This window comes from Saccoglossus kowalevskii, chromosome 7 (genome assembly GCF_978046115.1).
Source record: "Saccoglossus kowalevskii chromosome 7, keSacKowa6.1, whole genome shotgun sequence".
In the NCBI taxonomy this organism is placed as follows: Eukaryota; Metazoa; Hemichordata; class Enteropneusta; family Harrimaniidae; genus Saccoglossus; species Saccoglossus kowalevskii.
The window spans coordinates 27,032,780-27,135,960 of record NC_140647.1 but is presented as its reverse complement, the minus strand read 5'-3'; the positions used below and the strand labels follow the sequence as shown (position 1 = coordinate 27,135,960).

The window sequence follows — 103,181 nt, the reverse complement described above, 5'->3', positions numbered from 1 at the left end:
ATAGAATGATGGTAAACAGGAGAGACGACATCTCTGGCAGATCATTTATAGAATCATAGTAAACAGGGGAGACAACGTCTCTGGCAGATCCTTTATAGAATGATGGTAAACTGGGAAGACAACATCTCTGTTAGATCATTTATAGAATGATGGTAAACCGGGGAGACAACATCTCTGGCAGATCATTTATAGAATGATGGTAAACAGGGGATACAACATTCCTGGCAGATCATTTATAGAATGATAGTAAACAGGAGAGACAACATCTCTGGTAGATCATTTATAGAATGGTAGTAAACAGGGGAGACCACATCTCTGGCAGATCATTTTATAGAATGATGGTAAACAGGGGAGACAACATCTCTGGTAGATCATTTATAGAATGATGGTAAACAGGGGAGACAACATCTCTGGCAGATCATTTTTAGAATGATGGTAAACAGGGGAGACAACATCTCTGGCAGATCATTTATAGAATGATAGTAAACAGGAGAGACAACATCTCTGGTAGATCATTTATAGAATGATGGTAAACAGGGGAGACAACATCTCAGGCAGATCATTTATAGAATGATGGTAAACAGGAGATACAACATCTCTGGCAGATCATTTATAGAATGATGGTAAACAGGGGAGACAACATCTCTGGCAGATCATTTATAGAATGATGGTAAACAGGGGAGACAACATCTCTGGTAGATCATTTATAGAATGATGGTAAACTGGGGAGACAACATATCTGGTAGATTATTTATAGAATGATGGTAAAGAGGGGAGACAACATTTCTGGCAGATCATTTATAGAATGATGGTAAACAGGAGAGACAACATCTCTGGCAGATCATTTATAGAATCATAGTAAACAGGGGAGACAACGGCTCTGGCAGATCCTTTATAGAATGATGGTAAACTGGGAAGACAACATCTCTGTTAGATCATTTATAGAATGATGGTAAACCGGGGAGACAACATCTCTGGCAGATCATTTATAGAATGATGGTAAACAGGGGATACAACATTCCTGGCAGATCATTTATAGAATGATAGTAAACAGGAGAGACAACATCTCTGGTAGATCATTTATAGAATGGTAGTAAACAGGGGAGACCACATCTCTGGCAGATCATTTTATAGAATGATGGTAAACAGGGGAGACAACATCTATGGTAGATCATTTATAGAATGATGGTAAACAGGGGAGACAACATCTCTGGCAGATCATTTTTAGAATGATGGTAAACAGGGGAGACAACATCTCTGGCAGATCATTTATAGAATGATAGTAAACAGGAGAGACAACATCTCTGGTAGATCATTTATAGAATGATAGTAAACAGGGGAGACAACATCTCTGGTAGATCATTTATAGAATGATGGTAAACCGGGGAGACAACATCTCTGGCAGATCATTTATAGAATGATAGTAAACAGGAACATATCTGGTAGATCATTTATAGAATGATGGTAAAGAGGGGAGACAACATCTCTGGCAGATCATTTATAGAATGATGGTAAAGAGGGGAGACAACATCTCTGGCAGATCATTCATAGAATGATGGTAAACAGGGGAGACAACATCTCTGGCAGATCAATTATAGAATGATGGTAAAGAGGGGAGACAACATCTCTGGCAGATCATTTATAGAATGATAGTAAACAGGAACATATCTGGTAGATCATTTATAGAATGACGGTAAAGAGGGGAGACAACACATCTGGTAGATCATTTATAGAATGATAGTAAACAGGAACATATCTGGTAGATCATTTATAGAATGATGGTAAAGAGGGGAGACAACATCTCTGGCAGATCATTTATAGAATGATGGTAAAGAGGGGAGACAACATCTCTGGCAGATCATTCATAGAATGATGGTAAACAGGGGAGACAACATCTCTGGCAGATCATTTATAGAATGATGGTAAAGAGGGGAGACAACATCTCTGGCAGATCATTTATAGAATGATAGTAAACAGGAACATATCTGGTAGATCATTTATAGAATGATGGTAAAGAGGGGAGACAACATATCTGGTAGATCATTTATAGAATGATGGTAAACAGGGGAGACAACATCTCTGGCAGATCATTTATAGAATGATGGTAAACAGGGGAGACAACATCTCTGGCAGATCATTCATAGAATGATGGTAAAGTGGGGAGACAACATCTCTGGCAGATCATTTATAGAATGATAGTAAACAGGAACATATCTGGTAGATCATTTATAGAATGATGGTAAAGAGGGGAGACAACATATCTGGTAGATCATTTATAGAATGATGGTAAACAGGGGAGACATCTCTGGCAGATCATTTATAGAATGATGGTAAACAGGGGGACAATATTTCTTTGGTGGTTATTTATAGAATGATGGTAAACAGGGGAGAGATCTTTTTGGTAGTTATTTATAGAATGATGGTAAACAGGGCAGACAACATCTTGGGTAGACCAATCATGGTGGTGAAAATGGTAAGATGTTTGAGGCACTAATTATTTATGCTTCAGTATTTGGGGCTTATATTGTGGCAGTGTGTGTGCATGATGTTTTTTTCAGTTAATGTGTGGAAGGGGTCTGTTTGTAAGTGCATTTTGATGAGTATACATGGTAGAGGGAGGGTGGAACAGAAATATATTCTGCTCAGTGAAACAACAAACAACACAATAGTGTTAACATAAATATTGCATTTTAGTAGAAACACAGGAAGTACAAATACACAAAGTAATAATAATTGCCATTAAAAGATCTGCGCACTGAGCATTTGGCACATATGAGTCTTGTAAGTAAACTTTCCATAATTTCAGCAGGCTCAATAGCTCGGCAGTCATACCCCTGTGAAACCAATAACTTACTACCAATAACTACATCAATAATCTTAGCTCCGTAAAAGTATATAAAAGTTTTCATAATAAAATAATGCAACAAAATAAAAGCAACTGAAAATTGAAAAAAAAAGATCCTCAAAAATATGTTTGATACTTTGATAGCGTGACTGTAAAAAGTGTAATTCATTCATGATTTGTTGGTAATCACCGCCAAGTGCAGTCAATTACAAATTCCGGCCTGACCTGCAAGCCAATCGCTTGGCCAATTCCTCATCATGCTGTCTATATACAAGACATCAGTGATAAAGTATTTCACTTTATTTGAGGTTGTTCAAGCTGTTTTAATGCTTAAAGATTATTTCAACAACAGAATATCTGCCCTCATGGGTTGGTAGAATAAATGGGGTATGTGGTGGGTTCAGTAAAAACAAAATAATGTTTTCTTACAAATGAATCTGCAGTCACAAAAACACATGACAGAAAGAATATATTTACATTGTAATTTTGTTACTACATAAAATAGCTTCAGGGAGTAACACAGCAAACATCGAGCTTATATTTACATTGGGATTGTACAAGCTGTATATTTGTTTTCCATAATTGATTGATTTTTAGATTTTTGATGTTTTGCTCCTGAATTTTAGACAGCTATGTTATTTATAAATGAAATATTATTTACATACGAACATACATTCTCGCCACAGAATAGAACACTACCCTTAACAGGAAATGAACAGGAATATACCATTATTTTAAATAGGTAAGGAAGGTATACACTGATTTGCTATACACTAACAAGATGCTAGGGAGTGTCTTCATGCTGATAAATTCTATGTTAGCTAAGCAGGAACACTTGATGTCATTTATTCAATACCAAAAGTACTAGTTTCTTCAACGGCTGTGATAAGTTTCTCCAATAACATTGCATAGGAAGTGTACGGCGGCAAGTCCACTCTGTTGAAGCAGGTGTGAGCTCTGCAAGAAATGAAATAATCCCAACATGTCTAATCAGTAAAACAGTATATAGCTACTAATAAGACCATTTTCTGAACTTCTCAAGATCTTTGGTTATGTGCGAAATTGAACATAAAACAAGCCAAAATCAATCAAAACAAAAATGAACGAGATACGACAAACGTATTTTCTCATTCCATATGAGTTTGATGATGGTTAATTTTGATGAAGTTAGGGTATCTCAATGCCATGTTCTCTTAACATTCAGTATACTGATGTTGAACTACAAAAATAGAAACTGAAGTTCAAAAACTTGACACATTTCACACATAACATAAATAGACTATTTCATAAATTTGCCTTGCTGTCACTCCATTCTCAGTGTGGCATCAGGAATGTGTAAGACATTTACACAAAATACTAAGTTAGAATAACATAACAAAATAATAAATTCCCATAACTCAAGTAATGCATCATTTATAAATGGGATCCGCAATTATCCCTTTTTTAACAAAGTCTGAAAAAGCCACTGGTATCGTAGAAACAAATGTATAGGCAAGAAAAGTCAAATTCATTTGACTGAAAACAGATTGACACATGCAGCAACCAAGTCACCCAGCCGTCTATTGAATATAACAAACTCAAAATATCCAATCTGATAACAATCTTAAATCTTCCTCAGAAGACAGTGTTATTATAAATGGGCGAGGGGCCAATGTTGGCATTGAGTACTGTCACAGATGACAGGTAACCATGAAAGTGGTATTCAGAATGCATGGTCTCTGTAACTGAAAATACACTCATTTATTTACCTGGGCAAACTGCTAATTTTCCCCCATTTTTCAATGCAGAATTTCCTGGGTCCATTACTACCCCGGAGCGCAGCAAATCCTTCATAAGGGATGCTGGATGTACCCGTCACAAACTGGATTAATCTCAGTCGCCTCTCATTATCGAATCGTTCTACTGCTTGCCAGAACCACTGAATTACAGGATGTTTGTCATGGTAACCTAAAAAAGAAATAAGAATATTAAATTTAAAAATCTTTTACCACCATTTGGCCATTTTTTATCAGAAACAAGAACAAAATGTTGTGCATATATGCCCTATCCTTTTTATGTGGTAGGTTGGAAGCAAATCAATCAATACAACCTAAATAAGACATGCTTATTTTAACAATTGTTTTGCTCATATCATAGAAACTAAATAATTGTATATGTACTTTATAAAAACACATCTATGTCCTAATCTCCAACTAATATAACCTAATATGACAGATACAACAGGAAGAATTTCTAGAAACATAATGGCTGCCTGACAGCCATCTGTGATCAAAACATGAAGCAAATTGCTGTGCATAGACACCACATTAGCTAGGTCAGTGCATGCTAAAATATGTGATGAAAGGATGGTTGAAAAGACTGGTGGATGAAAAGAAACAAGTCCCTGTTTTGGTCTGAATGGGTAACTAAAAAGCAAATACCAGAAAATTAGCTAGACTTTTGGATCAGGAATCCAACCGTCTCCAGCTGAAGATGGATCAATGCTAAATACCTTTGAATCTTTGACAATAACTAATGTATGCGGTCCACTTAACCACACATGAACTTGAACAAGACAAAGCAAAGTCTGCACATACAGTTGAATGGTTACTTGTGATAGCATAAAATCACTCTGGGCGGTCAGGTTATTATTACTATAATTGCTCATTGCTGGAATGTACATTGTATTGTGGTATATGGATAATTTCGCATCACAATCGTTTGATCCAATAGTTAAGGTTTCTCGGTTAACAAACCTGCAGGTGTCAAAGTGGGGCTATTATAGTGTACATATACAATGAAGCTGGAGCGCATAATTCAAAATCACTGAAGAATATCACTACTTCAGTAAACCTTTTCACCACTGCTTCCCTCTTTTCATCACAAATTCAAAATTAGTTTGTTAGTTAGTCTTCACTTTTCTTGAGAAGATTGAGAGAAAAATAACCAATTTTTTTGAGTCAAAACTGAAAATTGATTCAAATTGTGTCTTTTGGCTCCCAAATTAAGGTTCGTTTACAAAAATATAAGAAAAAAATGCAGAAAATTTGTGGGCGGGAAAGTCTGGTGGTGAAAACGTTAAAATTGACTCAAATTGTGTCTGTTGGCTCCTAAATTAAAGTCATTTCCAGAAATAGTGAAAAATATTAGAAAATGTGCAGAATATTTGTGGGCGAGAAAGTCTGGTGGTGAAAAGGTTAATAAACTGCAGTACAACAATAGTTACCCCCCACATCCGGATCTGAAATCTGACATAGTTTTGCAAAGACTTATCAGTTCATAGCATTAAAGAAGACATGTAGCACATCGGTATGCATATAATGAACAGGAATGTATGTTAATATCAGCTGTGAACATCACATGGGACCAAGTCTAACATATGCATGGTATAGAGCTTTCTATGGAGACTTGATATAAAATGGAGAATGACAAATTTCAATGCCATGTGAACTATGTGAAAGAATGAATTCTTTGAAACTTATAATAAAATGTAGCACACGAAGACCAAGAGACTTTTTAAATTAAAAAAACACACCAAGATTCAAGCCAACATTGTCAACCATGTTATTATAACTAAACGTATTTACATTAGAAACTGAATAAGTTTGAAAATCAGTGTACAACCTGATGAATGACCATAAGAGAAATGTTAAATACAGTCATCTCCTTAATAAGCCTTGACCCTCTATCATCATTCAGGTGATGTAGGACCCACCACTTCAGTGTCCCTCATTAAAAGAGACGGTTAAAAACAGATCAGACACAATACTATTACTTATTAATCAGTGTTATCTCAAAACAGCCATTTACCTGCAGTAAAACTAATTTATGTGAACAAGCCTTTAGACTCCTGGATGCCGGGAGACTTGAAACTCAAGGACAGGGTCAATGGGACAGATAATTACCCAAAGTATAACATAGCAGGACATTAAAACAGCGGAAATCCTGAAGGTCAACTACATCATTCTCACAAGTAGGTACGATATTAAAATTTTAGTCAAGTATTAGAATTATTATTTTACTTATTGGTCCACATGTGGTATATCAAATCAAGCAGCCTATCGGCTGAGATAGCTCCGCTGTTAGCAATGCACATTTCAATTAAAGAACTGAGACATCATTAGAAAATGAACAATATGTATAATATCAAAGTAATCGGACTTACAGTTTTTAACAAGAAGTCGAAAATATCACTTTTTACCAAAAATGACACAAATATCCACCAAAATTAGAGAATTAAAGATATCATCACGAAATGAACAAATCTGAGAAAGGTCTACATGTAGTATCTATATATGTAATATCAAAACAATTGAACTTTTGGTTTTTAAACAAGAAGACGAGAATATCACTTTTTACCAGAAATTACAAAAATATTCACCAAAATTAGAGAATGAAGTTATCATCACAAAATGAACAAATCTGAGAGAGGTCCACATGTAGTATCTATATATGTAATATCAAAGCAATTGAACTATTGGTTTTTTAACAAGAAGTCGAAAATATCACTTTTTACCAAAAATTTGAAAAATATTCATCAAAATTAGAGAATTGAAGATATCATCATGAAATGAACAAATCTAAGAGAGGTCTACCCAAGGTACATATACACCAAGTATCAAAGCATTCAGGCTTGTAGTTTTCAAGAAGAAGTCGAAAAAGTAAAACATTGACACGGACGACGACAGACAATCACTCATATGATAAGCTCCGCTCGACAAAGTCGACAGCGGAGCTAAAAAAAGTATTTTTAGCGACTTGATAGAATTACTCAGTACTTGCTATCAGATATGTGTGCCAGTAAGTGAATTACCTCAGCTATTCAGCACATAGCAATACTACACAGTGTCACAATCAATATTGCAAAGAAAACCACATTACTTCTCAGTGTGGGTCCCTTATAATATTATTCATGAGACAACAATATATCCATTGGATATTTTCAATAATTTCTTTTGAAGGCAATTTGATCTGCCCTTGGAATTTTCATGCTGACAAGTTCCATAAGGGTGGAAAAATATTTCTAAATCAGAATCAATGGGGGAGACCGAAGCGACTTAATTGATGGGATTCATTCATTGATAAATGTTATGGTCCATCACAGGTGCATGTGTTCGATCAAGCTGATGCCAGTGAATAGCATTGTGATACGGGTGAAGGTCACAAAGTTCCAAACATAGTACCATATATGGTAATTTGCACATAAACAAAATTAGCGATATATAACGTGGGAAACAGTCACCTGGCACAAAAATATTATCAAAAATATATATATATATTAGATATTATATATCTAGTTTGAAATGACAATAGAAATATTATAGAATTAACAAACTTTATATGCTTTTTGATTTTTTTCAGAAATTAGCAAAACTATGTTTTGTTTCAAAATTTTGTCTACTGCCTCTATCATTTCAAGTTCTCCCAACCTATATTGAAACTTAATATGATTTTGATTTTTTTCAGAAATTAGCATATCTATGTTTTGTTTCAAAATTATGTCCACTGCCTGTATCATTTTCAGTTTTCCCAACCTATATTGAATCATAAATCGATCATCCATACCTGATCTGTACTCTGTATTCTTTCTCCAGTCATTGACATCAACCTCTGCAATACCAGCAATGACTAATTCTAATTCTCTCGCATCAAATACCGATATAAGCCGGTTATCTACCACTTCATAAAAGCCTCGCACTAAGCTATCTGTCTGCTCGCACACGCCCCTTTCTATTCGCCATTTCACCATGCGTTCGATATATTCCTTTTTGTTCTTTTCGGTTACTGGAATGTTTTTACCGTTGTGTTTAAGCTCTCTTTCTGTAAGCTGTTGGCAAAAAAAAAAAAAAAAAAAAAAAAGAGTACATCAAAATCCAATTCTGGTTTTTTCAACCTTCTACAGACATTTCAAACTTAATATTAACTTTTTAATCTAGCCAGTTTTTCAATCTAGTAAATACATCTGTTGTGAAAATAGGCATAACTGGAGGTGTCCCTTTAAGTAACACTGTTTTTGTCCTCATTTGCATGCTTGTTTTGACTTTTTCTAATGGACCAATGTGAACAAAAACAATGAAATTTTTATTTTGATCCTTAAAACATCTGTTGAATATACATGAGACTTAGCAAGATACAGTAGGGAAAAAATAATCATGGCTGTCTAAACAATTGCACATGAAACATTCAAAATATTGCTAAACTAATATTTTTGATGAATTTCCTCAATGAGGCGAAATTTGAGATGAAAAAATAGTACCTGGGGCTAGCAAGAATACACTATCATGTACTGTAAAATGACTAATTTTCACTGGGTTTAAATTTCACTGATTTACCATTTCAGCGATATTTAGTGGGTTTTAAATTCATGGTTTTATCATTTAGATAATGTGTTCTATGCTAAATTTGACATATTCACTGGGTTTTAATTTAGCGCATTTTTCATTCAGCGAAATAAGCTAAATTAAAACCCAGTGAATAATGAACCCCTTTACAGTAGTCCATTGCTTTATATGTGATATAGACATAACCATCTCACCTGACCAAAAACCTCCTCATCCACTGTAAATGTAAGATCTAAAACGTCTGTGATATCGTTGTCTTTGACCCATAATAAACTCTGGTGGAATTCAGCGTCTAAGTATTCAAGATCACTCAGTGTACAGGGACGACGTAATAATGCTTTATAAAAAGGTCTGGTGAAGAATGCATCTAGTAGAAACTGGTGAACTATAGCTAAACCTATTACGCGGCCACAAAATCTGAACCTGAAAAAATATAAATAAATAAATAAGTGACAAAAATCAATTATTATTAATACTCTTCTATAATTATTCATAGCAAGCATCTGTTGAACTTGTCATAAAAAAACTGCCGCTCAGTCCTAGTGCAGTATTGTAAAACAGGTGTCTACAGAGCGCCCTCAACGACTACACTTTTCAACACTGTCATGCAATAGCGTCCTCTATGTTCAATACTCACCATTCTAATTGATTATCCACAAAAGCAGACATGGGACTAATTTGTACAGTGTAAGTATCGTTGGCAGAATACTCAAACAGACCATAATATGGATTAAATAACTCTCTTGATAATAAAAAGAAAAATTCTCTTGATGGGCCACCATAATCCAACCTGTTAAAGAAATATCAATGTCAACATTAGTGAAAATTAATAGCAACATTTCTCAAATCAAGTGTGTGGTGGCGCTATTTTGATTTCACAGTGTAAATTGCTAGTATCCTCGGGGGCGGAGCTACGTCACATACGTTCTACATTGCTAAGACGCGCACCACTGTACCACGTATTTCTATGGGCTTTGTGAGCGCTGCTGTGGAACACCGGTGGAGCCGGTGAAAACTCGAGAAAACAACACAAACTGAACTTGAAGTAATCCTGAACAACCAAATTCATATATGTTACACACGTAGGGCTAATCTTGTTACGCTGTTCAGGGGACTCTCAACAACCATCGCAAAGTACCGTTTTCTGCGAGTTTTTGGTCTTTGTTTTCACCGCGAGGGTTGCCAGGCGGTAGAAAATGCCCGGATGTCCGCCCCCGAGGATTCAACAAATTCAAAGTAAAGTGGTGTCAGACAACATTTCTCAAAACTGACTTGTGGTGGCACTATCACAAATACACTCATCTTTGAGAATTATTAAAAATGTGTTTAAGGAAACTCACCCTTCTTCACCATAAAATGTAATGTACAATTTATGTTTTTGTAAATCTCGTTTAGGGGTTGCCATGACTTTATTGAATGCATCTTCCAATAAATGGTCTCGTCTGATGTTCATTCTAGAAAAAGACAACAAAACAGGAGTTAATGATATTTTGGTCAGCACACGAATGATCCATACAACCCTTTATATAATATTTGTTGACTTGGACATAGGAAACAAAGTGGTTGCATATTCTAAAACATTCATATTTGTGAGACCATAATAATATGCACTGTTAAATACTTTATCTAAGCTGGAATTAATTTTTCGCTGAAAAGGCTTTTTGGGTGTTTTGTATGGAATTTATTTTCACTGATTTTTGATATATTGAATTTGAAATATAGGAAAAAAGGTATATTGGCTGGATTTTATTTTCACTGGATCATCCCTTCAGCGAAAATAAATTCCAAGCGAAAAAAAGTATTTTACAGTATGCCCAGAACGCTACAAAAATGCAGCAACACAATCAATGTACAATGGGTTGTCATTCATTGTTATTTACATATACATGTATATCAAAATACGCAGCACTCTCCAGCAACAGTTTTCCTCACAAACAGAAAATTGAACAGAATGTTTCCTTACAAAAATTAACATTACCTATCATGCAACATTCAGCCTACCAATGATTGTATTATATCTTACTTGAGTTTTCCAGGGCCTTGGCCGTAACCTTTTGATTCCATCTTTCGGTGGAAATTCCTGAGTTTTGCTTCAAAATCTCTCCTGTAAGGAGCTGGAGCTCGAGCATTGGCACGTGAAAGCCCTACAAATAACAAGATGAGAGAGTTAGTATAGCATTTGTGTGTAACCTCACATTGCACAGATGTACTACTGGAAGTCACAAGGATCGCTGAGTCAGCAATAGACATTGTCCAAGTCTATGAACATACTAACAACCATAAAACCAAATCTTAGAATATGATTGCACTTCAACAGAAAATATGTTAAACTGGTGTTGGGATATTTTATTCGTTTCTTTGGTTAAAAATTACCATTTTACCACCAAGTCATGTATGTGTGTGATATACAATTAGAACCAGAGAGCCTGGAACTAAAGGAATTTAGCAGTGGTGATATAACGATTCAATTGATATTGAGATAAATGTGTTAAATGCATACCTGGTGAAGAATGCGGCGATTGCTGTGGGGATCCTCTTGGGGATGCTGTACTTGAGGTATGCACCCCTTGTATCGGTATATATGACATGATGTCATCCTCAAACAAACTGAAAATACACAAATAATCACATTAAGACTGGATATACAGACTGGAAAATTCTTTTCAATTAGATTCGTACATTTCTGAAAACTTGATTGTCCCAAAATAAAACGTGGTCGACAATCAAGATTAAGAAACAGAATTGAATCGATTCATTAATGATTTTTTTTCATTCCTAGAAATGGTACCACCTATTGCCTACAAATAACAAATCTATATCAGTTTGGGCAAAACCACATCTAAAATTGATTAATCTGCATTGATCAGCAATAAATAGACCAATCCAAAAGATTATAACATATTGGCCCATAGAGGGCGCTATTGCTTACCTTAGGAGTATAATAAGATCAATGTCATTGGAAAATCGTTCTAAAGCCTCTGTACCATCTATTCTAATGTGGTTTAATTTATCTCTGAAATAGACAAGAAATAAAATGTGCAAAATGAGATGACATATTCACATACAACTTTAGCAATTGATACACCATACAGGCCTAGCAAAGTTAGTTCGAATAATTCCAGAATGATTATCACATATTATAATAATGATGAGAGCCTGCCAATCAAATATGGTAGAGGAACTACATTCAATATCAGACCATCCTGAAAGAAATGCGGCATAAAATGTATTACAGACCAAATCATCCGTCATTTATATGAATATTTATAAGGTAAATGTTCTCTTTGTTGCAAAGATAAAACAGTTCATATTTCGGCAATGAAAAATTTTTATGATGTCCCTACCAGTGAATAGACACAAGATTAATCTCCAATACAATTATATATATCAATGATTTACAAAATCTTGACAAATTTTGGCTATGGCCAACATATTAGAGTTTGATGAGTAGTAGCAGCAGCAGTCAGTGCAAGAGCAACGTACATGAAAAGTCAGTACACACTTCACTGAACGCCAAAATACCCCAGACATTTCTATTCTTAACAATGTATCACATTTGCGAGTCATATACATGACAATGAGCTGTAATAACAGTGGATATAAAAAGAAAGAATGAAACTTACTTTAACACTATATTTGAACTCAAAGCTGACTGTCTTTCCTTGAGAATGTCCATTATATTGGGTTGTCGAAGGAAAGCCACCACTTTCTCGTTGTAAGCTGTGAACAATATTTAGAAACTCATTACAGCTAAACTGAAGACAAAACATGGTGAAAACCAGACATAAAAGATGTGTCTATGGTCAAATTAAATCACTGATCTAGTATACAAAAAATAAATTTTGAAGAACCAGTGGTTTTGATTGAATAAAATATTTGTCATTGGAACAACAGAAAAACAATATTGAATAAATGTACACAGCAGTGTGGCAAATATAACAAATTATATTTTGTAATAAGAGCATATATGGTATAGAATGAGTGGAGAGTGGCCTTACCTGTAGGAACTGGAGTGTGTCCTGATCGCCTGCTTAGAGTATCAACAGGTCGTGGTCGCACTGGAGGGCCATGACGTCCACCCACCTACAAACAAATTTCAGTCAAATTACAATTACAGAAAGCTATTTCTTACGACTGTAAAACCAAAAAAGACAATTTTGTTGAGGTACTTTTGAACAAAATTAAGCTTAACCAATTATATAATTTGTTACATAAATAATGTAAAAGCAGCACTCTGATTGGGTAGTACTAGTAGAACAAACTCAGGCTAATGATATTTAGATGATGAGGCTTACCAGTGAATATGAATTTCTGATATCATCTTCTCCAGCACTTCTGCTTCTATTTCTAGATGATGGTACTTGTAAGGTGGTGATAGGGTCTATAACACTACTTAATGGTTTGATTGGCAGTCTGGGGTCTATAAAAGTTGTACACCTATGGTTGTGGTCTATGAAAAATGACTGCAATACAAATCAATACAGTTTGGTTAGCAAGTGTCAATTTCTAAATGTCAAGTTTTATTTTCCAAACCTCTGATGGACTTTGTAATACTGTAAGTGAATCAGAAGAATATTTGATATTTTTTACAAATGACCACACGTTTATTTAGTAGCAACATGGTATTGTGAAAGCATTAATTTTCACTGTATTTGATTTTACAGTTTTGATATTTGATAATATTCACAGAGAATTATAATTTTATATATTTAATTTTATATGTTTATTGGATTTAATTCAGTAGATTTAATCATCAGTGTGAATAAAATCTAGTAAAATAATTTATGAACTTACAGTATAAATAAGATAAACCAAGATGAGATGAGATGTGGTTTTATGAATTCAAGAGGGAAGAGCTGATAATAATTCAGCAATTTAATCCCATTTTTAATTCATGCATTCATTGATAAGAATCAGTTATTACCGGTAATATCCATCTCTAGCTCACCCCTTCACTTCACGTACCTGGAGTCACAATACTCAAATATACATGAACAATGAGATTGTACTAGGAAGGGCACTGCAATATTGACACACACACACACTGAGTGGGTGTACATCATCGTCATGCTCACCTTTCCAGCTCTGTCGTATTTCACCTCCCAGCCTCGCGGCAAATCCTGCGATGTGTCGGCAAAATGATTTAACAATGATACTAAATCTCGATTATGCTGATAATGATCAAACTGCGCAGGGTCTCGACGAATCTTGTTCACCATATGTTTGAGTGATGAATTCCTAGCGTATTGTTGGCTGGCTTCCTGAACACAATGGAAACGATATAAAAATTGTGATAAATAACAGCTGTAAATACATTTTTCTGTTCAGCCACAGAGCTGGCAAATATCTCAGTACTTTAAAGCTATCAAGTAAACAAAATAACTTACAGAGTTTTCATGAATAATGGCAAAGAAATCGGGTCTGGTGAAGAATTTCACAGCTGGTGTCTCTAGTGACGAACCTCTGTCAGCAGGTGATGGTAAACTGCCGCCCTCACCTCCTCCTGTGATGAGAACAAGATATATTAACATTTCATACCTAAACTAAGTAAAGTAGCTGGAGGTGGGTTAAAAATCAGCAAATTTTGCTCGCCAGATCAAATTGGATTTCATGTCTTATATGTTGAACAAAATTTCCTCCTGTAACAGGTGAACATTTTGAAATGGATACAATTGGGAGCAGGTCATGCTATTTTATTAGTCAGTGAGTTTTTAAATATGGGCTTATATGATCCACCCAGGTATGAGAAAATATTGTCTGTTATGAATGCTCAAGTGTTTTTGTCTGGTATGAGCATGTGACAGAGGGCATGGACCCCAAAGCACTGCCCCCTATAATGGGTGCTTTACCAGGGACCAATGAGTACACATCATTTCAACACATGGGGAAATCCAATTCAATATACCGATAGAAACATTGCTGATTGATAAATGTAAAAATTGGTTTGGATGGAAAGGCAGTTGAATCTCTGTCAATTTTATTGTCTGGAAATATTTAAGTTATTTGGGATTTATTGATTTTTTACATATTGAATAGTTTTTTTTTGATACATCAACAGATTACTGTTTTAATCTATAGGATGTATGTATAAGATGTATTTTTATTATTATTTCTAAATATTTTATTAAATATTAAGGCATAATTAATGTATAGCATGGCAGCATGTATAGAAACAGAAACTCACAGCATGACAGACTAAAACATGAAATGTGTTATAAGGCAATCAACACTGGTGAAATCAGTATACAGGACTTGACTGATCCAGGACTAGTCACAGTCGGAGATAAAATTTTGATATTGTGTCTTAAATGGCTTGCGAGATATAAATAATGTGTATATAGTTCCAAATACGCTAAATATGAGAGGTTTGCAAGCAAGTGACTTTCAAAAAAAAAAGCTGTGAAATTCAAGTTATTTGTTGCATATGGTAGTCACCCTTTTGTGTCCTCGATCACTCTGGGACACAAACACTAAAACAACAACAAAGTATAAACAAACTTTAACTCAAACATGTAACTGTTTGTTGATAAGCAACCAAGGCATGTGGTCATACAAGGCCACAGTGATTTAATTTTATGGATGACCTCCTCTGGAGACCCCAAATCTAATGCGAGAGGCGAAAAAAAAAAAATCCTGCCAAAAAAAAAAAAAAATCCTGCTAAAACCACAGGACTACGGAGCTGCTATTACGAATTGAACCACAGAACACAATGTATCAAAAAACAACAAGAAGTCTTTATTTGTAGGAGGCACATGTTGATATACATATCTCGTACTGTATTACTGTCACAGGTATAACCATTTCAGACAAGCTCTAGTACATGTAGTCATGATGAAGTACCTTCAGTCAAAACACTGCATTCAAGGTACAACATGAACATCATTTTCAGTACAAGTCAAGGCGGAATGTACAAACACTACTTTATGACAATAACTAACAAAACATTGCAATGATACAGAAATGTCCTTGCTTGCTCCTCTCTACACAGTAGGGGTTAGCTTTAACCAATCTCTCGTATAGCTGTGTAAACGTCACATCTCCCTGGCCGACGTCAATTGCGTACCAGTCTACAACAATCCCTCAGTTTTTCCTCTGAACTTTTATGCTCATGTATTCCCGGCAACGCAATACGCATGTGCAGAAGATCATTTACGACAAAATTGGCACGTTTTTAGATAGTCCAAAAAGAGTTTTACGACAAGCCGGCACTTTGCGACAATACGAGTCGGCAAGTTCCAGACAGAAAACCGATCTGTGGAGACTCGTCGTCGGAGATTTTTTTTTTTTTTTTTTGAGAACAGGCGAAAACTAATGCGCGCGTGGATGTCATCCATAAAATTAAGTCGGTGTGGCCTAACCTTGAACTTTTTGGCTTCATTTTGTTGATTATTATTTATTATGACACGAGTGAACATTATGTGGGTTGAATTCTACAAAGTATATCAGGAATCCAAGAAAAATTACGATAAAAATTGTTTCAATGGCTTATTTTATCTTGTTAACTTTCTTATTCTAGTCACAATTGAATACAGTTGGTTGATATCTCAAAGTAGTGCAAGGCATTGTGGGTACATTATGATATCATAATTTAATAATAATCTTTTTGTCCAGGTATCAGTAAATGATATCGTGAGTTTAGACCATTTTTCAGCCACAGTTTTGAAGCTGAGTGGAGTAAATACGACAATAGTTTATTTGCGTCAGCTGTTAAAAACATCAAGATACGGTTGACTGACGGTTGTCTTTAATAAAAACATCGTTATTGACCTTGGCCTTGTTTTGTATCACATCTGTCTGTTTATATTGACAGATATCTAATTAGAGATGGAGGCCATCAGTGATAAATATATTTAAATTAAATTATAATAATAAATAAATATGAATAAATATGGAATGGACACTTCAAGAACACATCACATAAATCTGAAAAAGTTTGTTCTGAAGGACAAGCAGTATTGATATGCTTGTTGTGATGGGTTGAAAATGGTGGGATGAAAATGGTGGGTTGAAAATTTGGTGGGCAAAATTTGGCCAGCAATATTTTGGTGGGCAATATTTTGCATGTCGGTTGAGTTTTGCTCACCAAATCAGATATGGAATCTATGTCGTAAACCGTGAGCAAAATTTGCCATTGAAACAAATAAGGGACCACCCTTTCAACTAAATGGGGGGGGGGTGGTTAGAAGAGTCAGCTAATATTTAATATTTGTCCAATACACCGCCCAATCAAAACATCACCCATGGGCGATGTTTTGTCAGGTGGGTGATCATTCGGCTAGTTTATGAGTCACAGAAGTACAGATCGAAGTTTCAGAAATGCATTCTAATTTAATTTAGTTTAAGCTTGTCATAATTGTTGACGTCGTTTCAAGAACATGCTGTAAAATTGTGAATGGGTAAACTCCATCTGACAATGCATTATTCTCACGTTGAAAAAGGATAAAACACTTCTACTAATTATCATGTAATCGGGTTATGTTTTGGGGCCATCATTGGCCAAAAAAATATGACTTGCCGGCCAAAAGATCACCAAGAGCTGGGTATTGGAAAATCGTGATACATTTAAAAGTCGCTGAAACCTGTGCTGAAACAAATATATCCACATATTGAAAACAAAAAGTTCTGGATACATGTATATGGAAATTTAAAAGATTCCCCCTTCATTTCTAATGATAAAAAGTTTTGTTCACCATATATGGCGAAAAATCATTATCTGATTCAATTTGTCAGCAACAATTTGCTTATGGCGTTAAGGTTTTCGTTGGGGGCAGTGTGTAGCTGAGAATCATTACGAGACAGAGGTTATGTCTCATAATTCCGAACTGATTTCAACCATAAAAGTTTAAATAGAGTTTAGTAGATTATTTTCCAGTAATAAATTTATATCTACATTTTTAATGAATAATAAACATGAATACTGAATAGCAGTCACCACAGCATTGTGAATTTCACACCACATTTCACCAAAAAATTCAAAATGCAATTTCAAAAATCTAAGCACACAAACAAATGATTATGAGTGGTAGTAATTAATTAGATGCTGAATTAACTACAATACAAGAGAAAAACTAAATACTGGGTAATTATGAAAGTGTGACTATTAAAAAATTGATATATGCTAAATTAGTATGATATAGCCTTTGTAAACCTGTTTTTAAATTTTAATTCAATTGAAAGACACAAAGGAAATAACTTATTAATATGCACATATTGCATATTTATAAAATACAGATGGAAAAGTTAATTAGTATGCAAATTAGCTGATGAATATGACCAGACTAATTAATTATTCAATACTTGTCATAGTATCTAAGCACTGGCAGTTTAAATAAGTTTACTAATTTTTAAAATGATTGTTATTCTATTAATACTTGTAAATATCTGAAAACAAATTTCAACAAAATATTGCAATAAAAATTCATAACTCCTGCTCATCAAAAATTCAAAAAAAGGGGTTAAAAAAACAATGTGTTGAAAAGTATGCCCAGCAAAAATCAGGCCATATTACATCATCATTACGATTGCGCAATCACTCTTAGTTATAAAATATATATTTACCGTTATAAACATCGTACGTACTGCGGATTGCTCGTAGTGGCATCCTCATCGAAACAAGAACTCAGACAATTTTTTCAACTTCAAAGATAAGCTAACAGAACAGGCACCCTCCACACCGTTTCAGTTGCTGGCTAATAATGCTAGTGTTTCCGCTTTACGATATAGGACTATTACTATTCATACAAAGCCGTTTGACAGGGAAGAACCGGATTTTCTGACCTTTGACATATGCAAATGATGTTTTTTTGACAACTTGGTGTCAGTCACTCCAGCTGGAAAATGAACCGAATAACTGAACTTTGATCTCAGAAAAATTTTGCAACAATGATTGTGATGTGATATCACCTGATTTGCAGGATAGAAAAACAACAAATACCTGTAGCCCCCTGGGCCTCTTCATTCACAGCACTGGCATCAACCTCTCTTTCTAGGGTCCTGCGAATGCTCTGATATCTGCCAAAAAAAAAAAAAGATAAAAAAAATCAAAAAAATTATATTTGGATTTACACAATTATAATAATACCAGAAAGCTATTATACATTAAATAAATAAATAAATAAACTAACTGAAATGACCTCATTGTTTAGAGTGAGTTTCTCAGCACACACGGGAACTGTGCTCAGAGCAATAAATTCACTGTTCTTATCAAGTAGTATATACAGGTACATAAAAAGGGAACTTCTGTTGTTAATCTTTCACTTTAATGTTTACACACCAGTCACATAGCAATGATGTCATTCTTTGCTTCATGATGAAATCTGCCACCAGTCATTTTAAAATCTCTGATTTGATTCTAAGCACAGTGGTATAAGACAACTTTGACAGCTATTACAACTCTCCTCAATAGATTGGCATACTGAATTATTATGCTGGAAACCCAGTGATTACTCAAATTTAACATTCGATGAATGTACGGTTTCCCTCACAAACCAGTGAATTTACAACCTAGCAAATAACTCGGCAATATATCAAATCTCTGATAATTAAACGAATATTTCATTTTTCTCTGTATCTCACTTGTACATTGGAGCTGCAAAGTTGAAGATGTGCCCTATCAGTCTAGCCTAATATACCTATGTTACATCGGTCTAGCCTGCAATACAAGATACAATTCACACATTCTGTACAAGCTAATATTATCATTTAAGATGGGTATTTTACACAGACTATAGTACACAAGCAGAGTAAGACCGTAAGTTTATTCACAGTGCATACATGTTACAGCTGTAGTTTCAAAGTGTCTCTGAAGTAGAGACCAAAAGCGTGAATATAATAAATATTAAATGAAACAGCTGAAATGATATTTGATTGATGTTCCATGATTTAATTAGGCACAAACTGAATAAATAAACACTTCCGGAGGTCGACATGATCCAGGCGTGTGAACAAGTGGTGGTAGCTATATTACAATTTATTTTTTCTGCGGTAATCTCAATACTATACAGATGAAGGCTGATTGTGTAATCATTCGTAGATACGATACAGCAACAATTTGAAGCAGTTCAACAGACAAGCAGCCATTTTGTAACAAACGGATATTCAAACTATTCCGCACATGACATATGGTTTTGGTGTACAGTATACATGTAGATCTACATTTGTAAATAGGTTTATAACAAATTGTAAATTGAAATTTTTATGGCAAAAAAATAGAACATATCCGTATATGGATGAAATGATGCACCCATGAAAATCATTTAATGAAACGCCCACAAATAAAAAAGGGGCAGACAGCTGATGTGAGCATCCGTCATGTCAGCACACATTAGCATACAGCTGTCTGACCCCAATCTGACTGGAAGTGCACGAAAACATGGTACAAAGATCGCTAGCATAGACAGAATCAACACAAGGGAAGCACCTTACAAGGCTAATATACTCATAGTTATTTATAGAACAGAGCTCAGTTATCAGCTTAAGATAGTGCTAAGTGTTAAAAAACAACACAATGATGCCACAACAAACAAGTGTTGCAAGTAAACAAAAGTTATCCCTGTCATCAACACTAGAGGGCGTTGTGGGATGGCACTAGGTCTTCTTAGTCTAATGCAATTTACAGAAAACAAATACAGAATTTACTATATACCAAATTGATTAGAAGTTTGGTTGCCATATTTTCTCATTGGCATGATAATCAAAATTATCATTGTCAATATCGGATGAGCCTCAGCAAAACAAAAAATAACATTGCCGATTTCAAACACCGATAAATGAGGGTGCACTACATTTCACAATCATGTCACCTGCTGGTGCCATTTTTTTTCTCATTCATTGGCAAGAGATGAGATTAAAACATGCTTCAACCGAGTGCTGCTACAAAATATTAAAATAAATCTCACACTCTAACTTGGACACATTGAAAATCTACAAGTGTCATATTGACCACAGATTAGTTCACAAAACAAATAAACTTTTACACTTGTCATGTACTTTTAAAATGAAACATATACTTTTTATTAATGGTGTGAAACCACTTTAGTCACTAAAAAAGATATCGTGAAGAAAAATGTATATGGTTTGTTTTTAGGATTTTGTTTTGAAAGACACACAGTAAAGTTAGAATACAAAACGCAATGATTTCTGAAGAAAGAACACATGCACCTAATACTTAAAGCGGGAAGGATGTCACCTGTGAATGCAGAGGAATTGAGTCCCAACAAACAATAACAACACACGCTGAATACTCAGACTCATGGGTAGATGCTTGTTTGTGAACAATGACACTCTATGGCCATGCGCAGGTGATGACTCCCCCGCTTTAATATACAATCAACCATGTTGGTAATCCCGTCATATTTTGTGTAGTTGCCGTAGACATTGTTCCGATCTCCAGAAACACCATCACCTAACTTGTTTCCATTAAATCCAATAAAAAATTGCAGAGAATTCCTACTCACATTTTCTTAATGCAAATTTTGCACCCCCTCCCAATTCATTAATCATTACGAGACAAGCAAATTTACCATGACTGAACAAATTGCAGTCAACATAGACTTGAACTTCACAGAGACATCAATGGCAATTGTCATGGCCATGATGCCCAAAGAGTTTGCCTTGGTGCATGACATGATACTTAATTTTTAACTTGAGAATGAACGCTTTCTCAAATTTGAAGTTCACGCCCTGCATAATTTCTATTGACCAAAGACACTGTGGTAGATACAGTAAGAACACATACAAATTAGTAATGTACATTTCCTATGAACGGCTATGAATGACAAATCTGTTCTGATAGCATGTCTCAATATGTTTGTTTTAAGGATTAACTTTTGACCATTACAGATAACATGGTACAGCTATTACAGTGTAAGGTGAACTGTTACCAAGGGTCTATGGTGAAGTGATAATCAACTGTCTACACTTTCTTTAAAAATTAAATTAGTACATCATAGATCTGAAACCAAGTTTTGTTTGAACTGAAGTTTTGTCTTCCGTTTGACATCAATCAGAGAAAACAATTCAATTCAACACAAATTGAGACATATGTGTACTTGGAGTTGCATACAGTTTTTTGTATTTTTGTCAATAAAATAAAATATGGGAGTGTATGAATGGTGAAAGCTGGGTTACCACGAAATGAACAATAGACTTGTGACCCTTGCTATTAATATTAATATTAATGTGCATTTTGATGATGTCACAAATTTGATGAGTGGAGCATGCACATGTACAAGTTTACATTCTTTCAAGATGGCCGTCAATAGCGGGCAAGCGATCGCTAGCACACTGACAAAAAAACAACCTTCGCAACTTTCGTATCACCGAGAACTTGCAAATGCATTTGTAATAAATGTTGGGTCAAAGATCAAAAAATCGGATAATCCTAGAAGACTATTCAAAGCTGGCCAGAAGACGCTTGCCTGTCAAGAAATTGAGTTGCTAGTTGGTGATTTGATAGACCAACACTCACTAAACAGAAGTGTATGCATTGATGACCTCTTGTTGGCTAGTAGTCTTGCAATGACATCATCTCTCTGAATAATGTGAAATGCAAGCTTCAGTTGTGGTGCGGTTTCTAATTAACTAGCAAAACTAATCTAACTCCAATTTTGACCTTAACGCTGATTGGTGGTGTATTAATGACCCTGTCAAGCATTGCATCACGCACTGAACTCAAACCGGTGACAATCATCACCGGGGTCGCAAGAGGGGGTCTCTACAAGGGTCACAAGTCCCTTGTTTATTTTGCGGTAACCTGACATTCGCGGTAACCCAGCTTTCCCATTTCCATACTTCCATGATGATTTATTTTATTGAAAAAAAAAACCAAAAAAAAAACAAGAGCAAGCAAGTCTGCCTCGTGGATTGTATTAACCCCATATTTTGCTTCCTGGATCACTAATATTAAAGAGAAACCCCTACTTTAGTACAAAAACTGGTTACATTAGTACACAGAATATATTACCAGTTCTGGTTTATTTTCTCATCTTGGCTTACTACATAATTACTGGTATTAACCAACCACCAACCACCGGCAAAGTAAATCATGAGCTTAAAACCCAATACTCATATCAGATATGCAATACATACTATGCATTCATTATTGGTGGAATTAGAATGGTACAAGTTGGCAGCAATATACTCATAATCAGTAGTTAATTCACAGCCAATCTAAACAAGTTTGCAAAGAGTTCCAATTAGGATCATCTCCTCAGAACAACATACCTTCTATCTAACTGCTCTCTACTTTGCTCTGATTCCAGAGATTGTTGTCTCTTAAGATGATCTCTCCCTGTGGCAGTAGGCTTTCCCCAGGTGGTCGTCCTATTGACATGATCGATGTAAAATATCCTTCCGTACTGGTCAACTCTGGCTTCCCAGTCTGCAAGAGAACAGTCACAATACTGGTTTAAGAAGATTCAATTAGGTGTTCACTTTGAAAAATTGAGATCATTTGCATAAAATCTGCATATTGAATTTGACATAATATTTCCATGTTGGCTTCCAGACTCAGTTAAGTTAAGCCTGCTGCTCAGCAATAAATATCCAGAGACACTGGTATGATGTACATCCATATACTAATAATATTCTAAATCAATAGGCCAACAAAAATTATTTGCTACTGCATTAAGTAGTTTTATTCAGATTTGAAAAAAATGATTTTACAATTCACAAAAAAAAATAATTAAAGAAAGCTAAGAAACTCCTGTGTGCTGAGGGAATTAAATACATGAAATGATATTTCTCGTTTCAACCACTGGGGGCGCCAAACACTTCTACTGAAGCCACACTGATCATAATTATTGCAGTCAGTATTCAAATTACATTTTGCCCATTTCATTCGATTTTAATCATTTTTTTTGTTATAAATTAAATAAAAATTTAATATTTGATTATAATAATGCTGAAGTTGCAAATCCACTGTCAAGTCTGAGAATTTTTTAATATTTTGTTTTAATGATGAACCATAATTCTTGATTTCTCCAAATATTTTTAAATAATAAATCTCTCAAACTCATTGAAATCTATCAGAGTTATGCTAATTGAACAATTGTTGTCACTAAATTACCCACAATAAAACAGGCTGTAAATAACATATCTCATTATCCAGAAAATATAACTTTTTTTGAAAAATCGCATGCAACCACATATAGTGCATTGTTTGATTGGGTATATTTCTGATTCATTATTACTCCCATACCATTGATCTAATAATCTGAATAATTAACTGGATACAAAGTTCAAAGAGTTTATTTTATTATAAATAACTTGTTTATGTTTTATGGTGGAACTGCTTAAAATGGAGGATTATGCAAATTAGATAATGAATTGCACAGATGCTTAAAGTGAAAAATAATCAGGTCTGAGATTTGTCCCGGGTTCCATGTTCCAGAGTTAACAGTAAAATAGCTAAAACTGTTATGTAAGTTAGATAATTAATACTCAGATGTCAACCGAAATGTAATCGGATCTGGATATTAACACAATGCATGTTTATCATGTTTCATTGAAATCTGATAACAGTTCATGACATATTACTGGAGTAACTAATTATTGGCTATTTATTATGCAAATTAGGCAATTAATATGCACATATTTATACTATAACCCAACCATGTCTGTGCATTATTCCAATTCAGCTGTGTGCGAAGTTTCATTGAAATATAAACGGATCTTGAGAAATGAGTAGAACAGCTGAAAATTGGCTTATTACTATGCAAATGAGATTACTAATATGCATAATGTCAACCAAAAACAAATCAGGTCTGCCCATTATCCCAGAGTATCTATACACCAAGTTTCACTAAAATCTGAACAGAAGTTCTTGAGACACTGGTGGAACAGACATACAGACAGAGTAACCGCTCAGACTCCCATTGTGTGTGGAATTTAGTCACGCACATATCAGGGAACCCACAGATTGAGGGTTATAGGTCATTGAAAAACTAGATACCAAGAACTGAATAAATCATGTCTTTACAAGTGTACAAATGCCTAAAGACATTGAATACCACTCATTGAAAGTGTTTTTCATTTCCAGCAAGTCAGACAGGAATATTGAAAAAAGTTACAATGGGATGTCAAAGTTATGTTTTTCATTTGTACATGTATTGGCTTGTGAAAAAAAAGTCGAATATATATATATATATATATATATACTTAAAAAAAACAAAAAAAAACTCGGGAAAACTACACTGTCAAAACTACACTTGAAGGAAACTGTAAAATCATCTATTTGTTGAATGGTACAGACATGTCTGCAATACGCAGACAGAAAACAAGGAGTTACAAATACACTTCCTTCAAAACTACCAGATGTGTGCTATTAGATAAAGTTTTAAAAGACGTTCTGCTTGCATGTTTCCCCCAGACACCAAGATAACCAATGTCCTTTGGAAGGATGTACTGAGTCAGCAATGTACTAGGTTCAATCTTATAGTAAAGTCTGAATGATACAGATTATACAAGAGAAAATTTTAGAATAACTTTGTTTACGATATAATTCAGGCACACTTGAGTTAAAGAAGTTTTGGTTGTTTAGGAAGGACATATATACTTCACTCTGTTTGCTGAAAGTATATGTAATTTCATTAGAGCACTTAGTGTAATTGAATGCACATGAGGATTCAATTACAGGTGCCAAGAATTACTAGATTATACTAAGATAAAACTGAAGTGTGTGAGAAAATTCACTGGGAAGTTTTTGGCAGTCTTGGTTAAATGCACATTTGATTTCCCAGATTAAACAGGTAATTAAATTACATAGTCCCTGTGAGTTTTCAAGCTCAAGAAATATTTTAGTCAGAGCATGCCAGACATATGGTTTGGAACAACATTAAAACAAAATGGCCACCAGTTGGTCATTTTGAAACAAATCTGGAAAACAAATATTGTTTATCAAGGTTCCTTAATGTTAACAAATGCATGTACCAAGTTTAAATGATATCCACCTCTACACGACTGAGATCCGGTTCAGGAATAGCAGAAATGCTTGATTTTGATGCATTTTTAGAACGAAAATGACTGCTATTCGACCATTTCGAATCAGATCATAAAGTATGTATGATGTATGTATGAAGTTTAAATTTGATGGAATTAAACATGGTTAGGACAGACACAAGTAGGTCAATCCATTCCAGACTTTGTCCAAAACTGATGAATAAATAGACTTTTAAGATATCATTTCTGAATCAGTTTCTTTGACAAGTGTTTCATTATATACAGGTGGGTGTACTGAATTGATGCAGAAAGACAAACTTACTTGATGGTAATGGATCCTGTCCAGGTGGCAACTCTACTCTTTGATAAGTGACTCTGTCATTATGTACCGGTGGATTTATTGGCGGAATATCTTCACTACTGTCTGTGGATGTAGATTGTGATTGAGATGATCTTAAACCCTGAGATGACGGTGAAGTTCCTGCAACAACAAAATCAATTTACAAAGTTAACACTGTTATGTTATCACCGAGTACTTGAATATATTTGATATGCAGTCATGCTCCTCACTCATTATTATACTTAACTCTTTGAGTGCCAATTTTTTTTTTCTGCTCAAATTTCTGTAAATTTGTTCACATTTTATGGCATTTTCAGTAAATTCATTTTTAATTTTGTTCAAAGCAGTCGAAATATGATATTGCTTCCAGTTTTTGATCAAAAAACTTGAAATTTTTGCAACATTCGATGGGGAAATGAGCAGACTATAAACGAAACTATTTTGTGGATGGTCAAATTGATTTTGGTGTTAAACTAAGTTCACGTTGCTAAAACTTGATGCAGGATGCCTTGAGTGCAATTTTAACAATGTGGGAACCTTCTAGGAGTTGTATGAATTAAAAATAACAACCACATTGGTGACATGAGACACAATATTGGCTCTGCGGGTCACTACTGGATGGAATTTATTCTGAAAATCTAAAAACAATAAATAAATATATCTATTGCTATCACTTTGGGAAATTATAAACAATGAGATATATATGTAACAAAAACAGACTCCGCTGGTTCTGGAATTTGAATAATCCAGAATGACAGCTGAGCTGACCTTCAGTGAAAGTGTTAATTAATCAGCATTGCAATGTTTCTGTGCATTTTCAAACTTTGTCATTTTAACATACAGTACAGTCTGAGTGCAACATTTAGCATGCTTATCCTTTTCACCTCCAGTTTCCTCAATTCATCACAAATTCACAAAATATTGTAAAAAGCTTAATTATTCACTGGGTTTTAATTCTGCTTATTTCGCTGACTGGGAAATATGCTAAATTAAAACTCAGTGAATATGTAAAATTTAGCATAGAACACATTATCTAAATGATGAAACCGTGAATTTAAAACCCACTGAATATGCCTGAAATGGTAAATCAACGAAATTTAAACGCAGTGAAAATTAGTCACTTTACAGTAGTCCTGTTTATAGGCTGCATTTTTCTTTAATAGAAGCTTGAGATAAAAACAGCCAATTGACTAACATTTTGTAAGTTGGCTCCAAAATTAGGGTTCATTTGCAGAAATAATGAAAAATATAAGTTTTGGGGAAAAAGTCTGGTTGGTGAAAAGGTTAAAACTAGCTTAGCATGCTTTTGAAACTAAATTGTGCAGAGTACTGTAGAATACTTTATTTTCACCATTTTCCTTGAAGGGGATGCTTCAGTGAAAATAGATTCCAGCAAATATATTTTTCTCCTATATTTTAAATTCAACTGATCAAAAATCAGTGAAAATATATTCCATACAAAAATCCCCAAAAAGCTTTTTCAGCGAAAATTAAATCAAGCTAAAATAAAGTATTTTACAGTAATATATACCTAAATATGTCTTACATTAGTAACATAGGTAAAGAATAAGTAGAAGTTTGTGTTGACAAATGATACACACTTTAAAAATTATAAGATTTTATGAAAAGGCAAAGCCATCTGACAGCCAGTTGGGGAATCAAGTTACATGTATGCCCAGACTAAACTGTAGGTACATGTACATTTTGGGCGGGAAAATATCTGGCACTCAAAAGTTTAAATGCAGCTAGGGTGTGAACAGGGGGAACTCCCAGTTAAATTTGTACAACTGTGACGTATGAAAAGCACCTAGATTTAGTCTACTGATAAGAAATGTTCATAATGTCAGTACCCATGAACACTTAAAAGTGCAGTCAGATAAGAAGTGGTAACTATCAGTGGTTACATGTGTGGGCGGGTGGGTGTGTGAGTTTTGGGAGATTAGGTGGTGCTTCAGATGAGAGGTTAGTCAGGTGATATTCCATGGATACCTGAAAATAATTATTCTCATTTTTTTCCTGAAAGACACCAATGTCCATTAGTAAGAATTGTTCCAATATTATAAATATACTTGCTACAACTATGTATGCATAAATTAACTCGCTGCGAAAGAAAACGCAACCCAACCAGCAGTATTGTAATATATCTCACTGTTTTGCAAATAAAATAGCAATACTGATAGATCAAATGTAACAGTTTGTAATGGTGAGCTGATATCAATATTGCTACTTAAGCAAAACAGTTAGATCCATTGCAATACTGCTGGTTGAGTTGCTTTTTCGTTCATAGTAAGATGCAAAAGAAGATGATACTAATCAATTATACATCTATAGCCACATGATTCAGTGTCAATATACAACATGTGTATAGCATTTGACATTAAAATATTACAGTGGAACCTGTAAGTGATCACCTAAGATATTTAAAGTAACTGTCTCTCTGTCACAGGGACTGTGTTAAAGTTAATTACTCAATTTGTGAACAAAAGTTTGTCTGTTTGAAAAGGCAATTTGTCAACTGATATTTGAAGACGGAGAATACATGGAAATAAAAGAATTACTTGTTTGTCTTAGAAACACACTGAATGTACAATCATTTCCCAGGTGACCTTTATACACAGGGTCATTTGACCAAATGGGCAGCCACTGGTCACATTAGACAGGTGACCTTTATACACAGGGTCATTTGACCAAACAGGCAGCCACTGGTCACATTAGACAGGTGACCTTTATACACAGGTTCATTTGACCAAACATTCGATCACTAGTCACATTAGACAGGTGGCCTTTATACACAGGTTCTATTGACCAAATGGGCGGGCACTGGTCACATAAGACAGGTGGCCTTTATACACAGGTTCATTTGACCAAATGGGCGAGCACTGGTCACATTAGACAGGTGGCCTCTATACACAGATTCATTTGACCAAACATTCGATCACTGGTCACATTAGACAGATGACCTTTATACACAGATTCATTTGACCAAACAGGCAGCCACTGGTCACATTAGACAGGTGGCCTTTATACACAGGTTCATTTGACCAAACAGGCAGCCACTGGTCACATTAGACAGGTGGCCTTTATACACAGGTTCATTTGACCAAAATGGCAGCCACTGGTCACATTAGACAGATGACCTTTATACACAGGTTCATTTGACCAAACAGGCAGCCACTGGTCACATTAGACAGGTGGCCTTTATACACAGGTTCATTTGATGAAACGGGCAGCCACTGGTCACATTAGACAGGTGGCCTTTATATACAGGACATTGTATGTAAATTGCATTTAAACTGCCTGAAGTAGTCACTCTTGGAAGATGATTATTGTATATATATATATATATATATATATATATATATATATATATGATCACAATAAAACACAGCTTTGACTGTACTATAATAGTAAGCTACGTGATTCACTCACGGTGACACAGTTACTAGGATACTTCAAACATAAACCTATTACTGCACTAATGTTGTTTGCTATGGTGATTCACGGTGACACAGTTTCAAATTAGCACTACAATATTTTATACAACACTAAACGGTCTAACACAGTCATCTTATTATTTCACAAATGATATGTTCTGACAGGAAGTGCTTAATTTGAAATTAATTTACCTATCTCAGGGTTAAACTGCCTTCTGTGGATCACAATATGTGGTACTGACCCTCCATGTGACAGACATGTACTGCACGTACAAGGTCAAAACAAATTCCTGTATTTCACTTTCAGTGATTCATTCACTCAACGATGGGTTTCAAAAATACCTGTGTAGCCTTGATTTGATGAAAGGATTGCCATGCTACAATACACTCGCACATAATTTAAATCACCATACATTATTTTGGTATAGGTACCATCGCAATGGTCTATTTAGTAGTCAAAACACGTAACACAGAGTATAAATGTTGTGACTTTATAATGGATTGCATGAATTTATATAAGTTCGCATGACCTTAATTTAAAGGTATAACCCTGAGAATTTCCATGCCTCAACATATTATGATACAGAATATTGTATTACATACAACTACAATGTGTGCTTGTATTTGGCAATGTCAATGTAAAAGCACATGAGACTGACAAGATTTGCGTTTAGAGATTTTTTAGTTTTGTCATTCAAAAAAACAACAACAATTGTCCTAACATATGTAGGTGAAGGCAAATGGTCAATTTGGGACACAATTAACATATCCAGGAAGTGTGGAAATTATACATATGGGAATTAGTAGCCTAAGTAAGGCCATAAAAGGCATGAAGGAAATGAACATTTGTAGGGTGCGCACATTCTCATTTGATCTTCCTGTGCTACTATAATCATAACAATAATAATTTCAATGTTTTCAGAGAAATGGGGAAATTAAATCCCAAAATTTTAATACTAAAAAACAATATTTGATACATTTGGGCATTACTTCATATTTGCCCACTATGTATTTATATTGACATATCATGCAGAATAACTGACAGAATGTACATTCATCTTTTAACTAGATCAATATTGGACTGACATATAACACTTAAGTTGTCAAGTAACAGGCAGACTTAAAACCTTTTATCTGATATTAGACTATGAAATTCTTTTTCTCTCTCTACCAAATCAATCAGGACATCTTCACTGCAGAGCAGGATAACATTCCCCATAGAGTTATCTTAACATTCCCCATGGAGTTATGTTAATATTCCCCGTGGAATTGTGTTAACATTCTCAATGAAGTCATGTTAACATTTCCTGTGCAGTTGTGTTAATATTCCCTGTGGAGTCATGTTAACATCCCCTGTGGATTCATGTTAATATTCCCTGTGAAGTCATGTTAACATTCCCTGTGGAGTCATGTTAACATTCCTTGTGAATTGTGTTAACATTCTCAAGGAAGTCATGTTAACATTCCATGTGGATTCGTGTTAATATTCCCTGTGGAGTCATGTTAACATTCCCTGTGGAGTCGTGTTAACATTCCCAGTGGAGTTGTGTTAACATTCCCTGTGAAATTGTGTTAACATTCTCAATGAAGTCATGTTAACATTCCCTGTGGAGTTGTGCTACCATTTCCTGTGGAGTCATGTTAACATTCCCTGTGGAATTGTGTTAACATTCTCAAGGAAGTCATGTTAACATTCCCTGTGGATTCAAGTTAATATTCCCAGTGAAGTCATGTTAACATTCCCTGTGAAGTCATGTTAACATTCCCCGTGGAGTCGTGTTAACATTCCCTGTGGAGTCATGTTAACATTCTCCATGGAGTAATGTTAACATTCTCAATGAAGTCATGTTAACATTCTATGTGGATTCATGTTGATATTCTCTGTCGAGTATGTTAACATTCCCTGTGGAGTCATGTTAACATTCCCCATGGAGCCATGTTAACATTCTCAATGAAGTCATGTTAACATTCCCTGTGGAGTCTTGTTAACATTCTCTGTGAAGTAATGTTAACTTTCCCTGTAGACTCATGTATTTATTCTCGATGGAGTCATGTTAATATTCCTGATAAAGTCATGATAACATTCTGATAGTCATGTTAACATTGCTAATAGAGTTATGTTAACATTACTGGTGTAGCCAACTTAACATACCCCATCAAAATGTTACTATTGCTTATCAATACTACACTAAAACAGACACACAGAAAACTGAGCTATGCAACTAAACTAATTAATAATTAATTAACTACTTAATTTAATTATGATGTATTACTTAGATCAACGGGCAGTGAACCCCAGATGTGGAACCCCTAGCTTTTTTTAAGGGCTAACATGAAAGAAAGCCACCAATTGTCCCACACAAATCTTGTACCGATATATCTCCTGATCAAAATGTCAGGGTTCGTTAACATGCGCTGAGGACATGAACAACACACATGACTGGGGTCTTATAGTTCCCTCAATCAAAAGAACGGCATTCTCACAAATGTAATACCACATGTTTGGTGGTCTGAGCAGAATATACATGTACCACACTGCTGAGTGAACGGTCAGCTGAAGGGATTGAACCCACAGTTTACATATGCAAGATGAAAATGTTAACCACTATAACAAGTGCTTATGCGAGTTGAACACACAAGTCATGTTAATTGAGGGTGCATTCAGGGAAATAAAAATTGTTCAGGAGATTGTAGTACAATCACTGACATTTCAAAGCGTGAACTTATTCTCATATCATGATACTGACGTCTCCCAATCACTGGGACATACTAGACATAGTATACATTGCCTCCGCACAGCAGGTGATGGACACAGAATAGCACTACATAGGGCTCAGTCCAGTAGAAAAAAACTATCATTGTCTATACTATATATAGAAAGTCTGCAATGCAGAACTAAAACCAGCGTCAGTAATTAGTCAGTACTGATATCAAATATGCATTAATACGTAAATATGCAATTATTAAATATTTAGCGCCCGTCAAGTCACGTCTATGTTGTTTGTCATCGTCAAAGTAATAAAACAAAACATGCCTCTTTGTAGCACTGTAAATATATAATTTTACAGCGATACCACAATGGCCATAGTAGTAACAACCATGCATGTATAACACCATTTAGCACACTGTTTTGCACTCCTTTCACTGCCATTGTTAACTTCCATAAAGTTATATGTTCTAACTGTGTATATTAACTAGCTAATTTGCATATCACAAACCCTTCCATGTCTTTATCAAATTTTGTCACCAGCAACAAAGTAGTTCAATCTATATTGTCTTTGCATATTAATTAGCTAATTTGCATATTATGAACTTTTTCACTGTCATTAACAACTTTAGTCACTTCCCACAAAATATTGTTGTGTTCAAAATCTGCTCATTTTCATCAAAAATTATGAAAAATGTTAAACTTTTAATCTAAGATTATTGAAAAAGTTTGCTAGGAAAATATTTGTCTGTGAAAGGGTTAGAGTGCCAAAAACGTAGTTCTAATTCAGACCATTTTTTTTATGAGAATATGAGTGAAACAATAAAAGTAAAAAAAAGGATCAAGTACTGTTAAGTGGGTCTTGTAAATTGCACAGGCTGTCATAAAAAAAAAACATAAATTCTAAAGTTGGCCATAAATTAATTTTTCATAAGAGTAGCCGAACTATTTATGAGAAAGATAACTATGCCTTCCAGGTGAAAACTCAGTAAGTTTTTAAAAGAAGCTTTCACTATTTTGCCAGTTTCATTATTAGACAGCATGGATGACACATTAAGTGTTATGAACAATAATTTACAGAGGAACTCCCCTGTCATGGGTGGGGTAAAATAACAATGACCAAAGTTAACAGTTATACAATACAAATACAAACATAAAATTCAACAGCGTACATGCAGGTACGTGTTCCCAATTTTTAAGATTAATCATGAAATTTTACTACACACTAGTATAGAGGAATGGTGATACTATGAACACAGTACTATCAATAAATGACTTGTAAATTGGAAAATGGAGATTTATCTCCTTCAGTCAGATAAGATAAAAGATGTCCAGATAAGGTGACAATAAAGATACACTCAAGTAATAACTGGAATTCAAGTGTAAATGCTTAAACCAAGCAAATATTTGTGGAGTGTCGCTAATTGAGTATTTAACATTGTCTTCTTGACGTCACTTACAAAGGCTATTGAGTGAAAGGATCGTAGTCGGATTAGTTTTCAACAACGGACTGGAATACAACTAACCTGTTGGTACAACAGTTCCACGGTGGTGAATTTTCCTATCATATGATGTCGAACGGGAGTGCATTTCTAGTAAGCACAACATGGTTGTACATCTGCTAGTAAAATACTCATGGTTCCTTCCTGTTCCTGTCTTTATAGCAAAATATGATGTCATAACCTGGAGTAGCATTAGACCCCCTAGCTTATTTATTAATGTTCTCACGACCCATAGGTTTTCACCTCTGACACCAAAATATTTACACAGCAAGGGCATTGACTCCTTAAGTGCTTAGTCATAGAGACATGGTTGTATTGGTACACTCATAACTGTGACTACGTGTAAGTACACACATGTGTACACAACCATAAACAGGGGCCTTGATTCTTCAGTCAGGGGAATATGACTAATAAAAACAAAACTCTAATTGTACAATTTTAGTTAAATTGAGGAAACTACTGTATTATCTCTGGTGGCGGCCAATAATCACGTTTCCGTTCATATCTGTAATGTAACATTGAGAACAGAGTTGACCCTCAGAACCCATCGATCTACTGCTACACTGTACTAGGCTGAGGTTTGTTGACAGACATTTAACATTTCTTACTATATTACAGCTAGAATATCTGTCTTAGGGAAATACAAATAAACCTCAACTATACATTTTATGCATACAATAGTGAATTTTTACTGTTTTTGTTTGAAGAGGAAGCATCACCCAGAGTAATACTGATTAGCGATATAGTGAATGCTTTGAAACATACTGTAATATATCATTCTACTCGTTCTACTAAATTATATTTGCTGAAAATAATTTTTTTGTAATGTTAATGAAAAATTAAAAACAATTTTTTGTCCATCTAATTAAAATCTGATTTAGGTATAAGGCTCCAATTTTTTTTTTAATTCCCATATTTATTGTTATTTTTGTTCACGGCTATTTTACAGGTTTACAGGCGGTTAGTAAGTTTTTTTTTTATCTAATCTTGGTCAATTTAACTACATTGTGGAATTTATAATCAGCTAGCTCTTCATCTTACTGTTACGTTTGACGTGCTTCTTTCACGCAACTTGTGAGATATCGCAGTTTAACGGAAAATCACCTATTGCGTAATTCTGTTACCATTGACTAAAACGCACTCAAGTGTCTAACAGAACTGCTCTGAAAAGTAAAATATCTGGCAGTGTTTTGTCTGCTTTATGACGTGTCAGCACAGTAAACGAGACTCACATATAACTACAAATATATACAAGAAATAAAGGAACCTGTTTAGACTGAAATCAACGATCTGACTAGTTGAAAGGTTTTAGGCTTCATATCATGCACACCCTATTTAATACTCAGATCAAATTACATCATGTACCTGGAAGTGGATACCAGATCAAAGATAACAGAGAACTGATCACAGGAAATGGTGAAAAAAAAAGAGGGGAGGAGGGTTAGGGGTTATATATGAGTCATTTTTTTTCTGAGTGATATAATTATTATGCGTTAATTAAATATTATAATTATTACTACCACATTGAACATAAACTATTACAAACTTGTGGCTAAAGCAACTTTTATGATCTTTTCAAAATGTATCCACAACATTTTTTCATACAACAATTTTACACCAAAATTGCTAAAAGAAATGATATAATATACTGTACCAGTACATGTAGTTCTACATAGCACATGTACACTGCAAATCTGGAAACACATGTACAAATGTAATACACACATTGTTGCTGTTTCCATCTCAAAGACAACATTTTTGGATTCATGTACATGTACTTTTTATATATTATCTCGCCGCAAAAACAGAACATTGGTTGTACAGTCAGCACGTTCACGTTAATCTGTCCACTGTTATTTCAAGGATAATCATGCAGTTACGTCGATTTGAGCAATACACATGTTATAATTTACTATGTTGATGACAGGCATGATGATTTCTTGCTATAATCCTTAAAAGTTCAGTATCTCATCAGTTTAGTTTCCATACAACTTAAAGAGATCAAATTACAGGCGTCACACCATAATTACAATTTTGTATGGTACCATAGTTTTTCTCATTATAGCTTCATTCAGCATTAGAGTTCCTAACATTAGGACAGAGAAATAAAATTTGGTGTCAATTTTTGCTTTCCATCTTTACTTCTGTGGTGAAATTATTTCTGCATATTTTCAAATTGTGATTGGTAGACAAAGTAGGCTAAAAAGTCAAATAATGTTATTGATATATGCATGATTCCTTTTATTTTTGACAAATGTGACATCCAGTGACTATTCCAATGTGATATCTTATATTAGACTCAATTGCAAGGTATATCCCATAATGCATTGCAGAAATACACTCGGTGACCCAAGCAAAGCTGAGAATAAGTAAATTTTGTAATTTAGGCTAAGTTGAGAAAGATGTTCATTTTTGCCTTGCACATCTCGATATATTGATCTTAGGGGGAATATTCACCTGTATTATTTCATAAAGACGATTCAAAACACAATTTATCTGTCTTAGATGCAAAGTGATAATTCTGGCATATTATTACAAGTCCCTATATCCGTATTGTGTGCTTGTGAGTGCAGAAAATCACTGATGTAGATAGACTGTGGTAGTCTGTGTCATTCTTAAAAAATTTCCCTTCAGGTGTATGTAAATTGTCTTACTTGTGTAACATAGGCCCGATGACATTGTACTGAAAATATAATATTTATACTATATGCTCCAAGCTTTGATTCCCATAATGCATTGCACATATGGTTTGTAACATGCTCAGTTTATACAAAATTGAATTCGACGCATCAGATATTTTTATCAGCCTATGATGGTAGTAGGCTGAGTACAGGAGGTATGAAGCATGAGTGCCGCAGACACAAGCTACTGATATCACTTGCAAATATCCTAATGATATTATTATTCAAAAGCATGTAATAACGTCATTTACTCGAGATTCACTTGAGAAAAGTCACCACATCATCCAATGCAGTAGTTTGGTACAGCGTCGTATCAAACCCACCAAATGATACGTTAATATAACTGTCTGCTCACTGTGTGGAAGTATGTATTTTCATATTGTAGTGTGAGGGTGTGCACTCGTGCTTCAGATCTTCTGAACTAAATTAGTGTCTATGCCGCTCATGTAGAAACGACCATTCTGTAGACGAGACGACTGACGATCGTCTACCCCAACCCTTCAGATGCACACATATTTTGATATATGCTCTTAAAGAAAAACTCCTTAGAATTTGACTAAGAATTTATCATACACATAAAGCAAATTAGTAATAATGTTTGTATTTTTGACATTTCTGTCTGACTTTTATTTGTAGTTGTAAATTATATATTTGTATTTAGGTTAGTGGCCTTGAAATTCGTAAAAAACTAATCTCAGACATGGTGTTGTGATAAGCGCAAGTGCTAATAATTATCTAAGCTCTCAGTACAATGATCTCAAAGATATAGAGACAAGTGCACAGCTACATCTAAACTTGTCACCCACCAGTTTCCTCTTTTCATCACAAATTCATAATATAGTCCCGTTTATATGATTTATAAGATTTGGGCAGGAATAGACTTTTTTTTTTTTTTTTTACTAAAAACTGAAAATTGACTCAATTTTTGTCTGTTGGCTCCAAAATTAGGGTTCATTTTGCAGAAATATTGAAGAATATAAGAAAAAAGTGCAGACAAATTTGGGCGAGAAAGTCTGGTGGTGAAAAGGCCAAGATGAAAAGAATTAATTGCACATGTAAGCATATGACCTTTGTACACTTTGATGGTAACCCTGTCAAAATTATGACAAAAATATAGAATTATAATACACATTTTGTTTGTTATCAGGTCATTAATCTTGACATACTATTTACAATTTAATAACTGACCAGATTTTATGATTGGATAATAAATAATGGTTATCAATAAATATTGTTTCTCAAAATATGAGGTCAGAGGTTACAGACATCATAAATGAAAGAAGACATATAATCTCAAATTGAAAACACATCAGACTTAATCCCATCATTCACAGCATCAATTAATGACATAATAATAAACCATTTAAAAGGCAAAGTATTTACTGCCCAAATTTTGCACAGTTTTATATATTTTTATCAAATTCCTTAGCTGAAGAAGATTAATAGCAAGAAAAAAGCAGCCATTATGGAAAAATGTGACAGTGAGTATTATTTAAACTGATATAATGTATAATTATCCTTGATTAAAATTTCATGAATTTTTTTTGTCAAAATGTTGGGGTAACATTTTATAAATTTGTATTAAGATATTTCCTTTACTAGAAGTGCATGCGCTTACGTCTATTACTTCATGCTCTATTAATCCCTATAATTTGACACAACTTTTCTAAAGGTTACCTTGGTAACATGTCTTAGATTCCATGGTGTAACCAGGGTTACAATCTATAAAGATGTCTAGAAGCAAAAGCAAATAAATCTTTAAGACAAGATATAAATTATATTACCCTTTGAAGGCCGAATAGGAAATGCTGCACTTTCATGTGTATTTTTTCTAAAATATAGCCTGTTGTTTTAGGCAAAAACTGTGTGCAGTATCATCTGATATTTAATGTACCAGCAATTACTAATGGTTTGAGTAATACTTTTTAGTAAACAAGCCATGAAAGGCCAGTCCCTGTTAGTTATCAAATTTAAGATATATAGTTTTGTTTATAGTAATATAGTTGGAACACAAGTCATTGAAAATGACACAGTCCCCGTTAATTTTTTGAAAGTTCTCTTTGTGCTCGTCATATTAAAGCGGAGGGGTTGTCGCGAGCGTGTCCTTGAAACTTGAGTTCCAAGTGGTGTATACAACAGATTGTTTATTTACATCAAAACACGTGTTCCGTGTAGTAATAATATGGCCAAAAATAAAAACACCGTTATTTGGCCATCTTTGATCTGATTATGAAACACACTGATATGTATGATGTATGTGCCAAATATGAATGAAAATGGTACATAAATTGTGGAAATATAGTAGTAAGGCTAAAAAGTCAGATGGCTGTCAATTGGTCATCCTCGACCAGATTTTGAAACAAATTGTCATGGACATGCATCCTAACCTGTATAAAGTACAATGTACATGTATGTGCCAAATTTGAATGAAAACTGACAGAGCACGTCCAAGATACCGCATAAAAAAACAAGATGCCTGCCAGTCGACAATCTTTGATCCAATTGCGAAATAAATCGTCATGGACATGTATCCTAACATGTATAATCTATGTACCAAGTTTGAATGACTGACAAAGCATGTCCAAAATACAACATTTTCAAAAAATAAGATGGCTGCCAGTCGGCCATTTTGAATCGAATCACTAAACCACTGCATGTGCATATGTCCCACATAAGGTACTAGGCACATGCAAAGAATGAACAGAATCGGTCCAAGGGATTCTGAGATATGACTCCGGACGGACGGACGAACGCATGGACGGACGGAGACAGAATTATAAGACCCCGTTTTTGGACTTCCTTCGAACGGGGACTAATAAACATGTCAGCAGTATGGATAAGGAAGACGCTTGATTATGATAATTTTTTAACATTAAAATGATTCACATTTTGTATCTGATCATCAAACGAGTACTTGTCCATATTGAGAATTATTGCTCTGGAACAGCATTAATTAAACAAAATAGTCACCAGTCGGCCATTTTGAAAACATATATACATGTATATCTATAACATGATGTAAAACAAATATATAAAATTTGAACATAATCAGTCAAAGCATATCAGAGATATGGCTTTAGAAGCGCATTCACTTAAACAAAATGGTCGCCAGTCAGCCATTTTCAATCCGATCTGAAAAATAAAATAACGTGCATCAGGAATCCATAATCTCTAATGTATGTACCATGTTTGAACAAAATCCATCCATAAATGCTTGATTTTGATGATTTTTTACCACAAAAATGGCTGCCATTCAGCCATCTTGAATCAGATCGTGAAATAAATAGATGTGCATATGTATAATATTATGTATGATGTATGTGTGAAGTTTGATTCTGATTGGTCCAGGCATGTCTAAGATATAGGTTCATAGGCACCCACGGACGCACAAAGGTCAAAACATAAGTCCCCGTTTTCAGACTGCGTCCGAAAGGGGACTAAAAAAGATGATTTGATGAAATAGTTCAAACACTTATTATTATTCATAGTACTGTTTAGCTAATTATGATGTCATTCCTCAAATATGACATAAACAAAATGGTTATCAATGAAGACGTCACAACATGTTCATTACTAGATAATATGATAAATACGCTTTCCTGTTGTCCAAGTAAAATTACAAATAAATTGCCATTTCTCGAGGCAGAGCCACGTCACAGAACATTCTAGGTTGCTAAGACGTGCACCACTGTACCAGCCATTTCTATTGGCTTTGCACGAGCTGTTGTAGAACACCAGTTGAAGAGCTGGTGAAAACAGCTGATGTCAAAAAAAACAGCACAAACTCTAATACACATGTATGACAGAATTCTGAACAACAAAATTGATATATAAGTTGTACATGTTGCCTCAACAACTAGCCCAAAGTATAGTAAGCAAATAACACCGAATAAACGGCAAGGTAAAGACTACGTCTAATTATAGTTAATACGTACTGCGTGCGTGACTCGAACCGGCGCTCGCGTACGGCACCTAATCGCCTAGCTTCACGCCACTACACATCTTCCCCTCGGCCACTGGGCATCCCCAAAAAAGGATGCTTAATAACCGAGCTTATTACGTGCAGAGAACATGAAACCCGTCCACGCGATCCGCGCCACACAGTGAAAATGCCCAGATGTTTGCTTCCTAGAATACTGTATGATATAACTAGCAATTCAGGGCTACCCTTATGCATATGATTACATGCTGCAAGGTACATGTACAGGATACATATTGACTTGATGGCATCCAACCTATAACCGCATGGTTTATAATAACTCCAAATAGTACAATTTATAAGATTTACCATAACAAATTGAGATACTGAAATGTTAGTTGGTTAACTTTTTCAATAGTTCAGGAAGAACTAAACTTGTCTCAGCAACAAAGTTTGCTCAATTTAGAGTCTAGCGGTATATATAAAAACAATAAAGGTTTACAATACAGTGGCCTGAACAATAGACTTATAAATTACAGCTGATCATTCCACAGTACACTTAAAATTTCTGTTTTTTTTGCAGAGGTGTGGTTAAGTGTTCTGAGGTGTGGTTAAGTGTTCTGAGGTGTGGTTAAGTGTTCTGAGGAGTTCATAATTAGGTGTTCATGTTCTGAGGTGTTCAAAGGTGAAATTAGGTATTCATAAAAAAGTTCAGAGAGCAAAACTAATGACTGCTGTATCACTTGATATGGTTTTTGCAGTGACAGCTATAGGTAATAGTTCAGTCTTCTATCCTTCATGTATTGCCATCCACTGTAGACTATCTCCACATACCATGTGCCATCCACTGTAGACTATCTCCACATACCATGTGCCATCCACTGTAGACTATCTACACATACCATGTGCCATCCACTGTAGACTATCTACACATACCATGTGCCATCACTGTAGACTATCTACACATATCATGTGCCATCCACTGTAGACTATCTCCACGTACCATGTGCCATCCACTGTAGACTATCTCCACGTACCATGTGCCATCCACTATAGACTATCTACACATACCATGTGTCATCCACAGTAGACTATCTACACAATCATACTATCTGCCATCCACTGTAGACTATCTACACATACCATGTGCCATCCACTGTAGACTATCTACACATACCATGTGCCATCCACAATAGAATATCTACACAATCATACTATCTGCCATCCACTGTAGACTATCTACACATACCATGTGCCATCCACTGTAGACTATCTACACATACCATGTGCCATCCACTGTAGACTATCTACACAATCATACTATCTGCCATCCACTGTAGACTATCTACACATACCATGTGCCATCCACTGTAGACTATCTACACATATCATGTGCCATCCACTGTAGACTATCTACACATACCATGTGCCATCCACTGTAGACTATCTACACATACCATGTGTCATCCACAGTAGACTATCTACACAATCATACTATCTGCCATCCACTGTAGACTATCTACACATACCATGTGCCATCCACTGTAGACTATCTACACATACCATGTGCCATCCACAGTAGAATATCTACACAATCATACTATCTGCCATCCATTGTAGACTATCTACACATACCATGTGCCATCCACTGTAGACTATCTACACATACCATGTGCCATCCACTGTAGACTATCTACACAATCATACTATCTGCCATCCACTGTAGACTATCTACACATACCATGTGCCATCCACTGTAGACTATCTACACATACCATGTGCCATCCACTGTAGACTATCTACACATACCATGTGTCATCCACAGTAGACTATCTACACAATCATACTATCTGCCATCCACTGTAGACTATCTACACATACCATGTGCCATCCACTGTAGACTATCTACACATACCATGTGCCATCCACAGTAGAATATCTACACAATCATACTATCTGCCATCCATTGTAGACTATCTACACATACCATGTGCCATCCACTGTAGACTATCTACACATACCATGTGCCATCCACTGTAGACTATCTACACAATCATACTATCTGCCATCCACTGTAGACTATCTACACATACCATGTGCTATCCACTGTAGACTATCTACACATACCATGTGCCATCCACTGTAGACTATCTACACATACCATGTGCCATCCACTGTAGACTATCTACACATATCATGTGCTATCCACTGTAGACTATCTACACATACCATGTGCCATCCACTGTAGACTATCTACACATACCATGTGCCATCCACTGTAGACTATCTACACATACCATGTGCCATCCACTGTAGACTATCTACACATACCATGTGCCATCCACTGTAGACTATCTACACATACCATGTGCCATCCACTGTAGACTATCTCCACATACCATGTGTCATCCACTGTAGACTATCTCCACATACCATGTGCCATCCACTGTAGACTATCTACACATACCATGTGCCATCCACTGTAGACTATCTACATATACCATGTGCCATCCACTGTAGACTATCTACACGTACCATGTGCCATCCACAGTAGACTATCTACACATACCATGTGCTATCCACTGTAGACTATCTCCACATACCATGTGCCATCCACTGTAGACTATCTACACATACCATATACCATTCACAGTAGACTATCTACACATACCATGTGCTACCCATTGTAGACTATCTACACATACCATGTGCCATCCACTGTAGACTATCTACACATATCATGTGCTATCCACAGTAGACTATCTACACATACCATGTGCCATCCACAGTAGACTATCTACACAAACCATGTGCTATCCATTGTAGACTATCTCCACATACCATGTGCCATCCACTGTAGACTATCTACACATACCATGTGCTATCCACTGTAGACTATCTACACATATCATGTGCTATCCACAGTAGACTATCTACACATACCATGTGCCATCCACAGTAGACTATCTACACATACCATGTGCTATCCACTGTAGACTATCTCCACATACCATGTGCCATCCACTGTAGACTATCTACACATACCATGTGCTACCCACTGTAGACTATCTACACATACCATGTGCCATCACTGTAGACTATCTACACATACCATGTGCCATCCACTGTAGACTATCTACACATACCATGTGCCATCCACTGTAGACTATCTACACATACCATGTGCCATCCACTGAAGACTATCTACACATACCATGTGCCATCCACTGTAGACTATCTACACATACCATGTGTCATCCACTGTAGACTATCTACACATACCATGTGTCATCCACTGTAGACTATCTCCACATACCATGTGTCATCCACTGTAGACTATCTCCACATACCATGTGCCATCCACTGTAGACTATCTACACATACCATGTGCCATCCACTGTAGACTATCTACACATACCATGTGCCATCCACAGTAGACTATCTACACATACCATGTGCTATCCACTGTAGACTATCTCCACATACCATGTGCCATCCACTGTAGACTATCTACACATACCATATACCATTCACAGTAGACTATCTACACATACCATGTGCTACCCACTGTAGACTATCTACACATACCATGTGCCATCCACTGTAGACTATCTACACATATCATGTGCTATCCACAGTAGACTATCTACACATACCATGTGCCATCCACAGTAGACTATCTACACATACCATGTGCTATCCACTGTAGACTATCTCCACATACCATGTGCCATCCACTGTAGACTATCTACACATACCATGTGCTACCCACTGTAGACTATCTACACATACCATGTGCCATCACTGTAGACTATCTACACATACCATGTGCCATCCACAGTAGACTATCTACACATACCATGTGCTATCCACTGTAGACTATCTCCACATACCATGTGCCATCCACTGTAGACTATCTACACATACCATATACCATTCACAGTAGACTATCTACACATACCATGTGCTACCCACTGTAGACTATCTACACATACCATGTGCCATCCACTGTAGACTATCTACACATATCATGTGCTATCCACAGTAGACTATCTACACATACCATGTGCCATCCACAGTAGACTATCTACACATACCATGTGCTATCCACTGTAGACTATCTCCACATACCATGTGCCATCCACTGTAGACTATTTACACATACCATGTGCTACCCACTGTAGACTATCTACACATACCATGTGCCATCACTGTAGACTATCTACACATACCATGTGCCATCCACTGTAGACTATCTACACATATCATGTGCTATCCACTGTAGACTATCTCCACATACCATGTGCCATCCACTGTAGACTATCTACACATACCATATACCATTCACAGTAGACTATCTACACATACCATGTGCTACCTACTGTAGACTATCTACACATACCATGTGCCATCCACTGTAGACTATCTCCACATACCATGTGCCATCCACTGTAGACTATCTACACATACCATATACCGTTCACAGTAGACTATCTACACATACCATGTGCTACCTACTGTAGATTATCTACACATACCATGTGCTATCCACTGTAGACTATCTACACATATCATGTGCTATCCACTGTAGACTATCTACACATACCATGTGCTATCCACTGTAGACTATCTACACATACCATGTGCTATCCACTGTAGACTATCTACACATACCATGTGCTATCCACTGTAGACTATCTACACATACCATGTGCTATCCACTGTAGACTATCTACACATACCATGTGCCATCCACTGTAGACTATCTCCACATACCATGTGCCATCCACTGTAGACTATCTACACATACCATATACCATTCACAGTAGACTATCTACACATACCATGTGCTACCTACTGTAGACTATCTACACATACCATGTGCCATCCACTGTAGACTATCTACACATATCATGTGCTATCCACTGTAGACTATCTACACATATCATGTGTCATCCACAGTAGACTATCTACACAATCATACTATCTGCCATCCACTGTAGACTATCTACACATACCATGTGCCATCCACTGTAGACTATCTACACATACCATGTGCCATCCACAGTAGAATATCTACACAATCATACTATCTGCCATCCACTGTAGACTATCTACACAATCATACTATCTGCCATCCACTGTAGACTATCTACACATACCATGTGCCATCCACTGTAGACTATCTACACATACCATGTGCCATCCACTGTAGACTATCTACACATACCATGTGCCATCCACTGTAGACTATCTACACATACCATGTGCCATCCACTGTAGACTATCTACACATACCATGTGCCATCCACTGTAGACTATCTACACATACCATGTGTCATCCACTGTAGACTATCTACACATACCATGTGCCATCCACTGTAGACTATCTACACATACCATGTGCCATCCACTGTAGACTATCTACACATACCATGTGCCATCCACTGTAGACTATCTACACATACCATGTGCCATCCACTGTAGACTATCTACACATACCATGTGCCATCCACTGTAGACTATCTACACATACCATGTGCCATCCACTGTAGACTATCTACACATACCATGTGCCATCCACTGTAGACTATCTACACATACCATATACCATTCACAGTAGACTATCTACACATACCATGTGCTACCCACTGTAGACTATCTACACATACCATGTGCCATCCACTGTAGACTATCTACACATATCATGTGCTATCCACAGTAGACTATCTACACATACCATGTGCCATCCACAGTAGACTATCTACACATACCATGTGCTATCCACTGTAGACTATCTACACATACCATGTGCTATCCACTGTAGACTATCTACACATACCATGTGCCATCCACTGTAGACTATCTCCACATACCATGTGCCATCCACTGTAGACTATCTACACATACCATATACCATTCACAGTAGACTATCTACACATACCATGTGCTACCTACTGTAGACTATCTACACATACCATGTGCCATCCACTGTAGACTATCTACACATATCATGTGCTATCCACTGTAGACTATCTACACATATCATGTGCTATCCACTGTAGACTATCTACACATACCATGTGCTATCCACTGTAGACTATCTACACATACCATGTGCTATCCACTGTAGACTATCTACACATACCATGTGCCATCCACTGTAGACTATCTACACATATCATGTGCTATCCACTGTAGACTATCTACACATACTATGTGCCATCCACTGTAGACTATCTACACATACCATGTGCCATCCACTGTAGACTATCTACACATATCATGTGCCATCCACTGTATACTTTCTACACATATCATGTGCCATCCACTGTATACTTTCTACACATACCATGTGCCATCCACTGTAGACTATCTACACATACCATGTGCCATCTACTGTAGACTATCTACACATACCATGTGCCATCCACTGTAGACTATCTACACATATCATGTGCTACCCACTGTAGACTATCTACACATACCATGTGCCATCCACTGTAGACTATCTACACATACCATGTGCCATCCACTGTAGACTATCTACACATACCATGAACTCATTAATTTACCCATTAAAATACCACACTCCATCAAGACAATTATAGATCTGCTTCATATTTGCAACTAAACATACAAGCTTCATTTTATGCTTTTTTCATAATGGATAAAAGCAATTTTGTTACAGCTAACATGCTTTTGTCCCATCAATTTCCTGAAATTTTGCAAAATTCAACCCTAAAAGCAGTTTTGCTTGTTCCTTTCTGGAGTTGTTCACTATTATACAATAAGTATAAATGAAGACAACGTAGTCAGACAGATTGGAGAATATTTATACATGTAAAACATTTATATTAGAAGAGACTGCACTGACTCACGAGTTTTTCATTTTAATTTTTCATATTTTATTTTATATTACACTTTATTGGTGTACACTGACACAAAGATGCAATAAAACAGTATCATTATTATTATTATTATTATTATTATTATTATTATTATTATTGACTTTATCATCTGCCATCCCCCAAGTCATAAACATAAAAAGGTTTTTACCTGTTCTCTTTCGTATGACTCTTCTTCTTTCCCATATCCGAGGACTGGAAGGATCCACTGAGTTACTGTTGGATGATGAAGTTGATGAACTACTAACATTCGTGGGTGGAACTGCTGCAGTACCAATACTACTAGAAACAACACTTGCTGTTGCACCACTGGAAGCAACACTTGCAGCAGCACCACCACTAGAAGCAATACTTACTGCAACACCACCACTAGCAGCAACGTTTGTAGTCACAGCATTGTTAGCGTCTGATTCTACAGCAGTATTAGAAGCAGACTGACTTGTTCTAGAGTTCGTAGAATCAACATCAACAGCAGGCTGCATATGCAGCTGCATCAATGTCTTTGAGTTGCTGCTTTTCCTCTGAGGCGATACACTTTGAGAGAGTGAGTGTAATCTATCTGGGCTATGATGAGTTGCACGTGGGCTAGATTCCCTTGATCGCCTTCTTGTGACCTGAGACGAAACTTGGAGTTCATTACCACCTGACAAATCCCCAAATGGTTCTGTGTTAGATCTTGCAGCCACATTACCTGCTGCGCTACTACTCTGTTCAACTTCATCTGTTTGTCTGTTTCTCAATTCGTCACCTATTTCTGTTTGCTGATTTGATGCAGATGCATTGTTAGATTGGGTGACATTTCTTTCAACTAGGCTACCATCTCGACAAACTGGCGGATTCTGACCATATATATTACTACCACTACCTAAGACAGATAAATTGTTATTGATGACGTCTCCTGAGAGGCTGTTATTGCAACTTATTGTTGAGGTTGGCATAGCAGACGATTGTGTTGAGGCTGTTTCTACAGCTGCAGGTCTGGAGAACACAAAGACATCTCCCTGAACAGCTGGTGGTGTTACTAAAATACTTGGTGATCCAGGTAATGTTCCATCATCTGATGTTTGTAATACTGTCTGCAGTGGGGGCTGCGCACCGTTATTATTCCCAAGTACATTTAAATCCCCATTCAGTCTCCTCGCAGCAGTATTTAATGAATTAGAACAGGCTATGCTTTGTACATCAGCAATGCTATGAGGCATGTTTCTCATCAGTTCATTGGTAGCTTGGGCAAGTTCTTCGTCACTCAGACTACTTTGATTGCTCATAGGTTGTGTAGGTGTTGGAGGTGCTACATTAGATGCTCCGTTAGCCACTCTGGCAGGTTCCACTGTCGTTCTAGGTGGACCAGAGCAAGTTCTCCTGACTGCAGCATGGCTGCTTATAACTGATGACAATCTGGAATTGTTTATTTGATTGTTTATTGCAGGTTGTGCCGCTATAACAACTGGTTCATTCTCCAAAGGTCCATTTGGTAGAGGATCATAATTACCAGGGTCTGATGGTTCTGAGTAAGATCTTCTTAGCAACTGTCTTCCTGACGCACTCAAAGAAGAAGGAGAGGTAGAGGAAATACCTGCGAGATGATAATATTAGGTAAAAACAACCCATTAAAGTAATTGCAGTACATAGTCCCTGTGAGTTATCCCTGTGACACATTGCTCTGCAACAGAATTAATTAAAAACAAAATGGCCACCAGTCGGCCATTTAGAATCAGATCGTCAAACCAATACATCTGTATATCTATGACATGATGTATGATGAATATACAAGTTTGAACATAATTAGACAAAGCATGTCAGAGATATGGCACGAGAACCGCATTCATTAAAACAAAATGGCCAGCAGTCAGCCATTTTACCTCTATCTTCTAAAGGAGTAAGTTTTTAATGTTTATTCAGTGAGTAATTGACCACTGTAAGAAACAGACAAGATCGTGTGCAAATTAATTATTAATTATGGTAAAAATGAACAAAATATTAAAGAATGGTGGATGGTAGATCTGAAGAAGTTAAAATAAACACTTGATCGTTTGAAATTTTATAATCACATTTGGGTACTTACTTTCATCATCTTGGTGTCTGTCAACTTCAACTTTAAATACAAGTTGTCCACTAATATTGTCAACTGGACTTCTTTTCATTAGGTTATAAGTCAACACGTGGTCTCTGAAAATGAAAAGTAAAACAGATTTAGATGTATAGACTGGCACAGTAGGTGAGAAGAATGGAATCAGTTTACATACAAATTTTACCACAGCAAGGAATAAAACACATGTGGTAAATCAAATTTGAGTAATATTTGCTTTGACGTCCAAATCAGTTAATAATGTAATCTGTAGTGTAGTAGCACGAATTCTGTGCTTTTTTTAATCATTTAAAGCACTACTTTTCTGGCAATATCAGGGTGGTATTTCTATTACGTATGTTGCGATTAAATGTTGCATTGGAGGCCAGTCAAAACAAGCAAAAAGGTCAAAGCAGTGCCTGCTGGTAAATGTGTGATTTCAAGAAATGGTCTTGGTTTCTAATTTCCATCAGTATTATTTCCAACTTGTTTTCATCCATTGAAGAAGTCAACCACGGCCAATGATACCAATACACAGGGTCCCTGCCACAAGAGAAACAGGATGTGCGTACTTTTTTCAAATCACCTGATAATAACATAATACATGTGCCAAACGTTTGATGTTTGTTGTTTTGAATTCACATAATGAATTATAAATTTTGATTTTTAATAGGCATGTTGATATAAACATCACGTACTGTAAGAGATTCAAGGCACAGAATGGCTGTCCAAACATTGGAGAAAATAAGCATTAGTATTCCACTCATAGTAAAGCTGCAACATATTTTTATTGAACGGAGAGATGATAGTGAATAAATTTACAAATCATAACTTATGGTAAACACTTTCCTGCATTTTATTCTGATGGTTTTCTGATTCTATCATTTGGGTTTTAGTTTTTTAAACAAAATGAAAGAAATAATTTTGTTTCCATAGCAATATGGATTCAAAAATGGCATCCATTTTGTGAAAAACTAGATGACTTTAGAAAATTTATAGTCATTCTGCCCCATTTGCTTTGATATTGAAGGATATTAGGATAGACATGTGACAAAATTCTTTTTCTCACTATGATACATTCAAAATTTTTAAATGTTTAATTTGATTATAAACTTAATGTTTAATATCTTTTATACTTTTTGACTGAAAATAATATTTATCATACATGTATTACACTTACACTTACAAGTGTTATTTTCAATTTAACGTATCTCAACTATTCTGATAGTTTTTGAAGTAGTCAGTTAAAACATATCCTGTCACCAAAAAACAATACTGTGTTCATTAAATTTTCTTTTTTGAATTTTTAGAGTTCAAAAGCATAGATAAAACACCATTTTAATGATACAACCTTGAAACAGCTTTCCCAGTGCGAGAATTTGATAATAAGGATTTAATACTATTTCTTTGTTTTCTTTAATTGTTCAACCAAAAGAGTGCTATAAGAATCAGAAAAGAAAGCTACAATGGACCACTTTCTGGTTTTAATTATTTGATTAGGTCAATCCAAGTTACTGACGCAATCAAATGCCTACTAATCAAAAGTTTGAAATCTACCATTTCTCACAAATAAGAACTGTTGAGTAAATAAAATACAAACAATCAGCATCATTAAATGGCATTGACCTTCATACTTGTAAAACTATTGTCATTAGGTAGGAGCAGTTAGGGTGATTCATTAATATTTGATTTGAATTTACTAACTTGTGAGATTAATATAAATGTTCTTCCTACATCTATAATTCAGCAGATTACACAGTGACATCCATCCTTTACTAAAACAATATTTATATAATTACGTATACTGTATTTGTTATGGTACTTGACAAAGAAATGTGCCCAGTAGAATGAAACTGCATATGTAATTTAAAAATTTAATTAGAGTACACATTCGGAAAATAGCAAAGTCAGAAAATAAAATTATCAGCACAGACTATTACTAGTTTTAGCTTTCACTCTTTTGTTAAATCTGATTCTAAAATTATTGATAAGATTATTCATAATTGATAATAATCATGTCTTACATAATAATTACTAATAATCATGATATATTATTATATCAATAACTAATAGATAACATATAAACACAAACAGGAAATATTTCTTGCAACTTAATTTTATGAGAAAACGCATTCAAAGGAATAAATTATATTAATAATTAACTGAACCATTTCAATTTCGCAAATAACAAATGTATTGCTGTGACAAGACTGCCAGATTTCCAAATAAAATAATTCAAATTACGTGAGCAGCCCACTGAGGTTCAGTAGGAATATGGTTAGAAAAGACACATGAATTCAAATCTTGGTAATTCCAGAGAGAGTAGCTCCCTAGATGATCCACAGAGCAGTGAAATATATCATAATATATCATCATTCTGAGCAGAAAATGCAAACCCAGGATGAAAATGGAGATGGAAACTATACTTCATGTAAACTGTGGGAACACACCCACTTATTGGAAAGTCAATGTACGTAGCAAGTTAGTCAATAAACCGACAAGAATACATAAACAAAACCACTACGTGAAAGAATAACGAGGGAGGGAATCTAATGTACTCACCCAAGATGAACTCGTTCGAGCAGTCGCTGAACTGGAATGGTCAACTTGCCTAAAAATCTACTAATGATAGGTCGGCTTTTCACGAACTTGTCCTTGACATCCATTTCCAGGACATCAGTGGGCAGTGCCTGGAATTGGAATTCCTGAAAAATACGGACAGAAGGTGATGGATAATTAGATCCAGGACAGGAAGGAGGTGCATTTTGAAAGGAAGAATAACCGAGCGTGCAACCGCGAGCTGATATATCCTGTCTTGTATATATTTTAGGGAGAGTGAAACGAGAACAGAATGTTAAACAGCCTGACTGCTACAGGTATTATCCATCCAGTGTCTCATTAATACAGAATGAGTTATAGGTATCTATACAAATGATGCTGCTATAAAGCAATGAAGCGCGTGATTGCCATGGGACATATTCACATGTTAATGTGAATAATGCTTGAATTTAACTCATAATCCACATATGACCTTTGTATATTTCACATTCGATCATCAACAGGCATGTGGTCATTATGGGACATGTGACTGTGAAATACATTCATGCAAGATATAATCATAGCTTATACATTCCTATAATGAAAAAAAACAACCTATTTTGTATTCAAAGCCAATATTGACTGAAAGATTTCATCTTTTATACGTAGTTGAGAGCACAGCAGGCAAACACATTTACATCTTCCACTTTACATGCTTTATTTTCATCTCTATAGCTGTGATTGTACAACACCTTAAGCTACACTGAGATGACCTTATAGTTAACAACTGTATATCTCCATGGGTGATTTGAAAGACTAGATGACACTACGTTTCAGTCACTGCTGCTGTCACTATCCATCCATCAATTCACTTTTCAGTAACTGACATATGTTATATTATTGGTCTTTATCATTAAGTTGTTAAACAATCAAGGATAATTTACCACTGTTAGTAATCCTTACAGGCATTGATTTCTTGTTTCGTTCATACATGTACGCGCAGAACGTATTATCACACCTTTCCATGTGTAGGAAATGTTGGCTCTAAGCTTTTTTAGAATCCTGCAGCTAGATTTAATGTATCACCAATGGACACGGTATATTTGATTGAGTAGGACTGCTATCACAATGAAGGACTTTTATGGATAGTAGATCTAACTGAGAGCACTAATTTTAAGTGTCAATAAAATTGAGCATCAAGTTGGCTGATTTATCTTGATAAACTTAACACTTTTTTCACAAAGCCACACTCTTTGAATACATAGAGGCAAAATTTCAATCAGCACTGATATTTTTGATGAGAAAGTCCCCTAATGATTAGGTTTGAATCAATTAATGACAGTTAATAATCCTCCATAATGAATGAGCATAATGAAGACTAAAATAACAAGGTCAACAATGTTGCACTTCACCATTAACCTCAATATGGCCAATACCATGGAGTATGAAAGAACCATCATCTGCTGCAACATGGCCAATACCATGGAGTATGAAAGAACCATCATCTGCTGCAATATGGCCAATACCATGGAGTATGAAAGAACCATCATCTGCTGTAATATGGCCAATACCATGGAGTGTGAGAGAACCATCATCTGCTGCAACATGGCCAATACCATGGAGTGTGAGAGAACCATCATCTGCTGCAACATGGCCAATACCATGAAGTATGATAGAACCCATCATCTGCTGCAACATGGCCAATACCATGAAGTATGATAGAACCCATCATCTGCTGCAACATGGCCAATACCATGAAGTATGATAGAACCCATCATCTGCTGCAACATGACCAATACCATGGAGTATGAGAGAACCCATCATTTACTGCAACATGGCCAACACCATGGAGCATGATAGAACAATCATTTACTGCAACACGGCCAATACCATGGAGCATGAGAGAACCATCATCTGCTGCAACATGGCCAACACCATGGAGTATGAGAGAACCATCTACTGCTGCAACATGGCCAATACCATGGAGCATAAAAGAACCCATCATCTTCTGCAACATGGCCAATACCATGGAGTATGGAGAACCCATCATTTACTGCAACACGGCAAATACCATGGAGTGTGAGAGAACCCATCATTTACTGCAACATGGCCAATACCATGGAGCATGAGAGAACCATCATTTGCTGCAACATGGCCAATACCATGAAGTATGAGAGAACCCATCATTTACTGCAACATGGCCAATACCATGGAGTGTGAGAGAACCATCATTTACTGCAACATGGCCAATACCATGGAGTATGATAGAACAATCATTTACTGCAACATGGCCAATACCATGGAGCATGAGAGAACCATCATCTGCTGCAACATGGCCAATACCATGGAGTAAGAGAGAACCATTATTTACTACAACATGACCAATAGCATGGAGTATGAGAAAACCATCATCTGCTGCAACATGGCCAATACCATGGAGTATGATAGAACTATCATTTACTGCAACATGGCCAATACCATAGAGTATGAGAGAACCATCATTTACTGCAACATGGCCAATACCATGAAGTATAGATAACCCATCATTTACTACAACATGGCCAATACCATAGAGTATGATAGAACAATCATTTACTGCAACATGGCCAATACCATGGAGTAGGAGAAAACCATCATCTGCTGCAACATGGCCAATACCATGGAGTAGGAGAAAACCATCATCTGCTGCAACATGGCCAATACCATGAAGTATAGAGAACCCACCATTTACTACAACATGACCAATACCATGGAGGAGAGAACCTTCATTTACTGCAACATGGCCAATACCATGGAGTAGGAGAGAACCATTATTTACTACAACATGGCCAATACCATTGAGTATGATAGAACGATCATTTACTGCAACATGGCCAATACCACGAAGTATAGAGAACCCACCATTTACTGCAACATGGCCAATACCATGAAGTATAGAGAACTCACCATTTACTGCAACATGGCCAATACCATGGAGTATGAGAGAACAATCATTTACTGCAACATGGCCAATACCATGGAGCATGAGAGAACCATCATCTGCTGCAACATGGCCAATACCATGGAGTATGAGAGAACCATTATTTACTACAACATGACCAATAGCATGGAGTATGAGAAAACCATCATCTGCTGCAACATGGCCAATACCATGGAGTGTGAAAGAATCATCATCTACTGCAACATGGCCAATACCATGGAGTATGAGAGAACCCATCATTTACTGCAACATGGCCAATACCATGGAGTATGATAGAACCATCATCTGCTGCAACATGGCCAATACCATGGAGTATGAGAGAACCCATCATTTACTGCAACATGGCCAATACCATGGAGTATGAGAACCCATCATCTGCTGCAACATGGCCAATACCATGGAGTATGATAGAACCATCATCTGCTGCAACATGGCCAATACCATGGAGCATAAGAGAACCCATCATTTACTCCAAAATGTCAACATCAATGAGTATGATAAAACAATTCAATCATTTAATGCTACATGACTCATACTATCGATGATGGCAAAATATTTCATTTCTGCATCTAGTTAGAGAAACTGAGAATCTTAAAGTGTGTCCCGCAAATAGAAAAGAGTCACTCAGTGAAAACTAACCAATTTACCAATTTAAAACACTGAACAAAGTTTTGACAAAAAAGACATGAAAATTTACATATGACTACAGAATTAGATCATGGTTTTAGTAAAATTCCACATACGTTTCACAATGACCCTATTTCATACATAATTACCAGCACCAGCATGAAGTTGCACACAGGTAAAGCGTTCAGTGCCATATGTGTACATGTATGAGTGTGTATAAATGTACCCAAGATATTACCAAGGAAAAAAGTAGATTTCCAATTGGGCTAGCCATTTTAAAAAAGAAGTCAAAATAACCATTTCTACCAAAAAAAGACAAAAAATATTTACTTAAAATTAGAGAAAGTAAGGTATTGTCACAAAATGAACAAATCTGACTAAGACCCACTCAAGGTGTCATATAAAATATTGAAGCAATTGGGTTAGCCATTTACAAGAAGAAGTCGAAAATAGGACTTTTTATCAAAAAATATTCATCAAATTCAAAGATATTATCATGAAATGAACAATCTGTGAAATGTACCCAATGTATATATACACCAAGTACCAAAGCAAGTGGACTTGTTGTTTTCAAGAAGAAGTCAAAAATGTAAAGTTGACACGGACGAGCGACAGACAATCAGTAACATGAACAGCTCCACTCTGATGACAGCAGATGGAATTAAAAATGTACTCATCACAAGGCATATTAGCTCTTTGATCAAATGTAAATAAATGTGTTTACCTCTCCATGCCATACAGGATTGGTAGTATTCTCAGCAATAGATGTCCTACAGTCTTGACCATGGTGGGCAAGGGTTGGAAAGCTAGCTCTCTTGCCTGGCTGTACAGATAACTTAACGTATGGATCAGGATTGAAAAACATGCCTTTCTTGAGGGTTCGTGCATGCATTTCTGCAATTCAAACAAATAACATAACAGAACTAGTACAACCTTGCCCACTGAGAATCTGGATTAATTAACATACAAACTTCAGGATGGATACAAACTAACAATGTACTCGCCACTTAGTACCAATCTATTAATCCTTTGAGCAATATCATTTTTTCAACAGTATGTTTTATGCATCTTTTCTATATTTTGTTTTGATAATTTTGGACCAAACTAAAGTTACAGATATTGATCAACATTTAAGTTTTATTTTTAGGAGATAAAAGTTGACTTTAGCACTTATATAAAATTCAGTGTCTGTAATTAACAGACATCTGTTTTACGTTAAAGATTGTACAATGTATATATTTTACTGATATCAATAAACCATTTTCCATGCACAGAGAGGCTCCTGTTTTGCCTGAAATCGAATGTAAACAAAGATCATAGCAGCGTTGAAGCATTGCATGGAATTCAACATTCGCAAAAGTAGTTTTTGGATATTTCTTTCCTTAATAACGTGCTATACACATGATAGATGATAGTCAGTTTTAATGAAGGGTACAAAATGTATCTAAACGCTGTATTGACATTCAACTATAAAAAAAGAAATTCCAGTTTAAAATTAAATCAATCTGTTTTAGTGGCAGATGCAGGGAAACACCTATTAGAACTCACTCCCTAAGCCAATTGTAAAAAAAATATTAATCCCTACATCAAAATCAACAAAAAACATACTTTTGCAATCACTCCACCATTTTGCTTTCTTTTCAGCTATTCTTTTACTACCCTTTTGTAATCAAGTTCAACCCATATGTAATGTTCTTATAGTAAAGTTACACATCATTACTGTTCTTACCTGATATTGTGAGAGTAACAAGTCGAGAACTTTCATCGTCAACCACGACATGGTTTACCAAGGAAGTCCCTAGATTCTTGATTGTGATGGTAGGTGTAACAGCACGTAGTGATCCACTAGCACCATGATAGTATTTGAAACACACCTTAGTTATTGCTATGGAATAAAACGCACATTTTACTCAAAACAAATTCAATTAATTTAAGTTAATGAGGAATATCATACTGTAAATCACTTGCAAATTTCCATGAATTTTTGTAGCAGTGAAAATTCATTGGGGTCATTATAAAAGACGGTCATGATGAGTTTTGCGAAATTGTGTATGCATAAAACACCATCAATTCACACACCATTTATGGAGTATTTTCAGAGCTTGATGGTCTGTGTAGTTCAATTTACTTTCAATGATTCATAATGAGTTGCATGCAAAATATTTTTTTCTTGGACAATTAAAAGGTCATGTTAATGTTAAATTATTGACCTGATTGTGTAACAAAACTTGTACATGTAGGTGGTATACAAATTGCAATACGTTATAATCAAATATGCATGTCTTTCTACATTTTACTAGTGAATAGTGAATTCTTTTTTTAAGTAAATAAACACTTTCTCAAAAAAATTGCAATAAATTTAGAACCATTACAAAACGTTTTAAAATACTGTAGAATACTTTTTATTTTCGCTTGGAATTTATTTTCGCTATTTTCGCTAAAGGGATGATTCCGTGAAAATAAAATCCAGTGAATCTACTTTTTTTCCTATATTTCACATTAAACTCATCAAAAATCAGTGAAAATAAATTCCATACAAAACGCCCAAAAAGCCTTTTCAGTGAAAATTAATTCCAGGAAAAATAAATTATTCCACAGTATAATGAAGAATATGTGTAACAAAAATCAATTATATTATTTACTTGGAGTACAGTTGACCACTAAAATTTCATACAACTTTAGCTTTATGCTGTTGCACTTTAAAAATGCGTTATATAAAGACTGATTTATTTATAAAAATAGTAGGCAGATATAAGAACTCTGCTCGAAAAATTAGCATATTAAGCTGAAAGGTATGCAGCAACTGTAAATGCATTTATTTTCACTGATATTTTGAGCAATTTCAATGAGTTTTACCATTATTCTACATGTTCACTTTGAAGCGAGAGGGTCAGTTGGCGTGCGCAGGTGACGACTCCCCTGTTTTAATTTAGAGAATGGATATGTACAACATTCATGTACTTACGTTCAGTAAAATGGGGATCAGGGTCAATGACCCAAACAGTCTGTCCTTTATGATGTCCATGCATACCCCTGTTTTTATAATCCCAAAAATTACCAGCATTGGCTTCATCTGCAATCAAAACAGAATAAGAAGCAACTTTAAATAGGTGTATGTAGAGAAGTATCTTGAAGTTTCTGGCTTTTTCTTTTTAATGACACTAGATGGACATCCAGAAGCATTACAGTATTAGTTCACCATTTTTGTTTATCAACAGAAAATACAATATGACAGGGATTGTTGTTGTTCGTGCTAATCATCAATGTTGCACCTCAACAGATCAACTGAAATCAATCACACTTGCTGTTTACATGTACAACTGAGTCTTTTCTTTGAAAAACACAAAAGTAAGTAGATATGACTTGCAAAAAAATCCTTTTTTTAATTTAACTTTAACAAGATATAATTTTCGATATATTATGCATATTCAATACACTGGGGCATGGGAAAACAAGCAGCCTCTCCACTGAGATAGTTCCGTTGTTAGCAATGCATATTTCAATTAGAGAATTGAAAATAAAAATGAACAAATCTGAAATTGGCTGACTAGAGGTACCTATATGTATAATATCAGAGCCATTAAATTTGCAGTTTTCAACAATAAATCAAAAATGTCACTTTTCAGCAAAAATGACAAAAATATTCATTAAAATTAGAAAATTGAAGATATCATCATGAAATGAGCAAATCTGAAAAAGTTTATCTACAGGACCTTCATGTATAATATAAAAGCAATCAGACTTGTGGCTTGTAACAATAAGTCAAAAATATCACTTATTACAAAAATATTACAACTCTAAATTAGAGAATTGAAGATATCATTATGAAATAAACAAATCTGAGAGAGTTCCACCTGTAGTACCTATATGCATAATATCAAATTAATCGGCCTTGCGTTTTCAAAAAAAATTTTAAAATATCACTTTTTACCAAAAATGAAAAAAAATATTAGAGAATTGAAGATACATGTATCATCATCAAATCATGAACAAATCTGAGAGAGGTCTACCCAAGGTACATATACACCAAGTATTAAAGAAATCATGCTTGTAGTTTTCAAGAAGAAGTCGAAGAAGAAAAAATTGATGCGGACAACGATGGACAATCACTCATATGATGAGCTCCACTTGACAGAGTCGCCAGCAGAGCTAAAAAAGAATTGACTATGTTGGTCACTAGAGGGCGCTCACTTATTTCCTCAACATGAGTTGCAGTACATGAAAATAACTGGAATTCTCCAAATTGCAATATAGTACACTTTGAGTTCGTGTAACAACATTGATTGAACACTATTTAATCACTGCAACAGTCTCAAACATTATGAGAGTCTTATCTTTAGTACATTTTGGTACACATTGGTATATATCAGGGATTTTTTAAACAAGGGAACAAGGGGCCAGTGCCCTCATGTCATGGCTATGCGCCCCCTTACTCTGGAGAGCAGATCCTCTGGCGACCATTAAATTCTATGTCTGATAGTAATTTTGGCCCCAAGAAAGCCATAGAATGCTCCATTTTAACTTAGAATTATCAAAAATTCCACACCCTCGTAGGAAGAACCTTATCTCCCCCACTTGGTGGCGTCATTAAATTGCAGTGCTCCCTCTTACAGCTATTTTCCAGAAAAAAACCTGTATATTATGTTATTCTGAACATAAAATCACAGTGCAACAAATACATGATGAAATGCATCCTGTCATCATGGTACACACGCTGTAAAAGCTCTAACAACTTCAAGGAGACCACTCATTTTTCAAACAACCTCTACTTGAAATGCACTGCTAGCCTCCAGACACAAAAGCAATCAAGTACTGTATCTAGCTTGGCTAACTGACTTATAATCAAAGGAGGCCTTTACAATATTGGTTAAGAGGATTTTATCAAAAAGAAAATGTATTCTCTCGTAATTTCACAAATAACAGTAAATAAAAAGCAAAACAGATAAAAACCAGTAATTGCATTACATAGTCCCATTGAGTTATCAAGTTTTAAGCGGGAGGGTTGTCACCTGCACATGCGTGGGAATTGAGTCCCAAGCGACGATAACAACACACGCTAAAAATGCAAAGGCTCATGGGTAGATGCTTGTTTGTAAACACGGACACGCTATGGCCATCTGACGCATGCGCAGGTGTCGACTCCCTCGCTCTACGGTATATAAAGTTTGAATTTGAACAATGAATGCTGTTCCAGGTCACAATATAATAAAAATGGAAATCTGATCTGAACATAAAATAACTACCTACATACATCAAAGTGCTATAATGCACAGTGTATATGCACAAAGTTTAAATTAAATCTGACAATACATGACCTACATCTGGTTCTGGAATGGCAGAAATGCTTGATTGTGATGAATGTTTAACAGTCACACTCCCAGATAGGCATGTATTGTGATTAATCCTTTTCACCACCAGTTGCCTCTTTTCATCACAAATTCACAAAAAAATCACGTTTATAGCCTGCATTTTCCTCCAGAAGACTGGGACAAAAAAAAATTTTTGAGTATAAAAACTGAAAATTAATTCAAGTTTTCACTGTTGCCTCCAAAATTACATTGCTCTATGGCTGTCAAGCCTGGACAGTCTATCAGTGGCATGCCAGGAAGCTAAACCACTTTCACACCATCCACCAGTGACCTTAAGAAACGTCTTGGCATAAAGTGGCAAGACAAGATCCTAGAGGGTCTAACATGTGACTTATATTTGGTGAGCTACAGCAAGGAAAACACTCCAAAGGTGGCCAGAAGAAATGTTTCAGGGACATGATAAAAGCCGCGCTGAAAGCTTTTAACATCAGTCACGGCACATGAGAGCAGTTGGCCCAAGACAGAGGAACGTGGTGATCAGCTGTTCACAAGGGAGACAAAGCATGCAAGGCCACTAGATTGCTGCTGCTGAAGACCGCAGACAAGCCAGAAAGAACATCCAGAGACTCTTTTGGACGCAGATTGGCATCACCAGCCACCTGCAAACCCACAGAGCAGGATCACTCCTACCCCAGTATGACTAGATGGTCCTTGTCGCATCGATGGATGAAAAACATTCCCCTAAATACATGGTATATACTGTGATGTTACAGTCACACTTCTGGACTTGCAAAACAGTAACACTCTAGACTTGCAAGTACATGATGTATTGATGTGCTGAAAGTCACACTCCTAGACACACATGATGTATTTTGTGGAGTCAAATTAACTCAATATAACTTAATGTAATCACCGTGCTGTTTCAAGTGTAATAGCAACACTTATGGCAAGCACCTTGTTAATGTCACAAGGCCAAAGACTTGTGACTACATAAACCATAACATTCCTACAAAAACACAAAATAAAAGCACATACTGCTCCACCACATTGCTGTCAGTGGGAGGATTATATTCAGTGCATTGTAGTGCATATCACATGACAAATGTATTCTTCAAATGTTTATGAATGTATAGTAATCCCAACCAAATCTCTCAGAGTAGGGATTATAAGTACTGAGTATGAATACGAAAGTCATGCTTTAAACCCAGCTCTGCCAATTTTTTCAATAGTTGAGAAAGAACCTGGCCAAGGTCTACGTTCAGAAATGCCTGACACTAACAAGTGTGCGAATTACAAATCTACATGTACACAAACCAAAACTGTGGTTATTACTAATATGCATGAGACAAACTGTGGTGATTACTGATCTGTGAGTGAAAACAACTGAGGTTATTACTCATCTGCATATGACAACAAGCAGCCTGTCGGCTGAGATAGCTCCGCTGTTAGCTATGCACATGGCAATTAAAGAAAAGAAGATATCATGAAAATGAACAAATCTGAGAGAGGTCCACATGTAGTACCTATATGTATAATATATCAAAGCAATTGGACTTGCGGTTTTCAACAAGAAGTCGAAAATATCACTTTTTACCAAAAATGACAAAAATATTCACCAAAATTAGAGAATTAAAGATATCATTACAAAATGAACAAATCTGAGAGAGGTCCACATGTAGTACCTATATGTATAATATATCAAAGCAATTGGACTTGCGGTTTTCAACAAGAAGTCGAAAATATCACTTTTTACCAAAAATGACAAAAATATTCACCAAAATTAGAGAATTAAAGATATCATTACAAAATGAACAAATCTGAGAGAGGTCCACATGTAGTTCCTATATATGTAATATCAAAGCAATTGGACTTGCGGTTTTTAACAAGAAGTCGAAAATATCACTTTTTACCAAAAATGACAAAAATATTCACCAAAATTAGAGAATTAAAGATATCATTACAAAATGAACAAATCTGAGAGAGGTCCACATGTAGTACCTATATGTATAATATATCAAAGCAATTGGACTTGCGGTTTTCAACAAGAAGTCGAAAATATCACTTTTTACCAAAAATGACAAAAATATTCACCAAAATTAGATAATTAAAGATATCATTACAAAATGAACAAATCTGAGAGAGGTCCACATGTAGTACCTATATGTATAATATATCAAAATAAGTGGACTTGCGGTTTTCAACAAGAAGTCGAAAATATCACTTTTTACCAAAAATGACAAAAATATTCACCAAAATTAGAGAATTAAAGATATCATTACAAAATGAACAAATCTGAGAGAGGTCCACATGTAGTACCTATATGTATAATATATCAAAATAAGTGGACTTGCGGTTTTCAACAAGAAGTCGAAAATATCACTTTTTACCAAAAATGACAAAAATATTCACCAAAATTAGAGAATTAAAGATATCATTACAAAATGAACAAATCTGAGAGAGGTCCACATGTAGTACCTATATGTATAATATATCAAAATAAGTGGACTTGCGGTTTTCAACAAGAAGTCGAAAATATCACTTTTTACCAAAAATGACAAAAATATTCACCAAAATTAGAGAATTAAAGATATCATTACAAAATGAACAAATCTGAGAGAGGTCCACATGTAGTTCCTATATATGTAATATCAAAGCAATTGGACTTGCGGTTTTTAACAAGAAGTCGAAAATATCACTTTTTACCAAAAATGACAAAAATATTCACCAAAATTAGAGAATTAAAGATATCATTACAAAATGAACAAATCTGAGAGAGGTCCACATGTAGTACCTATATGTATAATATATCAAAGCAATTGGACTTGCGGTTTTCAACAAGAAGTCGAAAATATCACTTTTTACCAAAAATGACAAAAATATTCACCAAAATTAGATAATTAAAGATATCATTACAAAATGAACAAATCTGAGAGAGGTCCACATGTAGTACCTATATGTATAATATATCAAAATAAGTGGACTTGCGGTTTTCAACAAGAAGTCGAAAATATCACTTTTTACCAAAAATGACAAAAATATTCACCAAAATTAGAGAATTAAAGATATCATTACAAAATGAACAAATCTGAGAGAGGTCCACATGTAGTACCTATATGTATAATATATCAAAATAAGTGGACTTGCGGTTTTCAACAAGAAGTCGAAAATATCACTTTTTACCAAAAATGACAAAAATATTCACCAAAATTAGAGAATTAAAGATATCATTACAAAATGAACAAATCTGAGAGAGGTCCACATGTAGTACCTATATGTATAATATATCAAAATAAGTGGACTTGCGGTTTTCAACAAGAAGTCGAAAATATCACTTTTTACCAAAAATGACAAAAATATTCACCAAAATTAGAGAATTAAAGATATCATTACAAAATGAACAAATCTGAGAGAGGTCCACATGTAGTTCCTATAAATGTAATATCAACGTAATTGGACTTGTGGCTTTTAACAAGAAGTTGAAAATATCACTTTTTACCAAAAATGACATAAATATTCACCAAAATTAGAGAATTGAAGATATCATCATGAAATGAACAAATCTGAGAGAGGTCTACCCAAGGTACATATACACCAAGTATCAAAGCATTCAGGCTTGTAGTTTTCAAGAAGAAGTCAAAAAAGTAAAACATTGACACGGACGACGACGGACAATCACTCATATGATAAGCTCCGCTCGACAAAGTCGACAGCGGAGCTAAAAACTGTGGCAGATTACAAATCTACATAGACAGAAGACCATCAAAATGTCTAGCTAGTACATGTACAATAGTTCAGACGACTTAGAGTGGTATAACATCATATATTGTGATGTAACAGTCACACTCCTAGAATTATCATGTAATCACATAGGAGTACATGTATGTACTATTACAGGACTTTCCAGATATACCGGTAAATTATGTGACACAAGCATTCTCAGACATGTACAATAAATCCAAATTTAATACTAGCATTACCAGACATACATAATGTGATCTGCATACTAATAATAAAGCAATCTATAAAGAGTGTCTCTATTTAGTCTGATGCCTTATGGTCAAATTTGATTTTGAATATATGACTGCGAATTGAAATTGAAAATATAATGAGAATACCACGACGGTTAAAAACAATTCTCCTGGTACTGTAGAAAGTAGGAACAGAAATAAATCTGCTATTGAGCATTAATTCATCATGTCTAAAAATAATACCATGAACAAAAATCATAACTACTGTTTATTGTGGGTAATTAGGATGTGTGAGGAAACACATGTATAGTCCAATTCAAATCTCAAGATAGCCGCACACACTATAACACAGAGCATTCACTTCCTGATAGAAATGATATATGCTAGCAATAGGTCTCATGCCACTAATTAACCAATGGCTGCTCGTAGCCCTCAATTTAAATGCCCAGCAAGAACCAATGAAATTTTTTAAATATTATTTTTCTCAGGTGCTCCCTGTTTGAGGGCGTAATCACCTGGGTCAGAGGTGAGACCAACATGTGGTCTTTTGTTTACTACTTAGCGGCTGTGTACCTGTGGGTTTATTCTGTGTGTTAATGGATGTTCTAATCTTGGTGTTTTTCCAGTGATTTCTCTTGGTGCAATCCAAATACAGTAGGTGTGTCTTGTTTACCTGAGATTTGCAAGAGTTTGAGCTGGCCAACATGTTAGTTTTTTTCATATGGTTGATTACTGGCATGTTGATTTCCCATTTTTGAGCCATATTTTCAACTTTCTTCGTCATTTTCATATAGCAATCTCGTCATATGTTAACATTGTCGTCTATGGAAATTCAATTAGTGGTATGAGCCCTGAAGTAACAGTTTGCCTAGGACCACCTGAGGTTGTTGTTTTAACCATAATTATGGCTCTATTCACTGGAATTTAGTCATTTTTGGCAGATCTCATCTTACATAACCAAAGTTTACTTTGACCTAATTATTATAATTTTTGACCTCTCCTGACCTTGCATAGATCTGATAATTATGAGGTTGTGTGTTCAAGCACACATTTCATGAGATCAGCTCCATTGATTTGGCAGGTATAGTGCAAAGTAACTGGGAATCTTTTTTATTTTTATTTTACCACTTTTCTTGCTTTGTATTCAACTATTTAGACACAATGGAGTAATTTTTTATCCAGAAATGTTATATTTTGCTATGCGTTTCACCCATTTCTGTCAATCTCTTATATCTTGGTTGAAGATTTTGAAAATTTGTAATTCGGTATATTTTTTGCCCTAATCTTATTAATTGGCTGTGGTTGGGCTGTGGTCTGTAAATATAAATGTTTTTATTAAACTGGTCCAAAAATTTTATTCATTCATCAATGAATTATTCATGTCACCACTAATTTCAATGGCTCTAGGAATTCTGAGAAAAATGCTTAACCCCATTTTATGGGTTTTTTGTCTTATTTTCACATTATGGCAGACAAACTTAACAATTTGTAGTGCGGTCATTTCTAATGTACCGTATTCAAAGTTTAATGAGGTCAAAATCCCAAATATTTAAATAAATTCTCAAAATTGTGTTGTGTATCTTGTCACTGACAAGAGATTTGCATACTGTCAGTATATTAGCCAAGTAGTACAACTCTTTCAATTTCACAATTATTGCTCTTTTCTCAGAATTTTTGTGAATAGTTAGCTAATTAATCCCATCTTGAGTTTATTATTGAACAGTGCATGTACCCCCCCCCCCCAATTAATCAGAAATCCTGTTGATTTGAATTTAATTTGATCAGGGATGTGTAATACAAGTATTTTATATTTAGATCCTTTTCTTGTTTGTATATTTTTATTTTTATTTCTTTTTAAATCATAAAATTGTTTCGTTGAACTACTTTTTTTCACATAAGATTTGATTAAGTATTTTATGTTGAGCAAATTCTATGTGTGGCCATGGTAAATCAAACCACTGTTGTGTTTTGGTATATCCAAGGTTGCCCGTCACAGGTCTCCGGCCTAAATGCAGATACCGTGGAATTGTTTTTTTGTTTTTAATTAATTGGAGAAATAATGAGCTGATGAATTGAGACTTTTGATTCAGTAGAATTTTTTTTTTTTTTTAAATTATAGTGATAAACTACTTTTAATTGTCATTATTCTATGTATTATTTCTAGAAATTAATTAAAATTACTAATCATGCCAAACGTTGGTCTGTACTTGTTTGTGGTGAATGAGAACATTATATTTTACAGTACTGCATCTAATAATCAGGCTTATATTCATTGCCTACCATCTATTTTGGTGTTATGCTGAGTGTGTATGTTGCCACTTTCTACAACTAATTGTCTGGGTATAGGGCGCCACCAAGTGGTAGATTTTGATAAATAACTCCCAGGGTTTAAATTTTGGGGATTTTTTTTGCATGGGAAATTACTCGTCTAATGATATTCCATCATATATAAGATCAACAAAAACTTTATTAAACCTTCTTATTTCTCTGAAGGTCTCATGCCACTAATTAACCAATGGCTGCTCGTAGCCCTCAATTTAAATGCCCAGCAAGAACCAATGAAATTTTTTAAATATTATTTTTCTCAGGTGCTCCCTGTTTGAGGGCGTAATCACCTGGGTCAGAGGTGAGACCAACATGTGGTCTTTTGTTTACTACTTAGCGGCTGTGTACCTGTGGGTTTATTCTGTGTGTTAATGGATGTTCTAATCTTGGTGTTTTTCCAGTGATTTCTCTTGGTGCAATCCAAATACAGTAGGTGTGTCTTGTTTACCTGAGATTTGCAAGAGTTTGAGCTGGCCAACATGTTAGTTTTTTTCATATGGTTGATTACTGGCATGTTGATTTCCCATTTTTGAGCCATATTTTCAACTTTCTTCGTCATTTTCATATAGCAATCTCGTCATATGTTAACATTGTCGTCTATGGAAATTCAATTAGTGGTATGAGCCCAATAGGAGTGCAGCTCAGCGATTCCCTGTTTTGCAGCAGTGCATCATGGGATATGTAATATGAATAGCCTAGCCATCTTTTATTGAACCTTACAGGAGGTGTGAATCCTGTCTGCTTGACAAATTACGTACACAATCAGGTTTCTTGAAAAGACGTATTGTTATCACTCTTGGTCAGGTGACCATTGTCCTGGTGTTTATTGCTGTAACTCCACCTCTGATGGTGCCTAAAACTGTGGTTGTTTTTACACTTGAAATTAAATTTGAATAAAACATACCATCTCCCTCAAAATATCTGATAAGAATTATCCTTAAAATTTGCCAAACTAGTAAACCATTGTCACAATTGTATATGTACTGTATATTCAAATATAAATATAGAAAAATAAAGTTTTCATGTACTGTAGAATACTTTATTTTTGCTTGGAATTTGTTTTCGCTATTTTCGCTCAAGGATGATTCCGAGAAAATAAAATCTAGCGAATATACTTTTTTTCCTATATTTAAACTCATCAAAAATCAGTGAAAATAAATTCCAGCGAAAATAATGTATTCCACAGTATTCTAATTATCGAAAATATCAATTTTGCAGGGATTGATGAGATTGAACAAATCTATACACCAAGTATCAAAGGATTCAGGCTTGTAGTTTTCAAGAAGAAGTCGAAAAAGGAAAAAGTTGACGCAAACGCAAACAACAGCAGACGTACAACGACGGACAATCACTCATATGATAAGCTCTCAAAGTAGACAGCAACAGCAGAGCTAAAACATAGTTGAACTCTGGTGACCTTGCCCTTTGTTATATAATATAATTTCCTTTATCATAGTTTGTTTCAATCTAAATATGCATTGTCATAATTAATTTTAAATACAAACAAGTTTTGGGGTTGAACCAACAGTGGGGAATCAGTCTACCGAATGTCCTTAAAAGATGTAAATATCTTACAAAAACATTGGTGCCTTATTTGTTTAATTATTTTAAGGGACATAATTTCCAGCTTTCTTCAAAGTAATTCAGATATTTTAGTATAAAAACAAATGTCTCATTGAAAAAAAAAAGTGCTGCATTTAGATGTGAATAGATTCATAAAACATTAGTCCAAGTATTTTGTACAGGTGTCTGTCAAAAATTAATGATTCACTGAGACAAATATGAACTGCCTCATTGTGTGACTACTGTATTATATGAAAAGTAAAAAAAACACCCATATGAATAGCTATCATGTTGCAAGCTCTGCTTTGTATGCAAATCAACTTAAATAGTTGGTGTCCAGTGGAGGGAGAAGTCAACAGTACTGTTGTCTCCTGAGAATCTACATCTTCAAATGCTGCAATCTTTGAAGTGCGTTTTTAAACTAGTATTTTAAAAACTCTATCATTCTGTTCTAATAGCTGAAACATATTCCTGTGAGTTTTCATTTGTCAAATGAACTGTTTGTCAAATACAGAATACATATATTTTAGAACAATTTTCTTTTTAAAATGTGGATGAAATGTTTTGCTTTTTATGTATTTTTTATGTATTGTTTTTGATTTGATAACTTTGAACTAAACAGATTTTCTATTAGCTTCAGATCTTGATCAAAGTTAGGCACCCAGTTCATAGGAGTGCTTATATTGATTTTCTAACATCTTGTTTTCTGTAAAGATTTTATTGGTAGGTTTGCAAATGTGTATCAGACTGTACGGGCAAGGTAAAAAACAGAAGTACTCGGGGAAAGTCGTTAAAGTTAATTACCGGAAAACAAGAGGGAGGGTAAAGTATTGCTGAAAAGAAGCATGAACATAAAATTTAAAGATTCATAAAATCAATCTGACAATCCTGCATACATTTGATAAAAAAATGTCCAAAAAAATCACAGTTTTTCTAACATCTTCTCGCCTACATATTTGTAATGCTCAACCCCTAACAATAATTTAGTCAATATGTTCAATGTCACTGTCTAGATTTCATTTGTTCGACCTTGACCTAGTATAGCAAGCATATATCAAATGCAGATGGTAGCTAATGTGACTTGACTGATGTCTCCAATTATATTATGATAAATTATGAATGTGAACCCCACATAAGTGATTGAGCCTATTCTCACTGATTGGTGCAATGACCCAATGTACTTGCATACCTAACAGGGATATCCAGGTCAATGCAAGAACTCAGTCAAGTATAGCTATGTTAATAACTGATAGCAATTGAATCCAAATGATTACAATAAACAAATGTCAGGTGCAATCACTACATGTATGGTTAATGCCTGCAACCAGATTTTAGACATTACAATGTGACCAATTAGAATAAACATTACAATGTGACCAATGAGAATGAATGTTACAGATTGTGGCCAATTAGAATAAATGGTACATGTATATTGCAACCAATAAGAATGAATGTTACATTGCAACCAATGAGAATGAATGTTACATTGCAACCAATAAGAATGAATGTTACATTGCAACCAATAAGAATGAATATTACATTGCAACCAATAAGAATGAATGTTACATTGCAACCAATGAGAATGAATGTTACATTGCAACCAATGAGAATGAATGTTACATTGCAATCAATAAGAATGAATGTTACATTGCAACCAATGAGAATGAATGTCACACAAAAATTATAAGATACATATTAAATTTTTATTTTTTGTATTTTTTTTTCCAAAAAATTTGGTCTAAATTAACAAAAAAATTCTAGAAAAAAAAATAAATGTTTTGTGCAAAAATGTTGGTGGAAAAAATTGCATTCAAATACATCTACACAAGAATCAGCTTATGATTGATTGAGGGCACAATTCAACATCATGCATTCTAGTCACTGTGACGTAGAACTAATATAAACCTTTATCATTTAGTAAATCAACCAGTACATTCTTGACGACAATAGAGTACACAAAACTTGATCAAGTAATAAAAATGTTAGAATGTACGTACATTTACATTACGCTATTATTAGAGTAGCCAACCTACAAAAATCAAAACTTTGTTTCAATGAAATCATCTAACAGTCCTTACCTTTGCAGCATTGTGTTAATTTGAATATCAATGGTGAATTATTAACTTACGAATGCACCATAATTTATATTATAATAAATATCATAAGCGTTAATAATTCTTTTTCTTTTTTTAAAAATTCTTGCAATAAAATTCTGATGAGAGAAGACTGCATGCACATCATCCCGAGTCTCAATGCATGACTACCCTGATACTGTGGAATACTTTATTTTCGCTGGAATTAATTTTCGCTGAAAAGGCTTATTGAGCGTTTTGTATGGAATTTATTTTCACTGATTTTTGATGAGCTTAATGTGAAATATAGGAAAAAATGTATATTCGCTCGATTTTATTTTCACGGAATCATCCCTTCAGCGAAAATAGCGAAAATAAATTCCAAGCGAAAATAAAGTATTCTACAGGTAGTACTTTACATGTATACAACATACATAGAACATATTTGGACTATATATGATCTAATTGGCCTCCTTTCAAGATCCACCAATTTTATTTAAAATTACATTTGCATAATTACATTAGCACAATCAGACATATTAAGGGACAGAAATTACTTGAAAATTTTTGAAATTATTCATTGAGATCACCTGTTTTAAATTCTGAAGATATAAAACTTATGGCATCTGAACTAATCATTTTCAAATGCAAAATAGCCGGCAAATTAAGATTCAAAGCTATGGATAAAAAAAAAAACATATTCGTAGTTCCCATGGAAACAAGTTTGGATACCCTCTAATTTAATTTACTCTATATGATTTGTCTGATAACATCTTTCACTCTGTGAAATATTCAAATTTTTTAATAATTTTAAAATTTCCAGTTAGCTGTGTCTATCCTTAACACAATTTGTAGTAAGCGTAATGTATCACTGATACAGAGTGATTACACAATAGCTAGGGACATAACTGCTGAGTGCATTTAAGCGTTAAATTGCAAAGTAATAGTTGTAGACATCACTATGACAACATAATTTGGTCATCTGTTTTTTCCAAATAGGATATTAAAACTGTCCGACATTCAACCCACACTTAAAACTCACTCTAGCGTAATATAAAAAAAAAATTAAAAAGCATATGCATTAAAATTGACATTTTCAAATCACTTAATTTGTTTCTTATTTGGGGAGGAGGTTGTTTCAAAAATATCTGGCTAGTTACTTTAAAAGTATTAATTTTCATCTACATTCACTATTTGGATTGTTCATATTTACTGGGTTTTAATTTCTGATTTTATAGTTCTATTGTAATTATGGTCATGTGGATTTAATTGCACTTAAAAGTGAAATTATCAAAAATTAAAACCCAGTGATTAATTAATGATTCACAGTAATTAACAAATTTGCTTACAGTGCAGAATACACATGACTTTCAGGCTAGTAAAGATGTGCGAGCCAAAGCTCTGACATCATATCCCATTGTAAAATAAATCATGATTGATTAAAGCCCCTTATATACTAAATTACAGTATGCTCTCTAAAACTTTGCAACATGGTGCATTGTGGGACTTAGATTTAGAGGACAAATATTGTGAATATGCCATCAAGGCAATAAAACTTTATGGCTTATGAACAATATGAAAATCACAATTTGTTAATCAAAAGTGAGATTGTCACAGTTTTTCTTAGTATATGTTTTCTTTTTCCTTTCAACATTCAAGTCAAGTTAATCTCATCAGTAATCAATTGCATAAAATTTCTCTTGTATTGGTTTAATGTTTCCACTAAGAGACAGAAATCTGTCGCATTCAATTACAAACTCCTGTTCAAGCTAATGAGGCTCATTTTTATCAATATCTCCACAAATATATAAGCCAATTATACCAAACTTGAACTTCACCAAGATTATATACTGGTTGATAGTTCTATAGTTTGTGAAAGATTGAACAAAATTTACTGAGTTATCCTGGCCACAAGAAGTGACGACAACAACAACAATGACACTGACAGAGACAACCATTACAGACAAGGTAAAAATAACAAAATTGGAACAATTTTATTGACAAAGTAGAACTACAGTTGCAACTAAAGCATGCTAGGAACATTATAGCATCCGTGTTCACAATATACATAAAGTGTGTAAGACATGAATTACAATATTGTACATGCCATACATGCCGTCTTTGAATGTGAAACGAACTATCATGGACATGTATCCTAACATGTATAATGTCTGTACCAACAAAGCATCTCCAAGATACATTTTCAAAAACAAAATAGGTGCCAGTCAATCTTGGATCTTGAACCGAATGACTAAACCACTGCAAATGTCCAGTACATTGATTCAGAGAGTTCTGAAATGTAACTTCGGACAGATGGATGGATGGATGGATAGATAGACGGACGAAGGCCGAATTATAAATTAAAATACATGTAACAACAACACATTTGATACAGAAAAGCAAAAATTTATTTAAAAAATAGGCTTTTTTTTAAGATTTTATTTTTACTGGCTACTCTTCTACAGTTTCCAATGGTCAACCCCAGTATGACAGACAGGTGTTGAGTTTTTATTTCCTTGTAACCACCATCCATTTACACACTAACTAATGCCAATAATCAAGTGTAAATGATAACCAATGCTTTTTGTTTGGTTAGATCTAGTCTGTTTCAGGTGAGAAAGGTCACCCAAGTCAGTCTTGTGAACGTGTCAGATTAAACAGGTCCCTAAAGGGCAAAAACCTGACATTTCTGGATTTCTCTTTTCAACACCTCGTGAATAATAATTCCCTTGAGTAATATTATGAATAGAACAAAATTAACTCAGAATTTTACTTCCGCATAAGACTTTTAAGTAATGTCAGAGAATTACTAAATATATATAGTACATAATAGTGACTTTCACTGTAGAATTTAAAACATGTTTACACCTATTTGAAATGACTCAGACAATTTAGTTGAAAATTTAAAAAAAAAAAAAAAAAAAATTATTAGTTGATTTGAAATAATAAAAATAATAAAATGAATAAAACTAGAAACACTGGTAAATCAAATATCCATGACAACCTTTCGACATAGCTATAAGCTAGGAAAATTGAATTAGATTCACTCCATTAAACTATTTAGACTATAGAACGGTCATAATTAATTTACCATATTTATGTATTATGGTAGATCCATACACCCACATACAGTATAGTCTGAGTATAGCATAAAATTTAGCCAGCTTTGTTGAAATTGCTGATCACAATGATACTCACTTTAAAAATTGTAAATTTTCAATGAAAAGGGAAATTCAGCTTTGAAGTTAAGTTATACCCAGACTAGACTGTACACGTAAATTTAAGCAATACAGATGGAATGGCATAGATTTTGCACAGACGCACACAACATATACCAATTCATTTCATTTATACCATGGTGCGCCCTAAAATACTATCTAAATGTGCATAGACAACAGAAAAATAGAATATTAGCGTATTCCATTATACCGTAATATCTGTATTAGAAGCCCCATCCCTAATAGAAGTCGCTCCCATTCTTTTTGCACAATTGTGAACCAAAAATTCACCATTTTTCATTTGTGTAGATGCTGTAATAGAAGCCGCATCCCCTTCTGTTGCATTGTACCATTTTAATAGAAGCTGCGGCTTTTAATACAGATTTTACAGTAATTTGCCTTTGTACAAAGCTGCTCTGTACATGTATATGCCCAACAACCAAAGAAAATTAAATCATTTTCACCACAATTTTTGACCAAAAACGACCACATTGTGCTCAGAACTACTACCTAAAGTGCATGAATAAATGTATTATTTGCATTTGTACCAATTTTGTACAAAATTGCCCCATATATTTCAAATTACCCCTCCCCCCAAAAAATATTTTAAAACAAAAATTTCAATTTTTTGCCCTCAAAAAACATTTAAAAGTGGATAAATAAACTTCATGGACATGTTGGCCATAGTACAATGTAGGAAATTTCAATAAAATCTGGTGTGCACATCAGAGATATGAAAGTTCATGGAAGGACAGACTGAACCCAAATTGTACTAAGTGCCTATTAGACTATCAGATGGGGATTAAAAACATACATCTGCATTACAGCATATGATTTTCAGATCTATTCTTGGAGAGATTCTTTTTTTTTTTTTTTTTTAATCAACAGTGATTGATTCTCACATCTGACACCAATTTATTATGAACAGAGAGATATATGTCAGCATTAGCCATTTATACGATAACTTCAGGTCAAAGGTCAGCAAATTTTTTTTTTTTTATCATTGTAGAATCCCTGATAGATCACATATTTTTATTTTATATTTTAATGGAGTGTTAATTTAAGTTTTCCAGCATCTGACTCAAATGAAATTACTCGAAAAGATAATTTAATCATATTTGTTGAAAGTCTGCTCTGAAAAACACACATAGATTATGACATTTCGGAAACGCAGCTGCCGTTTACGAAATACTGGCTTCATGGAGACTGATTTCTGGAAATAGAGTATGTTTTATTAATTATTTAAGCTGCTTTGGTCAAATATCTAATTGCTATTACCATAAAAATTAGATTAGATCTCAAAGGCATGATATCTTGAAGGAAGTTCAGCGGGTACTTTATTTAATCAGCTTATTATCTTAGTTTTTGGGGATGAGTTCACATTTGGTTAAAGACATTTGAAATATAAAACAAAATACTCAGTAGCTACCAGGCAGCCATCTTGAAACAAATTGTGAAGCATATTTATTTACGTTAAACAAAATCAACTCAGGGGTGATGAGATTCAGTGGTTATCAGTCTGGATATTTTCAAAATCAAAAACAAATTGACAAGCATGTATATTGTATACTGTAAAACGACTAATTTTCACTTAAATTTAAATTTCGCTGATTTACCATTTCAATCATATTCAGTGAGTTTTAAATTCACGGTTTCATCATTTAGATAATGTGTTCTATGCTAAATTTTACATATTCACTGGGTTTTAGTTTATCCCATTTTCCAGTCAGCGAAATAAGCAAAATTAAAACCCAGTGAATAATTAATCCTTTTACAGTATTATTCTGTTTTTCCTTTGAACCAAATTTAACCAAAAACTCTAATACTGTAAATTTTGCTGTTTTCAATGGTAAATAAAATTCACAAAAACAAAAAAGAATTCTCTGTTCACCTGTTAAATTCAATAACATAAAACCCAATGAAAATAGGGTTTTTCAAACTTATTGTAAGATACTATTTTTTGTTGTTTACAGAATCTGGTAGATGTATTAAATGAAAATGCTAAAGGGCTTTACTGTACATAAATCATTACTGCACCAACATGATAAATCATAACATACTGTTTAAAAAAAGAAATTGCTTTGAGGAAGACCACACATTATCTCTGATATTATTCTTTATGGACTAGATATGGCTTTTGCCAGTCCATAAAGAGTTTATCATATTCCTTATTGGGTTCATAAAAAAAACGCAATTGTCACAAGCTACTGGTGTTTCATTTATATCGGTTATTAATCGTATTTATACCAATCATTCAAACATTTACAGCGTTGATTGATATTTCTGTGCCCGACTTCACAACATCAACAAGACAGGAAAGCGTTCTAACATTCGGTTACGCCACAACTTCTTCAAACTAGAACCCCAGCATGAACCATGACGTAAGCACAATATCTTTCGTGTTCCGTGTAATGTGCACATACTAGAATATCCACATTTGGGAACTGAATTTGAAAGTAAACAAGACATCTAGCCAATTTCACTTTTAGCATTGGTCTTTGCCGAAAATAAGCAAAATATAGTGAGTCTGAATAGTTTTCTCGTTAATATCAATAATAATGATGTCAGGTCATACTACAAAATACCAAACACTGGCAAGGTTCCAGAGAAATGGATGTTATCTCTGGATTTGTGGTCATGCTGTGTGCAGTTATTATTTGTTATCGGTGGATCGAAAAATAACACTCAGTCAAAAGATGTAGCATAGTGTGGACTGAATATTGCCAGCTAAAACAATCGAACATGTTATAGTTTCTTGCATGGTAATCAATGTTATGCACATTTCTTATTCAATTTTAATTAAAAAAATTAAAACATAGCTGTTAAATTAATCCGATAAGAAAAGGTTCACTTTTAAGAAAGAGGACTGAAGATAATCACACAGTATCAAAATATGTATTGGAAAGAATAATCACACTTTTGTTGTACATGTAACATGCATATCCTGGTAATAAAATCTAATATAGAAATTCAAACATAAACTACACATTATAAGTGATTCCACGCCAATTGACTGCTATGCCTAGAAGCACATTGCTACCAGGGTGAATTACAATTCATCAGTTGTTTTACAGCGCACACATCAAACGTATAAATTTCACTGCAAATGAACTCTGATCTTCAGTCTGTTCTGCAAGTCAGTATATATTAAACGTTTTATTCTTTTCTCCCACAGCACAGTTACCTAAACTGTCTCTTTTCACGTATAAACAGTAACTGATAGTGAGTATGTCTGAGGCAGAAATAATTAAATTTGTACCACACACGAATATCCAAAGTCAAAAGGGTTTGAAAGAGTCCAGATTCAATATACTAGTAGATAAATTACTAACATACATACATATTTGGTTTTCAGAGAATGTACACATTTTCCACATAACATGAAAATCATGATCACATATTTTCAGAAACAAATAATAAATATTATTCTCTGGTGTTCCAAAACTGAATTTATTTTTATTATAAGCAAGATAACAAAAATATTAAAACCTTTAACGGAAATCAGCACAATAGAATATTATTTTTCAGTTCATATAATGGCCTGATCAATACCTCACTTAATCGACATGATTCGATTCGTTAAGTTAAAGGGCAAAGGGGCAAGGTAAAATAATGTACGAGAGGGGGTGTATTACATGATGAATACATTTTTGAGTGCATTTATCATTTATGTTACATATGATCATAAAATATGAATGAATTGTATAAATTATTTGATTCACTCCTGTTTCAAATCACTGTGGCATGTAAGAAATATTATCAACAGTGTTTTTGTTTTGTTCTTAATCTTAAGAACAAGAAATAAAAATTAGGACGAAAAAAAGACAAAACAAAAATGGCTGGCTTTGCCTTACAACTCATTCTTTGTAGAATTTATCTATCTTACTTTGGGCAATTTATATACTTTTTTTTTCACTATTTTCACTGAAAAAATGACTCAGTGAAAATAAAATCCAGCGAATATACCTTTTTTTCTATATTTTACATTCAACTCGCCAAAAATCGGTGAACATAAATTCGATACAGAACACACAAAAAGTCTTTCCAGTGAAAATTAGTTCCAGCTAAAATAAAGCATTTTACCGTATATAACAGTGGTTTTAAAAGCAAGCTAAGCTAACTTATAGCAAGCTAAAACTATACTGTCATTATTTCAGCAATTTGAGTATATTCATGTCAACAAATATAAAACTCAAAATACCAATAAACTTAAAAGCAACATCACATAGAGCGACTTTAAATCTAGCTGAACTACAGATCAGTTGATACATGTATGTTGAAAAAACTATTAGCAGATCAGTATAATCAGTTAACAATTCAGGTGACAGTGAAATGTACGATTTTTAGATCATTTATCTTTTAGCTTAATATATTGGAGGGGATCGGTGACATCGAACACCGTCCCTCAACACAGTGACATCGAATGACGATAATAGATAAACACTTTTGAGAATTACAGGAATGCAAAAAAAAAAAAAAAATGGGTAAATTATTTAATCAACCTTTGTACATGCTTTGTTTTCAGTATAAGGAGAACACAGCTCGAGAATGGGTAGAAGTTCTAAGGTCAGGAACAAGAATGTTAAAAGGTTACTGGAGTATGTAATGTATAAAGTACACAATCCAGTCCATTACACAGTTGCTGTGCATGTTTCTCAATCCAAAACATACGCTAAACGAACCTCAGCCAATATTTTATAACAACATGGCAGTAGGAAAATTCGTATGATGAATAGAAATCTGATGGATACAAATCTGGGAATATTGCTCACCTAATTACAATCGTGAATACATATTTTATAAAATGCAATCAGCCATGTGAAATCTATTATGTGCACTGTACACATGCTGATGTAAAAATGAGATAATAACAGTCAATCATAAGTGACATGTGTATTGACATATATTTTTGAGGGAAAACTTTCTGAAAAAAAAGCAAAAATATATATTTTTGAAATTTATGTTAAAGCATTATTTCACATAATTAATAGTATTCATCAAAATTTCCTAATAATTTCTAACGATGATAATTACCCATCGTATTACAAAATATGATATTTTATCGCTACATGTAATTGAACAAAATTTTGAAAATGATGGAAACATTTTACAACTGAAACCATCACTATTTTAAAAGCTACACAAAAGTAAAAATATTGTAATTTTCTTCATTTTTAAATATTTTATATTTTATATCACAAGAAAAAAGAATAAAAATAAAGGGTCACCGTGCTAAAATGACATTTTATATGCATATTCTTTTACAGTTTTTCTCAATCAAACTAATTGACTAAAAAAGTTCACATAATGTTGATTAATACTAAAATGAATAATAAAATATGTACACAAAACACTAGTGAGTAGCAGTCCACCGTAATGGATGTTTGACCAGTATTTTGTACAAAAAGTAGTTTGGAAACCATACATTTTTATCTGGGATTTGTGGCACAAAATAAAACCATATTGTGAAAATCAAGAAATCATAATCATCTTATTTAACAATGGCTACCTATCTGAAGGCAGTTAAAATTCAGCACTACTGTTACTTTACATATATGCAATGCATTGTGGGAGACATGTTTTTTGAAATGTCAACAATATTAGGATTCATATCAGTACTAAGATAAAGTATTTTCAACCGTCGTCACCATGGAAACCAGTGCAAAAAAGGCAGATTTTGATATTTCCATGACATTTTGAAATCTTTTTACTCAAAATTTATCTGGTGACCCGTATTTTTGTTATTTTCCTTATTAATATGGCATTAACCAAAGATAATAAAAGTGTGAAGAAGATAACATATAACCTTCAATTCAGCCGAACCTCCTTAAAAAACAAGCAGCCTATCGGCTGAGATAGCTCCGCTGTTAGCAATGCACATTTCAATTAAAGAACTGAAGACATCATTAGAAAATGAACAATATGAATAGTATCAAAGCAATCGGACTTACAGTTTTTAACAAGAAGTCGAAAATATCACTTTTTACCAAAAATTACAAAAATATTCACCAAAATAAATAGAGAATTGAAGATATCATCACAAAACAAACAAATCTGAGAGAGGTCCACATGTAGTACCTATATATGTAATATCAAAGCAATCGGACTTACAGTTTTCAACAAGAAGTCGAAAATATCACTTTTTACCAAAAATGACAAAAATATTCACCAAAATTAGAGAACTGAAGATATCATCACAAAATGAACAAATCTGAGAAAGGTCTACATGTAGTATCTATATATGTAATATCAAAGCAATTGAACTTTTGGTTTTTAACAAGAAGTCGAAAATATCACTTTTTACCAAAAATGACAAAAATATTCACCAAAATTAGAGAATTAAAGATATCATTACAAAATGAACAAATCTGAGAGAGGTCCACATGTAGTTCCTATATATGTAATATCAACGTAATTGGACTTGCGGTTTTTAACAAGAAGTTGAAAATATCACTTTTTACCAAAAATGACAAAAATATTCACCAAAATTAGAGAATTGAAGATATCATCATGAAATGAACAAATCTGAGAGAGGTCTACCCAAGGTACATATACACCAAGTATCAAAGCATTCAGGCTTGTAGTTTTCAAGAAGAAGTCGAAAAAGTAAAACATTGACACGGACGACGACGGACAATTACTCATATGATAAGCTCCGCTTGACAAAGTCGACAGCGGAGCTAAAAATGCTCGTCATGTCAAAATTTATATTGTGTGAAACAACAAATGCTTGATCATTAGAAAAATCAGATGCAGTAATTTGTAATAGCATATATCATTAATCACAGTTCATAATATATATTTGACAAAATAGCCGACAAGTTCCTTACAGGTAAGATAAGTTTTAATGAAAACACAGGGCTTGAATTTCAGAGTTGAGAAGGCATCCATTTTCAAGGCCAAAGTCTATAAAACTGCAGTTGAGTCTAAGTATATATACATGTACAAGGCAAAATTTGATACATCGAAAAAATCTGTCAACAGATAAGCTGCACTCTGATTGGTCTGATTGGTAACCAATCCGGCACAACCTTGTGAGTAGCTTCACATTGACATTGCCTTGGCAACATAGAAATAATATTATAGTAAATATTGAAGCACAGGCGAACTGTTTGGACATCACTGCCTTCAATACCTTTGAGTTCAAGCCCTAAAACCATGTCTGAGAAATCAATATTAGATCCATGTTAAGTCTTTGTATCAAGGTTTAACAGGATCTGTCGATGCGTGTGATAAAAAAATGAATTATGCAACTAAACAGATTGGATTACTGTAAAATCTGTATTAGAAACCGCGGCTTCTATTAAAATGGTACAATGCAATAGAGGGGATGAGGCTTCTATTGGAGCATCTACACATATGAGAAATGACGAATTTTTGGTTCTCAATTATTCAGAAAGAATGGGTGCGACTTCTATTAGGGATGCGGCTTCTAATACAGATTTTACGGTAATTGTCAACAATTTTGAAAAGAACTGGAACAAAAAAACAAGATGTTGTTTTGAATAAAATTACCAGGCAAGTGGATATTCTTAGAATTTTATGATACAAAGAGACACACAAATGATACAATTTGTGTGTGACAGTGAAAATCGACAGTTTTAAGCATAGTTTCGGATTACATTCTCCGGTTTACAGTGGAAAGCACTCAAAACAGATCCGGGAATCGCTAGTAACAAGGAGAACTGATTTACTAATGCTATGATGGATCACATGTTAACAGGTTACTTTAGACAGGAAGTGACTTGATCTCAAGATCAGTAAACAAAAGTGGCACCCAGTCACATATGATGATAGAAATGTCAAATTCTATAATTAATTTGCTAAAGAACATATTTATAAGTATAGACATTTCTAATCATAGTGCTTGGTAATTATTCAGGCAATGGTCCTTCATCAGTAATACTATACAAGTAACAGTAGTATTTGGTTACGAGCTACCCTGTAAACGTCAATTTCTATTACATTATATTATATTCAGGCATAATAAAATTAATTATTACACATCGTGCAATCCTTTATCACTTACAGGTTTTCATCTACACACAACATTCAGCATTTCGTGAATTTAATGTTAATTAAGAAGTTACGGCCTACAATATCCAATATCGACAGGCTTGGAAGGATGACTATTTTGCAGTCATAATGGAATTCACCTTTTATGTAATATATTTTGATGAAATATTGCTCATCTCAAGTAGACAAATAGTTTGATTACTTAAGAATAACCTCATGATATCCCAGAAAGTGATTTTATACATTCAGGTTTTAAATAAAATTGAATTGTTGATAACAATTGTGTGGTATAATTCCACCTAATTATATTGAGTTCACATGGCTAATTACCATTTCAACACAGATACATGGGTATCCAATCAAAGGTATCACCATCCCATACAGTCTCAGATATTATCTGTTTCTCACACAGTTAACCATTAAAAAATCAAAATAAATACATTAATTTGTTTATGTGTTTCTGGTAACAAAAATAGGGTATAGTAGGTATAACAGTTTATTACATACATTTGTAATTTTTAATTTAAATTAATCTTGAAATTGTTTTCAACATGATGTTGCTGGTTGACACATTCATGTGAATAATATATTCAGCATTCAGCAAGTGAGAACCTTCTAGTTTCAACTTTTCAGTTTAGCCATAACGAAATGTACAGTATAGTACATCAAGATACCATAATTTTTAGTCAACATGCTCTTAAAGATAGGAAGTTGACACTAAATGATTAATCTAATAAAATTAGAGACCTTTAACCTTTTTTTTAACGTATTTGTTTTTGATACTGAAAAAAATCGTGATAATTTGACAACATTGGCTTTGCGACAAACCAACTATTAATTACTAGAGGGCTTTTGCATTTAGTATGGATTTTGTAATATTGAGAATATTGCCTGTGTACATTTCTCCGTGTAGTTCGACTGAAGCGAGTCGCATCATCCTTTACCATTATAGTTTAGTAATAATAGGAAATAGGTAAACTCTGCACATTGATGTGTTTAATTGGACTGAATGTCTCTTCGTCCTCTGCCATCATAGTCTAAGTCATTTTAGGGATAAGGTAAACTTGGTCAAACTTACTTTATGGGGTGGGGGGTGTCGAGATAGTCAAGATGTTAATGTTTCTGATTTCTGGACTAGGCAAATTGGTGCTGAATTGAGGGTTCAAGACCACCTATAGATAATATTAAAAAAATTACACTGGTCATACTTACCAACATGAAAAAGGCCTATCCAATCAGTGGCTCCCACCTCTTCCTTAATGTCCCAGTACACAATAAGCCTATCACCAGTGCCAACTATATATACATATTTGTTCACTGAGAGACTTGAACGATTCAGAAAGTTGGGGTGCGCGAGATTGGAATCACTGCTTGATCTGTCATGGAAACTCAGACGCGATATTGCAGGAATAACTGGAGCCGCACTGTATCGCTGTGGTAAATCCAGGTTCTGGATATGTCGGTTACTTCGACTGACCACTGTCGCCATTTTGGTGTCAACTACGGCTGTTTTTATTTTATGTCGTTTATCTCTTATCATAGGGCAAGAGTACAAAAGTCCAGGTAACCAATAACACTAATAACATGGCACTGTCACAATGCATCTAAAATTCCAACATGTATCTGCAATCAAAGCATAATAACCTAATTAGTAAAAGAGGATACCTGCTCTATAAGTAGTGCATGTGCTTATGTTAATTCCATGGTCAAAAATAAATAATATTTAATGATTTAATATACAGTTAATGCAATTTTTGGTGTATATGCGCTTCTATTGAAGATGGGTTTCTAATCGCAAATATATACTTAAGGTTGAAACAAAGTTTGCATCTGGTCCTGAGATTTTCTTTAAAAAAAACAGACATTTTGTGATAAAATTCCATTTTTGTGCACCTTCAAACTGATGTTAACGCTGAACAGAAACAAACTATTTAGAGAGTAGGGGTTAACATATGCCAATATGCGTGTGTTTATCGATGTGGCTGTCATACCACATAACATTGCAAGGACATGATGATATAAACTAAATCCCTTGGGAAAGAACCATGCTTAGAGACATCTGGGAACACGTAATTAAATAATATGTATATCATGAACTGGATACACGTAAATATTGAAAAACAACTGCACGTTCTCAAAGATTTCATTATACATGAAGTACCTATAGTAAAATAAAAATAATTATATTCAAAAAAATCTCTCTGATGACGTTTCAAAAGGATTAAGTATAATTGTAATTATGACATTATTGCAGACCTATGACATCATCACTTAATAAGGTCAGTAAGTTAATCCCGATAATGGAGTCCAGTGTACAGAATCAAAACCCATTAACATGTATTTAAAAGTGAATAAAGAAACACTCAACTAAATGATATGCAAATGATTTAAACTAATAATGTGAATAATTTAATTATTCCTTCTGTAAAGCAAAACAGTTTTCTGTGTTTTTCTTTTTATCAATTATTATTAAAGGATGGTGGTCGTGGTGCAGCGCGTATTTAAATTTCATTGCAAATAAACAATCTATTTTACATGCGTTGTGTATGTTGTCATGTTTTCTATATTATACAGGACATGATACAGGGACCACTGCCCTTTAAGCAACATGTACTCAGCAACTGTAGTTTGCGGCTTTATGAAGTTAATAAAGCAAGAATTAATGGTATAAATTCAAAACAACCAATCATCATCAAGTTAACAACAACTGTAATCACTTCTACCAATTAGCCAGTCATGATGTCAACAGTGATGCACACATCAGTTTCCCTGTGCTCAATTTCACAACATGCATATGACACTAACGACTTAGCCTTTTCATCACCAGACAATTTGTTCTGCAAATGAACCCTAATTTTGGAACCAACAGAAATTTTTTTTTAGTAAATTCTCAGTTTTTTACTCAAAACTTTGGCTCTTGTCCAAATCTTCTGAAGGAAAGTGCAGACTATAAACGAGACTATTTTGTGAATTTGTGATGAAAAGAGAGAACTGGTAGTGAAAAGGTTAGAGCGTAACATAATGGTTAACATCATAGCAATGACAGGTGTGATCTCTAAGGTGCAGTCTGCAGTATCAAAACATTTTGTCAGGTTTGAGGCATTTCTACATCCTGTTAGTATTGGAGGGCAAAGTTATCAAATCTGTTATTACTGTAAAATCTGTATTAGAAGCCGCGGCTTCTATTAAAATAGTACAATGCAACAGAGGGGATGCGGCTTCTATTAAAGCATCTACACATATGAGAAATGATGAATTTTTTATTCTAAATTACTTTGGAGTACTTTATTTTCGCTTGAAATCAATTTTCGCTGAAGGAATAATTCAGTGAAAATAAAATTCAGCGAATATACCTTTTTTTCCTATATTTTACATTCAACTCCTCAAAAAATCAGTGAAAATAAAATCCATACAAAACACTAAAAAAAAATCCATTCAGCGAAAATTAATTCCAGCTAAAATAAAGTATTTTACAGTATTCAAAAAGAATGGGTGCGACTGCTCTAGAAATGCGGCTTTTAATACAGATTTTACGGTAGTTCCTATGAAAGCCACACTGGAAAGATCCTTGTCTAGCAGACTACAGTAACTACATGTACAACAGGACTTCCTCTCAGGACCCTGAGGAGAGATAAGCCTATACATTTCAGCTTCCAAGAATCAGACTCTTGTTTCCGTATAAATAAAAATAATACCCATCACTGTTACATTCTAAGCACAGGAGATCATATTTTTCGTTTATGATAGAGCTTACTTCAGCTTAACTCTGCACAAGGAAATTCACAATAATAAAATAAACATATTTTCAATATATTTCATATCTCTGAACATAAATCTTGTTCATCACATGAAGAGTGCATTCATTAGCCATTTAAAAGTACTTGATAAACTGAAAGATTTCTTGTACTGTGAAATACTTTATTTTCGCTGGAATTAATTTTCGCTGAAAAGGCTTTTTTGGCGTTTTGTATGGAATTTATTTTCACTGATTTTTGATGTGTTTAATAGGAAATAAAGGAAAAAAAGTATATTCGCTAGATTTTATTTTCACGGAATCATCCCTTCAGCGAAAATAGCGAAAATAAATTCAAAGCGAAAATAAAGTATTCTACAGTATTGTGAAGTTTTCTCTGTAGTTTTGTACTCAATTAACAGTACTGCAATATTATAGGTCAGTGTTTGAATACAAAATAGTGATAGATCAAATGTAGCAGTTTGTGATGGTAAACTGGTATCAATATTGCTACTTTGATAGCAAAACAGTGAGATATATTACAATACTGCTGACTGGGTTACTTTTTCGTACACAGCTAAAATTCTTTTTCACTCAAATCTACTGCTTATTGTAATGCAGACTTTTTTTCAATTACAATATTAGGTAAAAATTAAGGTAAAAACAAATTTATTTATCATAGTTCATGGCTGAATATCTATTCCCCACTTTCCTGTACTTTATGAGAATCGGAACAACAAAGGGGCTAGTAGTGTTTAATGCATTTGCATGTAAATAAATAATGTAGCTTCCAAAGCCCATGAGACATAAAACATTCTGGGTCATACCTTTTTACAGGTTTTTACTCCAAATGCCTTATTTTTAACTCTAGAAATATACTGTGTTATTTATTATCAATACAATAATACATATACATACTCCAAGCAGAAAATAATGAAATTCACCCCGACATATTCAGGACTCCATAACGTCTTATCACCCTGAAATTATACGGCTCCCGGTGAGTTTTTAGGTAAATAACAAATCCATCAAAATGTTTGTAGCCTAAGGTCTTAATGAACTGTGTAATTGAATCATTAAGCATAACAAATGTGTTCGCATACATTTAGTTTATAACAAAATACAGCAATCACTCTCGCCAGTCTCGGGGATTACGCCTACAATACAAGTTAGCACACCTGTCAACGAAAATCTTGTAGTTGTCATTCCCTTGATGAATAAGTACGAATGTCATATACACAGTGTTACTTTTGGGTAAATCTAATATAATATATAAATTAGTACAACGGCTAAGATTTGTGATGGAATGAGTTACGAAGGACACTAATATTATTCCATTAGCCACAGTCGAATTTGGGTTAGAAGGGGAGGGGTCAGGTGGAACGGAATAAAATTTGTTTTTCTTCATCCGTTCAGTTCATCATCATGACATCAGTGGCACGTTATAAGATCGAATAACGGCGATAATGCAAGAACCCCCAGTGTGGACAGATTAACAAGTTCTTCATTTACATTGATGTAACCTTCAATATTATCAAGTCAGTAAATACTCGACGATCGACTCACTCAAGTGACATTACATCGTCACGCAGTATGATACTACAAGTTGGATTTCTCGATAACTGCCAAAGTAAACCACCCGAAATCGAAATAATATATAGATAGAGTTTCATTCTATTGTGAAATGTTATTATATTGTAAGCACTTACCCTGAGAACTCTTCATTTGTACAACGTTGTCGTATATCCAGTAATCGCCGACTTCAGACGACACGCCATTTTGAATATATTAGTTTGCGACCGAAATGCATTTTGGGTCAGGTACCAATACTTCAAGAAAGCGATCTTTTACCATTGGACCATAACCATGTTGGGAGTTGATAAAATTGCTGTGAAATTTATTAGTTTACTTCACTATGAATAATAACGAGAGAATTAACACTTAATTTTAAGTTAGACTTTTTTCACGATGATGTTGCTGTACATTTGCTACCATTGTAAATTCCCCTGTAGATTTTGTTTTTCACTATTTTCTCTGTGTATTTTTTTAGAACCCAGCACTCCCTTCCAGAGTTTTTAATCCTAGTCCCTTGGGGGTCATTATACTATACCGGGTAAATAATAATTTTCCATAACGTTTTTTTTCGTGATTGCAAATTCGGGAGAAATTTGCAATTAACTTGAGTAAACGATTCCGAAACTCATTTGATAAATACAAAATATTGTGTGTACGCTGCATTCACAGTACCCGTAATACATAGTAATTAACAACATTGTAGTTAAATTTATTAAAACATGTTTTGACATCAATGAAGGGCTATTTGCATTTATGTTTGTGTATTTTAACGGATTGCATTTGTGGTTCCTTTTTATTACTTGTTTGGTGTATCTAGTATGTATATACGATGGTTAATGAGTTATCTAAATCGTATCTCTAAAGGAATATCTCGGTGCCATTGCTTTGAATAATAATTCCCATCAATCATTGTATTAATGTTGTTAAACGTATTCATCAATTTATGAAATGATAGGCTTGCTATATTGGCCTATAAGCCCATTTAAAAAAATTCCCTCGAAAAAAAGGGTGGCAATGTGTTTTAGATAATATTCACACCTACGCATTTGAGCAAACGCTCGCATTGACTGGTAAGAGATAGCAGTAGTGGGCCAGCTTCGTTTTGTTTTATTGCCTCTTAAAGAACGAACAAATAAACAAAATAAATAAACAAACAAACAAACAGACAAACAAATAAATAATTAAATAGTGCGGTAATTTATTATCACGGGTATTTATAGAACTCTTATTTGTGAAAATATTACCAAGCATATTTTTTCCGTAAAATTAGGAGCACACACTGACCAGGGAGTCCAAGGAATTTAGAAGTTTGTACATTGTGAATATAGGTCAGTGAGGTCACTGCTATATAATAGAGTACAATTAGAATCATTTTCAACAAATTTCTAGTATTCGACTGATATAATGTTGAGCAACCACACAGAATACAATAATACTGTAGTATTACGTGACTGCCGGCTTTTGCTAGCTATCCGAGAAGCACGGGAGATTACCATTAGTATAACTTGTTGCCGGCAGGTATATTACATAGGTCGAGTCGTATCGAATGGAAATTGACAACAATATTATCTGCATATATGTTAAAATACTACAGCGCCGCGGGAGTGGAACATCTGGAATAACGTAGTTGTATTTATTACGCGTAATGATGCCAGAAACGACAACAATCGCCAAAACAAAATATTATCGCTGATGTTAAATACTTAGTTAAGGAAGATAACATGTTTACAGTAGTTTGTGATAATTTAATGTAAATGCAAAAATGTTTTTTTTTCTTTTTTTTTATTTAATTTAAAGTATACAAAAAACTCCAAAAGACTGCGTCATAATGGTAAATATATAATCTCATTTGAAACTCGCTAAAATAAATTAAACATTTTTGAAAATATGACAATTTTAGGATTCATACAAATGATTTGAACGCATTATTTTGGTAAGTTCTCGTCATTGAACAACAATTAAGATGTAATAACAAGAAAACCAATTTCAACACAACGTTACTCGCGAAAAAAAAAAAATCTCGACAACCTCACAAGTTTTTATTTCGAGTTTGTGTATTTCATTTTTGTTATGTGAAACTGACGCTGGCATTTAATTTCACTATTTTGATATGCACTGGGATTTAGGTTAAAGAAATTTCCCATGTTCATGTGGATTTAATTTAGCTTATTTTACTAATCAGCGAATAATATAGCGAAATTAAAACCCAATGAATAATTAATGTATTTAAAGTAGTAGGCTTGGAACGTACAATTACAATATAAACCTGTTCAATAACGATCAACCTATTAAAACATGATATTTTTATAAATACGCCCTCTAGTGACAGTTGCGAGATTGGAGACACCGTAAGCATGGGAGATGTCCGAGACGCGAACCCCCACTCATTCCTTCCATTTAACAACCATACAGACAGTATTGATAAACTTCCATTTTTTGCATAAGATTTTTGGAAAGGTTCGTTATAAATCAGGCAATCAGGACGGTTCAACTTTAGTATTTTCAATAGTTGTTGGACACAATTCTATCTCAGAAAGCTGATTTTCAGTCAGACCAAAATGTATTTACCAGATAATCGTTTACATATTTAAATGTTAGCAGTAAACACTGTTTACTAGATTTGACACCCAGCTAATAGCTAGTTGGCTAATCTGAAAGCTATTATGCTCCAATAAACTCACAGCCTAACAAGAATAGAGAAATACTGATCAAATGAAGTTAGTGGATATATCGCGCTGATTCTGAATCCTCAACCGCGCCACTAAAGGCAGATATCAGCCGAGGCTGGGAGAACGAACCAGAGGGTAACAAACCGAAAATGTCGGTATTCTCATGGAGTCACCTCAATCCTACTATAACACAGATTAGAAATGACTACTATCTAAGTATGATGAAATATAAAACATGTTGTCGGGACTTGATAGTGTTTCCTGTGCATTGTCGGTTCACTGGGCCTTTTCCCTTAATAATAATTTGAAGAAACTGACAGAGGACCTTCGAATTGTAACACAACACAAGTTTATTGGGGGCTATTGATTTATCGGACCTCATTGATGAAAACTTCCCCACCTGGTTACAGAAAGAAACATGCAATGGGATTGGTTGAAATATAAAATAAAACAAACTACTATTGAATATAGTAAACAAAAATGTATTGAACAAAAAGGAAATCTTGAAAAAAATGTATCTAACTTAGAAAAATATTAGCCTTCAAACCAACCGAACCGTAAATTCAAGAATATAAAAGTGTCGAGATCTCTTTAACAAAACAAGAACTAGGACAAAAACTGAAAGGCTATCACAAGGCCACATGCTAATTCACATGAACCAGAAGAAAACACTTCATAAACCTAGAAAAAAGCAATGCAAACAAGTCATAAATAAATTTTCTTGGGAAAAACTCTTTATACCAATATTTCGAGATAGGTCAGGAACAGAGGTGTCAGACAAGTGGCTCAATCTCTCCACTCCACTATTATTTATACTTAATGCGGGATAATTTCTAGTTCCACATGGAATAAGAAGTGGTAGGTAATCTCAAGTTCCACATGGAGTAAGAAGTGGTAGTTAATCTCAAGTTCCACATGGAGTTAGAAGTGGTAAACTCTAGTTCCATGTGAAGTAGGAAATGGTAGTTAATCTCCAGTATGAAGTGGTGATCTCTAGTTCCACATGGAGTGAGAAATGGTAATCTCTTGTTCCACATAGAGTAAGAAATAGTAAATAGTTTCTACTTCCGCATGGAGTAAGAAGTGGTAATTTCTAGTCCCACATGGAGTAAGAAGTGGTAGGTAATCTCCAGTTCCATATGGAGTAGGAAATGGTAATCTCTAGTTCCACATGGAGTAAGAAGTGGTAATCTCTAGTTCCACATGAAATAAAAAGTGGTAATCTCTAGTTCCACATGGAATAAGAAGTGGTAGTCTTTAGTTCAACAGAGAGTATGAAGTGGTAGGTAATCTCTTGTCCCACATAGAGTAAAAAGTAGTAGGTAATTTCTAGTTCCACATGGAGTTAGAAGTGGTAATCTCTAGTTCCACATGAAATAAGGAGTGGTAGGTAATCTCAAGTTCCACATGGAGTAAGAAGTGGTAGTTAATCTCAAGTTCCACATGGAGTTAGAAGTGGTAAAGTCTAGTTCAATATGGAGTAGGGAATAGTAGTTAATCCCCAGTATAAAGTGGTGATCTCTAGTTCTACATGGAGTGAGAAATGATAATTTCTAGTTCTACATGGAGTGAGAAATGATAATTTCTAGTTCCACATGGAATAAGAAGTGGTAGGTAATCTCAAGTTCCACATGGAGTAAGAAGTGGTAGTTAATCTCAAGTTCCACATGGAGTTACAAGTGGTAATCTCTAGTTCCACATGGAATAAATAGTGGTAATCTCTAATTCCACATGGAATAAGGAGTGGTAGGTAATCTCAAGTTCCACATGGAGTAAAAAGTGGTAGTTAATCTCAAGTTCCACATGGAGTTAGAAGTGGTAAAGTCTAGTTCAATATGGAGTAAGAAGTGGTAAACTCTAGTTCCATGTGAAGTAGGAAATGGTAGTTAATCTCCAGTATGAAGTGGTGATCTCTAGTTCCACATGGAGTGAGAAATGGTAATCTCTTGTTCCACATAGAGTAAGAAATAGTAAATAGTTTCTAGTTCCGCATGGAGTAAGAAGTGGTAATTTCTAGTCCCACATGGAGTAAGAAGTGGTAGGTAATCTCCAGTTCCATATGGAGTAGGAAATGGTAATCTCTAGTTCCACATGGAGTAAGAAGTGGTAATCTCTAGTTCCACATGAAATAAAAAGTGGTAATCTCTAGTTCCACATGGAATAAGAAGTGGTAGTCTTTAGTTCAACAGAGAGTATGAAGTGGTAGGTAATCTCTTGTCCCACATAGAGTAAGAAGTAGTAGGTAATTTCTAGTTCCACATGGAGTTAGAAGTGGTAATCTCTAGTTCCACATGAAATAAGGAGTGGTAGGTAATCTCAAGTTCCACATGGAGTAAGAAGTGGTAGTTAATCTCAAGTTCCTCATGGAGTTAGAAGTGGTAAAGTCTAGTTCAATATGGAGTAGGGAATAGTAGTTAATCCCCAGTATAAAGTGGTGATCTCTAGTTCTACATGGAGTGAGAAATGATAATTTCTAGTTCTACATGGAGTGAGAAATGATAATTTCTAGTTCCACATGGAATAAGAAGTGGTAGGTAATCTCAAGTTCCACATGGAGTAAGAAGTGGTAGTTAATCTCAAGTTCCACATGGAGTTAGAAGTGGTAATCTCTAGTTCCACATGGAATAAATAGTGGTAATCTCTAATTCCACATGGAATAAGGAGTGGTAGGTAATCTCAAGTTCCACATGGAGTAAAAAGTGGTAGTTAATCTCAAGTTCCACATGGAGTTAGAAGTGGTAAAGTCTAGTTCAATATGGAGTAAGAAGTGGTAAACTCTAGTTCCATGTGAAGTAGGAAATGGTAGTTAATCTCCAGTATGAAGTGGTGATCTCTAGTTCCACATGGAGTGAGAAATGGTAATCTCTTGTTCCACATAGAGTAAGAAATAGTAAATAGTTTCTAGTTCCGCATGGAGTAAGAAGTGGTAATTTCTAGTCCCACATGGAGTAAGAAGTGGTAGGTAATCTCCAGTTCCATATGAAGTAGGAAATGGTAATCTCTAGTTCCACATGGAGTAAGAAGTGGTAATCTCTAGTTCCACATGAAATAAGAAGTGGTAATCTCTAGTTCCACATGGAATAAGAAGTGGTAGTCTTTAGTTCAACAGAGAGTATGAAGTGGTAGGTAATCTCTTGTCCCACATAGAGTAAGAAGTAGTAGGTAATTTCTAGTTCCACATGGAGTTAGAAGTGGTAATCTCTAGTTCCACATGAAATAAGGAGTGGTAGGTAATCTCAAGTTCCACATGGAGTAAGAAGTGGTAGTTAATCTCAAGTTCCACATGGAGTTAGAAGTGGTAAAGTCTAGTTCAATATGGAGTAGGGAATAGTAGTTAATCCCCAGTATAAAGTGGTGATCTCTAGTTCTACATGGAGTAAGAAGTGGTAATCTCTAGTTCCACATGGAGAAAGAAGTGGTAATATCTATTTCCATATGGAGTAAGAAGTGGTAATCTCTAGTTAAACATGGAGTAAGAAGTGGTAATCTCTTGTTCTACATAGAGTAAGCAGTGGTAAACTCTAGTTCCATGTGAAGTAGGAAATGGTAGTTAATCTCCAGTATGAAGTGGTGATCTCTAGTTCCACATGGAGTGAGAAATGGTAATCTCTTGTTCCACATAGAGTAAGAAATAGTAAATAGTTTCTAGTTCCGCATGGAGTAAGAAATGGTAATTTCTAGTCCCACATGGAGTAAGAAGTGGTAGGTAATCTCCAGTTCCATATGGAGTAGGAAATGGTAATCTCTAGTTCCACATGGAGTAAGAAGTGGTAATCTCTAGTTCCACATGGAATAAGAAGTGGTAATCTCTAGTTCCACATGGAATAAGAAGTGGTAGTCTTTAGTTCAACAGAGAGTATGAAGTGGTAGGTAATCTCTTGTCCCACATATAGTAAGAAGTAGTAGGTAATTTCTAGTTCCGCATGGAGTAAGAAGTGGTAATTTCTAGTTCCACGTTGATAAGAAGTGGTAATCTCTAGTACCACATGGAGTAAGAAGTGGTAACCTCTAGTTCCACATGAAGTAAGAAGTGGTAGGCAATCTCTAGTTCCACATTTAGTAAGAAGTGGAAGGTAAACTCTAGTTCCACATGGAGTAAAAGTGGTAAACTCTAGTTCCATATGGAGTAAGAAATGGTAGTTAACATAGAGAAGGAAGTAGTAATATCTGGTTCCACATGGAAAATAAAGCGGTAGGTAATCTCTAGTTCCACATGGAGTAAGATGTGGTAATCTCCAGTTCCACGTGGAGTAAGAAGTGGTAGGTAATCCCTAGTTGCACATAGAGTAATAAGTGGTAATCTCTAGTTGCACATGAAATAAGAAGTGGTGGGTAATTTCTACTAGTTTTACATGGAGTAATAAGTGGTAGGTAATATCTAGTTCCACCTGGAAAAAGAAGTAGTAATATCTGGTTCCACATGGAGTAAGAAGTGGTAGGTAATCTCTAGTTCCACATGGAGTAAGAAGTAGTAATCTCTAGTTCCACATGGAGTAAGAAGTGGTAGGTAATCTCAAGTTCCACACAGAGTAAGAAGTGGTAGTTAATCTCAAGTTCCACATGGAGTAAGAAGTGGTAGTTAATCTTAAGTTCCACATGAAGTAAAAGGTGGTAAAGTCTAGTTCCATATGGAGTAGGAAATAGTAGTTAATCCCCAGTATAAAGTGGTGATCTCTAGTTCTACATGGAGTAAGAAGTGGTAGGTAATCTCTAGTTCCACATGAAGTAAGAAGTGGTAGGTAATCTCTAGTTCCACATGGAGTAAGAAGTGGTAGGTAATCTCTAGTTCCACATGGAATAAGATGTGGTAATCTCTGGTTCCACATGGAGTAAGAAGTGGTAGGTCGTAATCTCTAGTTGCACAAGGAGTAAGAAGTGGTAATCTCTAGTTCCACATGGAATAAGAAAGTGGTGGGTAATCTCTAGTTTTACATGGAGTAATAAGTGGTAGGTAATATCTAGTTCTAATATCTAATAAATAAAGAAGTAGTAATCTCTAGTTCAACATGCAATAAGAATTGGTAGTCTTTAGTTCAACAGAAAGTAAGAAGTGGTTAGGTAATCTCTTGTTCCACATAGAGTAACAAGTAGTAGGTAATCTGTAGTTGCACATGGAGTAAGAAGTGGTAACTTCTAGTTCCACATGGAGTAAGAAGTGGTAGGCAATCTCTAGTTCCACATCTAGTAAGAAGTGGTAGGTAAGCTTTAGTTCCACATTGAGTAGTAAAAAGTAGTAAACTCTAGTTCCATATGGAGTAAGAAATGGTAGTTAACATAGAGAAGGAAGTAGTAATATCTGGTTCCACATGGAGTAAAAAGTGGTAAGTAATCTCTAGTTCCACATGGAGTAAGTGGTAATCTCTAGTTCCACATGGAGTAAGAAGTGTTAGGTAATCTCTAGTTCCACATGGAGTAAGAAGTGGTAGGTAACACTAGTTCCACATGGAGTACGAAGTGGTAGATAATCTCAAGTTCCACATGGAGTAAGAAGTGGTAGTTAATCTTAAGTTCCACATGAAGTAAGAAGTGGTAAAGTCTAGTTCCATATGGAGTAGGAAATAGTAGTTAATCCCAGTATAATGTGGTGATCTCTAGTTCTACATGGAGTAAGAAGTGGTAGGTAATCTCTAGTTCCACGTGGATTAAGAAGTGGTAGGTAATCTCTAGGTAATCTAGGTAATCTCTAGTTCCACATAGAGTAAGATGTGGTAATCTCTGGTTCCACACGGAGTAAGAAGTGGTAGGTCGTAATCTCTAGTTGCACAAGGAGTAAGATGTGGTAATCTCTAGTTCCACATGGAATAAGAAGTGGTGGGTAATCTCTAGTTTTACATGGAGTAATAAGTGGTAGGTAATATCTAGTTCCACGTGGAGAAAGAAGTAGTAATCTCTAGTTCCACATGCAATAAGAATTGGTAGTCTTATTTGAACAGAGAGTAAGAAGTGGTAGGTAATCTCTTGTTCCACATAGAGTAAAAAGTAGTAGGTAATCTCTAGTTGCACATGGAGTAAGAAGTGGTAACCTCTAGTTCCACATGGAGTAAGAATTGATAGGCAATCTCTAGTTCCACATCTAGTAAAAAGTGGTGGGTAAACTAGTTGCACATGAAGTAAGAAGTGGTAGTTAACATAGAGAAGGAAGTAGTAATATCTGGTTCCACATGAAGTAAGTGGTAATCTCTAGTTCCACATGGAGTAAGAAGTGGTAGGTAATATCTAGTTCCACATGGAGAAAGATATTGTAGGTAATCTTCGAGCTCCACATGAAAAAAGGAGTGGTAAATATCTAGTTCCACATGGAGTAAGAAGTGGTAGGGAATCTCTAGTTCCACGTGGAGTGAGAAGTGGTAATATATAGTTCCACATGGAGTAAGAAGTGGTAGGTAATCTCTAGTTGCACATGGAGTAAGAAGTGGTAATCTCTAGTCCCACATGGAATAAGAAGTGGTAGGTAATATCTAGTTCCACATGGAGTAAGAAGTAGTAATCTCTAGTTGCACATGGAGTAAGAAGTGGTAATCTCTAGTTCCACGGGGAATAAGAAGTGGTGGGTAATCTCTAGTTCCACATGGAGTAAAAAGTGGTAGATAATCTCAAGTTCCACATGGAGTAAGAAGTGGTAGTTAATCTCAAGTTCCACATGGAGTAAGAAGTGGTAAAGTCTAGTTCCATATGGAGTAGGAAATGGTAGTTAATCTCCAGTATGAAGTGATGATCTCTAGTTCCACGTGGATTGAGAAATGGTAATGTCTTGTTCCACATAGAGTAAGAAGTGGTAATCTCTAGTTCAACATGGAATAAGTAGTGGTAGTCTTTAGTTCCACATAGAGTAAGAAGTGGCAGTCTTTAGTTCCACAGTGAGTAAGTAGTGGTAGCTAATCTCTTGTTCCACACAGAGTAAGAAATAGTAGATAATCTCTTGTTCCACATGGAGTAAGAAGTGGTTGGCATCTCTAGTTCCATACCTAGTAAGAAGTGGTAGGTAATCTCTAGGTCTGCATGAAGTAAGAAGTTTTAATTTATAGTTCCACATAGAGTAAGAAGTGGTAGGTAATCTTTTGTTCCACATGGAGTAAGACTTGGTAGGTAATCTTTTGTTCCACATGGAGTAAGACTTGGTAGGTAATCTCTTGTTCCGCATTGAGTAAGACTTGGTAGGTAATCTCTAGGTCCACGTGCAAAATTGCAATCTCTAGTTCCATGTGAAGAAAGAAGTGGTAATATCTAGTTCCACATGGAGTAAGAAGTGGCAAACTCTCTTTCCATGTGGAGTAAGAAGTGGTAGTTATTCTCTAGTTCCACATGGAGTAAGAAGTGGTAGGTAATCTCAAGTTCCACATGGAGTACGAAATGGTAATCTCAAGTTCCACGTGGAGTAAGAAGTGGTAAACTATAGTTCCATATGGATTAGGAAATGGTAGTTAATCTTCAATATTAAGTGGTGATCTCTAGTTCCGCATGGAGTGAGAAATGGTAATCTCTAGTTTCACATGGAGTAAGAAGTGTTAATCTCTAGTTCCACATGGAATAAGAAGTGGTAGTCTTTAGTTCCACAGAGTGGTAGGTAATCACTAGGTCCACGTGCAAAATTGTAATTTCTAGTTCAACATGGAGTAAAAAGTGGTAAACTCTAGTTCCACATGGAGTAAGAAGTGGCAGGCAATCTCCAGTTCCACATCTTGTAAGAAGTTGTAGGTAATCTCTAGTTCCACATGCAGAAAGAAGTGGTAATATCTATTTCCACATGGAGTAAGAAGTGGTAATCTCTAGTTCCACATGGAAAAAGAAGTTGTAATATCTAGTTCCACATGGAGTAAGAAGTGGTAGGTTATCTCTCGTTCCACATCTAGTAAGAAGTGGTAGGTAATTTTCAGTTCCACATGCAGAAAGGAGTGGTAATATCTATTTTCACATGGAGTAAGAAGTGGTAATCTCTAGTACTACATGGAGTAAGAAGTAGTAATCTCAATTTCCACATCTAGTAAGAAGTGCTAGTTGATCTACAGTTCCACATGGAGAATAAAGTAGTGATCTCTAGTTCTAATTTCAGATGGAGTATGAAATGGTGATATCTATTTCCACATGGAGTAAGAAGTGGTAATCTCTAGTTCCACATGGAGTAAGAAGTGGTAATCTCAAGTTCCACATCTAGTAAGAAGTGGTAGTTGATCTGCAGTTCCACATGGAGTATGAAGTAGTGAAGAACGGGTAATCTCTAGTTTCATATGGAGTAAGAAGTGGTAATCTCTAGTACTACATGGAGTAAGAAGTAGTAATCTCAATTTCCACATCTAGTAAGAAGTGCTAGTTGATCTACAGTTCCACATGGAGTATGAAGTAGTGATCTCTAGTTCTAATTTCAGATGGAGTATGAAATGGTGATATCTATTTCCACATGGAGTAAGAAGTGGTAATCTCTAGTTTCATATGGAGTAAGAAGTGGTAATCTCTAGTTCCACAGGATGGAACACAAGATAATATTTAGTTTCTTGTGCAGAAAGATGAGGTAATCTCTCATCACATGTGAAGAAGTGGGTAATTTCTAGTTATCAAGGTTATGAAGGATGAAGAAGTAATCTTTAGTTCCATGTGGAGGAAGGGTAGAAATCTATTTGCACGTAGGAAAGTGTAGTAATCATTGATTCCATTGATGGGCAGTTATCTCTAGTACTATGTAAAGGACGTGGTGGTAATCTTTGGTTCAATTTGATGAAAGGTTGTAATCCCCAGCTCTCGTTCCATGTGAATATGGGATGTTGCATTTGCATATAACAGGTGCACTCCAGTGGTGTAATTTTATATACTAGGCACAATCCAGGTTTGCACTTGCATATACCAGGTCAACACCAAATCATTCTTATGGTATATTTGTATACACAAGTAATTTTAAAGCACTCAGTCAACATCTAATATTTATTACTTACACAAATACAATGTATATATGCCATTTCAGCTATATAAATAGATATAAAAAACAGTAATATGATTTAAGTGATTGGACACTTTGAAGTGAATTGATAACAATAATTGATACAGGAACAATACTGATGAGAAAAGGATTTTTAAAACCACTGCATTCATCATAGAGACCATCACAAAACAAAGAAAGGTAAAACAGTTCACCGTGAATCTATTTGCCAGATTTGCACACAAAAGAAATTATTAAATGTGCTGTGGTTTGGTTTACAATCTGCATACATTGTATGTATACTGTACTGGGTTACAATCTGAATATGAATCAGGAATCTGACTCGATTAGCTCTGTAGCTATTTCAGGTTTCCTTTCATTACAACAGTGTTTGTAAGTATCTGTATGTGTAACAATTATGGGTAAAGTAATAGATTATTATTATTATATGAATACAACTGCAGCACTTTACAATCTGAATATGAATACAATTGTACAGGGTTACAATCTGCATATAAATATGACCTGTGTTTTACAATCTGCATATGAATACAACCATAGCAGTTTACAATCTGCATATGAATACAACCATAGCAGTTTACAATCTGCATACGAATACAACTAGCAGTTTACAATCTGCATATGAATACAACTAGCACTTTACAATCTGCATATGAATACAACTAGCACTTTACAATCTGCATATGAATACAACGAGCAGTTTACAATTTGCATATGAATACAACTAGCAGTTTACAATCTGCATATGAATACAACCATAGCAGTTTACAATCTGCATATGAATACAACCATAACAGTTTACAATCTGCATATGTATACAACCATAGCAGTTTACAATCTGCATATGAATACAACCATAGCAGTTTACAATCTGCATATGAATACAACCATAGCAGTTTACAATCTGCATATGAATACAACCATAGCAGTTTACAATCTGCATCTGAATACAACCATAGCAGTTTACAATCTGCATACGAATACAACTAGCAGTTTACAATCTGCATATGAATACAACTAGCAGTTTACAATCTGCATATGAAAACAACTAGCACTTTACAATCTGCATATGAATACAACTAGCACTTTACAATCTGCATATGAATACAACTAGCACTTTACAATCTGCATATGAATACAACTAGCACTTTACAATCTGCATATGAATACAATGAGCAGTTTACAATCTGCATATGTATACAACCATAGCAGTTTACAATCTGCATATGAATACAACCATAGCAGTTTACAATCTGCATATGAATACAACCATAGCAGTTTACAATCTGCATATGGATACAACCATAGCAGTTTACAATCTGCATACGAATACAACTAGCAGTTTACAATCTGCATATGAATACAACTAGCACTTTACAATCTGCATATGAATACAACTAGCACTTTACAATCTGCATATGAATACAACTAGCACTTTACAATCTGCATATGAATACAATGAGCAGTTTACAATTTGCATATGAATACAACTAGCAGTTTACAATCTGCATATGAATACAACCATAGCAGTTTACAATCTGCATATGAATACAACCATAACAGTTTACAATCTGCATATGAATACAACCATAGCAGTTTACAATCTGCATATGAATACAACCATAGCAGTTTACAATCTGCATATGAATACAACCATAGCAGTTTACAATCTGCATATGTATACAACCATAGCAGTTTACAATCTGCATATGAATACAACCATAGCAGTTTACAATCTGCATATGAATACAACCATAGCAGTTTACAATCTGCATATGAATACAACCATAGCAGTTTACAATCTGCATCTGAATACAACCATAGCAGTTTACAATCTGCATACGAATACAACTAGCAGTTTACAATCTGCATATGAATACAACTAGCAGTTTACAATCTGCATATGAAAACAACTAGCACTTTACAATCTGCATATGAATACAACTAGCACTTTACAATCTGCATATGAATACAACTAGCACTTTACAATCTGCATATGAATACAACTAGCACTTTACAATCTGCATATGAATACAACGAGCAGTTTACAATTTGCATATGAATACAACTAGCAGTTTACAATCTGCATATGAATACAACCATAGCAGTTTACAATCTGCATATGAATACAACCATAAGTTTACAATCTGCATATGAATACAACCATAGCAGTTTACAATCTGCATATGAATACAACCATAGCAGTTTACAATCTGCATATGAATACAACCATAGCAGTTTACAATCTGCATATGTATACAACCATAGCAGTTTACAATCTGCATATGAATACAACCATAGCAGTTTACAATCTGCATATGAATACAACCATAGCAGTTTACAATCTGCATATGAATACAACCATAGCAGTTTACAATCTGCATCTGAATACAACCATAGCAGTTTACAATCTGCATACGAATACAACTAGCAGTTTACAATCTGCATATGAATACACCTAGCAGTTTACAATCTGCATATGAAAACAACTAGCACTTTACAATCTGCATATGAATACAACTAGCACTTTACAATCTGCATATGAATACAACTAGCACTTTACAATCTGCATATGAATACAACTAGCACTTTACAATCTGCATATGAATACAATGAGCAGTTTACAATCTGCATATGTATACAACCATAGCAGTTTACAATCTGCATATGAATACAACCATAGCAGTTTACAATCTGCATATGAATACAACCATAGCAGTTTACAATCTGCATACAAATACAACTAGCAGTTTACAATCTGCATATAAATACAACTAGCAGTTTACAATCTGCATATGAATACAACTAGCACTTCACAATCTGCATATGAATACAACTAGCACTTTACAATCTGCATATGAATACAACGAGCAGTTTACAATTTGCATATGAATACAACTAGCAGTTTACAGTCTGCATATGTATACAACTAGCAGTTTACAATTTGCATATGAATACAACTAGCAGTTTACAATCTGCATATGAATACACCTAGCAGTTTACAATCTGCATATGAAAACAACTAGCACTTTACAATCTGCATATGAATACAACTAGCACTTTACAATCTGCATATGAATACAACTAGCACTTTACAATCTGCATATGAATACAACTAGCACTTTACAATCTGCATATGAATACAATGAGCAGTTTACAATCTGCATATGTATACAACCATAGCAGTTTACAATCTGCATATGAATACAACCATAGCAGTTTACAATCTGCATATGAATACAACCATAGCAGTTTACAATCTGCATACAAATACAACTAGCAGTTTACAATCTGCATATAAATACAACTAGCAGTTTACAATCTGCATATGAATACAACTAGCACTTCACAATCTGCATATGAATACAACTAGCACTTTACAATCTGCATATGAATACAACGAGCAGTTTACAATTTGCATATGAATACAACTAGCAGTTTACAGTCTGCATATGTATACAACTAGCAGTTTACAATTTGCATATGAATACAACTAGCAGTTTACAATCTGCATATGTATAACAACTAGCAGTTTACAATCTGCATATGAATACAACTAGCAGTTTACAATTTGCATATGTATACAACTAGCAGTTTACAATTTGCATATGAAAACAAATGTACAGGGCTACAATATGCATATCAAAATCACCTCTGTAGTTTACTATCTGCACATGAATACAGCTGTAGCAGTTTACAATCTACATGTGAATACATATGGCATAGGCATTAATCTGTGATAAAGCCAATGACGGAGAGGGAAAACTAGGTCAGGGGAAGGCCCATGACCTCATAGATTTTCATTCACATGAACACATGATCGAGGTCAAGAGGACAAGAGCCATCCTGCCTTTGGTTCACTCCCCGTTTTCCGCTTATACGAGGACTAAAGCCAAATGCTACGGAAAGTGGGGTGGTTGGGAGGGGCTATAGAGTCTATGGTTCGTATGAACTATGTGAATAGGCAGGTTGAAAACCTTCTGTCTAAATTCACTA

General features: G+C 34.7%; 1 protein-coding gene across 1 annotated transcript; it reads right to left on the bottom strand.

Annotated features, from left to right (window-relative positions):
* Positions 1 to 2,671: 2,671 nt before the first annotated feature.
* Positions 2,672 to 87,797, bottom strand: LOC100368098 (E3 ubiquitin-protein ligase HECW2-like). The gene is made up of 25 exons (XM_006824865.3): positions 87,722 to 87,797; positions 83,492 to 83,902; positions 58,774 to 58,881; positions 57,538 to 57,693; positions 56,533 to 56,702; positions 52,226 to 52,368; positions 49,661 to 49,764; positions 47,747 to 49,171; positions 26,427 to 26,585; positions 23,390 to 23,546; positions 19,101 to 19,177; positions 14,553 to 14,668; positions 14,241 to 14,426; positions 13,461 to 13,628; positions 13,164 to 13,248; positions 12,789 to 12,885; positions 12,095 to 12,178; positions 11,666 to 11,772; positions 11,189 to 11,309; positions 10,506 to 10,619; positions 9,803 to 9,955; positions 9,360 to 9,588; positions 8,390 to 8,651; positions 4,594 to 4,792; positions 2,672 to 3,802 (listed from the first exon to the last, which is right to left on the bottom strand). Exons 2-25 carry the CDS (start codon positions 83,817 to 83,819, stop codon positions 3,691 to 3,693), a joined length of 4,860 nt encoding a protein of 1,619 aa, XP_006824928.2. The 5' UTR covers positions 83,820 to 83,902; positions 87,722 to 87,797; the 3' UTR covers positions 2,672 to 3,690.
* Positions 87,798 to 103,181: the final 15,384 nt, after the last annotated feature.

Excerpts from the sequence above, each read along its gene's own strand:
- LOC100368098 (XM_006824865.3), bottom strand. The coding sequence starts at position 83,819 with ATGATAAGAGATAAACGACATAAAATAAAAACAGCCGTAGTTGACACC. Across the intron at positions 11,310-11,665 it reads ATCGCCGCATTCTTCACCAG|GGCTTTCACGTGCCAATGCT; the intron begins GTATGCATTTAA and ends TGTTATTTGTAG. Across the intron at positions 8,652-9,359 it reads ATGAGGAGGTTTTTGGTCAG|CTTACAGAAAGAGAGCTTAA; the intron begins GTGAGATGGTTA and ends TTTTGCCAACAG.